The sequence below is a fragment of the Heptranchias perlo genome, chromosome 23 (assembly GCF_035084215.1).
Source record: "Heptranchias perlo isolate sHepPer1 chromosome 23, sHepPer1.hap1, whole genome shotgun sequence".
In the NCBI taxonomy this organism is placed as follows: Eukaryota; Metazoa; Chordata; class Chondrichthyes; order Hexanchiformes; family Hexanchidae; genus Heptranchias; species Heptranchias perlo.
This window is the reverse complement of record NC_090347.1, coordinates 8,456,515-8,597,466: the sequence shown is the minus strand read 5'-3', so window position 1 is coordinate 8,597,466 and position 140,952 is coordinate 8,456,515. Positions and strand designations below refer to the sequence as shown.

At 47.6% G+C, this 140,952-nt stretch overlaps 7 protein-coding genes across 17 annotated transcripts in view; 4 read left to right on the top strand and 3 right to left on the bottom strand.

Moving 5' to 3' along the window:
- gnav1 (guanine nucleotide binding protein (G protein) alpha v1) overlaps window positions 1-1,333 on the top strand; it is a 141,120-nt gene extending 139,787 nt beyond the window's left edge. For both annotated transcript variants that reach the window (XM_068003958.1, XM_068003957.1), the window contains one exon: window positions 195-1,333. In XM_068003958.1, the coding sequence (XP_067860059.1) occupies window positions 195-385 (191 nt within the window). In that variant the 3' untranslated portion in view covers window positions 386-1,333. The remainder of the gene's footprint in view (window positions 1-194) is intronic.
- Window positions 1,334-3,116: 1,783 nt separating this feature from the next.
- On the bottom strand, window positions 3,117-5,873 carry npb (neuropeptide B). The gene is made up of 2 exons (XM_068004484.1): window positions 5,390-5,873; window positions 3,117-3,245 (listed from the first exon to the last, which is right to left on the bottom strand). Exons 1-2 carry the CDS (start codon window positions 5,654-5,656, stop codon window positions 3,117-3,119), a joined length of 396 nt encoding a protein of 131 aa, XP_067860585.1. The 5' UTR covers window positions 5,657-5,873.
- A 14,876-nt stretch (window positions 5,874-20,749) lies between these two features.
- sgsh (N-sulfoglucosamine sulfohydrolase (sulfamidase)) lies at window positions 20,750-31,836 on the bottom strand. Of its 2 annotated transcripts, XM_068003950.1 has the most exons (8): window positions 31,531-31,836; window positions 28,596-28,756; window positions 27,780-27,885; window positions 26,338-26,488; window positions 25,073-25,229; window positions 24,081-24,162; window positions 22,434-22,637; window positions 20,750-21,361 (listed from the first exon to the last, which is right to left on the bottom strand). In XM_068003950.1, the coding sequence occupies exons 1-8, from the start codon at window positions 31,634-31,636 to the stop codon at window positions 20,787-20,789; spliced, it is 1,542 nt and encodes a 513-aa protein (XP_067860051.1). In that variant the 5' UTR covers window positions 31,637-31,836; the 3' UTR covers window positions 20,750-20,786. The 2 variants fall into 2 exon arrangements, with proteins under 2 accessions (XP_067860051.1, XP_067860052.1); XM_068003951.1 differs by lacking the exons at window positions 28,596-28,756; window positions 31,531-31,836 and adding an exon at window positions 28,308-28,571.
- A 51-nt stretch (window positions 31,837-31,887) lies between these two features.
- Window positions 31,888-60,774, top strand: slc26a11 (solute carrier family 26 member 11). 2 transcript variants are annotated; one of them, XM_068003949.1, is made up of 17 exons: window positions 31,888-31,969; window positions 36,526-36,945; window positions 38,245-38,437; window positions 39,733-39,818; window positions 42,496-42,575; window positions 43,898-44,040; window positions 45,628-45,803; window positions 46,642-46,714; window positions 48,457-48,507; window positions 49,577-49,637; window positions 49,920-49,975; window positions 50,136-50,276; window positions 51,974-52,101; window positions 52,706-52,805; window positions 55,058-55,191; window positions 56,904-56,991; window positions 59,076-60,774. In XM_068003949.1, the coding sequence occupies exons 2-17, from the start codon at window positions 36,760-36,762 to the stop codon at window positions 59,144-59,146; spliced, it is 1,767 nt and encodes a 588-aa protein (XP_067860050.1). In that variant the 5' UTR covers window positions 31,888-31,969; window positions 36,526-36,759; the 3' UTR covers window positions 59,147-60,774. The 2 variants fall into 2 exon arrangements, with proteins under 2 accessions (XP_067860050.1, XP_067860049.1); XM_068003948.1 differs by having other exon boundaries at window positions 59,073-60,774.
- A 3,304-nt stretch (window positions 60,775-64,078) lies between these two features.
- arl16 (ADP-ribosylation factor-like 16) lies at window positions 64,079-72,991 on the bottom strand. 4 transcript variants are annotated; one of them, XM_068003952.1, is made up of 5 exons: window positions 72,688-72,991; window positions 68,830-68,954; window positions 66,214-66,330; window positions 65,493-65,608; window positions 64,079-64,712 (listed from the first exon to the last, which is right to left on the bottom strand). In XM_068003952.1, exons 1-5 carry the CDS (start codon window positions 72,746-72,748, stop codon window positions 64,514-64,516), a joined length of 618 nt encoding a protein of 205 aa, XP_067860053.1. In that variant the 5' UTR covers window positions 72,749-72,991; the 3' UTR covers window positions 64,079-64,513. The 4 variants fall into 4 exon arrangements, with proteins under 4 accessions (XP_067860053.1, XP_067860054.1, XP_067860056.1 ...); XM_068003953.1 differs by having other exon boundaries at window positions 68,896-68,954; window positions 72,688-72,990; XM_068003955.1 differs by lacking the exon at window positions 66,214-66,330.
- A 183-nt stretch (window positions 72,992-73,174) lies between these two features.
- Window positions 73,175-110,075, top strand: hgs (hepatocyte growth factor-regulated tyrosine kinase substrate). 4 transcript variants are annotated; one of them, XM_068003945.1, is made up of 22 exons: window positions 73,175-73,355; window positions 75,846-75,930; window positions 82,667-82,742; window positions 84,497-84,589; window positions 86,790-86,913; window positions 91,369-91,421; window positions 92,003-92,071; window positions 96,063-96,187; window positions 97,711-97,737; window positions 99,752-99,836; window positions 100,721-100,819; window positions 101,425-101,520; window positions 102,207-102,245; window positions 102,356-102,499; window positions 102,667-102,877; window positions 103,949-104,121; window positions 105,122-105,262; window positions 106,195-106,372; window positions 107,531-107,664; window positions 108,922-109,038; window positions 109,481-109,576; window positions 109,942-110,075. In XM_068003945.1, the coding sequence occupies exons 1-22, from the start codon at window positions 73,319-73,321 to the stop codon at window positions 110,053-110,055; spliced, it is 2,316 nt and encodes a 771-aa protein (XP_067860046.1). In that variant the 5' UTR covers window positions 73,175-73,318; the 3' UTR covers window positions 110,056-110,075. The 4 variants fall into 4 exon arrangements, with proteins under 4 accessions (XP_067860046.1, XP_067860044.1, XP_067860048.1 ...); XM_068003943.1 differs by having other exon boundaries at window positions 102,664-102,877; XM_068003947.1 differs by lacking the exon at window positions 97,711-97,737.
- Window positions 110,076-114,968: 4,893 nt separating this feature from the next.
- mrpl12 (mitochondrial ribosomal protein L12) lies at window positions 114,969-129,342 on the top strand. Of its 2 annotated transcripts, none has more exons than XM_068003942.1 (5): window positions 114,969-115,113; window positions 115,833-116,019; window positions 121,112-121,186; window positions 122,079-122,213; window positions 128,140-129,342. In XM_068003942.1, exons 1-5 carry the CDS (start codon window positions 115,064-115,066, stop codon window positions 128,254-128,256), a joined length of 564 nt encoding a protein of 187 aa, XP_067860043.1. In that variant the 5' UTR covers window positions 114,969-115,063; the 3' UTR covers window positions 128,257-129,342. The 2 variants fall into 2 exon arrangements, with proteins under 2 accessions (XP_067860043.1, XP_067860042.1); XM_068003941.1 differs by having other exon boundaries at window positions 114,972-115,113; window positions 122,076-122,213.
- Window positions 129,343-140,952: the final 11,610 nt, after the last annotated feature.

Sequence of the window (140,952 nt, the reverse complement as noted above, 5' to 3'; positions counted from 1 at the left end):
CTGGCTTCACCCCCCACCACCCCACCCCTCACTATCTCAATAACAGAGCAGTGTAGACAGCAGATCATGGCAACCGGTCGCCAAAGACCCAAGAACATGATGTGTGGCATGTGGGCAACGGAGTTAACGAGAGTGAACGGCTGACAGTGTTGTGTTTTTTTTAATTGCTCCTCGATCTCTTTCCGCCCCCCAAGGTGCCGACTGCGATGTGGATTCTGCCGCCCGTTACGTTGCCCATCAGTTTCTGTCGTTGAACAGAAGCCCGGCAAAGCTGGTCTACCATCACTTCACCACCGCCACCGACACTTCCAACGTGCAAATCGTCTTTCAGGTCGTCATGGACACCATTATAAAAGAGAACCTGGAAGCTGTTTCGCTGCTTTAATCATTGTTTTTGTTGTGGGGAGGGGGGCGAAGGGGGGAAGAGAGAGGGGAACCCGCTCTCGGCCCACGAAGGCGGTGATTACCAGACCGACCGGCTCGGCATTTCACCACAGGACTGGTGAGAAAATTACCGAACCGCGGGTCTCCGACCAGGCACCCTGGATAACCTTTCTACGTTTTAAAAGCCGTTCGACAAATGTGTTGAGCCGTCCCGTCCCCTCCCATAGACGATGGGGGTGAGTGAGGCGACTTCCTTTGGGAGGCAGAGAGCTGGTGAGCCTGCAAGGGGTGAGGGTGATTGGTCTGAAGGATATTTAAAGCTCCAGGTCACAAGTTGTCCCAGTACAAAAGAGGGCACTGTGCATTAAATAGCAGTCCTGGGAAAAGTGAACACTTTTTTTATTACTATACCTGAGACCTCTGGCGGCCTGACCAGCTTCCTTCCCCAGGGATATTTCTGGTTCCCAATTCCAGAACCAAACCCAGGGGCCAGGAGGGTGGGGGGTTTGTCTTTACAGCCGATTAAAATATTACCGGATGAGGCATGGGGGGGCAAAACGGGACCTCCCACTGGGTCTTTCAGACCCCAAACTATTGTGAGCACTGGGATTTTTCTGGTGTGGCGCATTATTCTGAGTCAGTAATGCGAACGAGTGTGAGCAATCGCAGGCCTGGACACCCAGAGCTGTGACCTCCCGGTAATCCTGTGTCTGACTGGTATAAAGTACCGTCAGTTCTCCGTGAACCTGAGCCGTTAAAGCTCTCCGCCCAATGGATGTCCAGGTTTTTGCTGCCTGCAGATCATTTCCTTTTTATAAGGAGTATCATTTTATTATAAATTTATGGAGAAGTTGTGTGTGTCTGTGTATTTTGTTGCATTGTTAATCTTGAATGACAAGTGTTGCACTGGTTATATGTTCAGAATAAAGTACATTTAATAGCCCTTAAATCTTGTCCCCCTTCTGTTGTTACATTGAAAATGAAAGTTCTCGCTGCACATAATTAGGATGGAGAGAATTAAACCAGCTGGTAAAGTCTCTGCTTCCATCCATCTTTTAAAAAAATAAATTAAAGCTATTTATTTGCAATTCCTGTTTTAAGGCAACTTTTTCTAAAGTCCTATTTGTTTCCCCTTTGTTCTTCCAATTGTTCATTTTATTTGCAATTCCCGCTTCTGTTTCCCCGTCTGTTTGTTGGTCTTGTGTCCCTCCCTGTCCCTCACCCACACAAGTCCAATTTCCAGACGGCTCAACAACATTTTTTTAAAAAACCTGTACAACTCGTGCTCATGGGAGCAATTGGAAGTTTTGAAGGATTGGAGGATTCAGAAGCTGGGCGCGCAGAGGCACTTCGGGAATCTCGGCTTTCTAGAATTCTTGAAGGACTGGGAACGATATGAGAAGCGGGGTAGGAAAAGGGCAGCGTTGAAAGTGAGATGAGGCGCTGACCCCATGGCCAGTGAAAGCTTTCATGAATTTTACGCACTGGAGGGGAAAGTGCGGAGATTGAGGACTTCTCTCCGCCAGAAAAAAATCTCACAATTCTCCGCAGTTTTAAAAGGGAAAAAACCTCACGAGACATGAGCTTTTGTTTCAAACGTTGTTTTAAAATCTTAAACTGTATTCATCGTTTTACCGTGTTGGAATTTTGAAGGTGTGTTTTATTCACCCTTGGTGTAAGATGTACAAAATTTAGGCAACTAAAGGTTGTCACGCACCAGACCAGACTTAATTTTTGTTGCTTTCCGTTTTGTAGAAATTCCCGTTTTATCGCGGTTTGTGAAGTTGTCCCCGAGCAGTCGCAGTGAAGTGAGGTTTGTCTGTGGTCTTTGATCGAAAGGCCCAACATTTTACACACCTCTGGGTTCGAGAGGGGAGTGATGGTCGGCAGACTGGAGTGGATGGGTCTCATTCTGATCAATGTTTGGTGCTCTTAATTTTCCGCACCCTGATTTTGACACCCGCAGACAGACAGACAGACAGACACCCACACACACACACACATGCCCGCATACACATAGACAGACACAGACAGACAGACACCCGCGCACACAGAGACAGACACACCCACACACAGACAGACAGACACACCCACACAGACAGACACACCCACACACACAGAGACAGACACACGCACACACATTATTTGTATAAATATTCACATACATTGCACATAAACTGCTATTTATATGATTTGGTGTAACTGAGGATTATCGGGAAGCTTTTTGAATTTTTAATATTTTTGGGGGAATTTTAGTTTCCCCATCATGAGCTATTTTTCTGTGATGTGTGCTGACTAAGCTGCAACAATATTTAAAGGATCCTGAAAAGGCACCTGGTTACGAAGTTCAAACAGGAGACAAGACGCATGTTTTAAGGCTGAAATATAATTAATAATTCATTTAGTTACAGACACATCAAAATATTACCAATGCACAGCTGATTTATACAGAACTTAAATACAATGATTTTCCAGACATACAGTGATGTATTTATATATAGACAATCGATCATTAACAAAAACCTGACTGGGATGAACTGCTCAGCAGTAAAGGAGTGAATAAATTGACACGTGTTGATAAGCTATGAGTTACAGCGAGCTCGGAGTTGATTCTAAATCTTCCGCAATGGGGGGGCAATAATAAAACATTCAGTGTCAGGAACAGTTCACACGGTTTGCGACGGTGTTTTGTGGTGGAAGGTGAAATGGGTTTGGGCAGGAGGGGGGAAGAATCAGGCGTTCACACAGTCCTGTGAGTCCAGGGACAGGTATACATCGGCCTTGCACTGAAAGGTGTTGAGCCCGTCTTGGAGCAGCTCACAGCTTTGCAGGTTAGGGGAGATATCCTTCACACAGACAGCCTGCAGAAAAAAACAACAAAAAAACCATGGTCATTTATTAATCCTCACTAAAATAAAAAAACAGGACAATGCCGGAACCACACAGCAGGTCAGTCAGCATCTGTAAAAGACACTGTGAGTGTGGTGAACACGTCGTAATCTGCCCTTTATACAGATGCTGATTCGCCTGCTGTGTATTTTTAGCAATTCTGGGTTTTATTTTCAGTATTTGGAGTTTTATTTCTATTCCTCGCAGTCTCTGTCAGCACATTGAGTCTGGCAACTACAAACCTGCTCATTACAATCTTTTCACCTGCACCTTTCTGGAAGTCAGAAGCTGTAGCTGGTGTATCTCTCCCCTAAGCTCCTCTCCCACCTCCTTTCTCCTCCCCTCCTCTTCCACTCTCTCCCTTCACCTCCTCTCCCCTCACCTCCTCTCCCACTCTCTCCCTTCACCTCCTCTCCCACTCTCTCCCCTCAGCTCCTCTCCCACTCTCTCCCCTCAGCTCCTCTCCCACTCTCTCCCCTCAGCTCCTCTCCCACTCTCTCCCCTCCTCTCCCACCCTCTCCCTTCACCTCCTCTCCCACCCTCTCCCCTCACCTCCTCTCCCACCCCCTCCCCTCCCACCCTCTCCCCTCACCTCCTCTCCCACCCTCTCCCCTCAGCTCCCCTCCCACCCTCTCCCCTCACCTCCTCTCCCACCCTCTTCCCTCAGCTCCCCTCCCACCCTCTCCCCTCAGCTCCTCTCCCACCCTCTCCCCTCAGCTCCTCTCCCACCCTCTCCCCTCAGCTCCTCTCCCACCCTCTCCCCTCACCTCCTCTCCCCAGCAACTGTCTCTGTCCAGTCCCGAATATAAAACGTTTTACATTAATACATTTAAATCACCCCCCACCAAAGATATAATCACTGGAGATAGTTGTGAAAAGTTTACATGAACAGATTCATCAAGTTTTGAATTTAAATCTTTAAGACGTTTATTTCTAAGTTCCAATAAACGGAGAGTCTCGGGCGCGCTCTTTAAGTCCGCCCTCTTACTGCAGATCAAAAAAATATAGAACTTAAACCTGAAGATCGGGATTTTACATCTAAAATGTAACACATTGGTCTTCAGTTAAAATCGTGATTTTCGGTAACAGCCTGGTAGATGCCTCTTAAGATAATACTAGTACATTTTTAAAAAGTAACATTTTAATGACAATTAAGATTGAGAGTGACTTTTCTCAGGGAGTTTGTTCTAGATTTCTCCTCAATCCCTCCGTTTCCCTCTCTGTCCCTTTCTATTTATTGTATGTGCCCATCTCTTCCAGTTTGTCCCTCTCTTGTGTGTGCCCCCCCTCTAATGCACCTATCCATGTCCCTCTCTCTATCCTTCTCTTTGTATCTCTCCCCTTTCTGTGTTTCCATATCCCTCTGTGTGTTTGTTGGTCTGTTTCTCACTCTCGCTGTTCGTCTCCGTCTTTAAGTTTATGGCTGGCTGTCTCTATCGCTCTCTATGTGTTTCTCTCTCTGACCCATTCTCTCTCCCACCATTTGTCTCTCTTTACTCATGCCGCGCTCTCTCCCTCTTTAAATGTAATGACTGTCTTTATCTCTTGTGTTTCTCTCTCTGCCCCACTCTACCTCTACGTGTCTCTGACTTTATTTCTCTCTCGCTCTCACTGTGTCCCACTCTCTATCCTTATCTTTAACTATATCTCTCTCTCTCACTCTGACTCTCCCCCTCTCCTCTTTAAGTGTATCTCTCCCTCTCCCACTGTCTCCCTCTATCCTCTTTAAGTGTATATCTCTCTCTCTCTCCCTCTATCCTTCTCTTTAAGTGTATCTCCCTCTCTCTCTCTATCCTTCTCTTTAAGTGTATCTCTCCCTCCCTCCCTCTATCCTTCTCTTTAAGTGTATCTCCCTCTCTCTCTCTATCCTTCTCTTTAAGTGTATCTCTCCCTCCCTCCCTCTATCCTTCTCTTTAAGTGTATCTCTCTCTCTCTCCCTCCCTCTATCCTTCTCTTTAAGTGTATCTCTCTCTCCCTCCCTCTATCCTTCTCTTTAAGTGTATCTCTCTCTCCCTCTCTCTATCCTTCTCTTTAAGTGTATCTCTCTCTCTCTCCCTCCCTCTATCCTTCTCTTTAAATGTATCTCTCCCTCCCTCCAGTGTCCCTTTTTACTCACCATATTTTTGATGAGCGTTGTCTGTCTGGGTTGAGATCCCAGCTCTGAATACAGGCTGTTCTCCGCCGACTCTGCCGCTTCGCTGGGCTCCGATCTGCGAACGTAGGGCGAGCGGCGGATCCCGGACAGGAGCCCGGAGGCTCTGCCCACCGAGTAGTAGCTGGGTCCGGTCGCCTGCTTGTACCACGCCTCGGCTGGGCTGGGGACGAGAGTGGAGAGGAGCACACACAGGACGGCCAGTTTGAGGGATGTCTCGAGTGCCGGCATATTGTGTCTGGGTCTGTGTCTGTGTCTGGTCCCTGTCTGTCGGTTACAGTCTGGTCCCTGTCTGTCGGTTACAGTCTGGTCCCTGTCGGTTACAGTCTGGTCCCTGTCTGTCGGTTACAGTCTGGTCCCTGTCTGTCGGTTACAGTCTGGACCCTGTCGGTTACAGTCTGGTGTCTGTCAGTTACAGTCTGGTCCCTGTCTGTCGGTTACAGTCTGGTGTCTGTCGGTTACAGTCTGCACCTCTCACTGGGAAAGGCTCAGAACTGAAACCCATCAGCTCAGCCCCTTTAAATAGACCCGTCCGCTCCTGTAATTTATGGATAGTGTCTCCGTCACACGCTCGTATCTAATCGCCACTTTAATTTGAATTCGAGCATCCCCTTAAACTTGTGCATGACGGAAGCATATCTTGAATCATTAAGGCACCCGCAGCGTTTCACACCAACGTGTCTCTCCCCTCTCCCCCTTTGCAGGCCTGAGAAATTATTTTTTATGTTAATTCTCGGGATGTGGGCATCACTGGCAAGGCTGGCATTTATTGCCCATCCCTAATTGCCCTTGAGAAGGTGGTGGTGAGACGCCTTCTTGAACCGCTGCAGTCCGTGTGGTGAAGGTTCTCCCACAGTGCTGTTAGGAAGGGAGTTCCAGGATTTTGACCCAGCGACGATGAAGTCAAGAATATGTCCCAAGTCGGGATGGTGTGTGACTTGGAGGGGAACTTGGAGGTGATGGTGATCCCATGCACCTGCTGCCCCGTGGGAACTGCAGGGGCATCCAGAGGCACACTTACCTTACAGTGTGGGTGGGGTTTTTTGGGGGGTGGGGGGTAACTGAGGTCAGATGGGGCAGTGAGAGAGGAATTACAACAGGAGAGTCCACATAGAAGGAGCTGGACAGTGAATCACTGAGCACAGAAAGAGTTACCGGCTGTAACTACAGAGGGAACATAGGAACAGGAGTAGGCCGTTCAGCCCCTCGAGCCTGTTCCGCCATTCAATGAGATCATAGCTGATCTGTATCCTAACTCCATTTACCCGTCTTGGCTCCATATCCGTTAATACCCTTGGCTAGCAAAAATCTATCAATCTCAGGTTTAACATTATTAATTGAGCAGCTACTGCTTTCTGTGGGAGAGAGTTCCACACTTCTACCACCCTTTGTGTGAAGAAATGTTTCCTAACTTCTCTCCTCAATGGCCTGGCTCTGATTTTAAGGTTATGTCCCTTGTCCTAGACTCCCCCACCAGCAGAAAACGTTTCTCTCTTTCTACCCTATCAATTTCTTTCACCATCCTATAATCCTCACTCATTTCTATATTGCAGGGAATACAATCCTAGATAATGTAATCTCTTATAATCTAATCCTTGGAGCCCTGGTAACATTCTGGTGAATCTGCACTGCACTATATCCTTCCTAAGGTGCAGTGCCCAGAAATGTACACAGCACTCCAGATGTGGTCTAACCAGGCCTTTGTGCAGCTGTAGCAAAACTTCCTCCCCTTTATATTCTACTCCTCTAGATATAAAGGCTAACATCCCATTAGCCTTTTTGATTATTTTATGTACCTGACTAGTACATTTGAGTGATCTGTGTACATGGATCCCTAAATCTCTTTGGACCACCATTATTCCGAGCTTTTCACCATTTAAGAAATACTCAGATCTATCCTTTTTTGGTCCTAAATGTATGACCTCACACTTACCTGCATTGAAATCCACCTGCCACAGTTTTGCCCACTCGCATAATTTATCAATGTTTCTGTAATTTTATGCTCCCGTCTACACTACTTACTATGTCATCGATCTTTGTGTCATCGGCAAACTTGGATATCTGTCTCTCTATTGTGTTATCTAAGTCATTAATAAATATAGTGAATAGTTGAGGCCCCAGCACAGATCCTTGTGGGACATCACTCGTCACTTCCTTCCAATTTGATTGCATACCCATTATCCCCACTCTCTGTCTTCTACTGCCTAACCAATCTCCTAACCAGGTCAATAATTTGCCTTCAATTCCATGAGCTTTAATTTTAGCTACCTGTCCCTGTTAGATTTAAAAGCTGGGTCAGTGACTGAGCTGGGGCCTTCGTCATCTCAGTCAGCTACCTCACCCAGCATTCATTGCTCCTTCCTCTCTGTTACTGGCCAGTCTGCTGTGTGTTTCCATCATGATGTGGAGATGCCGGTGATGGACTGGGGTTGACAATTGTAAACAATTTTACAACACCAAGTTATAGTCCAGCAATTTTATTTTAAATTCACAAGCTTTCGGAGGCTTCCTCCTTCGTCAGGTAAATGTTCAGGAGCTCCTTGAAGTCTACGCATTTATACATCACAGAACAATACATGGTGTTTACAGACTGCCCCTGCAACTGCCCGTTGCCAAGGCAATCACCGTGTTCAGACAGAGAGGTGTCACCTGCAGAACCCCCGAATACACATTCAACAAAAAAACAAACAGGAAAAAAAAAACAGAGAGAGGCAGAAACATCCGGAAGGCAGAGAAAGCCAGCAAATGACCCATTATATTAAAAACAGATAACATTTGTTCACTGGTGGGGTAACGTGTAGCGTGACATGAACCCAAGATCCCGGTTGAGGCCGTCCTCATGGGTGCGGAACTTGGCTATCAATTTCTGCTCGACGATTTTGCGTTGTCGTGTGTCTCGAAGGCCGCCTTGGAGTATGCTTACCCGAAGGTTGGTGGCTGAATGTCCTTGACTGCTGAAGTGTTCCCCGACTGGGAGGGAACCCTCCTGTTTGGCGATTGTTGCGCGGTGTCCGTTCATCCGTTGTCGCAGCGTCTGCATGGTCTCGCCAATGTACCATGCTCTGGGGCATCCTTTCCTGCAACGTATGAGGTAGACAACGTTGGCCGAGTCACAGGAGTATGGTACATGGTTCATACTCCTGTGACTCGGCCAACGTTGTCTACCTCATACGTTGCAGGAAAGGATGCCCCAGAGCATGGTACATTGGCGAGACCATGCAGACGCTGCGACAACGGATGAACGGACACCGCGCAACAATCGCCAAACAGGAGGGTTCCCTCCCAGTCGGGGAACACTTCAGCAGTCATGGACATTCATCCACCGACCTTCGGGTAAGCGTACTCCAAGGCGGCCTTCGAGACACACGACAACGCAAAATCGTCGAGCAGAAATTGATAGCCAAGTTCCGCACCCATGAGGACGGCCTCAACCGGGATCTTGGGTTCATGTCACGCTACACGTTACCCCACCAGTGAACAAATGTTATCTGTTTTTAATATAATGGGTCATTTGCTGGCTTTCTCTGCCTTCCGGATGTTTCTGCCTCTCTCTGTTTTTTTTTTCCTGTTTGTTTTTTTGTTGAATGTGTATTCGGGGGTTCTGCAGGTGACACCTCTCTGTCTGAACACGGTGATTGCCTTGGCAACGGGCAGTTGCAGGGGCAGTCTGTAAACACCATGTATTGTTCTGTGATGTATAAATGCGTAGACTTCAAGGAGCTCCTGAACATTTACCTGACGAAGGAGGAAGCCTCCGAAAGCTTGTGAATTTAAAATAAAATTGCTGGACTATAACTTGGTGTTGTAAAATTGTTTACAATTGTTTCCATCATGTTCTGGTTTTTCTTACACTGCATTTAATGTTGATGCTGTCACATACAGAACACACATACACACACACAGATACATACACACAGATACACACATACACACAGACACATACACAGATACATACACACACACCGATACACACACACACACACACACATACCTACACACAGATACACATACATATACACAGACAGACACACAGATACATGCTCACAGATACATGTACACATGCACACAAATACATACACAGATACATACACACACATACACACACATTTACACAGATAAACATATACATACACAGATAAGCCATGATCTTATTGAATGGTGAAGTGGGTTCAAGGGGCCGTATGGCCTACTCCTGCTCCTATTTCTTATGTAGAAAACACAGATGTAAGTATGTAAAAAGGAAGAGAGTAGCAAAAGTAAACGTTGGTCCCCGAGAGGCTGAGACAGGAGAAATTATAATGGGGAATCAGGAAATGGCAGATGCGTTAATCAAATATTTTGTCTCTGTCTTCACAGTAGAAGACTCAAAAAGCATACCAGAAATAGTGGGGAACCAAGGGGCTAATGAGAGTGAGAGTGACAATCACTCGCCAAGGCTTCTTTGACAGCACCTCCCAAACCCGCGACCTCTACCACCTAGAAGGACAAGGGCAGCAGGCACATGGGAACAACACCACCTGCACGTTCCCCTCCAAGTCACACACCATCCCGACTTGGAAATATATCGCCGTTCCTTCATTGTCACTGGGTCAAAATCCTGGAACTCCCTCCATTAAAAGCCTTGTGGGAGAACCTTCACCACACGGACTGCAGCGGTTCAAGAAGGCGGCTCACCACCACCTTCTCAAAGGCAATTAGGGATGGGCAATAAATGCTGGCCTTGCCAGCAACGCCCACATCCCACGAACAAATAAAAAAAAACTTAATGTAATTATCAGTAGAGAAAAAGAACTTGAGAAACTAATGGGACCAAAAGCCAGCAAATCCCCTGGACCTGATGGCCTACATCCGAGGGTTCTAAACGAGATGGCTGCAGAGATAATGGATGCATTGGTTATGATCTTCCAAAATTCCCTAGCTTCTAGGTCCCTGCGGATTGGAAGGTAGCAAATGTAACCCCGCTATTCAAGAAAGGAGGGAGAGAGAAAAAAAAGGGAACTACAGGCCAGTTAGCCTGACATCAGTTGTCGGGAAAATGCTAGAATCCGCTATTAAGGAATTGGTAACAGGGCACTTAGAAAATCATAATATGATTAGGCAGAGTCAACATAAGAACATAAGAAATAGGAGCAGGAGTAGGCCAATCGGCCCTTCGAGCCTGCTCCGCCATTCAATAAGATCATGGCTGATCTGATCCTAACCTCAAATCTAAATTCATGTCCAATTTCCTGCCCGCTCCCCGTAACCCCTAATTCCCTTTACTTCTAGGAAACTGTCTATTTCTGTTTTAAATTTATTTAATGATGTAGCTTCCACAGCTTCCTGGGGCAGCAAATTCCACAGACCTACCACCCTCTGAGTGAAAAAGTTTCTCCTCATCTCAGTTTTGAAGGAGCAGCCCCTTATTCTAAGATTATGCCCCCTAGTTCTAGTTTCACCCATCCTTGGGAACATCCTCACCGCATCCACCCGATCAAGCCCCTTCACAATCTTATATGTTTCAATAAGATCGCCTCTCATTCTTCTGAACTCCAATGAGTAGAGTCCCAATCTACTCAACCTCTCCTCATATGTCCACCCCCTCATCCCCGGGATTAACCGAGTGAACCTTCTTTGTACTGCCTCGAGAGCAAGTATGTCTTTTCTTAAGCATGGAGACCAAAACTGTACGCAGTATTCCAGGTGCGGTCTCACCAATACCTTATATAACTGCAGCAATACCTCCCTGTTTTTATATTCTATCCCCCTAGCAATAAAAGCCAACATTCCGTTGACCTTCTTGATCACCTGCTGCACCTGCATACTAACATTTTGATTTTCTTGCACTCGGACCCCCAGATCCCTTTGTACTGCAGTACTTTCCAGTCTCTTGCCATCAAGATAATAACTTGCTCTCTGGTTTTTCCTGCCAAAGTGCATAACCTCACATTTTCCAATATTGTATTGCATCTGCCAAATCTCTGCCCACTCACCCAGCCTGTCTATATCCCCTTGTAGGTTTTTTATGTCCTCCTCACTCTCTACTTTCCCTCCCATGATTTCCCTTTCATAAAACATGGTTTTATGAAAGGGAAATCATGTTTGAGAAGTGTATTAGTTTTTTGAGGATGTAACTAGCAGGGTAGATAAAGGGGAACCAGTGGATGTCGTATATTTGGATTTTCAAAAGGCATTCGAAAAGATGCCACATGATAATGGCTCGTGGGGTTGGGCGTAATATATTAGCATGGATAGAGGATTGGTTAATGGACAGAAAACAGAGAGTAGGGATAAACGGGTCATTCTCAGGTTGGCAGGCTGTAACTAGTGGGGTGCCGCAAGGATCAGTGCTTGGGCCTCAGCTATTTACAATCTATATTAATGACTCAGATGAAGGGACCGAGTGTAATGTATCCAAGTTTGCTGATGATACAAAGCTAGATGGGAGGACACAAAGAGTCTGCAAAGGGATATAGACAGGTTAAGTGAGGGAGCAAGAAGATGGCAGATGGAGTATAATGTGGGGAAATGTGAGATTATTCACTTTGGTAGGAAGAATAGAAAAGCAGAATATATTTTAAATGGTGAGAAACTATTAAATGTTGGTGTCCAGAGAGATTTGGGTGTCCTCGTACAAGAAACACAAAAAGTTTGCATGCAGGTACAGTGAGCAATTAGGAAAGCAAATGGTATGTTGGCCTTTATTGCGACGGGGTTGGAGTACAAGAGTAAGGAAGTCTTACTACAATTGTACAGGGCTTTGGTGAGACCTCACCTGGAGTACTGTGTACAGTTTTGGTCTCCTTATCTAAGGAAGGATATTCTTGCCTTAGAGGCGGTGCAACGAAGGTTCACTAGATTGATTCCTGGGATGAGAGGGTTGTCCTATGAGGAAAGATTGAGTAGAATGGGCCTATACTCTCTGGAGTTTAGAAGAATGAGAGATGATCTCATTGAAACATAAAAGATTCTGAGGGGGCTTGACAGGGTAGATGCTGAGAGGGTGTTTCCCCTGGTTGGAGAGTCTAGAACTAGGGGGCATAGTCTCAGGATAAGGGGTCGGCCATTTAAGACTGAGATGAGGAGAAATTTCTTCACTCAGAGGGTAGGGTCTACTCCTGCTCCTATTTCTTATTTTCTTAGATACACAAACACACAGCACACATACACAGATACACATACACACACAGCACACATACACAGATACACATACACACACAGCACACATACACAGATACACATACACAGATACACATACACACACAGCATACACACACAGATACACATACACACACAGCATACATACACAGATACACATACACAGATACACATACACACAGCACACATACACACACAGCATACATACACAGATACACATACACACACAGCATACATACACAGATACACATACACAGATACACATACACAGATACACATACACACAGCACACATACACACACAGCACACATACACAGATACACATACACAGATACACATACACACAGCACACATACACACACAGCATACATACACAGATACACATACACACACAGCATACATACACAGATACACATACACAGATACACATACACACACAGCATACATACACAGATACACATACACACACAGCATACATACACAGATACACATACACACACAGCATACATACACAGATACACATACACACACAGCACACATACACAGATACACATACACACACAGCATACATACACAGATACACATACACACACAGCACACATACACAGATACACATACACACACAGCACACATACACAGATACACATACACACACAGCACACATACACAGATACACATACACACACAGCATACATACACAGATACACATACACACACAGCATACATACACAGATACACATACACACATAGCATACATACACAGATACACATACACAGATACACATACAAACACAGCACACATACACAGATACACATACACAGATACACATACAAACACAGCATACATACACAGATACACATACACACATAGCATACATACACAGATACACATACACACACAGCATACATACACAGATACACATACACAGATACACATACAGCACAGATACACATACACACAGCATACATACCAGATACACATACACACAGATACACATACACACAGATACACATACACAGATACACATACACACAGATACACATACACACAGAGCATACATACATAGACTTTCACACACACAGCTATGCATACAGATATACACAGATACACATACAGAATACACACACACACACACACACACAATCACTTCAAACATCAACCTGACAATGTACAACCCCGCCAGAAAAAGCCAATGTGGATTTATATTGAAGAGGTGTTGGTGTGGAAGATAAATTGACACATCCACCTCAAGTCAGTGCACTGACTAATTCACACAGCCGTGGACAGACATCTCCCCACAGCTGTCACCAGTGATACTGCTGCAGATCATGATCGCTGAGTCTGGTAAATGAGAACGACAAGTCAGAAAGACTTGGATTTACATCGCATCTCATCACAATTCTCAGAAAGGTGCGTCACAGACAATGAATTACTATGAAGTGTCATGACTATTGTCATGCAGGCAAACATGGTGGCCATTTTGTGTACAGCAAGATCCCACAAACAGCAGTGAGATGGGTGACCAGCTCACCTGTTCGATGGTGGTGTTGGTTGAGGGCGCAATGTTGGCCAGGACACCGGGAGAGCTCCTCCTCTTCCTCAAAGAGGACCACAGGATCTTTAATGGCTATTGGAACAGACAGAAAGGGCCTCGGTTTAACATTTTATCTGTCGTCCCACGATTTTTTTTATTCGTTCGTGGGATGTGGGCGTCGCTGGCGAGGCCGGCATTTATTGCCCATCCCTAATTGCCCTTGAGAAGGTGGTGGTGAGCCGCCTTCTTGAACCGCTGCAGTCCGTGTGGTGACGGTTCTCCCACAGTGCTGTTAGGAAGGGAGTTCCAGGATTTTGACCCAGCGACGATGAAGGAACGGCGATATATTTCCAAGTCGGGATGGTGTGGGACTTGGAGGGGAACGTGCAGGTGGTGTTGTTCCCATGTGTCTGTTGCCCTTGTCCGTCTAGGTGGTAGAGGTCGCGGGTTTGGGAGGTGCTGTCGAAGAAGCCTTGGCGAGTTGCTGCAGTGCATCCTGTGGATGGTACACACTGCAGCCACAGTGCGCCGGTGGTGAAGGGAGTGAATGTTTAGGGTGGTGGATGGGGTGCCAATCAAGCGGGCTGCTTTGTCATGAATGGTGTCGAGCTTCTTGAGTGTTGTTGGAGCTGCACTCATCCAAGCAAGTGGAGAGTATTCCATCACAACCCTGACCTGTGCCTTGAAGATGGTGGAAAGGCTTTGGGGAGTCAGGAGGTGAGTCACTCGCCGCAGAATACCCAGCCTCTGACCTGCTCGTGTAGCCACAGTATTTATGTGGCTGATCCAGTTAAGTTTCTGGTCAATGATGACCCCCAGGTTGTTGAAGGTGGGGGATTTGGCGATGGTAATGCCGTTGAATGTCAAGGGGAGGTGGTTAGACTCTCACTTGCGGGAGATGGGCATTGCCAGGCACTTGTCTGGCACGAATGTAACTCGCCACTTACCAGCCCAAGCCTGGAAGTTGTCCAGGTCTTGCTGCATGCAGGCTCGGACTGCTTCATTATCTGAGGGGTTGCGAATGGAACTGAACACTGTGCAGTCATCAGCGAACATCCCCATTTCTGACCTTATAATGGAGGGAAGGTCATTGATGAAGCAGCTGAAGATATTTGGGCCTAGGACACTGCCCTGAAGAACTCCTGCAGCAAAGACCTGGGGCTGAGATGATTGGCCTCCAACAACCACTACCATCTTCCTTTGTGCTAGGTATGACTCCAGCCACTGGAGAGATTTCCCCCTGTTTCCCATTGACTTCAATTTTACTAGGGCTCCTTGGTGCCACACTCGGTCAAATGCTGCCTTGATGTCAAGGGCAGTCACTCTGGAATTTAGCTCTCTTGTCCATGTTTGGACCAAGGCTGTAATGAGGTCTGGAGCCGAGTGGTCCTGGTGGAACCCAAACTGAGCATCGGTGAGCAGGTTATTGGTGAGTAAGTGCTGCTTGATAGCACTGTCGACGACACCTTCCATCACTTTGCTGATGATTGAGAGTAGACTGATGGGGCGGTAATTGGCCGGATTGGATTTGTCCTGCTTTTTGTGGACAGGACATACCTGGGCAATTTTCCACATTGTCGGGTAGATGCCAGTGTTGTAGCTGTACTGGAACAGTTTGACTAGAGGCGCAGCTAGTTCTGGAGCACAAGTCTTCAGCACTACAGCCGGGATGTTGTCAGGGCCCATAGCCTTTGCTGTATCCAGTGCACTCAGCCGTTTCTTGATATCACGTGGAGTGAATCAAATTGGCTGAAGACTGGCTTCTGTGATGGTGGGGATATCGGGAGGAGGCCGAGATGGATCATCCACTCGGCACTTCTGGCTGAACATGGTTGCAAACGCTTCAGCCTTGTCTTTTGCACTCACGTGCTGGACTCCGCCATCATTGAGGATGGGGATGTTTGCAGAGCCTCCTCCTCCCGTTAGTTGTTTAATTGTCCACCACCATTCACGACTGGATGTGGCAGGACTGCAGAGCTTTGTTCTGATCCGTTGGTTGTGGACTCGCTTAGCTCTGTCTATAGCATGTTGCTTCCGCTGTTTAGCATGCATGTAGTCCTGTGTTGTAGCTTCACCAGGTTGGCACCTCATTTTTAGGTATGCCTGGTGCTGCTCCTGGCATGCTCTTCTACACTCCTCATTGAACCAGGGTTGATCCCCTGGATTGTTGGTAATGGTAGAGTGAGGAATATGCCTGGGCCATGAGGTTACAGATTGTGCTGGAATACAATTCTGTTGCTGCTGATGGCCCACAGCGCCTCATGGATGCCCAGTTTTGAGCTGCTAGATCTGTTCTGAATCTATCCCATTTAGCACGGTGATAGTGCCACACAACACGTTGGATGGTGTCCTCAGTGCGAAGACGGGACTTCGTCTCCACGAGGACTGTGCGGTGGTCACTCCTACCAATATTGTCATGGACACATGCATCTGCGACAGGTAGATTGGTGAGGACGAGGTCAAGTAGGTTTTTCCCTCGTGTTGGTTTGCTCACCACCTGCCGCAGGCCCAGTCTGGCAGTTATGTCCTTCAGGACTCGGCCAGCTCGGTCAGTAGTGGTGCTACCGAGCCACTCTTGGTGATGGACATTGAAGTCCCCCACCCAGAGTACATTCTGTGCCCTTGCTACCCTCAGTGCTTCCTCCAAGTGGTGCTCAACATGGAGGAGGACTGATTCATCAGCTGAGGGAGGGCGGTAGGTGGTAATCAGCAGGAGGTTTCCTTGCCCATGTTTGACCTGATGCTATGAGATTTTATGGGGTCCAGAATCAATGTTGAGGACTCCCAGGGCCACTCCCTCCTGACTGTATATCACTGTACCGCCACCTCTGGTGGGTCTGAACTGCCAGTGGTACAGGACATACCCAGGGATGGTGATGGAAGAGTCTGGGACGTTGGCTGAAAGGTATGATTCTGTGAGAATGGCTCTGTCAGACTGTTGCTGGACCAGTCTGTGGGACAGCTCTCCCAATTTTGGCACAAGTCCCCAGATGTTAGTGAGGAGGATTTTGCAGGGTCGACTGGGCTTGGTTTGCCTTTGTCGTGTCCGAAGCCGGGTGGTCCGTCCGGTTTTATTCTTATTGTGACTTTTTGTAGTGAGATTGTACAACTGAGTGGCTTGCTCGGCCATTTCAGAGGGCGATTAAGAATCAACCACATTGCTGTGGGTCTGGAGTCACATATAGGCCAGACCGGGTAAGGACGGCAGGTTTCCTTCCCTAAAGGACATTAGTGAACCAGATGGGTTTTTACGACAATCCGGTAGTTTCATGGCCACTATTACTGATACTAGTATTTTTATTCCTGATTTTTTTATTTAATTAATTGAATTTAAATTCCCCAGCTGCCGCGGTGGGATTTGAACTCATGACTCCGGATTATTAGTCCAGGCTTTTGGATTACTCGTCCAGATTCCGACAATGCCGCACTCCCTCAATACTGTGGTGATCTGTCAGCCAGGAGTGTGTCTGTTTTTAAATGTTGAATTCTTCCACTGTCCATTCACGGTGCAGATTGTAAAGTGGTGTTACCTTGACATTCATCTGAAGCAACGTTAGTGAGAAAGTGCAACAGATACCAGAGAGACACTGGGCTCTAAGATATGTCACTGTCAGTGTAACGGTCACTATTGGGGGGGGGGAATGTCCGCCCGGTAATTCGGCCCGTCCGATGTAACGGTGTGTGTGTCAGTTTCCCTGGGGTTTCTGCGGCTCTTCCGCCACAGTTACGGCAGGTGAGCTGGAGAACGCTCGGGGAAAATCACCTCCCACGTGTCAGCCGTGGCTCAGTGGACAGACAGCACTTCTCGCCTCGGAGTCAGAACGTCGTGGGTTCAAGTCCCCACTCCAAAGGCTTGAGCACAAACTCCAGGCTGACACTTAGTACTGAGGGAGTGCTGCACTGTCAGCGGTGCCGTTTTTCAGATGAGACGTTAAACCGGGGCCCCGTCTGGCCTCTCAGGCAGATGTTAAATATCCCATTGTGCTATTTCGAAGAAGACTTCAAATATAGTAAATTACGATAAATTTGCAGGGCTGTGGCGAAAGAGCGGGGGAGTGGGACTACATTGGATAGAAGAGCTGGCACAGGCATGATGGGCTGAATGGCTTCCCTTATGTGCTGTACCTACTATGATAAGAGCAGGGGAATTCTCCTCAGTGTCCTGGTTAACATTTATCCCTCAACCAATGTAACCAAAAACAGATGAACTGGTCATTCATTTCGCTGCTGTTTGTGGGATCTTGCTGTGCGCAAATTAGCTGCCATGATTCCCTGCCTTCCCACCAGTGACTACACTTCAAAGATAATTCATTTGCTGTCCTGGGCCTGCTGAAGGCTCTTGTATAAACACAAGCTCCTCTTTCTGTAAAGCATCTTATTGAATGTAACTCTAGAACATGTGTAATCTATTGGCTGTCAGTTTCCAGTTACATAATCTAACTTTTTTTTAAAAAAAACAGAGCAGTAATCTGTTTTCGGCACTTGCTAGAAACTTTATCTGATCGATTATTTATCCGGGTTTGGTGTTCACGTCAGCTGTCAGCACTGCCGCCCTCTTTAAATATGGTGCAGTTGCTCCCTCTGCTGGTACTGCCTTAGTGGAACCTGCGTCCACTGAGCTGGAATTCTCTCTGCCTCACACTGCTGGTCAAGGGGTAACTAGTGCAGTGACCTATCACCTCTGGGACCTGGTACGTGGAATGAGCAGTCGTGATCTGATTCCCGTTGGGCGCAGGTTTACAGCATTGAACCGTGGCAGTGAAACAGCCACCTCTCCCCCGGGAGTCCGTGAGGTCGACCAGTGCACGAGCTGTGGAGCGCTCTTCTCCTCTGTATTGGTGGGAGAAGATCGAGGGAGCGTCTGTGGGCACCTGGCCCACGCTACACCCTCACTGCGAGTGATCATCAACAACTCGCATTTATATAGCGCCTTTAACGTAGTGAAATGTCCCAAGGCGCTTCACAGGAGCGATTATCAGAAGGACAGGTGACCAAAAGCTTGGTCAAAGAGGTAGGTTTTAAGGAACGTCTTGAAAGGAGGAGAGAGGCGGAGAGGTTTAGGGAGGGAATTCCAGAGCTTATTTATTTGTTACGGTTTTTGTTTTGAGATTGAAACACAGAGAAAGCTGTCCTCATCCTTTGGGTGACGTCAGTGCGACACTGTAGAAATGATGGATAATACCCAGAGAGGGGCCTCGCTCATGCAGTAGCCTTGGTCCAGTTGCCCACTCTTTAAAGACCCTTCAGTTGGCACAGATGGTGCGGCCGAGCTTTGTTGGCCCAATATGTCAGACAGAGTTATATGGCGCCCCCTTCGTTCAGCTCCTCCGAACAGGAGTGGGATATTATGCAATAAACGTCGTATCGGCTTTCAAAACCCAAGCTCGCCGTCACCTCCTCACGGCTTCCTGACAAATCTCACCTCCTCTTGCTAATTGTGGGGGTTCTATGGGCCCTGGTCCTGCACCTGGGCCTTCCAACGATAAGTAGGACCTACCTGGAACAGTCTGACCCGAAAGGCAATGCAAGTGGAGAATGTTGTGAATTGAAGGTTGATGGATATGTTTTTTGACAGACGGGACTGGTGAAGGTCAGAGGTCGAGTGGGGTAAGCGGTCTGTGACCTTTGGCACCGGCCCAATGGATGGAGATTGTCCTTTCCAGATCTATGTTCCTAAGGGAATTGGGAGAGGTGGGGAATGGATAGTTGGGCAGGTCTGCGATGGGTCTCCCAGAGTTTGTTTGATGGTCTGTGCAATCGAAATTTCTTTTCCTATGTTTGGCTGTCCCCTGACTACCATCACAAACAGTCTAGTGATTCTGGGCACATTTATATCCCAACTGTCCAAGTCAGCTTCATGAAAGAGAGAAAAAAAAGCCTTTTAATTGAAATTTCTCATTCACGCACTTCATCTCTGTTATCAGCAGGACCGAAACTAGAAGTCCCCTTTACATAGAGAGCCCCCCTTTTTACATAGAGAGAGCCCCCCTTTTTACATAGAGAGCCCCCCTTTTTACATAGAGAGCCCCCCTTTTTACATAGAGAGCCCCCCTTTTTACATAGAGAGCCCCCCTTTTTCAATGAGAGTCCCCCATTACATAGAGAGCCCCCAATCTACATAGAGAGCCCCCAATCTACATAGAGAGCCCCCAATCTACATAGAGAGCCCCCAATCTACATAGAGAGCCCCCAATCTACATAGAGAGCCCCCAATCTACATAGAGAGCCCCCAATCTACATAGAGAGCCCCCTTTTACAAAGCTCCCTTTTACATAGAGAGCCCCCTTTTACAAAGCTCCCTTTTCAATAGAGAGCCTCCCTTTTACAATGAGGGCCCCTCACCAACTCCACCACACCCCCCTGCGAGGGAGCGACGGGCTGATACGAGGGGTTGTGGGAGTCCATCGCCACTCAGCCCGTGCAACTGAAGGAACACTGACCCAATCTAAACAGCCCAGACCAGGTAGGGAGGTCCTGTGGATACCTGCTGTCCCGTATCTCCAGCCCGCGCCCCCCAGGGGCATCAGAACAAAGCCGGTCTTCAAAATGTCTAAAAATACCGTACGCGCCAGGATATAAACTGCGCCATCAGACTTGGTTTATCAGTGTTTCCCTCCTGCCAGCACCGTGAGTGAGTGAGACGCACGACCGCTTCAATGTAAAGCTCTTTAAATTACAAACCCTCCCCATTACAGATGGTTGTGGAGTGGCCTGCACTGGGGGTCCAGTTTATAAGGCCCCTGGTCCTCTAACACTCCGTCTGGGGCACACACCCAGGGGTCGTAGGTCATCCACTGCCACTTCTTCAGTTGCCCCTTCATGTTCCCGAGTATGTCCGCGTATCGCGGGTCCGAGGCCAGGTTGCGGGTCTCTGAAGGATCCATCGACGTGTCGAACAGCTCCCACCGCTCCCTGTAGTAATACTGCCGCAGAGACTTGTCCCAGTGTGTGGGGCGGCCACATTGGGTCCTGTTCAACAGGTCCTGGAAGGTGGGCGAGAGGTAAAAGTCCTGGTCGATGGGGAAAGGCATCTTGAAGTGAATGTTATGGACCAGTCGATACTGCAGGTGGTGCACGGCTCTCATGGGGTAATACATGGTGACCTCGTGGTGACTCTGGCTGGCAAACACTGTAGACCAGGGCTGCTCGGAGTCCAGAGCAGGGAGGATAGACCTGCCGGTCAGGTGTACCACCTTATCCTTTCCAAAGATGCTGTAGGTGGGGTAAGGGATGGAGAACCAGTCCAGGATAGTCGGAGTTATATCTGCGGACACAGACAGCAAGGAGTTGTTTAAATTCCCCATTTTCTCTCTGCTCTCCTCTCCTGAAGGGGCCGACTCTTCGCTGCTCTGCCTTCCTGCGGGTCCCAGCCCCTTCCAGCATGTCGTAGAAGCGGCCACTCGTTGTGGGAGGCTCGAGAGCGAGTGTGGGCAGTCAGGGCACTGGCAAAACCCGCTACTCAGAGAGTAAGTGGCGTTTCCAGCCGGTGCCCCGCGTTCCCGGCCCGCGTTCCCAGCCGGTGCCCGCATTCCCGGCCGATGCCCGCGTTTCCGGCCCACGTTCCCAGCTGGTGCCCGCATTCCCGGCCTGCGTTCCCAGCCGGTGCCCGCATTCCCGGCCGGTGCCCCGTTCCCGGCCCGTGCCCGCGTTCCCAGCCCACGTTCCCAGCCGGTGCCCGTGTTTCCAGCCGGTGCCCGCGTTCCCGGCCCACGTTCCCAGCCGGTGTCCACGTTCCCAGCCGGTGCCCCGCGTTCCCGGCTCGTGCCCGCGTTCCCGGCCCGTGCCCCGCGTTGCTTTTTGTTGAGACAATTGGAACAAGAGGTCCTGCCCCTGGGCTGTCCCCCCTCCCCATTAGACTATCCCCTGACCCCCCCACTCTGCCCCGGACCGTCTGTCCCTCTTGCTGGGAGGCCTCCTCTCCTGAAGGAGCTTGCCAGCCCAGTCACAGGGTCACGGCCCCTCCAGTCCCCCAACCAATTGGCCGATACTGTCCGGGCTACCACCTGAAGTGAGTGTCAGCGGGATATTCGACCACGGAAGGCAGTGCAGCCCAGCCTGGTCTTGCTCTGTCCTGTCCTCGCCCGCGTCCACACCAGCCCACGTCCGGGGGGCGGGGGGGCAGCAGCACTGGAGCCGAGAGCAGAAGCGGCAGGATGGAGATCAGCTAATCCAGCGGAGAACATGCCTGGGATCCTTCTGGTCTGCCGGGCCCAGCAGGGGTCTCACCCACAGAGCCCGGGAGGAGGAGGAGGAGGAGGAGGGGGGGGTGACACTGAACCCGAGGGGGGGTGGGGGGTCTCTTTAAGGTATGGTTACTCGTGAATGCCACTGCGTACCGAGCAAGCTGACGTACGACTGGCTGACCTGACCCCAGCGCCCGGTGTGTTCCGGTGAGTGGGCTAGCATGGGCTCCGCGATGCCAGAGTGGTACAGGTTGGTCCTTCCGTCGGGGAATGGGATTCCGTTATCAGAGCTGTAAATTACCAGCGTGTCATTGGCGTGTCCGGCCTCCCACAACTCTCCCAGCACCAGCCCGATCCCTGCGCACAATTCAAACAGAAGACGGCGGGGGGTTAAGACATGTGGTGAGGACATCAAACACCGCCTGTTAGGTACAGAATCATAGAATCATACAGCACAGGAGGCCGTTCGGCCCATCGGGCCTGTGCCGGCTCTTTTATAGAGCTATCCAATTGGTCCCACTCCCCTGTTCTTTCCCCATAGTCCTGCAAAACCTGTAGGTATAGAATCATACAGCACAGAAGGAGGCCATTCGGCCCATCGTGCATGTGCTGGCTCTTTGACAGCTATTCAATTCGTCCCACTCCCCCCACCCTGCTCTTTCCCCATAGACCTGCCGGGTAGTTGAAACCCCCTCACATTTTTTACACACACAGTAATCCAACAGCTGAGGTGAGCGAAAGGTCGAGTGGGGGCAGGGCGGTGCCTGGGGAGGGGGCAGGGGTTATAATACTCGGCCTGCGGGGGTCACAGTAAACACCACGGGGTGTCAGTCGTGGCTCAGTGGGCAGCACATTCGCCTCTGAGTCAGAAGGTCATGGGTTCAAGTCCACACTCCACAGACTTGAGCACAAAATCTCGGCTCCGATACCGAGGGAGTGCTGCACTGTCGGAGGAGCCGTCTTTCGGATGAGACGTTAAACCGAGGCCCCGCCTGCCCTCTCAGGCGGATGTAAAAGATCCCACGGGCAATATTTTGAAGAGGAGCAGGGGGAGTTCTCCCTGGTGTCCTGGTCAATATTTATCCCTCAACCAACATCACTAAAAAAAGATTGTCTGTTTGTGGGATCTTGCTGTGCGCAAATTGGCTGCTGCGTTTCCTACATTATAACAGTGACTACACTTCAAAAATACTTCATTGATTGTAAAGCGCTTTGGGACGTCCCAAGATCATGAAAGGTGCTGTAGAAATGCAAGTTCTTCTTTCTTTCTTTCTAACTGTTCTGTTCCTCAGGGCTGACACCCCCTCTCCCACACATTAAAAACCCAGCTAAAGGAAACTGAGCAAAATTATCACCGCCTCCATTTTAACAGGGGAACTACACCATCACTGAGAGCTCACTGTGGTCTAGACGGCTGATCGTGGTGTACTGCGAGCTTACCGTGGTCTAGACGGCTGATCGTGCTGTACTGTGAGCTTACCTCGGTCTAGACGGCTGATCGTGGTGTACTGCGAGCTTACCGTGGTCTAGACGGCTGATCGTGCTGTACTGTGAGCTTACCTCGGTCTAGACGGCTGATCGTGCTGTACTGTGAGCTTACCTCGGTCTAGACGGCTGATCGTGGTGTACTGCGAGCTTACCTCGGTCTAGACGGCTGATCGTGGTGTACTGCGAGCTTACCTCGGTCTAGAAGGCTGATCGTGCTGTACTGCGAGCTTACCTTGGTCTAGACGGCTGATTGTGGTGTACTGCGAGCTTACCTTGGTCTAGACGGCTGATTGTGGTGTACTGCGAGCTTACCTTGGTCTAGACGGCTGATTGTGGTGTACTGCGCTGCCAGATCAGCACGGGACGCTGGTGTGTCGGGTAGAAAGTGTGGCACCTGAGGAGAGAGGGACCGGAGAGAGAGGTTTCTAAAGGTCTATAAACAGAGCGATGAAGCAACTTCTATTCTCATATTTACCCGTGCAACAAACGACTCCCCCAAATGCCTTTCCAACCAGGTGACCAGCGATTCACAGCTCAGTCCTGTGGGAACCAGAACCAGAGAGGGGAGAAACCTCGACACTCAGTGAGTGAGACTCTGCAGCCTCTCCGTAAACCGGCCAAGTAATCGGACCGAACTTCAATAAACTACCAGATAAATATTGAACAGCGTATCTCAATATGTCACCTGGCAGACGGTTATAAAAATAGTAAAACCCATCGTGTCTCTCCCTCACTCCTGAGGGCACCGACTCCCTATTGGGGTACACGTCTCTCCCCCCCCCGCAAACTCCAACTCCCTCTTGGGGTGCACGCCTCTCCCCCCCACCCCCCAAAACTCCGACTCCCTCTTGGGGTGCACGCCTCTCCCCCCACCACGACTCCGACTCCCTATTGGGGTACATGTCTCACCACCCCCCCCCCCATTTCCGGAATCCAACACCTGCCTGGGGTAGACGTCTCTCCTACCCCCCCATCCGCGCCCCCCCCCAAATCCCCAGACTCCGACTCCCTATTGGGGTACACGTCTCTCCTTATCCCCTCCCCCGCCCCCCCGAGGGTCCCAACTCCCTGCTGGGGTTCGGATTCCGCTGGAACCAGCTTCTGTCGGGCACCTCACACAAATGCCCGTTCTTCATGTGCGCACAGGCTCGAGGGTATCGCAGCCCAACCCAAGCCCGTCCCCATCCCACCAACACACACACACACAGGCACTTTGCAGCAGGGTCACTGGATAATGATCAGGGGGCCGGAGCTGATGCTGAATTCACCCCACAGCCCAGGTGTGTGTGTGTGTCTATTCGTACCTTGACCTGCTCTGGTGTGTAATATTCTGGCTTCCAGTCTGGGATCCAGCCCATTCCACTCTCCCCATTGCCAAACTTCTCGCAGAACACCCCGTACTGGGGCTGGGAGTGTCCGCACCGATGGGGATCATGAAAGGCCACGTAGAGAAAGAATGGCCTAAAGACAAAAACACAGAGGAATAAAACAGAGACCCAGGGCCAGGGATCACACAGACATAACCCCCTCCCCTAGACCCAGGGCCAGGGATCAGACAGACATAATCCCCTCCCTGAGACCCAGGGCCAGGGATCACACAGACATAACCCACTCCCTGAGACCCAGGGCCAGGGATCACACAGACATAACTCACTCCCCGAGACCCTGGGATCAGACAGACAAAACCCCCTCCCCTAGACCCAGGGCCAGGGATCAGACAGACATAACCCCCTCCCTGAGACCCAGGGCCGGGGATCAGACAGACATAACTCCCTCCCCTAGACCCAGGGCCAGGGATCAGACAGACATAATCCCCTCCCTGAGACCCAGGGCCAGGGATCACACAGACATAACCCACTCCCTGAGACCCAGGGCCAGGGATCACACAGACATAACCCACTCCCCGAGACCCTGGGATCAGACAGACAAAACCCCCTCCCTGAGACCCAGGGCCAGGGATTAGACAGACATAACCCCCTCCCTGAGACCCAGGGCCGGGGATCAGACAGACATAACCCCCTCCCCTAGACCCAGGGCTAGGGATCAGACAGACATAACCCCCTCCCTGAGACCCAGGGCCAGGGATCAGTCAGACATAACCCCCTCCCCTAGACCCAGGGCCGGGAATCAGACAGACATAACCCCCTCCCCGAGACCCAGGGCCGGGAATCAGACAGACATAACCCCCTCCCCTAGACCCAGGGCCGGGAATCAGACAGACATAACCCCCTCCCTGAGACCCAGGGCCAGGGATCAGACAGACATAACCCCCTCCCCTAGACCCAGGGCCGGGGATCAGACAGACATAACCCCCTCCCCTAGACCCAGGGCTGGGAATCAGACAGACATAATCCCCTCCCCGAGACCCAGGGCCGGGAATCAGACCCACCCCCCCCACCACCTCCCGAGACCCAGCACCGGGAATCAGACAGACCCCCCCCGCCTCCCGAGACCCAGGGCTGGGGATCAGACCCACCCCCCTGCCTCCCGAGACCCAGGGCCAGGGTGATTCTCGGGTAAAGAAAGCAAAGGCAACACCAAGCGTGGCTATCTACCAGGCATCAGGTACCTGTCTGCTGTGCCGTGCAGGAATTCCCTGACCAGCAGTTTGATTTTGGTGATATTCCTCCCCACCTGCAGGATGGGATGATTCTCCTCGGTCTGTGCGTAATCAAAGGGATAAACGGACTCGGGGCCAACATGCTTCTTCCCGATTATACCTCAAAGTAAGAACACACAAATATCAACTGAACAACCAAAACTAAACCGAGAAAAACTCAGGAAGAATAATTGTAGATCTGGGCAGTTGGGTACAACTAGAAAGAAATGTTAAAAATCTGCAAATGCTGGGAATTTGAAATAAAAACAGAAAATACTGGAAATATAACGCAGGCCAGTCATCGTCTGTAAAGAGAAGGCAGGTTATCATCTCAGGGCAAGAGCAGAACTGTGTCCTAACGTAGAGGGAGCAGCTTTCAATGATTTTTACGGGGTGTCACGATCCTTATTTCCACAAGATTGCTTTCTTTGCAGAGTAGGGAGTAAATACTTGATACCACGCGGGCTGCACCGAGTTACACGCAGGATAACACGCGGCCTGCACCGAGTTACACGCAGGATAACACGCGGCCTGCACCGAGTTACACGCAGGATAACACGCGGCCTGCACCGAGTTACACGCAGGATAACACGCGGGCTGCACCAAGTTACACGCTGGATAACACGCGGGCTGCACCGAGTTACACGCAGGATAACACACGGGCTGCACCGAGTTACACGCAGGATAACACACGGGCCAAGGATGGTTATACGCGGGATAACACACGGGCTGGAGAAGGTTACACGTGGGATAACACACGGGCTGGGGATGGTTACACGCAGGATAATACACGGGCTGGAGAAGGTTACACGTGGGATAACACACGGGCCGGGGATGGTTACACGCAGGATAATACACGGGCTGGAGAAGGTTACACGTGGGATAACACACGGGCTGGGGATGGTTACACGCAGGATAATACACGGGCTGGAGAAGGTTACACGTGGGATAACACACGGGCTGGGGATGGTTACACGCAGGATAATACACGGGCTGGAGAAGGTTACACGTGGGATAACACACGGGCTGGAGAAGGTTACATGCAGGATAATACACGGACTGGAGAAGATTACACGCAGGATAATACACGGGCCGGGGATGGTTACACGCAGGATAATACACGGACTGGAGAAGATTACACGCAGGATAATACACGGGCCGGGGATGGTTACACGCAGGATAATACACGGGCTGGAGAAGGTGACACGCAGGATAATACACGGGCTGGAGAAGGTTACACGCAGGATAATACACGGGCTGGAGAAGGTTACACGCAGGATAATACACGGGCTGGAGAAGGTTACAAGGCAGCAAGAGATCAGGGATTGAGGTGACATTGTGAACGCCGAGAATTTCGAAAGCGGTTTAGAAATTGGGACACAGCAGCCTGTTACAACGTCCAAAATCCTCACCTGTTCTGATCTGAGCTTGACTGAGCAGCAAAGGTAAACTCCTGACAGCGTCGAAGGAGTTGAAATGGTGAACACCCTGGTGCAGTCCATACATTCCATTCTGATGCTGCAAGACACAAACGTCAGTCAAACAATCCGCTCCCCGTGAGAATCCCCAATCATTGTTCAATTACATTCGAAACGCCAGATAATCCGCCCAAAGGGTTCAGTGGGCGAGTGAACCATCCAGTGAGATACTGAGCCACGCTGAGCTCTCGGGTTGAGTCCGCAGTCTGTGCTGCACTGGCTGACCGCAATACAATTGGACTCAGTGCCTCCATGCTAGGGAGTGAACGATGAGTCTGGTTTCCTGTTCCTAATCACTAACCAGTTGACAGTCTGGTTAGAATGCTGGACATACCTGTGGTAATCTGGTTAGAATGCTGGACATACCTGTGGTAATCCGGTTAGAGTGGTGGACGTACCTGTGGTAATCCGGTTAGAGTGGTGGACGTACCTGTGGTAATCCGGTTAGAGTGGTGGACGTACCTGTGGTAATCCGGTCAGGATGGTGGACGTACCTGTGGTAATCCGGTTAGAATGGTGGACGTACCTGTGGTAATCCGGTTAGAATGGTGGATGTACCTGTGGTAATCCGGTTAGAGTGGTGGACGTACCTGTGGTAATCCGGTTAGAGTGGTGGACGTACCTGTGGTAATCCGGTTAGAGTGGTGGATGTACCTGTGGTAATCCGGTTAGAGTGGTGGATGTACCTGTGGTAATCCGGTTAGAGTGGTGGACGTACCTGTGGTAATCCGGTTAGAGTGGTGGACGTACCTGTGGTAATCCGGTCAGGATGGCGGAACGGCTGGGTGAACAGCTGCTGACAGACGAGAAAGCATTTTTGAAGATGACGCTGCGCTTTGCCAGTCGGTTGAGGTTGGGGGTCCTGATTGCCGTGTTATTATACACCTCGGTCTCAAAGCCGGCATCATCAGCTGTCCGAAAAAAGCACACGGGTGAGATTATCCAACCAGTCAATGTCAAGGAGTCTCACAGAAGCTAACATTCCAGACTAGGGTCAGCAATCACAGGACAAGCACTTCATCTGAAAAAAACAGGGGTAGTGTGAATAGAGAGAGAGTAACAGGGAGTGGGAGAGAGTTACACGGAGCACCGGGGAGTGGGAGAGAGTTACACGGAGCACCGGGGAGTGGGAGAGAGTTACACGGAGCACCGGGGAGTGGGAGAGAGTTACACGGGGAGTACCGGGGAGTGGGAGAGAGCTACACGGAGCACCGGGGAGTGGGAGAGAGTTACACGGAGCACCGGGGAGTGGGAGAGAGTTACACGGAGCACCGGGGAGTGGGAGAGAGTTACACGGAGCACCGGGGAGTGGGAGAGAGTTACACGGAGCACCGGGGAGTGGGAGAGAGTTACACGGAGCACCGGGGAGTGGGAGAGAGTTACACGGGAAGTACCGGGGAGTGGGAGAGAGTTACACGGGGAGTACCGGGGAGTGGGAGAGAGTTACACGGGGAGTACCGGGGAGTGGGAGAGAGTTACACGGGGAGTACCGGGGAGTGGGAGAGAGTTACACGGGGAGTGGGAGAGAGTTACACGGGGAGTGGGAGAGAGTTACACGGGGAGTGGGAGAGAGTTACACGGGGAGTGGGAGAGAGTTACACGGGGAGCACCGGGGAGTGGGAGAGAGTTACACGGGGAGTGGGAGAGAGTTACACGGGGAGTACCGGGGAGTGGGAGAGAGTTACACGGGGAGTGGGAGAGAGTTACACGGGGAGTGGGAGAGAGTTACACGGGGAGTGGGAGAGAGTTACACGGGGTGTACCAGGGCCTTTCTGAGAGTTATACACTTTCCCATTTACAACAAACTCTGGCTCGGTGGTAACTCTCACTTCTGAGCCGTACGGTCGTGGGTTGAAATCCCACTCCAGGACTTAAACACGTGATCTCGGCTGACACTTCAGTGCCGTGCTCGGGGAGACCGCGGGGAGCTCGGGGAGTCCGCGGAGAGCTCGGGGAGTCCGCGGAGAGCAGGGGGGAGTCCGCGGAGAGCAGGGGGGAGTCCGCGGAGAGCAGGGGGGAGTCCACGGAGAGCTCGGGGAGTCCGCGGAGAGCTCGGGGAGACTGCGGAGAGCAGGGGGGAGTCCGCGGAGAGCTCGGGGAGTCCGCGGAGAGCTCGGGGAGTCCGCGGGGAGCTCGGGGAGACTGCGGAGAGCAGGGGGGAGTCCGCGGAGAGCAGGGGGGAGTCCGCGGAGAGCTCGGGGAGTCCGCGGAGAGCTCGGGGAGACTGTGGAGAGCTGGGGGAGTCCGCGGAGAGCTCGGGGAGTCCGGGGGGAGCTCGGGGAGCCCGCGGGGAGCTCGGGGAGAGCAGGGGGAGTCCGCGGGGAGCTCGGGGAGAGCAGGGGGAGTCCACGGAGAGCTCGGGGAGAGCAGGGGGAGAGCAGGGGGACTCCGCGGGGAGAGCAGGAGGAGTCCGCGGGGAGCTTGGGGAGTCCGTGGGGAGCTCGGGGAGTCCGGGGGGAGCTCGGGGAGCCCGCGGGGAGCTCGGGGAGAGCAGGGGGAGTCCACGGAGAGCTCGGGGAGAGCAGGGGGAGAGCAGGGGGAGTCCGCGGGGAGCTCGGGGAGAGCAGGGGGAGCCCGGGGAGCCCGCGGGGAGCTCGGGGAGAGCAGGGGGAGTCCGCGGGGAGCTCCGGGAGAGCAGGGGGAGTCCGCGGGGAGCTCGGGGAGAGCAGGGGGACTCCGCGGGGAGAGCAGGAGGAGTCCGCGGGGAGCTTGGGGAGTCCGTGGGGAGCTCGGGGAGTCCGTGGGGAGCTCGGGGAGTCCGCGGGGAGCTCGCGGGGAGCTCGGGCACTGCTACACTGTCAGAAGTGCTGTTTTTCCAGTGAGACAAAGTGCGGGCCTGTCTGCTGTTCGAATGGATGTGGTGGACCCCATGGCACTATGCAAAAGAGAGCTGGGGAGTTCTGGTGCCCTGGGCTAACATTTATCCCTCAACCAACATCAGCAAAACATTTAGCCGGTTGCTGTTTGTGGGACTTTGCTGAAATTGGGTAACTTTTGTCTATGAAATAACAATGACTACACTTCAGAGTAATCAATTGGTTGTGAATCCTTCTGGGACCTCGAGCTGGTGAAAGGTGCTGTATAAATGCAAGTTCCTTCTTTTCTTTGAGTTAGTTGATCTGAGTTGGGGCAGTAGTGAACCTCCTACAATAAACCTCAGCATGTCTGATCTAAGGGGGGGTGGAAGTCAGCCAGGATTCCTGGGCCACTCTTGCTGGGAAGCATGTGTGCGGAGCAGGATCAGGCCGGGTTGTGACGATCCCCATGGTCAAACAGCCCTTGGCCACTCCCTCTCTAGAGTCACTGTTGAAGAATGGGCACGTTCCCCTCCAAGTCACACACCATCCCGACTTGGAAATGTATCGCCGTTCCTTCATCGTCGCTGGGTCAAAATCCTGGAACTCCCTTCCTAACAGCACTGTGGGAGAACCGTCACCACACGGACTGCAGCGGTTCAAGAAGGCGGCTCACCACCACCTTCTCAAGGGCAATTAGGGATGGACAATAAATGCCGGCCTCGCCAGCGATGCCCACATCCCATGAACAAATAAAAGAAACCTGGGACCAGGTACTGGAAGGGCCCTCGACCCTGTGGAAATGTATCCCCAGTGTGTGAGAAAAGTAAAAGGGAGGGGGTGGGAGAGAGAATTGAAAGAAGGAAAATGCTGATCTCCCCCTCACTCACCAATGATGAGAAGCACATTCCTCCTCTTCTTCTGTTGACCCCATGAACTACCGACCCCCAGAAAGAACACGACCCAGAAGGTGCCACTGACACCCGATGGAAACATTTCTTACAGCAACAATGTGGCTTTAAACAGAAGTAACCGCTGGCTCATCTCCAATCTCTGTACAGTCACTGATCTCCACTAACCAGCCGTGACCGATCGCTAATCCGCAAACACAACGAAGCCTCTCTCTTGGTGCATAAATTAAATTAAAGCCGCTCTCAGCAAAAGTTCTAGTTTCCCTTCCCTCCCTCCAAGGTAGTCAATTTCCCGGAAGTGAAATGATACATTTTGCGATCACATGAGAAAGGGTCATGTGACGAATGCCCAAATCATCTACAGACAGAGACAGAGAGGAGCTCTTCTTGCCGGTTCCATGAGGCAGTGGTGCAGAAAGTGAGTAGAAACACAGTTAAAGTTACTGCGATTGTTTGAGTTTTATGTATAATTATTTATGCAGTGATTTTAGTAGCGAGTCTGCACTGAGCTACGGGTTGGTGACTTGATAGGTTGTTGAAATTTGCTTTTAGCACTCTCTCTCTCTCTCTCTCTCTCGCTCTCCTCTCTTTCTCGGGTCTTAAAACACTTTCAGGGACCCAAGTGTCCTATTTAACAACAACAATGTGCATTTATATAGCGCCTTTAATCTAGTAAAATGTCCCAAGGCGCTTCACAGGAGCAATTATCAAACAAAATTTAACACTGAGACAAATAAGAAGATATTAGGATAGGTGACCAAAAGTTTGGTCAAAGAGGTGGGGTTTGAAGGAGGAGAAAGAGGCAGAGAGATTTAAGGAGGGAATTCCAGAGTTTAACACTTAAACATTAATGGTCAAAAAAATGTGCAAATATATTTTTGCAATTGACTTTTTTTTTAAAAGATCATTTCTGTCTTAGAAACTATACTTTTTAACCAGACCTGGTCTCACTTATTTTGTTTTAAAAGTGTAACCTGTGTTGTATCTAACTCTTTCAAAAATTATTAACACAGCTTCAAAGTTTGTTCATATGGGCTTGTAATCGGCCTCTGATTTTCAATCTTATCTCGCCAGTTCCCCATTGGAGCTCTGTGTTGTATCAGCTAATTTGTGGTCAGTCGATAGATCCATTCTAAACCTCGTATTGCTGTAATCTGCCCTGTGAGACGGCCGCAGGAGTCAGGCTGTATCCTGTGTGGGGCATGGTGTCTCCAACTTCCCCACGTCGTCCTGTTTGCACTGAAGTTTTGCTGTCGACTGACTTGCCGAGACAGACATGTTTTCAACCTCCTGAACTTGCCTGACTTAGAGCCGTGTGGTCCAATGTATCAGCCACTAGCCACTTGTGGCTGCTTGGGAATCCCAATGCAACTAATTGCATTTCTGATCAGTAAATATAAAATGAGTATTGGACTCCGTGGTTGGGCATCTGATCTCATTACTTGTATTTGCATGGCATGTACATGTGAACTTTAACCTTTTTGTGTTTGTTGGTAAGATGAAAAGCAGAGTGAGAGTGTTTTTGGATCATTGCGTGCTCTACTCCCTTGTTTACTGAATGGCGGGAGATGCAGTAAATTTCCACGTGACGTACATTTACCTGAATTGTGTGCAGAGTGTTTTCTACTAAAATTAGTGCAAGTGGCTGAAAGGATGTCACTGTAGCCACACCTGTGACTAGTCAGCCATTCCTATTGGACAACACAGCTCTGGACTACACGGAGTTGGGTAAATGGTGAGATAAAGGTTGCATGTTGAGTAAAGTTTGCAAAGATTCTCCTCCTGTACCTAGGTGGCTGGAAAATTAGAGCAATGCACAGAGAATCAAGACTCTGAAAACACACACAAATCCATGTCTTCATGAAAAGGTGGTCACTTTTTTTTGTTTGGAGGGGGTGGGTGAGATGTGCACATATTGCACTGATAATACATGTGTGTGTAAGGAAATGTAGTTTTCACACAAATGTATGAGGCGTTCAAAGGGTCGGACTTAACGAGGTTATGGGTGAGAAACAACGGGAACCAGCCTTAGTGCAGTAATACTCGTGGATAAAAACACACCACCATGCTATCTGAGGCAAAAAACAGTGAAACAAAGAGTGGGCCTGTGTGTCCGAACATGTCGCTAAGCAACTACGTTCCAGAATCAAGGAAGAACTAGTGATGGGCTCCTAAAAGTGCTGCCACTAGCCACCCTGTCACCATTGAGGCCTTATAGGGTGATTTATCAACTGCAGGGACTGGGGAATAATGTGCCAGTGATGAGGGGAAACCAAAAGGCACTCTCTTCTGGACCAAGTACCTGTCGTCTATATGATTGGGTAAATTAAAGGGAGTATTTTGGAAAATACTTGATTGGATTTATTCTGCTGCAGTGAGAAGAGGGGCTGGGGGTTAATTCAATGTATAAGATGCCAACCCCTACTCAGACTCTGTAGAAGAGAAAGAAAGTAGAAGCAAGAGGTTGCGAAAAGCAGATATATGGAATGGGTAATCTAATTCTTGTTCTGTACTGTTAACTACTGCTTGGAGACTTGCATGTGTTGATCCTTGTGTGAGGTTAATAAAGTATCACTGTATCCAGTTGGAGTCCGATCGAATCTTTATCAAGGTGTGTTTGGATGTAACTTATTATCTGCCCGGTTTTTGACTTGGCAGAAACCCCAGTCTCGGGAACGCAGTATGTTAACAGTCTCTTTCCATTGTGCTTTGTGCCAAAGGGCTGCAGACGGGCAAATATGACAGCCCCCATTCCAGAACGGAGAAAGAGGATAAAACCAACTAGTCTTACCTCTGTTATGGGGAAAATTCCAGAGTACATAATGCAGATGAAATTAGGGAACACTTAAAAAGGCGTGGGCTAGTCAGGGATAGTGGGCATGCATTTGTGGAGGGGAGTTGGTCCTTGACTAATTTTTTTTCCGGAAATCTGAGTGTATAAAGGGAATGTGTTCTGTGGGTGGATTTCCAGTAAGCATTTATTAAGGTGCCACGTAAGAAATTTGTTACAAAAATTAAGGTGCATGGTGTTAACGGGAATGTGGCTACACGGAGACAGAAAGCAAAGGTTATATAGATTTACTGGATATGTGCGTAGTGGTATGCCTCAGGGACCGAATCTCCAGAATCTTCCTTCCCGGCTTGGTGCCTGTTTCCTTATGTCTTTTTGTGAAGCACCTTGGGGGATGTTTCCTTACATTAAAGGTGCTATACAAGTTGTTTTATCTGTGTTGGGATCTCGTTCGCATTTTCAATTTATATAAGGCTGCATACAATAACGCCACAGGTCCCAGTCAGAATAGAGATGATTGGGTAATTTGCCTGTCAATCACTTCTGGAAGCGACCGGGATTGGTTTCACGTACCTCTCCACGGGTGTCAGCTGTGGTTCAGTGGGGAGCACCCTCGCCTCCGTCAGAAGGTCATGGGTTCAAGTCCCACTCTAGAGAGTCGAGCACAAAATCTAGGCTGACACTCCCAGTACCAGTACTGAGGGAGGGAGTGCTGCACTGTCAGAGGTGCCGTCTTTTGGATGAGACATTAAACTGAAGCCACGTCCGCCCTCTTAGGTAGATATAAAAGATCCCATGGCACTATTTCGAAGAAGAGCAGTGTCCTGGCCAATATTTATCCCTCAACCAACACCTTTTTAAAAATAAAACAGATGATTTGGTTATTATGACATTGCTGTTTGTGGGATCTTGCTGTGTGTAAATTGGCTGCTGAGTTTTCTACATTACAACAGTGACTACACTTCAAAAGTACTTCATTGGCTGTAAAGCACCTTGGGAGGACCCGAGGTCGTGAAAGGCATTATAGAAATGCAAGTCTGACTTTCTTTCATAATTTGTATTATGTAACTATCCTCCACTCACTGCATTTTGCTGGAGAAATAATCCTGCTGTAATCGGGAGTCTCTGTTTGCTGCAGTTTGAGTAAATGAAAACCACAAGTCTCGCCCCGCCTCCAACTCATTGGCTGACACAGTGGTGTCGATATTCACTCCGTTTATATAAATGATTTGGACACGGGCACAAGAGGAGTGGTATCAAAAATTTGCTGCTGATTCCACATTAGGGGGGCATGGCAGACTGAGGAAGATGTCGACTGGTTTGGGCAGTTCAACGGGGAGAAATGTGAATCAGCTCACCTTGGGAAAAATCTGAAAACAAGTGCACCCTAAACAGTAAGATTGTTAGCAGAAAGGTCGAGGGATGCAGAAATTCAGATCTTCAAAGGTGGGAGTGCAGGTTAATAATAATTAAAAAAAAGGCAAATGGGATTCTAGCTTTTATACATAGGAGCATTGAATATAAAAGCAAGGAAGTGATGCTGAATTTGTGCAACTGTTTTGTACATAATTGGAAAGGGGAAATTGTAGTTATGAAGAATTGGAATAGAGAAGATTAAGTGGCATCCAATAGTGACTTTCAAGATTCTAAAAGGTTTTGAGAAGGTAATAGTGAAAGATTATCTCTGCCAATTGGCAAATCGGTAACGAGGCAACATAAATTCCGGGCGGTCACTTCAAGACTGAGGATAAATGTTAGCAGAAATGGTTCACACAGAGAGTTATTAGAACAGGGAATGATTCACCACAAGGGGTGGTTCACGCAGAAATTTAAAGGGGAATGGATGAGTATTGGAAAAGTTGTAATAGAAAAGGATATTGGGAATGGGCAGGGAAACGGGATTAGAGCAGAAGGCTCCGGGTGTGGACCTAGTACTGCCATTGGCAGTGTGATGAGCTAAATGACCACTAAGTCATTTCTATGATGGTAAATCCCCTCCTATCATTCACCATTAGTCAATATGTATCAGTTCAATTGCTGAGCTATGGGGAAAGGCCAGGGAATGGGGCTAATTGGGTACCTCTTTCAAAGGGCTGGCACAGGCACGATGGGTTGAATGGCCTCCTTCTGTGTTGTATCATTCCAAGTAAACTTGTGATTAAATCTTTCATTTTAATGTTCAGGCATCCTGGGTGTGAACACCACATCCAGAGGAGACTGGGCGGCATCTGAAACCTTCTGTGGAGCGAATGGTTTTGAGTAACTTGACCACATGGTCCTGAGAAACCTTCAGCGTCCCATCGACCAGTAAGAGCACCTGGGAGAACTGAATGCAACCGAGCCTTTGGTGTGAAGGAAAGTATTGAGTCCGCGACTCGAGGAAGCGTGAACGGACGCGGAGACGAGCTCAGCGTGTCATGGCGTCTGTTGTGAGGAAATGCTGCTCCTATCGCACCTTGAAGAGGAGGCTGCCCATTCTGAACTGGCTGCCCCGTTATTCCCTTCGGTGGCTGCGTATGGATCTGCTGGCAGGAGTGACTGTGGGGCTGACCGTGGTGCCACAGGCACTAGCCTACGCGGAGATAGCCGGTCTTCCCGTTCAGGTAGGCTCGACTGACTTGTGATTCATGATCCAGGCTTGTTCTGCTTGTGAGGATAAAGTTTCAGGGGGTTTTTCTTTTTTTGAAGTGGGGGGGGGTGGCGGTGGTGTCATCGGCCGTGGCTCAGCGGGTAGCACTCTCGCCTCTGAGTCAGAAGGTTGTGGGTTCAAGTCCCACTCCAGAGACTTGAGCACATAATCCAGGCTGACACTCCCAGTGCAGCACTGAGGGAGTGCTGCACTGTTGGAGGTGGCGTCTTTTGGATGAGACGTTAAACTGAGGTCCCGTCTATCCTCTCAGGTGGAGGTGAAAGATCCCGTCAGAATTCTCTACCACACAAGGCTGTGGAGGCCAAGTCACTGAATATATTAAAGAAGGAGCTAGATAGATTTCTAGTCACAAAAGGCATCAAAGGGTATGGGGAGAGAGTGGGAATATGGTATTGAGATAGAGGATCAGCCATGATCATAATGAATGGGGGAGCAGGCTCGAAGGGCTGAATGACCTACTCCTGCTCCTATTTTCTGTGTTTCTATGACATTATTTCGAAGAGCACGGGAGTTCTCCCCAATGTCCTGGCCAATATTTATCCCTCAACATCACTTTTTAAAAAAAAAAAATTACCTGGTCATTTATCTCATTGCTGTTTGTGGGATCTTGCTGTGCGCAAATTAGCTGCTGCATTTCCTACATTGCAACAGTGACTACACTTCAAAAATACTTAATTGGCTGAGAAGTGCTTTGGGATGTCCTGAGGTCCTGAAAGGTGCTATAGAAATTTCTTTTTTTTTATTTTCTTTTTATTTATACTTTTTCTTTTCTTTCCCACTCCCTCCCCATATAAAAAGTTTGCTCATTTTTTTCAAAATCAAAGTAAGTAGTTGATACTTTGCAGTGTTGCTTGTCAGATTAAATAGTTAATGGTTCAGTACTCTGGAATTAAGCACTTTCTCGGGGGAGCAGGGTAAGTACATTTTTGTTGTGCTGTATTAAAGTTCAGACTATCCTCTCTTTAATTGTTTTTAAGACAATAGATTTTTGTTAGGTGAGGTTATTAAGGGCTATGGAGCCAAGACTGGTAAATAGAGTTAAGATACAGCTCAGCCATAATGTAATTGAATAGTGGAACAGGCTCGAGGGGCTGAATGGCCTGCTTCTGTTCTTAAAACAAAACTGAAGGCCTTGTTCGTTCTTGTCCTCACAGTTCTACCAGGCATTTTTCTAAAAAAATAGAGAAGATGCTTTAAAAATTGATGGGTATATTATTCTTATGTCTGTATCTAATCCATATTCCTGCTCCAGTACGGACTCTACTCCTCGTTCATGGGCTGCTTTGTTTACTGCCTCCTCGGCACCTCGAAAGACATTACATTGGGTCCGACAGCGATCATGTCTCTCCTCGTCTCCTCGTACGCCTATCACGACCCGGTATACGCAGTGCTCCTGACCTTCCTCTGTGGCTGTATCCAACTAGCAATGGGCATTCTGCACCTGGGTAAGAACCTCTCCCAACGACAACTATATCCCATCAATTACTATCCATCAATCCCTCTTTAGACAGGGGCGGGGATTGGTACACACGAGGGGGCCAGTGTCTGATGTGCCACCTTGCAGATCCTCCCCAGGCTTGGCTCTGTCACCAAGAGGGACGTGGAATGGAGAAAGGCTGATTCCACATTGGGTGTTGGAATCAGAAGTCAACCACAGGCAAGTCTCCTGTCGGTATTAGCAGCACCGAATGAGCTGTGGCAGCAGATACCACCACCACCTCGCCCCCTCCCCTGGTGGGCCATTGGTCCTTGGCTCGCAGGATCTTGCTTACATTTTGTGTCAGCCGTGGCTCAGTGGGCAGCGCACTCGCCTCTTAGTCAGAAGGTCGTGGGTTCGAGTCCCGCTCCAGAGACTTGAGCACAAAGTCTAGGCCGACGCTCCCTGTGTGCCAGTATTCAGGGAGTGCTGCACTTTTGGAGGTGCCGTCTTTCGGAGGGTACGTTAAACCGAGGCCCCGCCTGCCCCCTCGGGTGGACGTAAAAGATCCCGTAGCAATTTTCGAAGAAGAGCAGGGGAGTTCTCCCTGGTGTCCTGGCCAATATTTATCCCTCAACCAACATCGCTAAAACAGATTATCTGGTCGTTATCACATTGCTGTTTGTGGGATCTTGCTGTGCACAAATTACTGTGCACTGACGCATTTCCCTAAGTTACAACAGTGACTACACTTTTAAAGTGCTTCATTGGCTGTAAAACACTTTGGGACATCCATAGGTGGTGGAAGGCCCTATATATATGCAAGTTCTTTCTTTTCCTTTATTTTATTTCCGCAACTTCTTCCCTATAATAGCACTGACTCGTGCCGGGGCTCTGGACCTTGGATGCCAGCAACCCTCTAGCACCCTCTGTCTGTTCTTTAGTTGCAAGTCCAGGCAGTGAAGGTTGGCCTGCTATTCGACTGTGGGCTGGACTCTGATGCTTCCACAGGCCAGCAAAAAATTACTGGGTGGTACCGTAGTCCGGAATGGGGAATCTGGCTCACCTCCCGTGCCTCCTCCTCCTCCCTCCCACCCAGGAAAGTCCTGGGATACTGAGGCCAATTATAGCGCCGACTCCTCCCATCTTTCCTGGGGTTGCACCCAAAAAAAGCTCACTCTTACTGGTAAACTCCAGAGACCAATCGGAAGGATCGATTAGCAAAGCCTGTGTTCCCGAGTCTCTCCAGATCAGGGTGTTGATGCAGGACCTTAAAAATAATTCCACTCCCATCTGTACGTCACTTTGATTTTTATCTCCTAGGCTTCCTGGTTGACTTTATCTCCTACCCTGTAATAAAGGGATTCACCTCCTCCGCTGCTCTGACCATTGGCTTTGGACAAGTGAAGGTAAGAAGGGAACCAACGAAGGTCTCTTGGCCCTTGTTTGACGTTGGCTTGTGTTTCTGGGCAACGTGGGGTTGATATGCGAGTGTGCAGCCCCCGTCTCTGGGTTTGAGGGGTTCGATGATGATGTCACGTGTAGTGTTCATCCAGCTGTTAGAAAATTCACATCTGTTTGAGGCCTGATGTATTGGGGGGAAGAAACGAGTGAGGAAATTGGCCTGGATGGGCCGCGGTCCCCGATTCTTCAACATTCTTATCAGTTGAGTATTTGAGTGTTGGGCAGGGAGAGCTCCACTGCCCTTTAATAGGTCTCACCAAGTGAAATAATATCAGAAAATAGAATAAAGAAATATATTTCTATATTTTCTCACCTTTTTAAATGAAAGGTAACAGGTCGGACTTTGCTGTGACAGTGCCCACTGTTCATTGGACGTAATCTTGCCCGTGGACTTTCCACAGCAATTTCCTCTAAATTAGAGAGCCAAAAAGCATGGCTCCCTCTACAGGGCATCTGGGACCTGTGTGAACGGGGCAAGCAACTGTGTATCTCCTTAAATAATCAGATTGAAGAATCGTTAATGAGCAGCGTAGAGTTTGAACCAGGGAGTGTAAGTTAGAATAGTGAATTCAATGTCAAATCAGGTACAGAAAGTGAAATAAATAGAGAGAGAGAGAGAGAGAGAGATTGGATTAAGAGAGAGATAAAAATTTATTTAAATTAAAAAAAAATCTCCAGCAACAATTAAAAGCTGAAGGAATGAGACTCCACACTTGTTAAAGTTAATTTTCAGTGCGAGAGGGGTTGTTTGGCAGTAATTAAGACTTGCCCCACTGTTAAAAGGGTACTTAGATTAAAATGGACAAGCCCTAAGTCTTTCTGGTGAGATTAGTTTGTATCTGCGATATCAGTGGATGAACTTCACGCTGTCCCATTCATTTGAACGGGGAGCCAGCCGGTGAGATGCCGTTTTCACGGAGCTTATGGAGGAGCAGGGCATCTGGTAGAGCAACATCCTGATTTCCGCGTTCAACTGCGCACGTGCGGTCGCCAGAAGTTACTGTCCGATTTTCACAGAAGTAACGGTGAGCACTGGGAGCCTTGCTGTTGTTTTCACAGCAAAATCTGGCCCGGTCAGACTAACCGGGCAACATCAGTGTGGAGAAAGTACTTGCTTCATACACACACCATCCCCATTAGAAGGAAAGAACGATTTAAGATGTCGAGGTGTCTCTGACGTTGAGTCTCCTCTGAAGGATGGGTCGGTGACTCGGTCACTGTGATTTGACCCTGCTTTTCCTCATTTCTCCCCCCCCCCTCCGATGGGAACGTTCTGCTGCCACCCATGACTCCATCCAGCAAACCAAAATCAAATCTTGCCAAATTTGGGGGGGGGGTCTCCGAACCCAACCTTCGGTTCGGGCTGGGACTCTTGAGTCCAGACACCGAATCAGAGAGGTCAAAGTTCGACCACCAGAGCTCCTCCCACCTCGTGCAGTATTCACCGACCCTGTGAAACTGTTGCAGCTCCGTTTGATATCCTTTAAAAGGGATAAAGAACTTTTAGGCAAAAATGCAGATGAGATTCCAGAGGATTAAATGCGTTTTCCCACGAGATAATCTCTTGAAATGGATCCAGGGGCCTGGTACAGATCTGATGTGTCCAATGACCCTTAATTACTCTCTGCACTTAATAATTGGTCTAATGGCAGTGAGAGGCCGCCCAACTGGCCTGTAGCCCCGTGCAGGTGGTGGTAAACCACAGCAGAACACGGAGTAAAGGAATAACAGCCGCCTTTATCCGAGCTAATGACACTTCTAATGTGAGAAACAATTGATGTGTGAGTCCAATTAGTGACGCACAGTTACCAGCCAAATGGGAAGTTAGTTGGAGTTAAACCTTTTTGTAGAAGGGTGATTGGGTGTTGGTGAACACTGAGGGCTCACTCCTGGATACGACGTAGGAATTATTGGGTGGACAAAGCCCGAGGTCCATCTAGTTCGCCTTCTACTATCCCGGTAGTCACATGATACAACGATATGGAGTTGTTGACTAATCATAGCAATCAATCTCTATCGATTAGCCTACAACAGACCCAGTCATGAGGTGAGGAAAACCCCCAGTGGTGGAAAGCTTTGGGAACCACATGTCCGAAGTCACCTGTTCCCCCTCAAGCTTGCCACATGTCACGCCTCCCCTACTGTGGGGCGTCTCGAATTACTCGTGTACTGTGCTGTGTACACGTTGTCATCTCATTCCACAATAAGTTCATGTGGGTAATTAAAAAGTTACTTTTATATGGGGGGGGGGGGGGGGGGGGTTAGTGAGAAGCTTGTCTGCCAGAGTTCCCGACTCTCAAAGCCAGTCGAAGGGGAAGATGTGTTTTTACCAATTCTTCTTGGCCTTGAGGAATGGGGGAAGTTCATTTCGGGATTACCAGCAGCTTGACCCCAAAACCAGCAAACCGGGAAAGTTCGGGTTTGTGAGGCTGCTGATTCACCGAGAGTTTGGGGAGGTGGAGAAACAAAAGGGAACGTTCGGCCCGAGTCGTACTCTCATTGCTCGCTCTGACGCTGGCTCTGTTCAGTCGGGCGGTCCCCAGGGGCAGCTGAGTTAGTGCTGGAGTTTGCTGGGCTGTGCCTGACCATTTTGAGTCTGACGCTCCTTGTCGTTTGATCCAGAACATTCTTGGCCTCCGGGACATTCCCCGCCAATTCTTCCAAGAGGTCTACTACACTTTCTACAACGTTGGAGACAGCAGGTCAGCATTCCTGTTTTATTATTTAATGGGAACAGCTCCAGAGGCTGTGAGTAACTGTGCCATCTAGGCTAGGAGGACCCAGGATGGATCCCTGGTCTGTCCCGAGTGTACAGACGAGGAGGAGTTGGGTGTTACCACTGATCTCAGCCTACCCTGGGCTAGGGAGAGGGAAAAAAATGTCAGGAGTTCCTGCTCCTGATTGTATTTATATGGTGCCTTTCACAACCTCAGGATGTCCCAGAAAGTTTTGCAGCCAATCCAAAGTGACTATACTAAGTCACTTTTATAATGTAGGAAATGCGAAGGAGCACAAAGTCTATGCTGACCCTCCCAGTACAGTGCCGAGGGAGTGCTGCACTGTCGAATGAAGCGTTAAACCGAGGCCCTGTCCGCCCCCTCAGGTGGACGTAAAAGATCCCATGGCCACTATTCCAAAGAAGAGCAGGGGAGTTCTCCCCAGTGTCCTGGACCAATATTTCTCCCTCCTCCAACATCACTCAGAAAACTGATTATCTGGTCGTTATCACATTGCTGTTTGTGGGATCTTGCTGTGCGCAAATTGGCTGCCGCGTTTCCCTGCATTACAGCAGTGTCTACACTTCAAAAGTGCTTAAATGGCTGCAAAGTGCTTTGGGACGTCCTGAGTATGTGAAAGGCACCATATAAATGCAGGTCCTTATCTTTTTCTTTTCATTTCTCCTTTTTTGTTTTTCTTTTAATGTTTTTTAAAATTTTTGTGTAGAAACTTGGGTTTGGAGAATGAGAATTCCCCCACCTCCGAGCCGAGGGGCCTCCTGGTTTTTTACTGGTCGCTGTAACGCTCTGTCGGGCTGCGTGTGGAGAGGTCGAAGGGCACGGCCTCCTGCGGCTTCTCCCCCCCCGCCCACACCGTGTCGCGTTCCTGCTTGTTGAAGGGAGGTGCAGAATCCAGACACTTGACTCCTCCCCAAGTAAGGAGTGAAATTGGGGGATATCCTCTTGTCCCCTCCCCCCCTTTGTTCTTCCTACACCACAGAACATTCCGGGGCCAAGGGCAGCAGTGATAAGCGGGAGGGAACATGCGGGACTGGACTAACAGAATCCCAAGAAGTTTCTACTGACTGACCCCATCCGACGTGACGGGTCAGAGGGTGCGGGGGGAGAGGGCGGAGGGCGGTGTCTGAGGGAAAGTGTTCAAAGTTACAAAACTGAGAGTAAATTGGTAAGAATTGGAACAAAAGAGCACATTACCACAAGTGCTGTAATGGGCCGAATGGCCTCCTTCTGTGCTGTTATTTCCACCTGGTGCTTTCACCGTCCTCCTGGTTTCCACCTCCATTCAGGGTCGGTGACCTTGTGCTTGGCCTCATCTGTATTTTGCTGCTCGTGCTGTTGAAGATGATGAAGGGCCAGCTTCCGGAAAAATCAGACCAGCTGCCGCTCCTGAATAGGTTCTGTTACGCGATCGTCAGCTTCGTCGGAACAGGTCTGAGAGTCTTTGCCTCCCGTTATTGTTCCACTAAAGCTCCGCGGCAACCTCGAGGGCAAAGCAAAAGGACGGGGCCCGTTAATGTGACCTTATTTTTGAGAGGTGTTGCACGTAACTTTCGGATGGATGTCATGGTGTTGGGTACAAATCTGGAGGTGGTTTGAACTCTCCGACTGTAGGGGGGGAGTCGGCCATTCAGGCACCCGTCAGCACATCTGGTTTAAGTAGCAGCTGGAGCAGCTGCTTCTGAATGAAACCCACTGTTTTACAAACAAATGGGACAAGGGGAGGTGGCAACTCGCTTTGCTGCAGTGTTGATCAATGCATCAGCCACATGTGGCGGATTGGGGCCATCCACATGTGGCGGATTGGGGCCATCCACATGTGGCGGATTGGGGCCATCCACATGTGGCGGATTGGGGCCATCCACATGTGGCGGATGCCAATTCTGATTTGTAAATAAAAAGAAAAGACTAATTGATACCATTGTTGGGTTTGTGATCTCAATACTCACATTCGTGTGCATGTGAGCTTTAACCTTTTTGAGCATTTGTTGGTTAAATGGTAAGACCAAAAGCAGAATGTGAGCGTGTCTTTGATTGTTGCCTGTGCTTTACGCCCTTGTTTACTGAATGGCGGTACATGTTTAAGTGAGTGTACACATGAGGAGTACATTTACCCGTGTTGTGCGAGTAAAGCATTTTCTACTGAGATTAATGCAAGTGGCTAAAATGGTGTTGCTGCAGTCACAGCTGTGGTGAGTCAGCGACTCCTATTGCACAACACAACTGGTCGACTGAAACCAGTCTCCCTCAAGAAGAGGAATAGGATCCAGAGACTAGTCTGTGGAATCTGATGTACTGGTTCCCCATGTTCTCCAGCATAAAACGGTCTCTCCAGACACGAGCAGTGTTTGGAAGGGCTACACCCTGTTCCATTGTACATGGTCTGGAATTCCTTCCCCCCTCCCAATCATCCGTTCAACTTCACCAAAATCCCACTGCGTTGGATGTGTGATGTAAGTCTTGTGTTTTTGGTTTTATTAATTGAATAAGATTTGCTGTGACGTTTTCACGGGAGGTTTATTTTGAATTGTTCAGAAATGGTTAATGAACCGGGTTTTGGGGGGGGGGTGGGGGTGGAGAAATGGGGTGGGAAGACTAAAATTTTGGTGGAAATGGGGAGGAAGGGCGGGCAGTTGGGAAAAGGATGTGTGCACGTCATCTGCGTTCAATCCCTGTGTGTGTGGGTTACGTGAAAGGTCTACTCGAAGGGGGTCCCACAACAACTGCAGTGTTGGCAGGAGGGGAGAGCACGGGAACTGGGAAGCCCAAAGCAGTGTCTGCTGTTCGAATCCAGGTAAACATAAAAGGGGGGGGGGGGAAGAGGAGCAGAAGGGTTTTGCTGTTCATTCTCTCTCTGACCAAAAACCTATTAGAAAGTAAACAAATGGCCTCGGGGAAGGAAAGAGAGCAAACTGGTTAAAATGGCTGATGTGGTTGTGGAGTCCCGCACTTTATATTTAAGGATATTTGGAAGGTTTGGTTGTAATTTTCCCGTTTTCCTTCCCCCCCCCACTCCTAGCCCGGAACGCCGTGGTGGTGGTGTCCGCCAGTCTGGTTGCTTACTGCTTCAAAACTCAAGATATGCAAGTGTTTACTTTAACGGGAAAAACCGCTCAGGGCCTCCCGCCCTTCCGGCTCCCAGTCTTTTCACACCCAGAATCCAATGGGACCACATGCTTCATCGAGATGGTTCAGGTAAGTGTCGACCTTATTAGGCAGTCTGGCGCTGAGCAGCCCGAACAATGTCCAACACGAAATCCCCCACAGAATGTAACAAATATTGTATCTGAAACTCCAATGTGTAATCTACACTCACCAAGAGCATCAGATGAATCTTCCTCTTTTCCCCCTCCTCTTCCCACCCCCCACCCTTCCTCTTTTCCCCCTCCTCTTCCCGCCCCCAACCCTTCCTCTTTTCCCCCTCCTCTTCCCGCCCCCCACCCTTCCTCTTTTCCCCCTCCTCTTCCCGCCCCCCACCCTTCTCTTCCCGCCCCCCCACCCTTCCTCTTTTCCCCCTCCTCTTCCCGCCCCCCCACACTTCCTCTTTTCCCCCTCCTCTTCCCGCCCCCCACCCTTCCTCTTTTCCCCCTCCTCTTCCCGCCCCCCCACCCTTCCTCTTTCCCCCTCCTCTTCCCTCCCGCCCCCCACCCTTCCTCTTTCCCCCTCCTCTCCTCTCTTCCCCCCCACCCCCCCACAAAGAAGTTGAATGGTTGGGACCAATCCTCACCTTTCAGGTGTGAAGTTTAGAACTTGTGTGTGACCCAGTCCAGGTCAGGTCAGCGGGTATCCAAAGACAAACCAATCACAACAGGCCCACAGTACAACTCTGAGTGAAGTGTAATTAACCTGTCATTGCCAGAATCATCATAGCTGAAGTTTGATACGGAGATGTATTAACTAACACAACTTTATTTAACCCTATCTATGATATAAAACCATCACCAGGCCAAGCACTGAGGCAGCGAGCGAGCGGGCGGTTGGTGAAATCTGACCCTGCCACACACTCACTTATCAAACACTCTGATCTTTCCAGAACTTGGGAGCAGGATTAGCCGTGGTGCCGCTGGTTGGATTTCTGGAAAGTGTTGCAATAGCCAAAGCTTTCGGTGAGTGATTGGAACAAGCAGCCTCTGTTTAAACCCCTGGCCAGCTCGATCTTACACGGCCCGTTGCTCCACTGCACGGCCACCGCTAGAGAGCGGGGCTGGAGGTTACAGGGAGCGTAGGAGCTGGAGGAGACCGTTCAGCCCCTCGAGCCATTCAATCAGGTCGCGGCTGATCTGTAACTCCATTTACCCGCCTTTGATCCATATCCCACGATGCCCTTACTAACAAAAAGCCACCGATCTCGGTCTTGAACGATTCAATTGTTCCCCAACATCCACAGCCTTTGGTGGGGGGAGAATTCCAGATTTCCACTACCCTTTGTGTGAAAAGGTGCTTCCTGATTTCCCTCCTAAATAGCCAAGTTCTAATTTTAAGATTGTGCCCCCGTGTTCTGCAATCCCTGCCCCCCCCACCAGAGGAAATTAGTTTCTCTCTATCTACCCTATAGAATCCCTTTATCATTTCAAACACCACAATTGGATCACCCCTCAACTTTCTAAACTGAAGCAAACACAAGCCAAGTTTACGAACATACGAATTAAGAGCAGGAGTAGGCCATTCGGCCCCTCGAGCCTGCTCTGCCATTTGATAAGATCATGGCTGATCTGATTGTGATCTCAACCCTACTTTCCCATCTACCAACTATAACCTTTGACTCCCTTGTTAATCAGGAATCTATCTAACTCAGCCTTAAAAATATTCAATGACCCTGCCTCCACCGCTCTCTGGGGAAGGGAGTTCCACAGACTCACGACGCTCAGAGGAAAAATTTCTCCTCATCTCCGTCTTAAATGGGAGACCCCTTATTTTTAAACTGTGGCCCCTAGTTCTAGTGTCTCCCACAAGGGGAAACATCCTCTCAGCATCTATCCCTTCAAGTCCCCTCAGGATGTTATGTTTCAATAAAATCACCTCTCTTCTAAACTCCGATGTATACAGGCCCAACAAGTCTATGCAACCTGCCCTCGTAATTTAACCCTTTTAGCCCCGGCATTATTCTGGTGAATCTGCACTGCACCACCCACTTCAGGAGGTGCAGTGCCCAGAAACCGGCCGTGATCTTGACTCCTGGGATGTGTTGGACACCCAGTCAGCTCCAGGCCATGCCATTCGCATTGCTTCACCCAGACTGGTTATGGGAGCAGCCCCTGACCCTATGTGAATGCTAGTGGTGACACAGGGAGCAGCGAGGAGGCCACTAAGCTACAATGTGTTGCCATCGTAAGGGGCTGATGGCAGGCCCCCTGACACGGGTGCACCAGATTGGGACAACTCCTACCTAAATCGTCTTCACTCCGTCTTTAACTGAGGGAGTTTGGTTCAGTTCTCTTCTCTTTCTTTTCTCTCTCTCTCTCTTTCTTTTCTCTCTCTCTCTCTTTCTTTTCTCTCTCTCTCTCTTTCTTTTCTCTCTCTCTCTCTTTCTTTTCTCTCTCTCTTTCTTTTCTCTCTCTCTTTCTTTTCTCTCTCTCTTTCTTTTCTCTCTCTCTTTCTTTTCTCTCTCTCTTTCTTTTCTCTCTCTCTTTCTTTTCTCTCTCTCTTTCTTTTCTCTCTCCCTTTCTTTTCTCTCTCCCTTTCTTTTCTCTCTCTCTTTCTTTTCTCTCTCTCTTTCTTTTCTCTCTCTCTTTCTTTTCTCTCTCTCTTTCTTTTCTCTCTTTAATGAGCCTTTCTGAATGAAGCCTGTTCACGTCAGGGAACTTGGTGAGTGTGCAGAGGTTTGAGTTTGATTGTGTTTCCTTTGCAGCCAGTCAGAACGATTACAGAATCGACCCAAATCAGGAGCTCATTGCAATCGGTAAGGGCCAGCATTATATTTATTTTGTTGAAGGGCCGGGGTGGGGGGGATTTGGGGGAGTGGCGGGGTGGGGGAGTGATGTATTGGTAGAATCTGCTGTCACACGTCCTTTGACCAATCCTTCCTCTTTCCTGTGCCGACACCGAGTGTACGTGAGGCAGGGTCGGTGGGTCACCTGGTGTCCTCCCCTCACACCTCGGGCAGACGTTGCCTCTCTCCCTAACCCTGGTGGTTTGGTTGAGATGAGGAGTTTGCCGATTATTGAGTTCCAGAATTAGGATTTTTCTCTCTCACCTCTCCTCCAGATCCTGAGCCCGGGGAGATGCGGAGTGGAGGGGGGTGTGAGGGAGACTCCGAGGGGTTGGGGGGGGGGGGGGTCCTCCTGGGGCATTTGGAACTGGTTGGTTTTCAGAGTAGTTACGGAGATGACCTCGGCTCCCTGCGGACTCGATGCTGATGGATACACGGAGCAGGGAGTGCCCAATAGGAGGGGATCTTTCTAAAGTGGCCTGATCGCAGAAACGTTGACAGGAAGAAATGGGAACAAGTGACATAGAACAGTGTAACTTGCACCCCTGTTCTGTGAAGGAGTTGTTTGTTCTGAGATTCCAGGCACTCTTTCCCAACTTGAGGAACCTGGTACTGGAATCCCCCGTGTTCTTCTCCCACCCCCCCACCCCCCCCCCCAAACTGCGTAACGAGGGTTACCAACTCTAGTTGGACGTTATTCCTGAAGGTTTCATTACAGGGCCAGTGGTCTCCCACTGCCCGGCCCAGGCAAACATCCTTTTTTCTCCATCTCTAATATTTTGATAACTAATTAAAAGTGTTGCAAGGAAATGAAAAATATATATTTTTTAAATGACCCTATGATTTTTTTTTCCCCCTAGTTTGCTCGCAGCAGTGTTCAGGAGATTAACCTTCAATTCCTGGAGACTCCAGGACAATCCTGGAGGGTTGGTAACCCATACGTGTACCCCAGCCCTGTACCCGATAGCTAACCTGGGACAGACAGACAGACTGACCCAGGGCAGTGACTCTCTCCTAACTCCGTGTTTTGTGTTTACAGGCAGTACAAACATCCTGGGTTCATTTGTTTCGTCCTATCCAGTGACGGGGAGTTTTGGGAGGTAGGTGGTGGGGGAGGGAGGGCTGGGGCTGGGGCTTGGCGGCACGGCGAGGGGGGGTGCTGGGGCCTGGTGGTGTGGGGAAGGTGGGGGGTGGTGGTGAGGGGAGCAATGCTCTTTGAGTAATCTCTTATCCAGGGTCCTGAGCCTGATGGGGAGCATGAGGTGAGAGTCGGATTAACCTGTACACTGATGCTGATAATCCCGTGTTAGTGGTTGTATCGCAGCTGATAATTCAGCTCCCTCATTTTCTGCTGTAACTAGTTTTTAAAACTCTGTTTCCAGGACGGCAGTGAATTCCCAAACAGGCGTGTGCAGCCCTGCTGGCGGAATAGCCACTGGTGAGTCGTTCGTTTCCAAGGTTAATAGAAGCCAGTTCCTCCTCTGTATCCTCACCCATTAGACTGAAATGCTCGTTAGTTAATTTGTCCTTAACTCCCCAGCCCTGTGTAAGATGAAGTTGTCTCACACTTGCCCGCTCTCTGATTTGTGCTTTGTCAGGTGTTATCGTGCTGCTGTCTCTGGCCTTCCTCACTCCTCTCTTCTTCTACGTTCCGAAAGCAGCCCTGGCGGCTGTCATTATCTGCGCCGTCTCCACCATGTTTGATATCAGGATTGTCGTCACGCTGTGGAGAGTGAAAAGTAGGTGGACGTGATCCGAGTTAAACTCACCATCACTTGGCTTCGCCCGACGTCGGTAACTTAGTGTTTTTCTGGAGGTCTTTGGGGGAACATGGGGATGAGGGACTTCAGTTCCGTGAATAGACTGGAGAAGCTGGGGTTGTTCTCCTTAGAGCAGAGAGGGTTGAGAGGAGATTTGGTAGAAGTGTTCAAAATCATGAAGGGTTTAGATAAAGTAAATAAAGAGAAACTGTTCCCATTGGCGGAAGGGTCGAGATCCAGAGGGCACAGATTTAAGGTGATTGGCAAAAGAACCAAAGGTGACATGAGGAAAAACTTTTTTTATGCAGTGAGTAGTTATGATCTGGAATGCACTGCCTGAAAGGGTGGTGGAAGCAGATTCAATTGTGGCTTTCAAAAAGGAATTGGATAAATACTTGAAGGGAAAAAATTTGCAGGGAAATGGGACTAACTGGATTGCTCTTACAAAGAGCCGGCACGGGCGCGATGGGCCGAATGGCCTCCTTTTGTGCTGTAACCGTCCTATGATTCTATGTTCGAGATCTGTGGTGTGAAATTCTCCTATGGAAGAGAATATGAGGCCTATGATCGGCAGTTTTGTGGAGCTGTGCTTAACAGGCACAGGAACTGGAGGTTTGATGTTGAGGTGTCAGCCCTGGCTCAGTGGGCAGCACTCCCGCCTCTGGGGCAGAAGGTTGTGGGTTCAAGTCCCACTCCAGGGACCTGATCACAAAATCTAGACCGACACTCCCGGTGCAGTACCGAGGGAGTGCTGCACTGTTGGAGGTGCCGTCTTTTGGGTGAGACGTTAAACCGAGGCCTCGTCTGCCCTCTCCGGTGGATGTAATAGATCCCACGGGCACTATTTCAAAGAAGAGCAGGGGAGTTCTCTCGGGAGTCCTGGCCAATATTTATCCCTCAACCAATATCACTAAAACAGATTATCTGGTCATTATCATGTTGCTGTTTGTGGGAGCTTGCTGTGCGCAAATTGGCTGCTGCGTCCAACGGTGACTACCCTTCAAAATGTGGAGATGCCGGTGATGGACTGGGGTTGACAATTGTAAACAATTTTACAACACCAAGTTATAGTCCAGCAATTTTATTTGAAATTCACAAGCTTTCGGAGGCTTCCTCCTTCCTCAGGTGAATGTGGAAATGAAATCCTCGAACCTTTCGCATTTATAAATCACAGAACAATACCTGGTGATTACCTTGTAGGTAACACCTGTCTGTCTGCACACTGATTGCCTTGGCAACGGGCAGTTGAAAACACTCTCTGTAATCACCAGGTATTGTTCTGTGATTTATAAATGCGAAGGGTTCGAGGATTTCATTTCCTCATTCACCTGAGGAAGGAGGAAGCTTGTGAATTTCAAATAAAATTGCTGGACTATAACTTGGTGTTGTAAAATTGTTTACAATTACCCTTCAAAAAGCTGTAGAGGTTGTGAGAAATGTTGTATAAACGCAGATGGTCCTTTGTGCAGACAACTTCCTCATATGTTTATTCTCCTGTAGAGGCTTTTAGTGTCACTCACTCGCCCTCGTCTGGCAGGAGTGTGGTAGTTCGTCATCTCCATTCATTCCACCTCAAACTGAGATTTTTCATGGGTGTTCAGTTCTGTGCTATGGTGATAACCCCTTGCAGTTGAGGACTTCAATTTATCCCGTGTTTTGTTGCTTGTTCTCCCCAGAGCTGGACCTGCTGCCTTTCCTGGCATCATTCCTGGGTTGTTTTTGGGAGATCCAGTATGGAATTCTGGCTGGAATTGCTTTGTCTGGGATAATTCCACTTTTTAACATTGCCAGACCAGAGACCAAGGTAATTGTGTCTGTCTTTTATTCGTTCATGGGATGTGGGCGTTCATGGGACCAGCATTTATTGCCCATCCCTAATTGCCCTGGAGAAGGTGGTGGTGAGCCGCCTTCTTGAACCACTGCAGTCTGTGTTTAACTTCAACTGAACTGTAAAAGCGCACAGACCAGTCCATTATAGTCTGTCCTTACCATCGAACATTGAGTTTCAATGAGTTTATCAATTGACCTCCGCACCCCTGGAACATTGAGGGGAGGGGGGGTTCAGTGCCCCAGGAGAAGGGAGTGACTCCACCCTCTGCACTGGCGGACCGTGTATCCGGCAGGTTGGGGAGGAGGATGGGGCGGGGGGATTTGTACCCTGTCTGTTGAAATGCTGCTCTCCAGAAGGCAGGGCTGTAATCAGAGCGAGGTAGCAAAGCTCCTCACCAACCTAACACCTAGAGCTGATCGTGTCCCAAAAAGCAGGCAAAGCATCAATGAGAAATTGGACCTCAGCAATGACCATTTTGTGTTCGCGCTTAACCCTTTAGACTGTATAAATATGGAGATTAATGATTCGCGAGGAAGCTGAAGATGATAATCCTAATCCACTTCTATTTGTGCCCCAGATTTCTGATTACAGAACTGTTGTAGTCCAGTTACAAAGTGGTCTGAATTTCCCTGCTGTTGAGTATGTTCATGAGCTGCTGTACCGGCATGCGTTAGAAGGTAAGTGGAGGCCTCGCTGATCCTTTCTGCCTCAGCTCATCTGCTGCTGAAACCCTCGTCCATGCCTTTGTTACCTCCAGACTCGACTATTCCAAGGCTCTCTTAACCGGCCTCCCATCTTCCACCCTCCATAAACTTGAGCTCATTCAAAACTCTGCTGCCCGTATCCTAACTCGCACCAAGTCCCGTTCACCCATCACCCCTGTGCTCGCTGACCTACATTGGCTCCCCGTCCGGCAATGCCTCGATTTTTAAAAAATTCTCATCCTTGCTTTCAAATCCCTCCGTGGCCTCGCCCCTCCCTATCTCTGTAACCTCCTCCGGCCCTATAACCCTCCGAGATCTCTGCGCTCCTTCAATTCTGGCCTCTTGCACATCCCCGATTTTAATCGCTCCACCGTTGGCGGCCGTGCCTTCAAATGTCTAAGCCCGAAGCTCTGGAATTCCCTCCCTAAACCCCTCTACCTCTCTCTCTTCCTTTAAGACGCTCCTTTAAAATCTACTTCTTTTGACCAAGCTTTTGGTCACCTGTCCTAATATCTCCTTATGTGGCTCGGTGTCAGATTTTGTTTGATAAACTGCTTCTGTGAAGCGCCTTGGGGCGTTTTACTACGTTAAAGGTGCTATATAAATGCAAGTTGTTGTTGACTGGACTGATCTTGTAGCTTCTCCCCTCGGTTTAGATGCGAGGCTGGGATTTGAAGTGGCTTTGAATCAGCGAGTGTTCCTCTGTTGGGGCCCAGTGATTGTTTGGTTGCATTCAGAAATTGGTTGATCCCAAGTCTCAAAAACTGCTCTCAGTTGCTTCTTTTCCTCGTTAAAACTATAGAATCATAGAAGTTACAACATGGAAACAGGCCCTTCGGCCCAACATGTCCATGTCGCCCAGTTTATACCACTAAGCTAGTCCCAATTGCCTGCACTTGGCCCATATCCCTCCATACCCATCTTACCCATGTAACTGTCCAAATGCTTTTTAACTATCTCCCTGTTGAATTTGCCAGCATTAAATAGATAAATCTCTCTATCCTTGGGTAGTCTCATCCACACATTCCCCTCCCTCCTGAGGAAACTAAATTGCCTCTTCACCATCCCTCTTAGTTTAAGTTGATGCTTCCTGGTTACAGAAACAAGTAATTAGATCTTAGAATCGATGGACTCTTCCCTTCATTCCCCCCCCCCCCCCTCTCCCCACCAACTACCTTTCCTCCAGTCTAAACATTCCCAGCTTCCACAGTCTCTTTGTCGATCAAGCAGCCCACTTCATCGGCAACCCCCCCACCGCCGGCGCACCGTGGCTGCAGTGTGTACCATCCACAGGATGCATTGCGGCAACTCGCCAAGGCTTCTTCGACAGCACCTCTCAAACTGTCGTCGCTGGGTCACAATCCTGGAACTCCCTTCCTAACAGCACTGTGGGAGAACCTTCACCACACGGACTGCAGTGGTTCAAGGCGGCGGCTCACCACCACCTTCTCAAGGGCAATTAGGGATGGGCAATAAATGCCGGCCTCGCCAGCGATGCCCACATCCTCAATGAATTGAGAAAAAGGTCACTAACTCGCTCTGTCCGTTTAACTGCCCAACCTGTTGACCTCCCTTTGTGTGAAACCCCCACCCCCCCACCAGACATCAGTCCTACATTTCCCCTTTTCCTAGTTCTTTGCTGTAGGTGAGGACCTAAACAGCAGGGATGGAGAGGACCCTCTCCCACAGAGGACGCAATGCAGTGTGAGAGATGGAAACGAGGGGTTGGGATTTTTGGTTTGGATCCAGGCACAGTGGCTATTAGGAGTTTTTTTTTCTCTTTCTGGCTTTGTCTTGAGTCGAGGTTCGCTCACCCCTGAACTAACAGTGGGGAGGGGGAAATCCGGGGGCTTCAAATCTGGGACCTCTTTCAATGCGTTTCTCCTGCAGTTCCAACAGAATTGTGCAAAGTGGAGTTTGAACCAGCCAGACCAGGAAGGACCCAAATTCGATCCCTGAATTAGCTGATTCCAGCCAGGGAAGTGGTAGGCATTGCAATTGGCCTCGTGTTAAGGGATGCGAAGTGAGGCTCCTGCAGTCCAATAGCCTTGCCAACACTTGTTGCCGTGGCTCCTGTAGTGCATGAGGACAATGGTTCCGTGGAACCGCACTCTACCTTCGAAATGGAGGGGAGAAATTTGGCAAGGGTTTTAAAAAAACGTAATCCTGTGCTTTATGGAATAGTAACTTTTTTCTCTTTCTCCCTCTTTTTTTCTCCCTCACAGCCTCTCCTCCCCGCTCTGCGATCCTGGACTGTCTTCATGTCAGCAGCATTGACTACACAACAGTGAACGGCCTACGGGAGCTGATCCTGACATTCCAACAGAAGAATGTGTGCCTCCTGTTCTCTAATCTGCGGGTATGTGCTCAGAATACTTGTGCGTTTTCCCCCCCACCATTGGCGGCCGTGCCTTCAGCTGCCTAGGCCCCAAGCTCTCGAAATCCCTCCCTTAAACCTCTCCGCCTCTCTCTCCTTTTTTAAGACACTCCTTAAGACCTAGCTAAGCTTCTGGTCACCCGTCCTTATGTGGCTCGGTGTCGAATTTTTGTCTCGTTACGCTCCTGTGAAGCGCCTCGGGACTTTTTACTACGTTAAAAGCGCCGTGTAAATGGGATTAGACTGGAACTGAGCAGCCCACCCACCTGTGGGACGTTGTTGCATTTTTATAAAACAAAAACTTATTTCACCAGGTTTTTGGTAGAATTCGGTTGCTGTATTGAAGGGGCGATGAGTACAGCTTAAAAACAAGAGCGATTGGCGGAGGACGGGGTGGGGGGAGAAAGAAAACTGGGCTTGCAAACTTGGGTTAAGGCAAGATAAATGATGAGGTGGAAGTGGCTTCTGTATAAAATAACCTGATTGCTGGTCCACACCCAGCTCGCTACAGATTTGACCTCTTGGTTTTTTTTTTTTATTTGTACGTTAGCTGATCTCTCATGGAGTTACATAAACAAAGTCCAGACCAATTCTTCAGGTGAAGTGGGATAATTGGACCGGGACGAGACAGACATAAGATTTTTTTTAATGACATGGGAGCAGGAGTAGGCCATTCAGCCCCTCGAGCCTGCTGCGCCAGTCAATTAGATCATGGCTGATCTGCACCTCGACTCCGTTTTCCCCGCCTTTGCTCCATATCCCATGATACCCTTACCCAACAAAAATCTATCTTATCTCAGTCTTGAACGCTCCAATTGTTCCCCCCACCCCATCATCCACAGCCTTTTGGGGGAGCGAGTTCCAGATTTCTACTACCCTTTGTGAAAAAAGAAATGTTTTCCCTGCAATACAGACTGAGATGCAGCAAAACTGAGGTACTACAGCACGACTGGTGGCAGGAGGATGCAATTACAGCATGACGTTTACATAGGCAGGTTCCATTATAATTGTGGACACAGGAATTTATAATAGAACAAGTTGACACAAGTGTGACGAAGTAATGTTTTGTAAACAGGATGTGTGCACAGATGTAAGATTTTTAAAAATAAGATATAACATTTTAAGGTTCAGTTACTGTTCATAGTAACACATAACTGCATACACCCTGGTTATTGGTAACACTCTTGTCTGAGTTAGAAGGTTGTGGGTTTGAGCCCCAAGCCCAGGGGGTTTCAGCTCACTATCCAGTCTGACACACCCTAGCGCAGTCCTGAGGTAACGCTGCATTGTCGGAGGTGCCGTCCTTCAGGTAGAATCTTTAAACCAAGCTCCCGTCTGCCTCTTGTGGTGATTTGGGTGGGTGTTGAAGAGCAGCGAGCTCTCCCGGTGTCCTGGCCAACATTCCTCCCCTCAACCAACGCCACCACAAAAAAATAACATTAACCGGTCATCTTAATGCTGCTTGTGGAAAGTTGTTGGTTCAGAATGGCTACTGTCTTGACCTATATTAACAATTGCTGCTCTTAAGTTAACTCACTTGTGTGTGAAGCACTGAAATGTTTTTGGCATGGTACGGTGGATTACTTTGCTGGAGGTGAAAATAGCAAAACCTTCATTTTTTGGTATTGTCTTTCTCGCGACTCCAAAAGTACCCAGGAGACGGGTAGAGTAACAGGTCTCTCTTTCTCACTTAGCCTGAGATTCTGTCGATCCTGAATTCAGCAGAGATTGAAGGACTGAGACACTTTGACAGCACTGAGACTGCACTCCATCATCTACCTGGTAACCACTTGCTTCCTTTTGGGGATTGTCCAACTCCTGTGCTGCTGGAGAGGGGCTGGTTTGTAGAGAGAGACCCTCGCAACGTGGAGAAATTGGCACAAAGGGCTGTCCTGCCACAGGGCACGGCTGCCTTTTATCATGGCACTAAGCTGTAGGTGGTCGGGAGTTTGCCAGGGTGGGTTTGTTCCTTCCAGTCGAGGTGCGAGGGTGGGAACTAGATTTTCTTTATGTTCCCCCTTTATATTGGGGTGCGGTGAATTTAATATCAACCAATAGATAAGCTCTAAAGGCGGTTTATACCTTGCAACATCTTCAGCTTTAAGTGAGGGAAATCTGAGAATATTTCAAAAAGGCTTCTTAAACCAGAAAATATCCTTCTATCTTTGTTTAGAAATTCTTCCCTTTTTTTCCCCCCACCTTCCCTTTTTTCCAACAAGATGGTGACTTATGATGTGGGGTACAACCCACAGGCACCTCACCCTCTTGCAGTAGCACTCTGTCATGGTTATTCCTTATGCAGGAGCCTGGACAATGAGTGTCTGCCTGTGGAGGGCCATCGCTGCCAAAACCCAATCCTGTCCTCCCCTCATCTCCTTAGCCCGAGGGCACTAAGGCCAGTTTTAGTCTCCCTAATTCAGCAGAGACCACAGAGTGAACCTGCGTCCTTCTGGTCCTGTCTTTTGTACCATACGGCGTGGGCAGTGGCTCAGTGGGTAACACACTCTCGCCTCTGAGTCAGAAGGTCATGGGTTCATGTCCCCACTCCGGAGACTGGAGCACAAAATCCAGGCGGACACTCCACGCGTAGTACTGAGGCAGTGCTGCACTGTCGGAGGTGCCACCTTTCGGATGATTTAAACCGAGGACCCGTCTATTTCGAAGACGAGCAGGGGGGGTTCTCCCCGGTGTCCTGGCCAATGTTTATCCCTCAACTAACCAACATCACTAAAAACAAGATTATCTGGTCATTATCACATTGCTGTTTGTGGGACCTTGCTGTGTACAAATTGGCTGCCGTGTTTCCTACATTACAACAGTGAATACACTTCAAAAGTACTTCATTGGCTGTAAAGCACTTTGGGATGTCCTGAGGTGGTGAAAGGCGCTATATAAATGAAGTCTTTCTTTCACGCCACATGGTGCAGGTTACCCATCAAGCCACCAGGGGGGGCTTCTCCCTTTACTGCCTTCCTCTGCTTCCTTAAAATCTGTTCTATTTCTACAATACATTTGAGCTTCTAAACTTTTAAATTTTTCATATTGTTTTCAAATGGACTTAACAATGTCGGCAGTGGCATCACATCAAGAGGGCAAAATGAAGTAAAATAAATTTTAAACATTATTATTTGATAGAATGTGGCTGAAATCAGAGGTTTACAAAGCAGTGAACCATCTGTGTCTTGGCTGGTTAAAAATCATAGAATGATACAGCACAGAAGGAGGCCATTTGGTCCATCCTGCCTGTGCTGGCTCTCTGAAAGAGCTATCCAATTACCCCCACTCCCCTGCTCTTTCCCCATAGCCCTGCACATTTTTCCCCTTCAAGTATTTATCCAATTTCTTTTTGAAAGTTACTATTGAATCTGCTTCCACCGCCCTTTCAGGCAGCGCATTCCAGATCATAACTCGCTGTGTTAAAAAAAAAATTCTCTTCATCTCCCTTCTGGTTCTTTTGCCGATTACCTTAAATCTGTGTCCTCTGGTTACCGACCCTTCTGCCACTGGAAACAGTTTCTCCTTATTTACTCTATCAAAACCCTTCATGATTTTGAACACCTCTATCAAATCTCCCCTTAATCTTCTCTGCTCTAAGGAGAACAACCCCAGCTTCTCTAGTCTCGCCACTTAACTGAAGACCCGCATCCCTGGTACCGTTCTAGTAAATCTCCTCTGCACCCTTTCCAAGGCCTTGACATCCTTCCTAAAGTGTGGTGCCCAGAATTGGACACAATACTCCAGTCGGGGCCTAACCAGTGATTTATAACTATTTAGTATAACTTCCTTCTGGATTCTGCCAGAGGTACAAACCAAAATGTATGATTATGTAACTTTTTTTCTTTTCCCCCCCCCACCACCCTCAGAAGACGACCACCCACAAGACCTGGACGAGAGTGAGAAATCTCTACTTAACACGAATGAGAGATTTTACTCATAGCACTACCTGGCTGGCTACTCCACAGAACAGTTCGGTCCCGTTTAACAGTTGAACAATACGTTCCCGAGCTCGGATGAGAGACTTGTTTCTTCAGCGAGGATTGCCGTTACCCCGTCCGCTTGGATCAAGTGAGGAGAGCAGGCCCTCGTTGATTGATTTATCACCGGTATTGATCTAACTGACCCCCAAATGGCTTGGAGCTCCCTGTCAAAAGGGGACCAGATATAAAATCTCCTCGTTCAATTAGCTTTTGTTTCCTTACGTCTTCCCAACCTCCCTTGTCCAGTCTCTTCACTCTTTATTGTGATTTATTTTTCCTTTCTTTAAATGTTAACTCATTGGGTTGTCTAATTCCTTTGTGTGTTTTTATACTTTTTATATGGTATTTAGCACTAATCACTTTAAAGAATAATTAAACAGGAGCCTTTGTCCAGTGTCTGGCTTCTGAGCCATTAGTTACCAGCCCCGGATACAGGCACTGCCGTTCCTGCAGTTGTCGGGTATTGATGAATGGCTTTGCCTTTGGGAGGATGGGCTAGTGGAGGAAAGTTGCAACAAACACCCACTGTTAGAACGGGATAGGTGAACCCAAGGGTCTGAGATTCCACTCTGGTCTGTTGGAGAGGCTATTACCCCTGGTCGGGGGAACAGATGATTGGGCATTGTATTGTGCTGCTATCTGCAAACCCTGTGTGTTTTCCATACATAGTACAGCGCAGTTTGCCTGTGTACTTCCAAGTTTGCATAATGAGTCTGAATCCTTTTGCTATTTGGTTTGGATTTGGCTTTTTTTGGTCCTCATCTTATTTTGCTGTTTAAATCACCATAAACACAATCGTACAAGTGTGAGTTTGCAAGCCTGCACTTTTTTGTTGCACATTGCAATGGTTTACCTCCCACACCCCACCCACTCCCGCGAGTACAATCGTCCCACTGGGTTGGCGTGAGGTCAGCACTGTTCGGGTTGAAGTTCAAATCTGATGTTCGCTGAGGGACGAATTGCTCGCCCAACACTTGGTGAATAATTGAGGATTCAGTGAAGGTACCAGAGCGACTGTCACTTGGGAAAGAGTAATGCAGGCACTAGAATTATTAGCTTGCTTTTTTGTTTTTGCGAAGGTTAGCAACCATTCTCAACATGAACACTTTGCACCGGTTTGTGTATCAGCTAAAGGTCTCTACTCTGTAAATAATATTTAACTTAACATTGCGTCCCGAAGGAGATGTTTGTCGACTGCAAGTTGAAATATTTCACTGATTAAGCAAATTTTAATTGTTCGAAAATTTTACTGATGAAAATAGCCAGTTGACGTACTAAATAGTCAAATCTTAAACCTGTGGCCAGGACCCTTATCAAATTATTTTTTTTAAAACCATGCACGCTCAAGGTATTTTTGCAAAGGAAAATAGGTGGATGTTTTGCATCGCACAAATTCATTATTTGCACAGGAGAAACTTGCCACAGAACAGGAACTTCAGCTAGTCACCTTTTTAAATACTGCCCAACCTTCTCAAACCGCCTCTCCTCATTAAGTGATCTCAAGTAAAAGTGTGAGAGTGACTCTGGTCCCCAGTAACTCAACAAATGTTTTATTGTCGCAGTTGATTAAAACTACTTTTTGAAAGTACTCCTGGTGTTTCTGGTGTATTTGCAATCGGGGTGGTGGGTAGCTGACTCTACCTTTACTCCTTTTGTTCTCTGAAAGTTTCCCTTCACTTTTTGTGCACTGCACGTCAATGTGTATTTTTAATGTTGTTTGTGGGAGAGGAGAGGTACAAGAAAGCTCCGTTCCGTTTGAAGGAATTGAAAGACGCAGGAGCCTGCCTAGGATTCTTTGCTCTGAAACTAAATGTTCAACACTACGAGATCAGAGGTCGTCTTGTGGAGGCAGAGGGCATGGCTGAGGTACGAAATGAATACTTTACATCCGCCCTCACTAAAGAGGATGCTGCCATTGTAGCAGTAAAGGAGGAGTTAGTAGTGATACGGGATAGGATTAAAAATAGATAAAGAGGAGATACTTTTTTTTTAAAAAAAAATTTAAAAATTGGCAGTACTTAAAGTAGATAAGTGACCCGGTCCAGATGGGATGCATCCTAGATTACTGAGGGAAGTAAAGCTGGAAATTGTGGAGGCTCTGGCCACAATCTTCCGATCTTCCCTAGATATGGGAACGGTGCCAGAGGACTGGGGGATTGCAAATGTTACACCCTTGTTCAAGAAAGGGGAGAGGGATAAACCCAGCAATTACAGGCCAGTCAGCCTAACTGTGGAGGTGGGGAAACTTTTTGGAGACAATAATCTGGGACAAAATTAATTGGCACTTGGAAAAGTCTGGGCTAATAAATGAAAGTCAGCACGGATTTTTTAAAGGAAAATTGTGTTTGACTAACTTGATTGAGTTCTTTGAAGTAACGGAGAGGGTTGATGAGGGCAGTGCGGTTGATGTTTTGTATATGGACTTTCAAAGGGCATTTGATAAAGTACCAATTATAGACTTGTTAATAAAATTAAAGCCCATGGGATTAAAGGGACAGTGGCAGTGTGGATACAGAATTGGCAGGGGTACAGAGAGCAGAGAGTAGTGGTGGCGGTTGTTTTTCAGACTGGAGGGAAGTTTACAGTGGTGTACCCCAGGGGTCAGTATTGGGGCCACTGCTCTTTCTGATATATATTAATGACCTGGACTTGGGTATAGAGAGTCTAATTTCAAAGTTCGCAGATGACACAAAACGCGGAAATGTAGTAAACAATGTGGAGGATAGTAACAGACCTCAGGAGGAGATAGATGGGCAGACACATAGCAGATGAAATTTAACTCAGAGAAGTGTGAAGTGATGCATTGTGGTAAGAAGAATGAGGAGAGGCAATATAAACTAAATGGTACAATTTTAAAGGGAGTGCAGGAACAGAGAGACCTGGGGGGGTATATGTACACAAATCTTTGAAGGTGACAGGACCAGTTGAGAAGGCTGTTTTAAAAAAAGCTTATGGGATCCTGGGCTTTATTAATAGGGGCATAGAGTACAAAAGCAAGAAAGTTATGCTGAACCTTTATAAAACACTGGTTAGGCCTCAGCTGGAATATGGTGTTCAATTCTGAGCACCATACTTTGGGAAGGATGTCAAGGCCTTGAGAGGGTGCAGAAGAGATTTATTAGAATGGTACCAGGGATGAGGGACTTCAGTTACATGGAAAACCTGGGGTTGTTCTCCTTAGAACAGAGAAGGTTAAGAGGAGATTTGATAGAAAATCATGAAGGGTTTTGATAGAGTAAATAAGGAGAAACTGTTTCCAGTGGCGAATGGATGGTGACCAGAGGACACACATTTAAGGTGATCGGCAAAAAAGCCAGAGGTGACATGAGAAAACATTTTTTTACGCAGCGAGTTGTAATCATCTGGAATGCACTGCCTGAAAGGGCGGTGGAAGCAGGTTCAATAGTAACTTTCAAAAGGGAATTAGATAAATACTTGAAGGGAAAACATTTACAGGGCTATGGGGAAAGAGCAGGGGAATGGGACTAATTGGATAGCTCTTTCAAAGAGCCAGGACAGGCATGATGGGCCGAATGGCCTCCTGTGCTGTGCCTACTATGATACGCCCATGATAATAACTTTGTCCAAAGTGCTATTTGTGGAAGTCTAGCATATGAACTGTTTGTCTAATATAAAAGGCAAGAAACTTGATTAAAAAGAATGGAACTTGCTACCACATGGAGTGGTTGAGGCGAATAGCATAGATGCCTTTAAGGGGAAGCTAGATAAGTACATGAGGGGGAACGGAATAGAAGGGTGTGGTGATAGGGTTAGATGAAGTCGGGAGGGAGGAGGTGTGTATGAAGCATGGACCAGTTGGGCCGAGTGCCCTGTCTGTGCTATAAATTCTGTGTAATTTACCAGTCCTCCCCGGTGTCTCCATTTCCCAGTAAATGCTCTTAGAAAGAATGAAGGACATGTTTTGGAACACGTATCTGCTATTTGTAGTTCACTGTATTAATCCTAGCTCTTTTCTCCCTTTTATCTTTTCCCCACAGTGATCTTCACAAATGTATTTGACCACATCTGCCAGCTCAGATGCTGTTTGAGTTTTCTGTTTTTTCTCTATCCAAGCTGCCTGCGACTGGTGAGCTTGAGCTCAATAAATGTATTTCCTGTGAGGCTGAGATTTGGACCTGGCTGTTAGTTGAATGTGGGAGATGTGCAGGATCAGGCTCTGGATCATGTCTCATTCACTTACTCTTCTAACATTTATATAAAAAAAAATCTGGTCATTTATCTCATTGCTGTTTATGGGATCTTGCTGTGCACAAATTGGCAGCTGTTTGACTATATGCCAACAGTGACCACACTTCACTGCCTGTGAAGTGCTTTGGGACATCCTGAGGTGGTAAAGGGGGCTATATAAATTCAAGTTAAGATACAGATCAGCCATGAGCTAATTGAATGGCAGAACAGGCTTGAGGGTCTGAATGGCCTATTCCTGTTCCTGTGTTGCTACTGAGGGGGAGGACGGAGATCTTGCTCTGATGGTATAGCTCAGATCAGAAACTGAGTAGGGGATTGCTAATACAAACCTGTGTCCCATCAGTTCACAGTACCTTATTCATCCGTGTTACAACACTTGTTGCCCATAGCGGCCCCATCTGTTTTATAGTTTCCTAATTAAAGTGAAGTCTGGAAGGGCTGCTGGGAGGGTGCATGGGAGGGAGGGAAGAAATGAGAAAGAAAGAGCAGCTACTCCCAGTTGGTGCAGGGTAAAGGCTGAGGTCCATCATTATTCTACAGTACAATGTCCCAGTGGCTGTAAAGTTCCTTAAACTCTATGACCAAAATACAATTTTAGGAATAATTCCCAGTGATTGAGGCTATGGGAAGACATAGACTAATGTTACAATGCAAATTTTAATAAGAGGAAGTATAGAATGTCCTTATTGGAGTAGCTGTGGTTTATTGAATGTACAAGAAAGCTCTCTAGGTGCCTAAGCTGTAAACTGGGATCACACAAATCTTGTGTCACATTTAGCTGGACTGGACAATGATTCAATTCTGCCGTTTGTAAGCCGGAAATATTTTGACGCAATTGTACATTTTAAATCGACCCCAGTTTTCGTTCTTCAAGACTCTGTTGAGGTCACAGAACAGTCAGTTTGAATCACTCAGTCCTCAGCTCAGGACCCTCTCACCATGTCCTGCTCTTGAATGCAGTCTGTAATTTACCACTGCCCTTACAGGGACGGTGATGTTCTCCTTCACACCGCTCCCCTGCTGGTGGGCAGGTTTCCAACCATCATATCCCACCTCAGTCCATCTCTGGGCTCTCGTAAATACGTTCTCAATGGACCCGGGCAGAGAGGGTGGGGAGTTTATTGTGTCTCTGAGCTGCTTCGAGGCAGTTGTTTCCCCTTACAATGTGAGCGAAGCCACTTCAGGACGTCCTCCAGCCCTCTGCCATCCCGTGAACTAACCTCCAGCACGCTGAGGCGCTGCTTGGCACAGGCAATGATGTCATCCATCCTGAACAGGCTTTTCATTTCCACAAGGGACATGTGGCAGGGCAGGTCACTGGAAGTAAGATATACTGTAATTATTTCTGTCCCTTTGTATTGTAATAAGATGTTGATCTTCACTAAGGAAGCTGTTACCTTTCATCTTTAATCTCACCTTATCTTCCTTCAATCCCAACTGTCTAGAAGCTATGTGATAGCTTACCCTCTAGCCATTTCATGTTTGTGAGGGATGTTGCATGGAATTACACAGAACATACAGCACAGAAACAGGCCATTCAGCCCAACTGGTTTATGCTCCACACGAGCCTCTACCTACCCCTCTTCATCGCACCTGCTTAATGGCACTTTTTGCACCAGCTATAGGTACAAGTGCTGCACAAGTCAGATGCAGATTACAGCCTGCTTTACTCTGCCCAATAATGTATCTGAGCCCCAAACCTCAGGACAACACCCATTACTGAACTGTTGCGAGATTTCCATTTCCCAAACCACCCGACCTTGTAGCTTGTCTGACTGAGACTAGCCAGATGGGGAGCAACTGTGCCCAGGACTACCACAAGAAATTAGGGTTTAAAAGGAATCAAACCTGTTCTATTTAGTGTCCTTAGCAGAGAGGAGAAACAATCACAGTAGCAGTCAAACATTGGACCAGGGCTACTGCACCGTCATGCAGCCTACATAATTTTTTCTTTCCAACAAACATTTTTTTCCTTGTATTCAACCAGGAAGATAACTGCAAAACAAACACACAGCCCCACAGCCACCCCCCCACCACCCCATTTGAGGGAAGAAGGAGAAATAAACTGTTAACCAGACTGCTAGGGCCTGTACTTACACTTTGTTGAAGAGAATTAGGACTGAAGTTTGCTGCAGTTGTTCAGCTGCAAGAACGGAGAGAAGCTGAATACAGGATGAGGAAATCTGAGTGGGATTGGCAGCGTCAATCATAAACTAGGAGGAAAAATTCAGCTTTCAGAGGCAGAGTAAAACTAGAATTAGTGCATCACTCGAGAACTTTGTGGAGCTGTATCTTATCTCACGCGGTGTTAGGACAGGCCTGATCTCGGCTGAGCTGTCATGGGGAAACGTCCAAGTATAGGGTACGTGTTTCCTCTAGGGAAAAGTGGAGGGCACCCAGCTCATGTGCACTGCTGAAGCTCTGGTTATAAAGTAGTTATTGACACTGGCCTGGCAGCAAGTTTCCTGCCTGCCCTCAGGCAGAGTATTGTGTGTGCTGTAGGGAGGCCATGCAGGAGGAAACTAATATCCCATCCCCTACAAAAAAAAAGTGCCATGTTATGGACATTAAAGAAATAAATGTCACTGTCAGAATCCATGTTAAAATTAAACTAGTTAATTAACTGAATGCAAGAGATTTTCTTTTTCTGTCCTGCACCTGCTAGCACTGAAGTTGCTAAACAAAATATAAAAGCACAGTAACAATTTCCAGGCAACAATAGACCTTTGGTCCACTTTGTCTACCCGGCCAGTTTTGTTGTGTTTTCTGTATGTTGACAGTCAACTAGCTGGGGGAGTTCAAATCTGCCAATACTCACGATCACGGCCTCACATTCTCCATAGTAACTTGGCCAGATAGGCCCCATGCAGCCTCCTAGCTCTCGAATGGTAATCTTCCTTTTATTAACAGCGATATCAGTTAAATTAGTTCCTACCTGCAGGCAGAGCAGATAGTTTTTTTTAAAAAATCAATGTCAAACACCTACTGAACATGGTGAGATTTTGTTCTAAGATATAGTTGGAAGTGCTAATAATTAACTTCACAATAAAAGTTACATAGAATTTACAGCACAGAAACAGGCCATTCGGCCCAACTGGTCTATGCCGGTATTTAATAAAGTTGCATTATTCTCATTGTGTCACTTACATTCTCAGACTCGTTGCAGCTTCTTACTGTAACTCAATCTTTCCCGGAGCCTCAGAACTGTACAACTCCTTGACTTCCAGTCCTCCCTCCTGCAACTTATTCCCAAGCTTTTAAAACCCAAGTATAGTGTCACCTCTTCCTGATTTACCTTGTCCTTTATTCTGCTCTATTCAACATTGCTGGTGCCTTGTACTATGGTCTTTGGCCCTTTGACCTAGGTTTCCCCAATAATAAAAAATACAGAATGTGCATACGTTAATTGTATTGAGCATGCCTGAGCTGGCCACATCATCTCTTCCCACACCGTTAGGAGTCGAGATCAGGCAGATGGCATGAAGGACACCGGCACTCAGCTAAAACGACCTTGATGACGCCATAATGTTGCTGTGAGGCCATATTGGAGTGAACCACAGGCATCGGCTGGGGATGCATCACCTTCCGTGAGTAAGAATTTTACAGCCTGAGCCACCTATTATTTCACATGATGAAATAACTTTTTTTTAATATGATGTAGCAACCCTAGCGAGAAAAGCATCTCATGTCAATTCATTAAAAAAATCAATAAACTGGGACTAAAGAGAATTTTCCTTTACACAGATGAAAGATATACATCCCTAGAGGAAAAAGAACAATACTTAAACTCAGGCTTTTCTTAAGAGGCAAACAGGGCTTTGGCCACGACACTAGTGTCAGCTTGACTCAATTGGTAGCACTTAAAATCAGGAGGTTGTGGGTTCAAACCCCACTATTGACTTCAGCACATAAGCTAGGCTGATGTAACACTTGATGAGAGAGTGCTGCATTTTTGGAGGTGCTGTCTTTGGGATGAGATGTTAAACCAAAGCCCTGTTTGCCTCTTGAGAAAAGCAGGGAGTCTTAGCCAACAATCCTTTCTCACCCAACACCACCAAAATCTGATTCGTGCAGTTGCTGCTTGGACCTTGATGTTCACAAATTGGCCGCCGCCCCGGCCTACATAACACCAATGATTGCACTTTGGAAGTAATCCAATGGTTGTGAAGTGCGCTTTGAGTCAATAGGCTGTGTACAAATCCAAGTTCTTTCTTTTTACTCTACAGTAAAATGACTTTTATATTTAAAAAGAAAACATACAGAACTAAAAATGGCTGAGGTGTGACTGAGTAGTAACTGTGGGCTCCCTGCTTTACAAAACTGAGAACAAGATAAAGGGCTGACGGACTCGGCCTTCAGTTTTCCAGCCAACGTACCAGTTAAAGTACTGAGTCGAATCGTGGCCTCTAAATGACCTTTTTAGTGTACAGGTAAGAGCCAAAAAAGCAAGCCTGTTAGACCAGATCTTGGTCAGCACTGCCTGATATCAACTTATTCAAGTTTTGCTTTAGAGGTCAATGTTGCAAAGGGATGTTTGTATTGGGAACAGAATATTTTTACACCCATTGTCAGTATCAAACACTCCCAAGTGTCTGCCCTAACGATGGATCTAACCCTAAACTGAACACAGCACCACTTACTGCACCGACGTGAGCTGCCATTCCCCATGCGGCTTCTCTGAGCGAGACTGCAAAGTGTGAGCCTTGGTTCAGTGGCAGCACTCTCACTTCTGAGTCACAAGCTCCACTCCAGACACTTGCACACATAATCTAGACTGGCGCTGCACTGTCGGAGGTGCCATCTTTCAGATGAGACTTTAAACCGAGAGCAGGGGACCATTTATCCCTCAACCAACATTACTAAAGCAGATTATGTGGCCATTTATCTCATTGCTGTTTCTGCACAAATTGGCTACAGTGTTTCCCAACATTACAACAGGACAGCATTTCAAAAGTACTTAATTGGCTGTGAAATGCTTTGGGACATCCTGAGAAACATGGGAACAGGAGTAGGCCATTCAGCCCCTCGAGCCTGTTCTGCCACATGAAAGGTGCTATATATTTCTTCGAAATCATAGCCAATTTTGTACTGGAGACTCATCTGTTAGAAACTTATTTCATGCAAGACCCTTACAGGCAGTAGACAGCAAAGACTTTTGTCCCAATCAACAGTATTGCCAACACTTATGATTTACTCATGAGTCTTGCGATCTGTAGGTTAACGCTTGTACTTCATGTGGGAAATTTAAACATTGAATGCTACATTTAAATTTCCCCATGCAGTAGAGGTATGTGTAAAAAAAAAAATTCCATAAATCACAACTGTTGGCAATACTGTGCCAGATTGGGATTGTTCTGAACCTAGAGGTGAAAGGGCGGTGTGCGTTAATCCAATCCACCATCCAAACCCTTGCTTTGGATGTTATAAGGATTACCATTAGTAATATGTAAAGCTTTGATGCAAGTCTGCTACTGAACACATTCAGCCAGTCTGAGTATACCGTTGGGAGTGTAGGCGGGGGCTCTCCTAGTTCATCAAGGCTTTCTTTCAAACTTATCTGTGCATATCTGTCAAGGATCCAGAAGTCCAAAATATCTCTATTTAAAATGAGATAACCATAAATTCACACATCACATTCTGCAGATACTGATAGAAATCATAGAAAGGTTACAGCACGGAAGGAGGCCATTCGGCCCATCGAGTCCGCGCCGGCTCTATGCAAGAGCAATCCAGCTGGTTCCACTCCCCTGCCCTATCCCCATAGCCCTGCAAATTTTTTTCCTTTCAAGTACTTATCCAGTTCCCTTTTGAAGGCCACGATTGAATCTGCCTCCACCACCCCCTCGGGCAGCGCATTCCAGATCCCAACCACTCGCTGTGTAAAAAGGTTTTTCCTCATGTCATCTTTGATTCTTTTGCCAATCACCTTAAATCTATGTCCTCTGGTCCTTGACCCTTCTGCCAATGGGGACAGTTTCTCTCTATCTACTCTGTCTAGGCCCTCCATGATTTTGAATACCTCTATCAAATCTCCTCGCAACCGTCTCTGTTCCAAGGAGAACAACCCCAGCTTCTCCAGTGTATCCACGTAACTAAAGTCCCTCATCCCTGGAATCATTCTAGTAAATCTCTTCTGCACCCTCTCTAAGGCCTTCACATCTTTCCGAAAGTGCAGTGCCAAGAACTGGACACAATACTCCAGTTGTGGCTGAACCAGTGTTTTATAAAGGTTCATCATGACTGCCATACTTTTGTAATCTATGTCTCTATTTATAAAGTCAGGATCCCGTATGCTCTTTTAACCATTTTCTCAACCTGTCCTGCCACCTTGAACGATTTGTGCACATATATTCCCAGATCTCTCTAGTCCTGTACCCCTTTTAGAATTGTGCTCTCTAGTTTATATTGCCTCTCCTCGTTCTTCCTACCAAAATGTATCACTTCGCATTTTTCTGTGTTAAATTTCATCTGCCACATGTCCACCCATGCTACCAGCCTGTCTATATCCTCTTGAAGTCTATCACTATCCTCCTCACTGTTTACCACCCTTCCAAGTTTTGTGTCATCTGCAAATTTTGAAAATGTGCCCTGTACACCCAAGTCCAAGTCATTAATATATATCAAGTCCCAGCACTGACCCCTGGGGTGTTCCCACTGTACATTTCCCTCCAGTCCAAAAAAACAACTGTTCACCACTGCTCTCTGTTTCCTGTCCCTTCGCCAATTCTGTATCCATGATGCTACTGCCCCCTTTATTTCAAGGGCCGCAATCTTGATGATAAGTCTACTGTGCGGCACTTTATCAAACGCCTTTTGAAAGTCGATATCCACTACATCAACTGCATTGCCCTCATCTACCCTCTCTGTTACCTCATCAAAAAACTCTATCGGGTTAGTTAAACATGATTTGCCTTTAACAAATCCGTGCTGGCTTTCCCTAATTAATCCACCCTCATCCAAGTGACTGTTAATTCTGTCCTGGATTATCATTTCTAAAAGTTTCCCCACCACTGAGGTTAAACTATAGGCCTATAGTTGCTGGGTTTATCCTTACACCCTTTTTTGATCAAGTGTGTAACATTTGCAATTCTCCAGTCTTCTGGCACCACCCCCGTGTCCACAGATGTTTGCAAGATTATGGCCAGTACCTCCGCAATTTCCAACCTTACTTCCCTCAGCAACCTAGGATGCATCCCATCCGGACCGGGTGACTTGTCTACTTTAAGTACAGCTAGCCTTTCAAGTACCTCTTCTTTATCAATTTTTAGCCCATCCAGTATCTCAACTATATCTTCCTTTACTGAGACTGTGGCGTCATCTTCTTCCTTGGTACAGACAGATGCAAAGTACTCATTTAGTATCTCAGCCATCCCCTCTGCCTCCATGAGAAGATCTCCTTTATGGTCCCTAATTGGCCCCACCCCTCCTCTTACTACTCATTTACTGTTTACATGCCTGTAGAAGACTTTTGGATTCCCTTTTATGTTGGCCACCAGTCTATTCTCATACTCTCTCTTTGCCCCTCTTATTTCCTTTTTCACTTCCCCTCTGAACTTTCTATATTCTGCCTGGTTCTCACTTGTGTTATCAACCTGACATCTGTCATATGCCCCTTTTTTCCATTTCATCTTACTCACTATCTCTTTTGTCATCCAGGGAGCTCTGGCTTTAGTTGCCCTACCTTTCAGCCTCGTGGAAATGTGCCTAGACTGTACCCGAACCATCTCCTCCTTAAAGGCCACCCACTGTTCAATTACAGTTTTGCCTGACAATCTTTGATTCCAATTTATCCGGGCCAGATCTGTTCTCATCCCACTGAAATTGGCCATCCTCCAATTGAGTATTTTTACTTTAGAGTGGTCAGAGTCCTTTTCACATCTGTGATGTTTTTGAATATTCAAAGCTTGAAAATGATTTCTCCTTTGTTTAAAACTGGTGTTACTTGCACCATTTTTAACATTTTATTGACTCTTGTTCCAACTGATCCTGTTTTTTATTGTCCTCTACAGCCTCTGGCCAGTACAGTCCTATTATTTAGCTCTCTATGCCATCTACCACCCCACCCTGGCAGGTGATGTCCACCCAGCCCTCCACCAATGCTGCACCATGAAACAACTACTAAGACATATGAAAGCAACCTGGAAAAAAAAAACCTTCATTTCTACTATCTACAGGCCCCTCGAGCCTGCTCCGCCATTCAATAAGATCATCGCTGATCTTCGACCTCAACTCCACTTTCCCGCTCGATCCCCATATCCCTTGATTCCCTTAGTGTCCAAAAATCTATCGATCTCAGCCTTGAATATACTCAACGACTCAGCATCCACAACCCTCTGGGCTGGAGAATTCCAAAGATTCACCACCCTCTGCGTGAAAAAATTCCTCCTCATCTCAGTCCCAAATCGGCCACCCCTTATCCTGAGACTATGCCCCTTAGTTCTAGACTATCCAGCCAGGGAAAACAGCCTTTCTGCAACTACCCTGTCAAGCCCTCTAAGAATTTTATACGTTTCAATGAGATCACCTCTCATTCTTCTAAACTCCGGAGAATATAGGCCCATTCTACTCAATCTCTCCTCATAGGACAACCCTCTCATCCCAGCAATCAATCTAGAACTGATTCTCCTAAATAATTCAGCACAGTTTGTCTGACTGCTTTGGGTCATATTTATGGATCAGGTCCTTGTGAGTGGCCCCTATAGCCCAGCAGATTTATCCAGTAAATAGCTGAGCCAGGCAGACCAGAGAGGTCCCTGGTTCAACCTCTAGTCTGTGTTGAGTTAGCCAATGCCAGCCAGGGCTGCAATAGAGGTACTACAATTTTTAAAACTGTGCAATTTTAATAAGTTTACAATCTGAATAAGTGCAGAAAACTTTTATCGCGAAGAGTAATATGTTACTTTCATCACTATGACATTTTTACAATGCAGTGATGTAAATAAATTACATAAATTATAGTGCTGAATAACCACTTTAAAATAAAGGCAGTGCCCTTTCCAATAATAGAGAATATATATTCTAACTGTTAATATATATAAACAGTTTAAAATTACATAATTTGCAAAGTATTTAAAAACCATAGTTTGTGTGGTGTCTAAAATCAGATTGAATGGTATTTAAAATTACAGTTTGAATGGTATTTAAAATCACAATTTTCAAGGTATTTAAAAATTATAGGAATCACACTCCGATTGAATGGTATTTAAATGCACACACAGGGATTGTGTGGTCACGCACAATGTGCACGGTATTTGAAATCATACAGCCTCCGTGCTATTTACAGAAAGGATATTGTACAATCTCTTGAGCAGCAAAGTTTTGCCCACACCAGTTGCTCCCAGCAGCAGACACATGGAGAGGGCCTCGGGGGTGAGGCTGGCTGACTGAGCCCCAGGATTAGGAAGGATGAATAACAAACGCTAGTGGAAGGTGTCCGTCCCGCTCGTCAATTCTTCCAATGCAAATAAATAAGAGTTGAACCGGTGTTGACATCGATACCGAGAGGCGGTGAAACGACCGCAGCTGCTCAGGCGGTTGCCTAGCAACAAGAGACGGGGCCCTCGCCTTGACTGCGCCACAACAACGGCTGCTCGATCTGACGTCATAAAGCCGCGCCCTTCCCTGCCGCTGGAATTAAATAACAAATTTTATATATATATATATAAAATTGTCGATCCACAAGCGGCGCCGTCTCCACCCCAGGTAATAATTAATATTTTTTTTTAACTGATGGTTAGCTGTGCGCTCGACGTCTTGTGACGTCATAAAGCGGCGCCGCTTGAGCGGCGGAGGAGCTGGACAGATCGAAGAGAAGGAGGAGGCGCCGGAGTTACTGTGATCGCAGCGAGGAAAGGAGGCGGAAAAAATATAATAAATAAACACACACACCACACACACACAAAGAGCAGCAGCCGGCAAGGAGCATGGGGAAAGGCAGCGGCCCGTTCGAGCGGCTCCTCGGTGAGTAGGCGGGCGGTTCCCTTCCTTTTGTTTCGGGCCTTTCCTTCATGGGAGCGGTGCCCGGTAACCGGCCGCCATTTCGGGAGAGGAGGAGGAGGATGATGAGGGAAAGCGCAGTCCCGGCTACAGCGCTTGACTGGAACTGGAGGCCCCTCCAAGACAGGGCCTAGCCGCCTGGCAACGGCCTCCAGTCCCCGCCCTAAAGGGAGCGGGCGATTGAGCCTCGCTTGACGGGACGGAATCCAGCTGTGTCCGGCCGGGCAGACGCCAGATGTTCACCTGTCGGACTGGTCAGTTCCGGAGGGGAGCCCGGTGTGGGTGGGGTGGTGAGTGGGGAAGGAAATCAATGTGAAAATAATGTGATTTTTAAATATTTATATCGAATTATTATAATCGCTTCGTGTTTTCACCCCGTCTCCACGCTCCCATGTTTCTAATCACAGCTGTGAGTTAGAGGGAAATGTTGAGAGTGAAATCTCGATCACGATTGAGAGCATCCCGTTCAACCTTGTGGGGCTGTGTCTGTATATTTTAGAGTCAACTAGATCACAGGGTTTAAATGTTACCGCGAAAACGAGTGCTGTCCCACTATCTGTGGGGTAGGACAGTTTTGCAGTCGATTCGGATAATAGAAACTTAAATAATGCTCGAAATCTGAAACCAAATCAGAAAATGCTGGAATCACTCTGGTCAGCAGCATCTGTGGCGAGAACAGACAAATTTACATTTTGGGTGTAGACTCTTCATCAGAATCTAAAATATAATTGATTTTCTCAGTCCTTGCCCATAATCTCATTGAAACATATAAGATTCTGAGAGGGATTGACAGGGTAGATGCTGAGAGGTTGTATCCCCTGGCTGGCAAGTCTAGAACAAGGGGCATAGCCTCAGGATAAGGGGTTGGACATTTAAGCCTGAGATGAGGAGGAATTTCTTCACTGAGAGGGTTGTGAGTCTTTGGAATTCTCTACCCCAAAGGGCTGTGGATGCTGAGTCATTGAATATATTCAAGGCTGAGGATAGATAGATAGACTTTTGGACTCTAGGGGAATCAAGGAGGATGGGGATCTGGCAGGAAAGTGGAGTTTAGGTTGAAGATCAGCCATGATCTTACTGAATGGCGGAGCAGGCTCACTAGGCCTATGGCCTACTCCTGCTTCTGTTCTTATAAAGGGGGAAAAACTGATTTTCGGGAGGGGAGCGAGTGACTATCTGCATGGTTCATGTAACAGGAATGTGGAAGGGGGGGGATGTACTGTGTGGTTGTAGTTGGATTGCTATCTGAAGCTATATATGCAAGCTGACAGACAAGTGAAAATAATCCCCTTTGATTGTCTCTGCTTCCACTTTCCCACTCTAATGGACCTCTTTGTTAAAAAGTAATTCCCGTTTTGTTTTTGTTTAATGGAAGGTGAGCCATCTGTCATCTTTGTCACAGTGATGTCCTATATAAACGATGTATTTCAGTGCAGATCTGGATTAAGAATTCTGGAGGCCCTGGGCACCAGGAACATTCAGGACCCTTGTGCACAATGCAACCCCCCCCCCCCCCCCCCCAATCTGTTAAAGCACAAATGTGAAATGCATGAAGAAATAGGACTATAGAATATTTACACACTATTAATAATAAAGTAAATCATATCACAATTTACCATGCTTAAATGAAACTGTCCCTGGCGGGGGTTCCATATTTAGCTGGAGCCCCTGTGTATGGACCCCATAGAACGATGTGTTAATCTGCCCTGGTTTCAGGTCATTTATATTGTGCATTTGTTTTCCTGGTAGCCTAGAAACCATCCTGCCCTCTACATCTTGAATATCCCTATATGAGAAAAGAATTAGGGACAGTATATTCAGAAACCCATCTCTGTGTACTTACCATTGACAGTATTCTGTCCATAGTCTGATATGGTTTTGTGGCTTTGTGTAAGGAGGCTGTGTACCTTGTGTCTGCTCCATGTGATCCCTTGTTTTAAAGGATTCTAGCACCTCTGCTGTGCTTCCAACCCAGAGTGAAAGTTATTCTGCTGCTGCCTTTCCCTTTAATCAGAGACTGTTAGTCACTGTCAGGCTGGCTATCGTGGCAGTAACTGAGACCGGTAACAACAGACAAACCTGATGAGGCTCATCTAAGCAATATTAACCAGGGAATTGAATAAATTCTGTCTTCACTTGACAAATTAGATGAATTTTACAGGCTTTGACTAATTAACATTTTAATTGCAAAATGAAAACTTATAATTTAAGTTTTAACATAAAAGCTTTAAAGAATCATGATTTTAAAAATGATTTTTTAGTGTAAATAATTAAAATACCATAATGAAATGATATTTATGAATGTGAATTTATTTAGTTTTTTATTTAAAAGAATCTTTCCTTGCACTGCCCTTTTGCCCATTTATCTCTGATCCTGGAACTTTGACCTATGATGCTTGTTATATCAGGGTGAGGTTAATGCTTTGCATTTTTGTTCTTCCTCTCCCTAAACAGACAAAGCAACCAGCCAGTTACTTCTAGAAACTGATTGGGAGTCCATCCTGCAAATCTGTGACCTGATTCGGCAAGGAGATGCCCAGTAAGTGTTTGGGAAGAGAGGCGGAGACGGACTCTGTGTTGTATGCTTTTATAAAAAAAAACTCAATATTTTGGCTCAGATAGCGGGTACGATGTGGTTGCGTAGTTATAGTGTAGCCAGAGGATTAATATTTGTTTATATCTCCCACAGGGCTGCCCTAAAAGAAGAGAAAGCCCCCTTAACTGATGGTCTCTCACACCTTGGGAGGGGGGGGGTGCGGGGTAGTGGGTCTCGGGTCTCTGAATGCCTTTTGTCATTAGCAGCTATCAAGATTTAACTGGTATTGTAGCATGTATCTTGTATTTCCAGTGCCTGTAGGAATTGTGTTATAACCTTTGGAAGATTCATTTCACAGAATAATAATTTATAAAGTTGCTGAAGCTCCCTGATATGTTGCTTTGATTGAGCTATCTCCATTGCTTGAAACTTTGATCCTCTTACTTTTGTGTGTTTTGAAACAGGCCTCCAATGTATCCTGAGGCTGCTTGCTTACTTGGGAGGTCACGTGAAATTCTTCCTTGTGACTTGTACTCCACCAGCTAGTGGCAGGCTGTTACTGGGGTCGGGAGGTTGGAGCTTCAGAAGCCAGAGGTTCAGACTTCACAAGATAGATTCCGATGAAGGAGCCCCTTTGGCCCATTTGATTTCGTTCTTCCAGAAGGCAAATCTCACAGTCTTCCCATTGTGGCGTCAAATGGGCCTCTACCCCATTCCTGACACTTGCTTTGGTTACCCTCTGTGTAAAGCCCTACTTCTTGACATCTGTCCTAAACTTACCCTTAACAACTGTCAGAGAATTGGAAGGTAGCAAATGTAACAGCATTATCTAAAAAGACAAGACAAGTACCCTACAGTGGTGTCGGCAGTGAGAATATTGCTAGAATCAATTATTCCTTGGAAAAAAGTGTCGATTAGGGATGCTGGCGTGATTTTGTGTAATGGAGTTAGACTGAGGTGATAGATAGAGGAGGATCAAAGCATTTTAAGGTGACATTTGATTAGGTTTTGTAGAGGACAATACTACATTACAACAGTGACTACACTACAAAAGCACTTCATTGGCTGTAAAGCGCTTTGGGACGTCCTGAGGTTGTAAAAGGCACTATATAAATGCAAATATTTCTTTACTAGTTTGAAATTGGAGGGAGCCTCCTGGATAGGAAACTGGTTGGGAGGTAGCAGACAGGAGAACTGGGATAAAAGCGGCATTCTCTGATTGACAGGCAGTCCTCAACCAGCGCTATCAAAAATATATTAACTGGTCATTCATCTCTGTTTCTGCAACCTTGCTGTGCACAAAATGACTGCCACATTGCTTACATAACAAATGACTGCAATTCATTGTACTTGAAGTGCTTTGGGATGTTTCTCAGCAATGTGATAAGGTGCTGTACAAATGCAAGTTTGTTTGAGCAGTTGCCAAAAATGATCAAAAAGGTTAATGGGATTCTAGGCTTCATTGTAAAGATATAAAAGCAAGGAAGTGCTACTGAAGTTATAAACAATTTTACAACACCAAGTTATAGTCCAATGATTTTATTTGAAATTTACAAGCTTTCGGAGGCTTCCTCCTTCCTCAGGTAAATTTACATACATTTACCTGAGGAAGGAGGAATCCTTCGAAAGCTTGTAAATTTCAAATAAAATCATTGGACTATAACTTGGTGTTGTAAAATTGTTTACAATTGTCAACCCCAGTCCATCACCGGCATCTCCACATCACTGAAGTTATACACAGTGCTGATCTGACCTCATTTGGAGGATTGTGTTCAATTTTGGCTGCCCTGCCTTAGGAAAGATATAGAATCATACGACACAGAAGGAAGCCATTCATCCCATCATGCCCATGCTGGCTTTCCTGAAGAGCTACCAAATAGTCCCATTCCTCTGCTATGTACTGATCTTGGAGAGAGTCCAACAATGATACATGGGATGAAGGGACTTGGCTATGGTGAGAAACCGGGTAAACTGGAAATGAGGCGTTTATTGAAATAATTGAGACTTTTTCCCTCCAGTGGGAGAAGAACAATAGGATATAATCTTAAAATTCAACCTACACCATTTAAAAGTTAATCCAGAATAAATGTATTCACAAAGGGTTTGAAAATGAGGAGCATTGTCCCAGGGGTTATAGATTCGGAATCAATTGAGGTATTTAAAAGGGCAGTAAATACTCACTTGGGAAGTAAGAATATTAAGGTATGTGAAGAATGGAGATTAAAATAATAGAACTGCCATGGCTAACAAAATGGTGAAGTGGGATTGATGGGCTCAGTGGCCTACTCCTGTTCTTATGCAACTCTGAACCTGAACCCTCTTGTCCTGAAGCTCTGGCATATCAAAGTATTGCTGTGGGTTTTTCCTCTGTCTCATTAGGAGCCTCTATAAGGTCCACTCTGAGATGTCCATTCTCAAGGCTGAAGAGGTTAGTTTGAAAACTGCCTCCAATAAATCAACTGTGTGGGAAGTGAGAATTTTTAAATGGTGTCAGGTTAAAGTGAAATTAGCTTAAATTGGAGTTTCTGTGATATAAAACTACTGCCTTCTTCTCTTTCTCCCCCCACCCCCCAACTTTTAAAATACTGGATTATATAAAACATCGGGACAATGATACGATCTGCTTGATCTTAAGAAAATGTTGTGTCTGGAATGTAGAAGCGGCATGCTGTCAGTCACATGGTCTGCACCCATTAGTCATGGCCACACTTCCAAAATTAAAACACTGTCTTTGTTTGACTGATGGGAGCTGCCTGCGAAACAGCCTGGAGAGAGGAGCGTGGAACAGCAACATTCTGTGGTGTGATATTTTTTCCCAGTGTGTGCATGTGAAGGTTGGGGGGGGAGCGTTGATCCAAGACAACAACAACTTGCATTTGTACAGCACCTTTTTAATATAGTAAAACGTCCCGAGGCGCCTCACAGGTGCGATTATCAGACAAAATTTGACACATAAGGAGAGATGAGGACAGGTGACCAAAAGCTTGGAGAGAGAGCGCAGGGAGGGAATTCCAGAACTTAGGGCCTAGATGGCTGAAGGCACGGCCGTCAGTAGAAGGGCAAAGGAAATGAGGGATGCTTAAGAATTTACCACAAAAAGGGTTCTCTTGGGTTATCTGGCTGTTGAGTTTTTATTGTAGTTTTTATGAATTATGTTCTGTGTTGTCTTACAGTTAATGTTAGCATTCTGTTTACTGAGGATTGAGGGGGTGCTGTTGGTGCATGTGCTCACTGTGCCACCACTTCCAGGGCTCTGCTCCTGAACACCATTTCCCCCACGTATTGAGGAGCTGAACTCAGCCATGCTGTTGGGTAGGAGCACTGATACACTACCCCAAGGATGTGAAGTAAAATCAGCCCAAGTCACTGCGATGCTGCTTTCTTGTGCCTCTCAGCGGCCCGTGGGGGTGGGGGGTCTCTTTGTGAGGTGGGTGTAGATCACCTGCCCATTCCCCCTTCCAGGGACTGACGAGTAGAGGAGCATCCTTTTGAATCATAGTTCTTGAACTTTCCGCTAGGGGAAACAGGTACTTCCTGTCTACTCTATCTGAGCCCCTCATAATTTTGTACACCTCATTCAAGTCACCCCTCAGCCTCCTCTGCTCCAAGGAAAATAACCCCAGCCTATCCAATCTCTCTTCGTAGCTGCAATTTTCAAACCCTGGCAACATTCTTGTAAATCTTCTCTGCACTCTCTCCAGAGCAATTACGTCCTTCCTGTAATGTGGTGACCAGAACTGCGCACAATACTCCAGCTGTGGCCTTACCAGCGTTTTATACAGTTCCATCATTACATCCCTGCTTTTGTATTCAGTACCTCGGTTAATAACGAAGAGCATTCCGTATGCCTTCTTCACAACCTTATCTACCTGTACTGCCACCTTCAGGGACCTGTGCACATGCACTCCAAGGTCTCTCACTTCCTCTACCCCTCTCAATATATTCCCGTTTATTGTGTATTCCCTTTTACTGTTTGCCCTCCCTAAGTGCATTACCTCACACTTCACCTGGTTGAACTCCTTTTGCCACTTTTCCGCCCACTCCACCAACCCATTGATATCTTCTTGGAGTCTACAGCTATCCTCTTCACGGCCAATTTTTGTATCGTCTGCAAATTTGCCAATCATGCCCCCTACATTCAAGTCCAAATCATTAATATATACCACAAACAGCAAGGGACCCAACACTGAGCCCTGTGGCACACCACTGGAAACGGATTTCACATTCACAAAGACATCCGTTGACTTTTACCCTTTGTTTCCTCCCTGGCTTCCTTCAAAGCCTGGGAAACAATCCATCCGGCCCGGGTGACTTATCAACTTCCAAGGATTCCAGTCCCTCTAGTACTTCGTCTCTCATTATGTTTACCCTATCCAATATTTCACACCTCTCCTCTTTAACTACTACGTCCTGATCATTCCTTTCCTTTGTGAATACGGAGACAAAATATTAATTTAAAAACCTACCCACATCCTCTGTTTGGTTTCAAAATTGAACCAATTTTGGATCCAATTCGCCACATTTCCCTGTATCCCATGAGCATTTACCTTTCTGACCAGTCTGCCATGTGGGACCTTGTCAAATGCCTTACTAAAATCCATGTAAACAACATCCGCTGCACTATCCTCATCAATCCTCCTTGTCACTTCCTCAAAGAATTCAATCAGATTTGTACGGCATGACCTTCCCTGAGCAAATCCATGCTGACTATCCCTGATTAAACCATGCCTTTCCAAGTGACAGTTTATCCTTTCTCTCAGTATTAATTCTAATAGTTTGCCCACTACTGAGGTAAGACTGACAGGCCTATAATTGTTCGGCCTTTCTCTCGTACCCTTTTTTAAACAATGGTACTATGTTTGCAGTCTTCCATTCCTCCGGTACCTCCCCTGTATCTAGTGAGGATTGGAAAATGATTCTCAGAGCATCCGCTATTTCCTCCCTGGCTTCCTTCAATAGCCTAGGAAACAATCCATCGGACCCTGGTGACTTATCAACTTCCAAGGATTCCAGTCCCTCTAGTACTTCCCCTCTCGTTATGTTTACCTTATCCAATATTTCACACCTCTCCTCTTAAACTACTAAGTCTGGATCATCCCTTTCCTTTGTGAATACGGAGACAAAATATTCATTTAAAACCCTACCCACATCCTCTGCTTCTACACACAAGTTACCCTTATCATCCCTGATAGGTCCCACCTTTTCGTTAGCTATCCTCTTGTTCTTAATGTACTGATAAGACATCTTTGGGTTTTCTTTAATCTTACTGGCTAATATTTTTTCATGCCCTCTCTTTGCTTTCCTTATTTCCTTTTTTACGTCATCCCTGTATTTTCTATACTCCTCTAGGCTCACTTGGTCCATAGCCTGTAGGTTATGGCATTTCTAGTGCCTAGCCAAGTACTTTTTAAATGAGTTGAGGGTTTCTGCCTCTACCACCTTTTCAGGTAGCGAGTTCCAGACCCCCACCACCCTCTGGGTGAAAAATTTTCTCCTCAGCTCCCCTCTAGTCTTTCTACCAATTACTTTAAATCTATGCCCCCTGGTCACTGACCCCTCTGCTAAGGGAAATGGGTCCTCCCTATCCACACTCTCTCTAGTCCCGTCATAATTTTATATACCTCAATTAAATCTCCTCTCAGCCTCCTTTGTTCCAAAGAAAACAACCTCAGCCTATCCAGTCTTTTCTCATAGCTAAAATTCTCCATCCCTGGCAACATCCTCGTAAATCTCCTCTGCACCCTCTCTAGTGCAATCACATCTTTCCTGTAATGTGGTGACCAGAACTGTATGCAGTACTCAAGCTGTGGCCTAGCCAATGTTTTGTACAGTTCTAGCATAACCTCCCTGCTCTTATATTCTATGTAAGGAATCTTACAACACCAGGTTATAGTCCAGCTGTTTTATTTTAAAATCACAAGCTTTCGGAGGCTTGTGGCTTCGTCATGGCTTATATTCTATGCCTCGGCTAATAAAGGAAAGTACCCCGTATGCCTTTTTAACCACCTTATCTACCTGTCCTGCTACCTTCAGGGATCTGTGGACATGCACTCCAAGGTCCCTTTGTTCCTCTACACCTCTCAGTATCCTCCCATTTATTGTGTACTCCCTCGCCTTGTTTGCCCTCCCCAAATGCATTACCGCACACTTCTCTGGATTAAATTCCATTTGCCACTTTTCTGCCCACCTGACCAGTCCATTGATATCTTCCTGCAGTCTACAGCTTTCCTCCTCACTATCAACCGCATGGCCAATTTTTGTATCATCTGTAAACTTCTTGATCAAGCTCCCCCCCCCCCCCCCGCCGCCATTCAAGTCCAAATCATTGATATATACCATAAAAAGCAAGGGACCCAGCACTGAGCCCTGCGAACCCCACTGGAAATGGCCTTGCAGTCGCAAAAACACCCGTCGACTATTACCCTTTGCTTCCTGCCACTGAGGCAATTTTGGATTCAATTTGCCACTTTCCCTTGGATCCCATGGGCTTTTACTTTTTTGACCAGTCTGCCATGTGGGACTTTTCAAAAGTCTTGCTAAAATCCGTGTAGACTGCATCAAATACGGTACTCTCATCGACCCTCCTTGTTACCTCAAAAAAATTCAATCAAGTTAGTCAGGCAAAACCTGACTCTTCCTGCTTCTTGAGTCACTCAGATGGTTGTGGCTGTTCTAAGCTCGTCAAAAGAGCATTTTCAGTTTGCGATGCTGTTTTAACTGAAGGTTTTTTAATATATAGGGCTAAATATGCAGTTGCCGCCATGAAGAAGAAGCTGAATGATAAAAACCCACATGTGGTTCTGTACACTCTAGAGGTGAGCTTTTCTTGTTATAATTCAGATCTTATTTTACACAGTTGTTGCCAGGGTAAATTTTAAACAGAAAAACAGTGGGTTTGGGAGCCAAATGAAATTTGTAATAGCCTGCTCCTGCGCTGAGCGAGTAAAGGATTGAGTTATATTGTTGTCGTCCAACTGTTGCGATTTTTAAGACATTAACGTGCACTGTTGGAATACGGTGACTTGTACGCATGCTGTGTTGTGCTGACCTACTGTACCAGATGGGGGAAAAAAACAGAGCAAGGAATAACACAGCTGCAATGGAACCTGCCATTTCTGCCCCCTCTGCACACGCCAGGTTAGACTACGTTGGAGCAAACAGATCGGTAAAGAGTGAGAAATGGTGCCTCTGGAAAAAGGAATTGGAATATGAAGTGGATCAGTGGCATTCACTTGGCAGGAGCTGAGATGTGCAACTCCTGGATGCAGCTTGACACTGAACGTGGAATAAACAGGAGAGCTGTTAACTGGAGACCAGTCTATTCATTATAATCGGTTAATACTGTTACTATTTGTGAGCAGTGTCATAGTAGGTGTACAGCACAGGAAGAGGCCATTCGGCCCATCATGCCTTTGCTGGCTCTTCGGAAGAGCTATCCAATTAGTCCCATAGCCCTGTAAATTTTTTCCTTTCAAGTATTTATCCAATTCCCTTTTGAAAGTTACTGTTGAATCTGCTTCCATCACCCTTTCAGGCATTCCAGATCATAACCACTCGCTGCTTTAAAAAAAAAATGTTTCCTCATGTCGCTTCTGGCTCTTTTGCCGATCACCTTAAATCTGTGTCCTCTGGTTATCAACCCACCTGCCACAGGAAACAGTTTCTCCTTATTTACTCTATCAAAACTTTTCATGATTTTGAGCACCTCTATCAAAGTATGACCATAGAGTTATACTGGATTCAATTCGGAACACTGCAGTCTCTTCATTGTGAGCAGGGCTGTTTATATTATGTAATCCAGGATTATGCCAAGTTTTAGTATTTTCCAATTGTCTGGTTACTATCTTGGCTAATGAAGTGCATCGTGGTGAGAGTGTTGTGACCAGATAGTCATTTGTAAGCATACAGGGTCCACGGTGCATTGAGAAACACAGGGCTATGGAATAAGACTTGGGATGTGGTGAGGAGGTTAACCTGACAGATGGGACTGGACAGTAGATGTGACGAAAGCAGTGGACTGTTGAAGGAGTCTTCGGTGGGTTCATGACTTGGAGTTGCAGTGGACTATCTGTGCCACTCTGATGGCTAAGGGCCATGTTTTGTGAGTGAGTGTCCACAGGGAATAGAGATCGACGGGTATAACTTGAAATACATTTACCTCCTACAAATGTACAGTAGCCACACAGCAGGGAGAGAAGAGCTGTGTGTTGCCTTTATCCTGCAGGTAACCTGATGATCTGATGCTGTGTAATGTTTTACAAGTGCCTTCAGAAACATTTGCAAACTTGTTTTTCCCATTTTAAAACTGGACTGTTTCTAAGCTGGGACAAAGGCACACTGCTTATGTGCTTTGAAGCCAAGTGGGTCTGGCATGCTTGGGCATTAATTGTCTTTGGCCAATAACTTGCATGTTAGAGGTGGTGTACAGCTATTTATTTTGCTTGTTTTAATGGTTTCTTTTGGGGGTGAGGGGATAGTCTTGGAGCTTTACAAGGTTTGAATGGTGCAGTCTGCTTTGCCTGAGCTCCATGTCTTCACACTTGCTGCTTATTCCCTGATTCTCTTTCAGGTTTTGGAATCTGTGGTGAAAAACTGTGGCCAGACGGTTCACGATGAGGTCGCTAATAAACAAACAATGGAGGAGCTCAAAGAGCTGTTTAAGGTAATGCCATTCACAAACTTGTGCAACCATTTCTACCAGCTAGTTTTGGAACAGACTCTATGTTCAGTATGTTAAGAGCTTCCCTCCTCAATGCCTCAGTTGTTAAAGGCTCTGCCCAAATGTGGCACTGGACCAAGCAGGTCCCGGGTGCAATTCCTAGTCTCTGCTGAGTCAGCTGGGACAGCAACAATTGATCTCAATGCCCCTGGGTTGAGGAGGAGAACTCTGCCAGGGTTCCTGTTCCTCGTCATGTGTAAGCCCAGTCAGCAAATCGCTACCGTGGCGCACCCCCCCACCCCCACTCCGGATGGAAGCCAGTTAGTGTGAGTCTGAGGGCAGGGATGGTTGAATAACCAGCTGGCACTCGCCGTGAGGTACCAGAGGCCGGCCAGGGCTCGTGGAATTGTACACCAGCAAGTACCCAAAGCCTTGAGCAAAGCGAAAGCCAAGTGAAGCTGCAAGGAGTCATAATGTCACAGAGCTAACTCAAAAAAGTAAAAAAATGCAAATGTAATACATCATAACTCAATCATTTCATAATCTAAATAATATGGAGAGCTCTCCCCCGAAGCCATTTTGGTACTTTATCCATTTCATATTTATTTCTTCCGGCACATTTATTATTTCCTCCCCAGCCCCCATCTTTCCACTATATCTTTCCCGTTTATTAATGATCTTGTTCACAAATTGCTTTCAAGTTTAAACATTGCAAACAAATTAATCGTCTCTTCTTTCCCTTCTTCCCCCCCCCCCCTCCCCCACCATGTCTTTTGACTGCCATAGTCCCTTGGGTGACAATCCCTACTCTCCCTAATAAGACTGTTTAACCCTCACGTGTCCTCGTGGGGTTGTGCCAAGCTTTTCGAAGGTCCTTCCTCTAATGGGCTTTGATCGTGTTAAATGATAGGAACGTGTCTTTGAAATTCCCAGTAATGTAGAAATCTACATGCCTCCACTCCCTGATGAGTGATTTAAAAAAAAACATAAATCCTCTTTGCAATTTATTCTTTTGAAGCTTTTTTTTTGCCTGGAGACTGTACCAGGTAAATGACAAGGGAGCCTTCTGTGTTAATATTTATATAACATCCACTTCCTGATGACATAATGCACCTTGTGATTAGAAAGACCCTCCCTGTTACACTGAGATCATCTGACTGAGGCCGAATGTGCTGACACTGCTCGAATTGCTGATCTGACTGAGGTGAGCAAACATTGCAGTATAATTAAACGCCCTAAGGTTCCTGACCTTCTCGGGGTTTTTTGCACTCGTGTTATCTGCCCCCTCTCATGAATAGCTTTGTACACAGATTTACTTCTTCCTGCTGGGTTAATCCAAGTTTTGTGTAGTGACACAGCCTGTTCATGGCTGGACTGACCCGTTTGGCCAAATCATCACTCTATCTTGAAGTTGGCAATTTGTTTGGCACTCACTCCCACTCCCCCTCTCCACCCCCAGTTGGATGGTTTACATCGTTGTTTACTCCTGTATTTTAACCCTTAGTGCCAGAAGTTTCAGGGAATTCAAGGTTCCCTGGACTGCCTGCTTTTTAGATTTTAGCTCAGCTGCTATGATGCTGAAATAAACTCTGACTTTGATGTAACATTTCTACTTGTATGTCAGTAGTAGTTTTATTGCAGTTGTAATAATACGATAAAAAAATTGTAAGTTTCCAACACTTCTCCCTACGTTCCTGATATCTTTCTCTTCTCTTCCCCCCCCCCCCATCTTTTCTCCTATTTATTTAAACTACTTCATTATTAAAATTCATATACTTCAACCTTTCTATAACTTAAAGCTAAATAATTTGCCTATTTTTCAGTGCATCTGGAATCCCACTGCCCATTCTGGAGATGGGGCCTTCATGACCAAAACCGGCTTCTGACATATACCGTCGTGATAAAAGAATTGGGGCATTGAACATTTAGCAGTGTTGTTTAAATCCTCCGAGATGCCTGCGCAGCAGGTTTTTAACGAAAATCTCAATTGTCAACCCTTTCCTCTGGTTTCAGTAAACTGGAATTTAGTCGAAGTGGGCTTTATGCATTAATGTTGTTCAACCTGGGACATTACCAAGTGCATTGTACATCTGGTGCTCCTCTGGTTCCTTTGGTCTCCCAAAGGTGGTCTCGTGGGCCACAGTTCTCTACCTTGCTGGTTTTGTTGCCGAGTTAAATAAACTAATTATACCATGCTTCACAGAGACAGACAGAATCTAATGTTCGGACCAAGATCTTGCAGCTAATCCAGGCCTGGGCTCACGCCTTCCGCAATGAACCCAAGTACAAAGTGGTACAGGACACCTACCAGATCATGAAGGTCGAAGGTAAGAAAATCTCGGGTGAATTGCAGCAGCTGTGAATTCTGAAGAACTCCATTCGCTTCACTCCCCACCCACCCACCCACCCTCTTCCCTGTATACCAGAAGGTGCTGGTTCAGGCTGCAGGGCAGTTCCCTGGGTGGCAGCAGCCCTCTGGTTAATCACTTAAATGGCCACTCTTCATGTGTGAGTGGTGACTAGCTGTCTGACTGTGGGAAGCATCATAGCTGAGCCCAATTTTGTCCTCACCTGACACACACCAGCGGACTGGGAGTAGGCTATTCCACCCATTGAGTCTGCACTGTCATTTTGGTAGCTCTGATAGCTCTTGTCTTTTTAATCCCAATTGTCTGCTTTTCCACCATTATCCCTTAATACCTTCCCAAGTAAGTATCTGTCTCTCTTTTTAAGCAGTTCAATTGCTTCTACAGCTACAGGACAGTACATTACACATTCTCCAAACCCTTTGTGTGATGAAATTTGTGATCAGGAATGAGAACCTTGAACTGTCTTCCATCCTCTCCCATGCTGGGGCCACCGAGTCCCTACCACCTCCCCAGCTGAGATCAGATAAATCAGCACAGGCCAAGGATTGAACCCAGAGCGTTCCTGGTCTTTGTTTGTTCCACACTTAGAATGCTTAGCATCTGAGCTATCAATATAAGCTCCTTGATTATTAGAACTATATATACAGTGGATTCTTTCCAAACTGTTTCTTGGCATTGATGACAGTGTAAAGCTACTGGCTACAGGTTGTCTTTGCTTTGACTAAGCATTTGCTGTCTTTAATTACTCATATTTAATTAATGCCACTTGCATAATTAATATCCCATTTGTACTATCTACTCTACAGAGACTGTGCGCGCCTTGGTTGCTGATCTGCTGCTGAGTGATCACTGTGTTTCTGGTGCTGTTACCCAAACTGTACTTTAAGCTCTATTGTGACTTCTTGGGTTTTGGTACAGTTTGAGTGTGAATTTTTTTTTTAAAAATCATCATATCCACTATGCAAACCTGCAGATGATTAAGTCTTTGTTTGTACATTGACCCCTGCCCACGATAGAGGCCTTTCACTTTTTCGAACTGTTCGATGATAATCTCAGGGCAAGTGCCTCTCGTAGCAAGGAAAAGTGTGATTGGCCACCAGTTTGTGTTGGCTTTGTTTTTGTATTTGTTTCCCAAAAGGAAAATCTGCTTAACTGATTACCAGCGACCCCACACCCCCCACCCCCACCCCAACCCCTGCTGTAATTGACCTGCCGTCCTGCAGTGGTGGTAAAAGTTTAAATAAAAATTGTGCTTGTGAATGTAAGGGATATTTGTCCTAGGGAATGTAACACGTTTCACACTCAGTGTCATAGAGCTGAAGGAGAGAGGAGACTTTTATCTTGCATCGAGTTACATCGAAACTAGAGCACAGAAACAGGACATTCGGCCCAACAGTTCTATGCCGGTGTTTATCTCCACCGAGCCTCCTCCCTCCCTACTTCATCTAACTCGATCAACATGTCCTTCTATTCCTTTCTCCCTCGCCTGGTCGGAATCTGAATGAAAGCCAAGTCCCAGAGATAAATGGCTAACTCGCTAACCCCCTGCCACACTTTACAAAATGATGTCTGAGGAAAACTCATAACAAGAATTGAAGCCTTTAATTGTCTTGATCTGCAGAGTAGGGTGGCTAATTGGGTACCAAGTTTTGAGAACCCAACTTTCTCTTGTGCCCTCTGGTTGATGCCTTGCCTTGTTCAGCAGAGCTGAATCTTATTAGTTATCCCCCCCCCCCCCATTTAATAAAATGAAGTCCAACTCCAGTGATGACATTTAAAGAGAGTGTTGCTGAGAGATGGTCAGTCCAGTTCATTCACTGGAGTAGAACTTACTGATCTATCGAGGGGAGGTACTATGTAAAATGTTGGCTCTTAGACTTCTATTAACCAGCAGTTTTAAAACACAAAATGCCTTGACTAAGGGACACCAGTAAATGTAGCTATCTCTCTTTTGGAAAATAAAATTTTTGGTTGATTTACTTCAGAATCACATGCTTCTCCTTTAGTTTAAGCAGTACTCTGAAGTAATTCTACAGCTTTTTGCACTCAACTGGCTAGTCACAGCCTTCTTTATAAGGTTCTTGGCTGCATGAGAAAATATCTAATCAGAAAAGGCCATTGAGCCTCTGTATTTTGCACTGTTGCAGACTCTCCCCACAGAAAAAAAGACTTGCATCTATTCAGCATCCTATTATGTCTTTCAAATGTCCCAAAGCACTTCACATTGAAAGAATTACCTGATGCAGTTTCTGTTGTGTGAGATATAAAGCGGCAGCCATTTTGTGCACAGCAAAGTTCCACCAATAACAATGAGATGAATGGCCAGTTGATCTGTTTTTAATGACTTTGTGTGAGGGAGGAATATTAGCCAGGATGTCAGGTGCGCTTCTGCTGTTGATCAGATTGTGGTACCGAACCTTTAACATCCATCTGATCCCTGGATCAGAGACAGGTGGGGCCTCAGTCTAGCATCTCATCCAAAGAACGGCATCTCCAACTGTGCAGCATTCCCTCACTGAAATGTCAGTCCAGATTATGCACTGAAGTCCCAGAGTAGGGCTTGAACATGCAATCTTCCAACTGTGGAGAGCGCGTGGGCACAGTATCCTGCCAGATCCTCCCAAAGAGGACAGAGTAAAAGCTCGCAAGATATCAGTCGAAGATTTGCAGCGATTCAGCCCCCAGCAACTGCATTCTGCACGAGACATTGCAGTGTTTCTTGAGGACTGAAACCATTACACGTTCAATCATCTGTATGATCCTTGGTGTCGGACGGACTGAGTTATTAGGAAAGACTGGAAAATACTTGGGTTCATCAGCCTTGAAAGGAAGTGACTGAAAGGGAACTTCCTAGTGGTATATGCCACAGTAGATCCAGATCAATATTTCAAATTAAATTGTGACAGTAGAACAAGGGGGTCACAGATTCAAACTAGAGGAAGGCGAATTTAAAAGGTTGACCATCTCTTAGAATAGTCTGCTGGGTAGAGTAGTGGAGGCAAAATCACCTGGAATTATTTAAGAAATAGTTGAATGCTGTGATGAGGGGTCTGTAGGCTGTCTGGATGAGCTGGGATGGCTGACTGGTCTTGCTGAATCATGCTGACCGTGTGATCTACCCTTGTAACTTTTTTTGATTTTTAAATCAGGTATTTATCCAATTTGTAATGGAGATAACTTTTTTTTTATTCGTTCACGGGATGTGGGCGTCGCTGGCGAGGCCAGCATTTATTGCCCATCCCTAATTGCCCTCGAGAAGGTGGTGGTGAGCCGCCTTCTTGATCCACTGCAGTCCGTGTGGTGACGGTTCTCCCACAGTGCTGTTAGGAAGGGAGGCTGTTAGGAAGGGAGTTCCAGGATTTTGACCCAGCGACAATGAAGGAACGACGATATATTTCCAAGTCGGGATGGTGTGTGACTTGGAGGGGAACATGCAGGTGGTGTTGTTCCCATGCGCCTGCTGCTCTTGTCCTTCTAGGTGGTAGAGGTCGTGGGTTTGGGAGGTGCTGTCGAAGAAGCCTTGGCGAGTTGCTGCAGTGCATCCTGTGGATGGTGCACACTGCAGCCACAGTGCGCCGGTGGTGAAGGGAGTGAATGTTTAGGGTGGTGGATGGGGTGCCAATCAAGCGGGCTGCTTTATCTTGGATGGTGTCGAGCTTCTTGAGTGTTGTTGGAGCTGCACTCATCCAGGCAAGTGGAGAGTATTCCATCACACTCCTGACTTGTGCCTTGTAGATGGTGGAAAGGCTTTGGGGAGTCTGGAGGTGAGTCACTCGCCGCAGAATACCCAGCCTCTGACCTGCTCTCATAGCCACAGTATTTATATGGCTGGTCCAGTTAAGTTTCTGGTCAATGGTGACCCCCAGGATGTTGATGGTGGGGGATTTGGCGATGGTAATGCCGTTGAATGTCAAGGGGAGGTGGTTAGACTCTCTCTTGTTGGAGATGGTCATTGCCTGGCACTTATCTGGCACGAATGTTACTTACCACTTATGAGCCCAAGCCTGGATGTTGTCCAGGTCTTGCTGCATGCAGGCTCGGACTGCTTCATTATCTGAGGGGTTGCGAATGGAACTGAACACTGTGCAGTCATCAGCGAACATCCCCATTTCTGACCTTATGATGGAGGGAAGGTCTTTTGAACAGCATTGATTAACATAGTATTAACTGGATTTAACCAAAAAGTAGCATCATCTCTTTTAGAGGGTTCTAGGACTTTGATTTTCAACTTCTCTCCACTCCCTGTTCTGGGATATTTGCTGAAGTGTGAGTCTCTACTGCATGCAAAGTGATTTGCTGCAGAGGGCCGTGTATAATGGGTGTGGAGGGTGGAACTCCTGTGTGTATTGAGTATGGATGTGTTCAAATGTTCTGTTCTAATTCTAATGTCTTTTATTATCATCATCATTACAGGGAACACCTTCCCAGAGTTTAAAGAGAGTGATGCTATGTTTGTTTCAGAAAGGGTAAGAGATGTCAATACCAGTCATTCATTCATTTGGAGTTTATATAAATTCTTTAAAGTGTAAAATAAAGGTGAGGGGGGATGTTGCATCCTGTTGTGAATTTGCAGATATCTGATTTTCTGTTCAGTCCATTATCAAATCCCATGCTTTAAATAAGCGTTGTTATTGTAATCAAATGTTAATGTTAGTGAATTTACCGCAACAAACACACTTCCTTTTGAGTCCGTATTCTGGTTATTGTGGAAAATTGTGCAATGGTATCAGAAGAGTGTAGTTTATTTTAGTATTTAAAACCTGTGATCTGTGGAGGATTTTTTTCCCCTTGAATATTGTATTGATGATGCCTGCACCTGGTTCCCGCAGAAGGGTAGTCACCACTGTTTGGAAGAAAGAAAGGACTTGCATTTATATAGCACCTTTCACGACCTCGGGACATCCCAAAGTGCTTTACAACCAATGAAGTACTGTCGAAGTGTCGTCACTGTTGTAATGTAGTAAACGCGGCAGCCAATCTGTGTACAGCAGGGAAATCCTGCCTCGAGCCCAGGGCGTGCTGAAGGTTTTTTTTTGTGTCTCTGCAGGCTCCTGATTGGGTAGATGCTGAGGAATGTCACCGGTGCAGAGTGCAGTTTGGTGTGGTAACAAGGAAGGTAAGAGAATCTGCAACCTTTCATGTGGATCCCTATCATTGGTCTTATTGTGTAGAGAAGATGTTTCTGCTTGTGGGGGAGACCAGAACTAGGAGCCATAAGTATAAGACAGTCACTAATAAATCCAATAGGGAATTTAGTGGTTAGAATGTGGAACTCGCTACCACAAGGAGTAGTTGAGGCGAATAGCATAGATGCACATGAGGGAGAAAGGAATAGAAGGATGTGCTGATAGGGTTAGATGAAGGAGGAAGGAGGCTCGTGTGGAGCATAAACACCGGCATGGACCTGTTGAGCCTGTTTCTGTACTGTTCGTTCTATGTAATGTCTCATACCGACTCTCATTGAGCGGTCAAGCAACCCGCTGGCAAGCTAAAAACAATTTTTTTTTTTTTTATATTCGTTCACGGGATGTGGGCGTCGCTGGCAAGGCCGGCATTTATTGCCCATCCCTAATTGCCCTCGAGAAGGTGGTGGTGAGCCGCCTTCTTGAACCGCTGCAGTCCGTGTGGTGACGGTTCTCCCACAGTGCTGTTAGGAAGGGAGTTCCAGGATTTTGACCCAGCGACAATGAAGGAACGGCGATATATTTCCAAGTCGGGATGGTGTGTGACTTGGAGGGGAACGTGCAGGTGGTGTTGTTCCCATGCGCCTGCTGCCCTTGTCCTTCTAGGTGGTAGAGGTCGCGGGTTTGGGAGGTGCTGTCGAAGAAGCCTTGGCGAGTTGCTGCAGTGCATCCTGTGGATGGTGCACACTGCAGCCACAGTGCGCCGGTGGTGAAGGGAGTGGATGTTTAGGGTGGTGGATGGGGTGCCAATCAAGCGGGCTGCTTTATCTTGGATGGTGTCGAGCTTCTTGAGTGTTGTTGGAGCTGCACTCATCCAGGCAAGTGGAGAGTATTCCATCACACTCCTGACTTGTGCCTTGTAGATGGTGGAAAGGCTTTGGGGAGTCAGGAGGTGAGTCACTCGCCGCAGAATACCCAGCCTCTGACCTGCTCTCGTAGCCACAGTATTTATATGGCTGGTCCAGTTAAGTTTCTGGTCAATGGTGACCCCCAGGATGTTGATGGTGGGGGATTCGGCGATGGTAATGCCGTTGAATGTCAAGGGGAGGTGGTTAGACTCTCTCTTGTTGGAGATGGTCATTGCCTGGCACTTATCTGGCGCGAATGTTACTTGCCACTTATCAGCCCAAGCCTGGATGTTGTCCAGGTCTTGCTGCATGCAGGCTCGGACTGCTTCATTATCTGAGGGGTTGCGAATGGAACTGAACACTGTGCAGTCATCAGCGAACATCCCCATTTCTGACCTTATGATGGAGGGAAGGTCATTGATGAAGCAGCTGAAGATGGTTGGGCCTAGGACACTGCCCTGAGGAACTCCTGCAGCAATGCCCTGGGGCTGAGATGATTGGCCTCCAACAACCACTACCATCTTCCTTTGTGCTAGGTATGACTCCAGCCACTGGAGAGTTTTCCCCCTGATTCCCATTGACTTCAATTTTACTAGGGCTCCTTGGTGCCACACTCGGTCAAATGCTGCCTTGATGTCAAGGGCAGTCACTCTCACCTCACCTCTGGAATTCAGCTCTTTTGTCCATGTTTGGACCAAGGCTGTAATGAGGTCTGGAGCCGAGTGGTCCTGGCGGAACCCAAACTGAGCATCAGTGAGCAGGTTATTGGTGAGTAAGTGCCGCTTGATAGCACTGTCGACGACACCTTCCATCACTTTGCTGATGATTGAGAGTAGACTGATGGGGCGGTAATTGGCCGGATTGGATTTGTCCTGCTTTTTGTGGACAGGACATACCTGGGCAATTTTCCACATTGTCGGGTGGATGCCAGTGTTGTAGCTGTACTGGAACAGCTTGGCTAGAGGCGCAGCTAGTTCTGGAGCACAAGTCTTCAGCACTATAGCTGGGATGTTGTCAGGGCCCATAGCCTTTGCTGTATCCAGTGCACTCAGCCGTTTCTTGATATCACATGGAGTGAATCGAATTGGCCGAAGACTGGCTTCCGTGATGGTGGGGATATCGGGAGGAGGCTGAGATGGATTATCCACTCGGCACTTCTGGCTGAAGATGGTTGCAAACGCTTCAGCCTTGTCTTTTGCACTCACGTGCTGGACTCCGCCATCATTGAGAATGGGGATGTTTGCAGAGCCTCCTCCTCCCGTTAGTTGTTTAATTGTCCACCACCATTCACGACTGGATGTGGCAGGACTGCAGAGCTTTGATCTGATCCGTTGGTTGTGGAATCGCTTAGCTCTGTCTATAGCATGTTGCTTCCGTTGTTTAGCATGCGTGTAGTCCTGAGTTGTAGCTTCACCAGGTTGGCACCTCATTTTTAGGTATGCCTGGTGCTGCTCCTGGCATGCTCTTCTATACTCCTCATTGAACCAGGGTTGATCCCCTGGCTTGTTGGTAATGGTAGAGTGAGGAATATGCCGGGCCATGAGGTTACAGATTGTGCTGGAATACAATTCTGCTGCTGCTGATGGCCCACAGCGCCTCATGGATGCCCAGTTTTGAGCTGCTAGATCTGTTCTGAATCTATCCCAATTAGCACGGTGGTAGTGCCACACAACACGTTGGATGGTGTCCTCAGTGCGAAGACGGGATTTCATCTCCACGAGGACGGTGCGGTGGTCACTCCTACCAATACTGTCATGGACAGATGCATTTGCGACAGGTAGGTTGGTGAGGACGAGGTCAAGTCGGTTTTTCCCTCGTGTTGGTTCGCTCACCACCTGCCGCAGGCCCAGTCTAGCAGCTATGTCCTTCAGGACTCGGCCAGCTCGGTCAGTAGTGGTGCTACCGAGCCACTCTTGGTGATGGACATTGAAGTCCCCCACCCAGAGTACATTTTGTGCCCTTGCTACCCTCAGTGCTTCCTCCAAGTGGTGCTCAACATGGAGGAGGACTGATTCATCAGCTGAGGGAGGACGGTAGGTGGTAATCAGCAGGAGGTTTCCTTGCCCATGTTTGACCTGATGCCATGAGATTTCATGGGGTCCAGAGTCAATGTTGAGGACTCCCAGGGCCACTCCCTCCTGACTGTATATCACTGTACCGCCACCTCTGGTGGGTCTGTCCTGCCGGTGGGACAGGACATACCGATGGAAGAGTCTGGGACGTTGGCTGAAAGATATGATTCTGTGAGTATGGCTATGTCAGGCTGTTGCTTGACTAGTCTGTGGGACAGCTCTCCCAATTTTGGCACAAGTCCCCAGATGTTAGTAAGGAGGACCTTGCAGGGTCGACTGGGCTTGGTGTTTTGCCGTTGTCGTGTCCGGTGCCGGGTGGTCCGTCCGGTTTTATTCTTATTATGACTTTTCGTAGCGAGATTTTACAACTGAGTGGCTTGCTAGGCCATTTCAGAGGGCAATTAAGAGTCAACCACATTGCTGTGGGTCTGGAGTCACATATAGGCCAGACCGGGTAAGGGCGGCAGGTTTCCTTCCCTAAAGGACATTAGTGAACCAGATGGGTTTTTACGACAATCCGGTAGTTTCATGGCCATCATTACTGATACTAGTATTTTAATTCCAGATTTTTTAAATTTAATTAATTGAATTTAATTAATTAATTAATTGAATTTAAATTCGCCAGCTGCCGTGGCGGGATTTGAACTCATGACTCTGGATTTAGTCCAGGCCTCTGGATTACTAGCCCAGTAACATAACCACTATGCTACCGTACCCTACATGGAGAAATGACAATGAAAGAAAAGAGGAACTTACATTTATATAGCATCTTAAACAACCTCAGGATGTTCCAGAGCAGTTTGCAGCCAATCAAGTATCTTTGGAGTGCAGTCACTGTTGTAATGTAATGGGGAGTTACCTGGCATCCAATTTGTGAACAGCAAGATCCCACGAGCTGCAATAAGATAAATGGCTGGATTTTTTTTTTAGCACACAAGCATTTGTAAAACTGAGCAATGCTGCATTTGTTGGTTCAGTACTTTTCTGTTAATTCTTTTTCCCAGCATCACTGCAGAGCATGTGGTCAGATCTTCTGCGGAAAATGTTCCTCCAAGTCCTCCACCATCCCCAAATTTGGGATCGAGAAAGAAGTCCGTGTTTGTGAGCCCTGCTTTGAGCAGCTGAACAAGTTAGTAACTTTGGTTATGATGTGTAGCACTTCAGAGCTGGTTTAATGTGCAAGGAAAGCCAGTCGGATTTCAGTAATGATGTCCCCATGCTCCTGTTGATCTCCTGTTTTACCCCTCCACATGATTGCCTAGTCTCTGGGAGATGCTGAGCAAAGGTAAGGCGTTCCCTTGCGGGGGGGGGTGGTGGGTAGAGAGGGTGGACTGGAGGGTAGACCAGTCAACTCCAAGAGGCTGCTTACAGACTGAAACTTGTCGCATAAGAGTTTCAAGAAGTACGGTCTTGCTATTCCTGAATGTTACAAAGGAAGGTACGTAGACACTTTATTAGTTATTCCTAGTTAACATAAAACTCACTGCCTAGAAGCAGTCTGGGAGCACAACACCCTCCCCTTGATATAGCATCATTGTAAAGTTCTGAATCCACCACCTCCATTCATATTGTCACTTTGAGGAACTCTACTGGTGCTTCTTGTAGCCAGACGACAGAAGGTAAAAAAGACTACCCAGGCAGGACTCGCTTTCTTTTGTCTTTCACCTCCTTCCAACTGGGGAACACCACAGCCGGCCCTCCCCTCCCCTGATTGATGTGCTTCAAATTGGAAACTGAGAAGAGAAGACAAGAGCTTGTGTCCAGCCTCTGTCAATTGCACTGAGCATTAGTCACCATGCCATAGTGCTTTATAGTTTTTGTATTTTAACTAGTAAATTACCTGTTCTCTCTCTCTCTTTCTCTCTCTCTCTCTCTCTCTCTCTCTCTCGTTAGGAGAGTGTGTTCAGAAACATGCTCCACAGGGCCACGTAGTGCCTGGAGCCTGCAACTATATAGTGCTAGTCACAAAACTGGGCAATATTAATGTAGCCATTTACAAAGGTAAATGTTGATAAAGTGTAACTGAAAATTGTGTCAATCGGAAGTGAGATTTATGGACAGGAAGCATATGCCCTACACCAATTGTTCATAATATATAGATGGATTTGGCTGTTCTTTATCTGACTTGGCTTGTTTGATGATCGACCTTTGAAAACATATCCTCTGACCCAAGTCCTCTGGATAGGTAGCAGTTTAAAATACAGAATAAAATACATTTGAATTATGTCTGGTGTTTACATGTTGATATAACTGCCCTTACTCTGTCCATATAAAAACTATTATTTAATTGCCCTTTTCCATAGCGGTCCTCTCTGGTTAGTTCTCCATGGGAGATTGGAATGAAGAGGGAGAAAGGAGGCAAAAGTCAAACTTTTCTGCTTCTCTAACTAGTGTCAGTCTTTTTTTTTGGTGGACGGATGTCCCATTCACTCATTCAACTTGTGAAAGAATCCCAATACTTGAATGGGCAACACCTTGAAAATCAAAGTCCGTGTGAAATTGTGTGAAAATAATGGTCTCTGGGGAGCTCCAGTCTGTGTGCAATAAGTTTGTAATTGTGTAGGCTGAGTGGGACGGTTCAGGTTATTGAAGTTAAGAATACCCCAGTGTGTGTGTGTACCTCTGTGGTGACGTATAATTTTCTTTTCACAGAAAGGAAGACCTTGACACCAGTAACATGTATGCCAAATTTTATTCTCATTGAATTGGTAGATTACAGTTAAACAGATATATTATTGACTTGTAACTTCAGGATTGTATTAATTACTCTTACCTATTGTATATGTGTACATAAAAGTACAAGACTAAAGATTTGAATCCATAAAAGTATGTAAATTTAGCATTGTATATTAAATGTTGACAATCGACATAATTTTAAAAGAAGCTTAAAGAGCTTGTAAAGATTGCATATTGTAGAACTGTTTATTGCAGTAAGACTTGCTCTACTGGAGTGGAATCGTTGGCCCTCGTTCAGTCTGTATAAATAACGCCCAAATAGCCAGGTCTTGATACAGTGGGGGCTGTGCTCGTCAGCAGTCTCTGGGGTGGGATGAGGTCGGGGATAGAAAAATTGGGATCCATATATAAAAATATCAGTCATTGAACTGATCTGGATTAAAGAAAGTAGTAATATTAAAAACAGATACTGCCCCTGCACACTGATTGCATCTCCAGGTGATTAAAATGCCCATGTAAAGGTGCCAGGTGTGCACCAAGTATCCTTCAGTGAGCCTTCCCTGACTCGCCCAATGTGAGTGTGAACCTTCCCTGATTTTCCCAGTGAATAAAGTTAATGGCTTCAAACAATCCGCTGATTATTGTCTAGCCAGACTCTTTCAACCTCACACACTGTTAAATACCTCTGGTTGGTTGATAACTTTTTTTGTTGCCCCTTTTTTATAAAAAAAAATCAGCAGCTTCTCTGGTTAAATTTCCCAATATTTGAACAGGTTCTCATTCAGGATCTGAATTCAGGAGAGAGCATGTCAAAGATCAGCTGCTTTCTCCTCCCTCCCTGGCTTTGGCCTGGCTCTAACAGCACCTTAACTAGCAAGTTAAATATTCAGGCAGGGACTCCTAACTCAACACTCCATGGTGCAAGGTTTTGTTGCTCTAGTAAACACAATGCCTGGTTGCCAAGCAAAGGAGTATAAAGCCTGGTGGTGCATTGAGTTGCTGTGCCAACGCAATGTGTGATGGGAGAATGCCCTGAGTTTCCATCAGTATGTGTAGCACACATGTACAGGAAGAACCCTCTTGTGGTGGTGAATGCAGGAGAAAGTTTCCTCTTGACGAGGCAATGGTGCGAGGCAGGTACTTTTTAAAAAAAAAAAAATTAAGTAGAGCAGGTCCAGACACATGGTTGATTCCAGAAATGTCAATGTGAGATCCTTCCATTCCCATTCACCCACCACCAACTGAAAACCCTATGGATCATTACGGCAGAATCCAAAAGTTGACGTACTGCCTTTACCTTTCACAGGACCCCTTGTCCAATGAGAGGAAGTCAACAGCAGTCACCTTGTCTAATACACATGGGTAATGGACAAATTCAGCAACTGACTGTACCAAGCTTCATCAAAGCAGCAGCAAGAGTGGCAATTATCAGAGAGCCTGCAAAGTGCTTGATTTCTCATCAAACCGCCTCAAACGACGGGGACTGATTTAAACTGTTTCTCCTTTCCCTCCGAGCGCTGCGCCACACCCACCAAGCCTGCTGGAACACTGTCTCTGGCACAGGTTTCGGCAGGTGACCCAGTCATGCCAGGTAGCGGTGTTGCCACATGAAAGAAACAGTGGACCTCTGACTGTTAACATTTAATTACAGCGATTTCAAAACTACTTGCATAAGCAAGATACACGGAATGAAGTGTCTGATCTACTGAAAAATAAAATACTTTGAGTTCTTAACCTAGCAGCACCCCCTTGGCCTACACTTGCCGGCGGTTTGTTTTTAGTGAAGCGGGCTATTGTACTGTCGATTTTACAATGTGTTTGCCTGGGCTTTATAAACTGTAGCAGGCACCAGTTGAGGAGGCTACGTGGCTTCATAGACATTCAGTACAAGAATGTCCATCATTTAAGTTATTGCAGAGAACACAGACTAGGTTTTGTTGTATTACACTTGCATTGAGAGATTGAAGTGCTGTTTGTTGTGCTACACAGGTTAACCATTTTCTTGTTGCTTTCCCAGGAAACCTGAGGTCAAGCCCACAGCTTCAGCACCAGTTGACCTTCCCCCTGAATATTTGACTAGCCCTCTATCCCAGCAGTCGCAGGTAAGCAGTTAACCCAGTCGGGTTCAACGCGATTTGCAATCCCTTCTTGTGCATTAAACATTTTGAGTTTCCGCGATGAAACGGTTTACAAAATTCCACCCCAAGTTACTATGCAGCTCACTCCTACGACCCATGTAAAATCGGGTGCGTCAGGTGTTCGTATAATAGTGACTTTGTTTTTATGAGCTCTCTCCTTTGGCTCTGAACACTGCACTGCTGTACCTGCAGAGAGTGTGAGAGAGAGGTACATTGTGTATGTTGCAAACTGTTGCAGGTTCTTCCTGGCTCAGGATCGACTGTCAAACCAGTTTGAAGTCCCCATTCCTGTTGAAGTGAATAGAGCCACTCTCTGGCTCCTCTTCCCCTGTCTGTCAGTGATATCACTGGAGTGGCTCTGGAGGGAATGAGATCTGAAGTGATGGGTCTTTGGGACAAGAAATTCAAAGGTTTATAGTAGCAATTGATTTTTTTTAATGTACACATTGGGGAAGCACTATGAACAAACATGTTGTAAACTTCTATGATTCTATTGCAGGCAATTGGGACTACCTTAGTGGTATAAACTGGGCGACATGGACATGTTGGGCCGAAGGGCCTGTTTCCATGTTGTAAACTTCTATGATTCTAAAATATGCTCCCCAGACTTTCCTTCTCCTTTAAGTCAACCCCCCCCTTCCAGATTTATAGGCGATAGAAGCCCGTGTGGAGGTGCAATTTATTTAAATTTTAATAAAAGTAATCAGTAACAAATTGGACTCTTGTATATTTGGTGGATGGTTTCAGAACTGTGGAACCAAAACATTGCTTTTAACGTTTGTTAGAATTCTGAAAACCTGCCTCGGTTGACCCCTCACTCGTGTCTCCTGCTTTTCTGATTGTGACAGTTGCCTCCCAAACGTGACGAAGCTGCCTTACAGGAGGAAGAGGAGCTTCAGCTGGCTATAGCCCTGTCGCAGTCTGAGGCAGAAGAGAAGGAGAGAATGGTGAGTAACATCACTGGACAGCACTAACTGCAGAAGGAGCAAAGCCAGCACCGTCCAGGAACTGCTGCTGCATTCAAATAGAATGCTTGCACTGCGTTAGTTATCCAGACACAATGAATTGACCAGTGCTTCCCTGTAATTTGTATTGAGGTACTGTGCATAATTCTAAGCTCATTGCTACACTATCTTGGTTTATGACTTCTTCTCCAAAGTGTTTTAAGTTCCTAGAGCTGTACTACCAGATAATGATTATAATAGTTTGAGAAGATCCAATGTCATTTCTTTACAGTCTTCATGACCGGATCGCTAATCTTTCAGTAAAACTCCGATGTTTTCAAAAATGCAGACTTCAATGCACAGAGAACAAGAATCTTTAAGTTTAACAAAAGCAAAATGCTGCGGATGCTGGAAATCTGAAATAAAAACAGAAAATGCTGGAAAACATTCAGCAGGTCGGGCAGCATCTGTGGGGAGAGAGACAGAGTTGATGTGTGTGGAAGTTGATGGTTCAGAACAGACTGTACACTGAGTTACATGAATTAATAGGCAGTTAATGTACGCTTTTTTTTAAAATGGGAACTCACCTGAGACTTCTCCCTGTGCAGAGACAGAAGAGCACTTACTCCATGTACCCGAAGGCTGACCCTATACCAATCACCTCATCAGCCCCACCAGTCAGCAGCCTGTATTCCTCTCCAGTGGTAAGAGTTTAACACCAGTTTTTTGCATTTTAGTGACTGATTTGAAGGAAAGTTTTGACATTGCTGTTTGTATCAGGTGCCTCCCATTTAGGAGTCGATCATTAAAGCTGAACCTCATCCTGTTCTCATTTAATAAAGGAAAGGACTTGCATTTATACAGTGCCTTTCACAAGCTGAGGATGTCCCAAAGCGCTTCATAGCCAGTGAAGTACTTTTAGAAGTGTAGTCACTGTTGTAACACATGGCAGCCAATTTTGCACACAGCAAGATCCCACAAACGGCACTGAGATACCTGACCAGGTAATTTGTTTTAGTAATATTGGTATCCTCACTTCTGCTTCCACCTGGAGTTACAGAATAGCAATGAGGAGAGGGGAGCCCCAGCTTATCCTCTCACTAGCCCTGTAGCACAAAGAGAATTGTAACATCTCTATTGCACCCTGGCAGAGGTCAGATTTCAGTGGTCACGTGTTGTATTTGCCCATTGAGCCACTGTGGCAGCTCCCACAACTCAACAAATGTCGAATTCACGTTAAAATTTTAAACAGTCCCTTTTTTATATTTGATTGGGTTATAAGAGAGTGCCTGGCCCTTGACTATATCGATGAGGAAGAGTGTATCAGGATTGGTTATGTTTAATGTATAATGCTAACACTGGAACATGATCTTGTGTTTTTCCATTTCAGAATTCTTCTGCCCCTACAGCTGAAGAGATTGATCCTGAGGTAAAGTGTGTGAATGACTTTTTTTTTAAAAGAAAATTTACAACAGTTTTCAAATATAAAGGAATAACAAGACCGAATACCTTGTACCTCTGTCTTTCTCTTTTCAAAAGCTGGCTCGATACCTGAATCGCAACTACTGGGAGAAGAAGCAGGAGGAGGTTAGAAAGAGTCCCACCCCCTCTGCCCCAGTCTCTGTGGTGGAGACCGTCACGCAGCCCATTGAAACTCACCCAGCTCCCGTCACAGTGGTGGAGGTAAATGGGGAAGGGGGTTTCTGATGTCTTGCTTTTGTCTTCTTTCTAATGTGTTTCCCGGTGAAATTTGGCAAAAAGACAAACTCATGAAAGTAACTAGGCCTCCAGCTCCATATGGTGGCTTCAGACTGAGTGTTTGTTTTTGTTTTTCCTCTGTTGTTCAGCAGCAGTATCAGAACGGAGAGTCCGAGGAGAACCATGACCAGTTTCTGAAGGCACTGCAGAACTCGGTGGTGACGTTTGTGAACAGGATGAAGAGCAATCACATGCGCGGGCGCAGCATCACCAACGACACTGCCGTGCTGTCCCTGTTCCAGTCCATCAATAACATGCACCCTCAGCTCTTGGAACTCCTCAATCAGCTGGACGAGAAGCGCTGTAAGTACGAGAGGGCGTGGGAAAGCTCGCGCATCCAGGGAGGGACCTCTGTTTCAAAATGCCGTTCAATCTATCCTGAGGTAAAATACAACTTATATAATGGCTCCGATAACAAATCTACTGCAGGGCTGAGGCGTACAGACCAGGAATGTCCCAGGTTTGATCCCTGGTCCGTGGTGAGTTAGCTGACCTCAGCCATGGTGGTGATAAGGGAGCTTCAGTTGACTTCAGCATCTTTAGGCTTCGGGAGAGGAATCATCAGCTGGGGTTCCCGCCTGGGTATAGTATGTAGCAGCAGGAAAGGGGCAAAAAAGTAAATGGGACTGCTATTTTATCAAACACCTAAACTCAAGCTACCCGAGAGTCTGGAAATCTCGATGGTTATTTCCCTGTCTGAGTCCTAATGTTTACAATAACTTCCCCAGTCCAGCTCTCCATTTACAAAACACTGCCTTAATTAAAATGCTAGTGCTCTACCAGCGAGTACAGTAACCAGCTTTGCCCACCAGCTGGGCTTACAGTTGGCATGTGCTCTGCTATGCTTCAGTTTAGATTGTAAGCAGCATGTGTCGTATGGAAGACTTGTTGGTTACTGCACCAGTAACATCCTTCACTGTAGAGTGGGCACAGAGAGAGTCACTTTAAACTGAACTCCTGAGTAACATTGCCAGTGAGTGTTGGAACTGAGTTGGGAAGTTTTTGGCTGCATCAGGACTGGGCAGTCACCTTTATACTGCCAGCACTGAATAGAGGAGAGGGACATGGTGCCTGAAATAGGCAGTCATTTTATAGGTTGCAGTTCTATATTCAGAAACCCCTCCCAGTGTTTAAGCCTTTCTACTGTTTTTTTTTTAGCCTCGTTAGCCAGTAACTCTGCCGTCGTACCGGAGTTCCAGAGACCATACATTTGGGAAGGAAAACTGAATGAATTCACATACTCGACTGCGTGGAATTATTAAATCCTTTGCTTGATAGATTCTCTTGACAAAAATAAACCATGTTGGAGAGTTTGAGCAGCAAATAAACCAAGTGGATCTTTTTATTAAAAAATAACTTTTAAAAAAATTTCAGTGTACTACGAAGGTCTCCAGGACAAACTGGCCCAGATCCGGGACGCACGCGGGGCCCTGAACGCTCTGCGCGAGGAACATCGCGAGAAGCTGCGCCGAGCGGCTGAGGAAGCTGAGCGCCAGCGGCAGATCCAGTTGGCACAGAAACTAGAGATCATGAGGCAAAAGAAGCAGGTCAGTTCCTCCTAAACAGGTGTGTCTGGAGATGGAGAAACTGTCTTATTTCATGGTGGGATATTTTTCTTTTAATATCCATTGGATATATGTTCTGTTTCTTTTACCCTACGTATGGAATTAATGAGTTCAAGGCCTCAAAGGATTTGAATATTAGAAAAGAAAGAACTTTCATTTCTATCGTGCCTTTCAGGACATCCCAAAGGGTTTTACAGAAAATTAAGTATAGTCACTGTTGTAATGTAGGAAATGTGGCAGCTAATTTGTGCACAGCAAGCTCCCACAAACAGCAATGAGATAAATGACCAGATAATCTGTGTTTTTGTGATGTTGGTTGAGGGATAAATATTGGCCAGGAGATCGGGGAGAACTCCCCCTGCTCTTCCAGTAGTGCCGTGGGATCTTTTACACTCCCATGAGAGGGCAAACAAGGCCTCGGTTTAATGTCTCATTCAAAAGTGGAGTCTGTTCTCAAAGGTGACCTATATGAAACTGGGTGTCCATGAGCTAGTACCAGGGAGGGTACTAAGAACAGCAAAGTACAGAACCTCGCTGTTTGAATGGTGTGCGTCGGTTGCCAAGGAGACTTATTGGCTGATTTGGAAAACTTAGCTTCGAGCTCTTGGTATTTTTATCTCCATCCCCCACCCCCCCCAAATCAAACTTTGTTGTCACCTTCTTGCGAGTATCTATTTTCTCACTTACCTCCGTTTCCTCAGCCTCTGCATGATTGATGTGCCAACTGAATGTTTGTGTCCTATTTGATCCGTTGTGTGGGCACTTACCACATTGTTTTAAGTGCCTACAAGTGAAGCACTGCATCAAACTTTTAAGTAATGAATCTGACACTCCTGTTTAATCTGAATTCTATCGTCTACTCTGCTCCAGTCCGTGCCCCCTGCTAGTGATTGTATGTATTCCTCAGTAATCGCAGACTTTGCCCCAGTGTTCTGTCAGTCTTGAAGTTGGCGAGTTTTGAACCATTTTTTTCTTGTCTCAGGAGTACCTGGAGATGCAGCGACAGCTGGCCATTCAGAGGCTGCAGGAGCAGGAGAAGGAACGACAGATACGCCTGGAGCAGCAGAAGCAAACCATTCAGATGCGAGCACAGATGCCGGCCTTCCCGCTGCCGTACGCACAGGTTAGAGTTAAATGTGGAAGAATGGGTGCCCGGGAGAGCAGAACAAGGCTGTAACTCAATGTCAGGACGTTCTCTCTTCGAACTCTGGGCAGAGTTCAAGCAGGTTAATCGCTTTGTCAGGATCCTGTGATTGTGTTGTGGCTTTGCACGCCGTACAAAATGGAGCATTAATGTGGTGGAGTTTGGCAGAAAATGATTTTTCATTCTTGACACCTTTTTATAGTTCCTTAGTTGTATTTACTGTACCACTATTACAAGATTTTGTTTGTTGGGGTGGCGGGGAGTGGTTGGATAGAGTGTAGAAATAGTTACACCACTGACATAACTCTGCCCTGCTGTTTGCAGCCTGTCATCACCAGGATTGACCTTACCTTACTCTCCCCATCTCACCTCATCTGCATAATGATCGGCAAACCAGTCCCAAAGTTCAAAGAGCGTACCATTTGATAGGGAGTGATATGTACAGTAACAAATGTGTGAGGGGAATTGGATTTTAATTTATTCCCTGGTTCAGATGCCATTTTAGAAACTGCTTCACGTTCACTGTTGCGGTTTGACACCTGATTTTGTAACTCCCTCGCGGCACTGTGTGTTAGTGTTGGCCTCACCTGTGTGGGTTTTTCACTGCTTAATAATTCAATTCAGTAGGGAAAAAAATTGGTATTTGTTGTCCTTTTTCGTCTTCATTTCTGTGCATTCTCTTGTTATCCTGAGTGCTATATTCTGAGCATTATGCACTGTGCAAATTCGGCTATGTGGAGAACATGAGCAATAGTTTGATACCTGAAGCCCCTGCATGATTGATGTGCCGACTGAATGTGTCGTCCTCCGTTTGATTCATTGTGTGGTATTTATCACAGTGAATCACTGCATCAGACTTTAACTATTTAATCTGACACATCTGTTTAATCTGAATTCTTCCCTCTGCCCAGCTCCAGTCCATGCCCTCTGCCAGTGGTGTTATGTATCAGCCGGCAGGTCCAACCAGCTTCCCTGGCACGTTCAGCCCCGCAGGCTCGGTGGAAGGATCTCCTATGCACACTGTGTACATGAATCAGACGGGACAGCCTGGCACTGGACCATATCCCTCCATGCCAGTCTCTGGAGCAGGTGAGGTGCAACTGGGCCACCAAAACACTCAGTACACCGCTGGTTTACGTCAAACTCTGTTCAAATGCCATGTGTTTGTTTATGTATTGCATTTCTGCTTAATCCAGCCCTCACTCTTGAACGAACTGATTCAGCAAGACTGTGAGTCAGGAGGGATCAGATCACGGATGTACTTGAGGGGAGAGCCGGACAACATGCGCTTGGTTTGGAATCAGCAGGTTGCAGAAATCTAGAGGCGTTGAGACCTGTCGAAACCTGACGAGTGGTGGTGCTACTGTGTTTGTTGGCACTGCAGGCCATGGCAGCAACAAACTCCTATTGGGAAACACAATCCATGATCTCGGTCAGGAATGTGGCTGCTATTGTTTCTGGTCTCTCGCATTCACGGCACTTGTGCATTAAATTGAGTGCCTGCTGCAAAAGAGATGATGGCTTTGTTTTAATTTGTGCTCGGGATGCGGGCATCGCTGGCAAGGCCAACATTATTGGCCATCCGTAGTTGCCCTGAGAAGGTGGTGGGCCGCCTTGAAGTTGCAGTAGCAATTTTTACACCTGTGGGGCTTGCTAGGCCACTTCAGAGTGATGGAAGGGACTGGAGTCACGTGTGGGTCAGGCTGGGTAGGGATAGCAGGTTCCCTTCCCTGGTGCCAGCCCACAGATGATCATATTTATTGAATTGAGTTTCACAACTTTCCTAGATGGGATTTGAACTCAATCACTGGATTACTAGTCTAGTACCATAACCACTGGAATGCTGTACACTGTGGTTAAATAGCTGTAACATGCTGAGCCAATACTCCGCATTCAGTCTCTCGCTCTCCAGTGTTATAAATTGAATAGCCCAGTGGTGAAGGATGGAATACTAGAGCCTGGTCTTCAGTTGCTTCCAGACCTTCATTCACAGAGCTCCACATTACACCCACCCCACACCCTAGATCAGCTCTCTTATAAATGGATACAAGAGAGTTTCCAATTGATATGGACCACCCGAATACAATTAACACTAATAGAAATCACATGGATACAATTAAAACCCAGCATGTCCCTCATTCTGTGGGATAACACACACCACACACGTCTGGTGGTTCTCTTACTGTGATGCCATTACAGGGACAGTCCGTTTCTTGTGTTCATTCGTACAATTCTTGTGCACCTTAGATCCGAACATGGTGAATCCTTACATGTACCAGGCGGCAGCTCCGACTAGTCAGACGCCCCAGCAAGGCCAGGGAGTGCCCACGACAAACACTGGATACTCAAACTACCAACCAACCCCTTCACAGAACTACCAGGCAAGTCGCACGCATGTCTTCTCTCGTGTGGATCCTAGTCTCTTTTAATTAACTGTTTTTGGTCTGTTCTAAAATATTGAGGCTTTATTTTAGATTGAAGTAGGAACTCGGACTCCGTTTCATTTAGCAGCCTTCACAACCAGCGGCTTTTCATGCTAACCTTTCTGGACCGAATGCCATTTTGTTGCCCCTTCTCAAAGATAAGAATTTTTAGGAACAGGAAAATGTCATTAGGTCCAGTGGGTCGTTCCCGCGCCGCGGAGCGGGGTGGGTCGTTCCCGCGCCGCGGAGCGGGGTGGGTCGTTCCCGCGCCGCGGAGCGGGGTGGGTCGTTCCCGCGCCGCGCAGCGGGGTGGGCCGTTCCCGCGCCGCGCAGCGGGGTGGGCCGTTCCCGCGCCGCGCAGCGGGGTGGGCCGTTCCCGCGCCGCGCAGCGGGGTGGGCCGTTCCCGCGCCGCGCAGCGGGGTGGGCCGTTCCCGCGCCGCGCAGCGGGGTGGGCCGTTCCCGCGCCGCGCAGCGGGGTGGGCCGTTCCCGCGCCGCGCAGCGGGGTGGGCCGTTCCCGCGCCGCGCAGCGGGGTGGGCCGTTCCCGCGCCGCGCAGCGGGGTGGGCCGTTCCCGCGCCGCGCAGCGGGGTGGGCCGTTCCCGCGCCGCGCAGCGGGGTGGGCCGTTCCCGCGCCGCGCAGCGGGGTGGGCCGTTCCCGCGCCGCGCAGCGGGGTGGGCCGTTCCCGCGCCGCGCAGCGGGGTGGGCCGTTCCCGCGCCGCGCAGCGGGGTGGGCCGTTCCCGCGCCGCGCAGCGGGGTGGGCCGTTCCCGCGCCGCGCAGCGGGGTGGGCCGTTCCCGCGCCGCGCAGCGGGGTGGGCCGTTCCCGCGCCGCGCAGCGGGGTGGGCCGTTCCCGCGCCGCGCAGCGGGGTGGGCCGTTCCCGCGCCGCGCAGCGGGGTGGGCCGTTCCCGCGCCGCGCAGCGGGGTGGGCCGTTCCCGCGCCGCGCAGCGGGGTGGGCCGTTCCCGCGCCGCGCAGCGGGGTGGGCCGTTCCCGCGCCGCGCAGCGGGGTGGGCCGTTCCCGCGCCGCGCAGCGGGGTGGGCCGTTCCCGCGCCGCGCAGCGGGGTGGGCCGTTCCCGCGCCGCGCAGCGGGGTGGGCCGTTCCCGCGCCGCGCAGCGGGGTGGGCCGTTCCCGCGCCGCGCAGCGGGGTGGGCCGTTCCCGCGCCGCGCAGCGGGGTGGGCCGTTCCCTGACTCTGTGATTCTTCCGTTGCAGAATGTGGTTTCCCAGCCGCAGAGCATGTCAACACTTCCCCAGCCTCCGCAGTCAGGTGGATTGGGATACATGGGATCCCAGACTGTCCCAATGGGTTACCAGCCGTATAACATGCAGGTATCCGTATTCACCATTTTGTTGTGTTAATACTTAAAAGTTTGTGATTTACTAAACAATCGGGCTGAGGCCCAGAGAGAGAGAGAGATCGCCAGTGATACTGGTCATAGTTCAGAAATTCAACTCCTTCCCCTCCAAAGCATGTACAAATGATGAGTTCTCTGAGATCTGGGTATTATAAAATATGTCAACTTTTCAAAAATAAGTCCCCTTCTGTTATGTAGGTTTTAAGTGGGTTAATTGTTAAATAACTCTGACACATTACATTTGCACATTCTTAAACTGAACCAGAAATGTGGCTGTAAGAGAAGCCCTTTCGTCCGCCCTGTAAGAGAGGCCTGTATCTGGAGTGAATGTGTTGCTTTGGATCTGCGCTCCTCGCGCTGTGGTTTCCAAGCTTTGTTCTGTACAGTAAACAACTAATTTTGTTGCTTTCCTGCAGAATATGATGTCTGCCCTGCCAGCTCAGGATCCAACCATGAGCAACTTACCTCCGCAGCAGTCTTACCTTCCAGCACAGCAGCCTATGTATCAGCAGGTAAGAGGACCACCAGTATCCGTGCTGCCTGGATTATGCGCTCAAGTCTCTGGAGTGGGGCTTGACTTCTGACTCGGAGGAGAGCGTGCTGCCCAACTGAGCCACCTCCTGGTGGCTTCACAAGAAGCTGGTGTTGAGTCTTAAAGTTGCACATGCTCTGACGTAATGCGAGAAATGTAAAGGACGAGAGAGAGACAAGGCCCATTCGGCTGATCGAAGCTGTTCTCCGCTCCAGTCTCCCAAGTCCTCTGCTGCGACAGCCATGGTGCACGTTGACTTGGCTGGAGAAAAGGAAACGCGGAATGAGGAGCGGGTGGTCGCCAAATAACTGTTCTGTGTCTTAACTCTTCCCTTTTTGTTTGCAGATGGCACCTCCTGGAGCACAACCACCACCACCACAGCAGGTGCAGCAGCAGCCGCAGCAGCAGCAGGTCCAACAGCAGCCAGGCTCCGAGGCACAGCTCATCTCGTTTGACTGAACACTCTGTCTTGGGAGGGAAAGGGGGGGGGGGGGGGGCGCGCACAGTCATCTCTTTTGTCGGGGTCGGGTGGGGGGGGGAACCCTCACAGCGGGGCTTCGCATTTCCAGTTAATTATCGGAGGGGAGCAAAGAAAGAAATCAGGACTGTATGATTACTATTTGTCCGACTAACTTTTCAAAGGCACACTGGCTTTGATAAGCCTCCTGATCCTTTTTGAAAGGCTGGCGTAGGGTATTGGCTGCTGTCTGCTCATCTCCAATTGCACAGTGCATCTTCTCTGTGTTTCCTGTCGTGTTTGAGAGAGGGAAGAAAAGGACTGTTCCGCCAATCATTTGAGACACTAAATTTTAAGCTGGCGGGCAGTCTGTGCAACGTAAATATTGGGAAAGAATGCTGACATTTTTGAAATGCTGGGGAGCTTTGTGAGAGCGCAAACGGACGTTTAGACTGGATTTCCTTTTCAGAATATTTTCACTTTTTAAAAACAACATAGTGACTGCCACACTTTAGTCAGTTTTAATCCATATCACTGGACCACGTGTGCTGTTTGATTCCTCCTCACTGAGTCAGCAGGGCTGGATGGGAGTCGTGTGATGTGATGAATGGAGGTAGATTGGGCTCTTTTTTTTTTTCCCCGTTTATTTGATTTGATGTTTCTTTGGAATCATATTGTTGTTTGTTTATGTGGTGGGTATTTTTTTTGACTCTCTCTTTCCCCCCCCACCCCACCCCTGTAATTCCTCCCCTCCCTCTCCTGGAGGCAGTGAGGGGTGTATTTCTGCTGGTCCAAGCAGCTCTCTGGTTCATCGTGTAGGTGGCCTCTAGAGAGTGAAGTGGTAATTGTGACCGAGCTCGCTGGGCGGGAATCCCACTGGATCGGATGGAACACCCCCGCCCCAGTATCTAAAACCGGGCGAGGTGTAAAACCAGCGTTGCACCCAATCCCCTCGGTTTCCTGATGGGTGGGTTAGGTTAAAATTGCACCCCCTCCCCTGGAGTTTCAGCAGGTGGTTTGACTACACCGGAGGGGGAAGAATCACAGCTCTCCTCAACTGGCATCTGCGCGTTAACCTAATCGCTGGATAGCACCGGCTAGCAAAAACCTGCCTGACACACCTCTCCTTCCCCTCTCTCCGTTCCCACCCCGCCACACTCCCAATCCCAGGAGCGCTGCAGACAACAATGGTGCCCCCAGTGCTGTCCCGACTGAGCAATCTGGGCAGGTATCAGGATCCGTTCCCTCAGCCCTGCTGATTACCAGTCCCTCACCAGCAAGGATTTGCCATACAGCATGCACACAGCCGACTTTCCTGGCCATCCTCCGTCTGGGTTAGAACGTGATAATGTGTACATGCCAAAAATAAGCAGAGAGGAAAGTACCAGATAGCTGAAGAGTTGCCTGTGATGGTGCCTGGGTAGAAGATGATACTTACATTTAACAGAACTAAGGAACTTAAACCTCATGAAACTGCTAATTCCTCTCAGGGTAGGTGCCATCTCTGATCCACTCAAGGATACAGATTCATGTGTCACGTGTGTCTTAACACATGGGACTGGCGGGCACACCAGCCGCGCCCCAGTCTTGCTCTGTGAAAAGCACCAGTGACCAGAGGGGGACCAGGTCCCAGTGTCCAACTCCAATTAGTTTTTAACCCCATGTGGGGAATGCTGCCATCTGTTAGCGGTTGTCCTGGTGAAACAAGGCAAACCGTTGTCTAGACTGGTGGGGTCTGTGCCCCACATGTTTTTTTTGCCACTGGGTTGCTCATTAAGGTTCACTCGCAAGTCAGCCAGTGGAACCATTAGAGGCAGCACTGCCTATGTCCAACCTCTTGATGTTTTTTGAAAGCCAGTATGTGGGATGCAATACAGGAGTCAAAACGCAGGTTTGCACCTGGAGGCGCTGCTCATTAAACTGCCTGCTTCTCGACTGTCGGTTTCCCCTCATTCCTTTTCTCGTTAAACAAAAAAGCCGAATGCAACAAAAGAGAGATTTTAAAAATTCCGGGACAGCTGAGGGTGAAGACGGGAGCGACCATGACATTTGGTACACGAACAGGCTCTGACAGTACATTAAACTGCAGTTTGATATGTGTGACGACAGATCCAGACTGAACTACAGAACCACCAACTTTTATTATAAGCCCATTCCTCTGAACTAAGTAACAGGCGGACATTGTAGTTGGCTGTGTAGACTTACTGCTTGGTGACCTCTGCCATATTCCACTCTCACCGCTGGAGTCACAGGCACTTTGCAGTGGAAGTTACTGACCTCCATGAACTGTCGCTGCGTAATAACCGGGTCTGATTTAACTAAACCCAATCGATAACTGTAATCCATATAGCAGATTGTATATTGTGCAGTCATTCTCTGGTGTATATTAGTGTTCATTACAACATAAACAGCTAAATGTCTAATTTAAAAAACAAACCAAGTCTGCATCAAGATGGTGTGCATGTTTGAAGCAAGAAAATTGTCTGTTCATTTGCAGTATAATACTGTACAGGATAACTTACATTGCTGTGGTTTGGGTAAATGGGGTACAGGTTCGTCCTACCGTTTATCCTCGTGTCAATAAGACACTGGACACGCATGTTCTGTTATACTATAAATGAATGTGTCTCTATCATCTGTGTTTTTCTCTTTGGTATATCATTGTTTATTCAGCTTTCCTCACCTTCAAGCTAATTTTTCAAACCATATATATATATAAAATAAACTTTTTTTCCCTTCATATCATTTACTTCTGGGGAATCAGTGTCTTGCTTTAAATGAGCGGCTTCCAGCTGCAAGACCTTTTATAACAACAACTTGCATTTATATAGCGCCTTTAACGTATTAAAACGTCCCAAGGAGCGATTCTCAAACAAAATTTGACGAGAGATTAGGACAGGTGACCAAAAGCTTGGTCAAAGAGGTAGGTTTTAAGGAGTGTCTTAAAGGAGGAGGGAGAGGTAGAGAGACGGAGAGGTTTAGGGAGGGAACTCCAGAGCTTTGGGGCCTAGGCAGCTGAAGGCATGGCCGCCAATGGTGGAGCGATTAAAATCGGGGCTGTGCAAGAGGCCAGAATTGGAGGAGTGCAGAGATCTCAGAGGGTTGTAGGGCTGGAGGAGGTTACAGAGATGGAAAGGGGCGATGCCAAGGAGGGATTTGAAAACAAGGATGATAATTTAAGATCGAGACGTTCCCGGCCCAGGAGCTAACATTGATCAGCGAGCACAGGGATGATGGGTGAACGGGACTTGGTGCGAGTTAGGATACGGGCAGCAGAGTTTCGGGTAAGCTCAAGTTTATGTCTCGGTGTAAGGCGGCTAACCAGATCGGCAGGTTGCCGGGATGGATGGTTGAGATTAGGATACTGAACTCAAAACAGCTGAGGAGATGATAAAGTTAATATTCTGGGAAAAATGAGATCACAGGGCTGCCTTTGAACCTATTTTAAAATGAGACTGCATTAATATGTGCTAGAAAGTTTTTATTTTAAATAACTTGAGAGTTATGACTAACTTAAAGTTTACAGAGAGAACAAAAAAACACATGGTGAGCTTTTATAATGTATCCCGGATGTGGAATTTTCTGAAATCCAGCCCATGCTAAACTGAAAATTCAGAGCCACTGATGTATGCTGATAGGGTTAAAGGAAGGGTGGGAGGAGGCTCGTGAGGAGCATAAACGCCAGCACAGACCAGTTGGGCTGAATGGCCTGATTCTGTGCTGTCGACCCTGGCAGGCATTGGGAATCCCTGAGGGTCATCTCTGGGGTCAATTCATTTTGGATAATGCTGCAAACCATGTCATCTTGCTGCCATCCTACCTCCTTTTTAAAAAACCCTCTTTGTGTATATTTGACTCTCTCCTTTACAAATTTCCTCTTTATCAATCATCCTGGTTCCACTGATTGGGCAGTATACAAATGAAAGTTAGGTGTATGTGCCTTGGACTGCTCATTCTGCACTTCAACTTAAGTTTAAATCAAAAGTTGCATCTAATGAAGGCTTTGTGGGTTTCTCCTGTTCTCCACCCATCCCCACCACATTTCAAGCTTCCATCCTTCAGTGCAGCACAAGTCATAGAGTCATACAGCACGGATAGAGGCCCTTCGGCCCATCGTGTCCGCGCCGGCCATCAGCCCTGTCTACTCTAATCCCATATTCCAGCATTTGGTCCGTAGCCTTGTATGCTATGGCATTTCAAGTGCTCATCCAAATTCTTCTTGAATGTTGTGAGGGAAAGGAACCAGTTCCAAATCATCCCGATTTCAGGTTTTGTCCTAACCTGGGGTTGTCTCTGGAGTGAGGCACAGATGGTTGTAGATTTAGCACGAATGGTGGGAGCAGTCGGAGCTGATGAATGGAGTGACACACCATGAGTGTACTGGCCTAAGTCTGCACTCTTATCAATAGCATTAAGTAAAACCAGAGAAGGCTGGAAATGCATCAATGCCAAATGAGAGTGTTTCAGTGTTGATGGGCTGTGTAAAAAGCACTATCCCTGTAGCATTAATGGGTTGTATGTAAAGCCTCTCCTGGCAGCATTGATGGACTATATTATGCCTCTCCCTGTCTACACTGTGTGGCATTGATGGGCTGGGTATAAAGCCCCTCCCTGTAGTATTAATGGGCTGGGTATAAAGCCCCTCCCTGTAGTATTAATGGGCTGGGTATAAAGCCCCTCCCTGTAGTATTAATGGGCTGGGTATAAAGCCCCTCCCTGTAGTATTAATGGGCTGGGTATAAAGCCCCTCCCTGTAGTATTAATGGGCTGGGTATATTTCGCCCCCATTGTGTTACAATCTGAAGCTCTGCTCGTTGTTGATAAAGTTGAATTGTATACTGGCAGCGCGCTGTACTCTGGGTAGGTGACAGAGGTCATGGTTGTTAATAAAGTCTTGTTGCATGCTGGCAGCGCGCTGCAGGCCGGGTAGGTCAGGCTGTAGAGGTCACTCCCCCGCCCGCCCCGACACTGCTCCATGTGCCGGGCGCCCATCGAGTAAACGCCGGGGAGATGCTGGCGGCGCTGGGGAGAGGGACGGGGACAGCCCGGGGCCTGCTCAGGTACGAGGGGACGGGGGATTAGGGGATGGGGCAGCCCCGGGGCCCGCTCGGGTGGGGTGGGGCGGAGCGGGGGTGGGACAGGGCCTGCGCCGGTTACCGTCGGGTTGGAGGCCCGGGGTCAGTGGGAGGCGGCGGGGTGAAGCGAGGGAGGGGCCCCGAGCCGGCTGGATCGCCCCCTCCTCAGCCCAGGGCCTGTCTCTCTCCCTTTACCCCGGGGCCTCTCCCATCTCACTTCCCCCCACCCCCGGGGCCTCTCTCCTCCCCTCCCCCTCAATCCCACCCTCCCCTCCCCCTCAATCCCTCCCCCCCTCCCCCTCAACCCCAACCTCCCCTCCCCCTCAATCCCACCCTCCCCTCCCCCTCAATCCCACCCCCCCTCCCCCTCAACCCCAACCTCCCCCTCAACCCCCCCCCCCCCGGGGCCTCTCTTCCCCCCCCCCCCTCAACGCCACCCCCCTCAACCCCAACTCCTCCCCCCTCCCTCCTCCCTCCTCCCTCAACCCCACCCTCCCCTCCCCCTCAATCCCACCCCCCCTCCCCCTCAACCCCAACCTCCCCCTCAACCCCCCCCCCCCCCCCGGGGCCTCTCTTCCCCCCCCCCCCCTCAACGCCACCCCCCTCAACCCCAACTCCTCCCCCCTCCCTCCTCCCTCAACCCCAACCTTCCCCCACAGCTGCCTCCTGTCACACTAAACCGTTGCTATCTAATCTTTCGGCAGGCGAGAGCTGCGGAGGTTCTGTGCCCGGCAGGGGCTGCACACCAGCGTCTGTAGTCGCGATGATGCCTTGGCGACGCCGCCCCTCGACACATCTCCCAAGGATTACTCGCCAAAGATAAAGCAGCTGGTGCACGACATAGCAAGCCTAACGCTTCTGGAAATCTCCGACTTAAATGAACTACTCAAGGTACGTCTTTGACAAACCCTCCCTCGTGGAAGTCTGGAACTCTTTCTCCCTCCCCCCCTTCACAAAAAGCTGTTGAGGCTGGGGAGGTCAATTGAAAATTTCAAAACTGAGATAGATAGATTTATGTTCGGCCAAGGTATTAAGGGATACAGAACCAAGGCAGGTCGATGGAGTTAAGATACAGATCAGCCATGATCTAATTAAATGGCATGAGGGAGAAAGGAATAGAAGGATATGTTGATAGGTTTAGATGAAGATGGAAGGAGACTCGTGTGGAGCATAAATGCCGGCATGGACCACTTGGGCCGAATGGCCTGTTTCTGTGCTGTAGACTCGATGTAAGAGGCTCGAGGGGCTGAATGGCCTGCTCCTGTTCTTATCTGTTGACCTTATTCGCAGGTTGAAATTGCTGTCTGAATACGACAGGAGAGTGCAAATTAGGACGTAGGATTTGGGTAGACCAATAGACTCGGTCTACGTACAAGATTGTGAGGGGACTCGATAGGGTAGATGCTGAGAGGATGTTACCCCTCATGGGGCAATCTAAAACTAGGGGGCATAGTCTCAGAATAAGGGGTCGCCCGTTTAAGACAGAAATGAGGAGGAATTTCTTCTCCCAGAGGGTCGTGAATCTTTGGAATTCTTTACCCCAAAAAGCTGTGGAGGCTGAGTCATTGAATACATTCAAGGCTGAGTTAGACAAATTTTTGATCAGCAAGGGAGCCAAAGGATATGGGGAAAGGGCGGGAAAGTGGAGTTGAGGTAAAAATCAGATCAGCCATGATCTCATTAAATGGTGGAGCAGGCTCGAGGGGCCGAATGGCCTACTCCTGCTCCTATCTCTTATGGTCTTATGCCGCCTCCTCGTGCACGCGGAGATCCAGCTCATCAGCTTCAGCCCCGGGGAAGGAGGTAACAGGAAACTCCGTCCCTTTCCTAGTGATGGCTGTGGTTAAAGACTGGGGAGGGTTACGCCGGTCTTGGCCGAGAATAAATTGGGAGAGGGTAAACGATAGAATCCGTTCCACGTCCCAGGATTACTGTCCCGTCTCCCACCACTCGCGGGTTGGTGTTCCATTTATCCCACTAGTCTTTGGAGCTCCGTTGTAAAACGATTGGTGGACCGGGGGTGCGACTGGAGAAAGTGTAAGAATGGGAAAGGAACTCGGGATAGAACTCTTCCAGATTTTCATAAATTCTAATGTGGCTGATCTGTCTAAAACATGGGGGATATGCTCTGTGTGTTTGGGGGTAAAGCATTTAGTCTCTCGTTATTAGGACAGGTGACCTTTGCGTGTAACATTTACATCCTGCAACAGATCCTGTGGATTTCTATATTTACTGTGTGCAGAGCAGTTTGTTGCCTCCGAATGCCACAGTTTTGCAAAGGTAGCCCTGGAGGCTGTGCAATTGCCTGATTCTGGACGATAAATCAGTACAGTACAAGCGGTCGTTGTTTAGGGGCCTGTACAGTACAAGCGGTCGTTGTTTAGGGGCCTGTACAGTACAAGCGGTCGTTGTTTAGGGGCCTGTACAGTACAAGCGGTCGTTGTTTAGGGGCCTGTACAGTACAAGCGGTCGTTGTTTAGGGGCCTGTACAGTACAAGCGGTCGTTGTTTAGGGGCCTGTACAGTACAAGCGGTCAGTGTTATGGGGCCTGTACAGTACAAGCGGTCAGTGTTATGGGGCCTGTACAGTACAAGCGGTCAGTGTTATGGGGCCTGTACAGTACAAGCGGTCAGTGTTTAGGGGCCTGTACAGTACAAGCGGTCAGTGTTATGGGGCCTGTACAGTACAAGCGGTCAGTGTTTAGGGGCCTGTACAGTACAAGCGGTCAGTGATATGGGGCCTGTACAGTACAAGCGGTCAGTGTTATGGGGCCTGTACAGTACAAGCGGTCAGTATTATGGGGCCTGTATAGTACAAGTGGTCAGTGTTATGGGGCCTGTACAGTACAAGCGGTCAGTATTATGGGGCCTGTATAGTACAAGCGGTCAGTGTTATGGGGCCTGTACAGTACAAGCAGTCAGTGTTTAGTGGCCTGTACAGTACAAGCGGTCGGTATTTAGGGGCCTGTACAGTATAAGCGGTCAGTGTTTAGGGGACCTGTACAGTACAAGCGGTCAGTGTTTAGGGGCCTGTACAGTACAAGCCGTCGGTGTTTAGGGGGCCTGTACAGTATAAGTGGTCAGTGTTATGGGGCCTGTACAGTATAAGTGGTCAGTGTTATGGGGCCTGTACAGTGTAAGCGGTCAGTCATGATGTGGAGATGCCGGTGATGGACTGGGGTGGACAAATGTAAGGAATCTTACAACACCAGGTTATAGTCCAACAGTTTTATTTGAAAATCACAAGCTTTCAGAGGCTTCCTCCTTCGTCAGGTGAGTGTGGGATTCCATGAAAGGGTACAGCATATATAGTCAGAGAACAATGCCTGGTAATTACAGATAATCTTTCCAACTGCCCGTTATCAAGGCAATCAAAGGAGTTGAATAGTGTTCAGACAGAGAGACATTACATACAAGACTACTGAATATACAAACGGTCAGAACCCACAGACGTCCGTCCGTCCGGAAGAGACCGAGAGAAAATGACCCGTTGTATTAAAAACAGATAACATTTGTTCGCTGGTGGGGTTACGTGTAGCGTGACATGAACCCAAGATCCCGGTTGAGGCCGTCCTCATGGGTGTGGAACTTGGCTATCAATTTCTGCTCGACGATTTTGCGTTGTCGTGTGTCTTGAAGGCCGCCTTGGAGAACGCTTACCCGAAGATCAGTGGCTGAATGTCCCTGACTGCTGAAGTGTTCCCCGACTGGGAGGGAACCCTCCTGTCTGGCGATTGTTGCGCGGTGTCCGTTCATCCGTTGTCGCAGTGTCTGCATGGTCTCGCCAATGTACCATGCTCTGGGGCATCCTTTCCTGCAACGTATGAGGTGGACAACGTTGGCCGAGTCACAGGAGTATGAACCATGCACCTGGTGGGTGGTGTCCTCTCGTGTGATGGTGGTATCTGTGTCGATGATCTGGCATGTCTTGCAGAGGTTACCGTGGCAGGGTTGTGTGGTGTCGTGGACGCTGTTCTCCTGAAAGCTGGGTAATTTGCTGCGAACGATGGTCTGTTTGAGGTTGGGTGGCTGTTTAAAGGCGAGTAGTGGAGGTGTGGGGATGGCCATAGCGAGGTGTTCGTCGTCATCGATGATATGTTGAAGGGATCTGTACAGTAAAAGTGGTCAGTGTTAAGGGGTCTGTACAGTATATGCGGTCAGTTATGGGGCCTGTACAGTATAAGCGGTCAGTGTTAAGGGGTCTGTACAGTGTAAGCGGCGGTCAGTGTCATGGGGCCTGTACAGTGCAAGCGGTCAGTGTCATGGGGCCTGTACAGTATAAGCGGTCAGTGTTATGGGGCCTGTACAGTATATGCGGTCAGTTATGGGGCCTGTACAGTGCAAGCGGTCAGTGTCATGGGGCCTGTACAGTATAAGCGGTCAGTGTTATGGGGCCTGTACAGTATATGCGGTCAGTTATGGGGCCTGTACAGTGCAAGCGGTCAGTGTCATGGGGCCTGTACAGTGTAAGCGGTCAGTGTCATGGGGCCTGTACAGTATATGCGGTCAGTTATGGGGCCTGTACAGTGCAAGCGGTCAGTGTCATGGGGCCTGTACAGTGTAAGCGGTCAGTGTCATGGGGCCTGTACAGTGTAAGCGGTCAGTGTCATGGGGCCTGTACAGTGCAAGCGGTCAGTGTCATGGGGCCTGTACAGTGTAAGCGGTCAGTGTCATGGGGCCTGTACAGTGCAAGCGGCGGTCAGTGTCATGGGGCCTGTACAGTGTAAGCGGTCAGTGTCATGGGGCCTGTACAGTGTAAGCGGTCAGTGTCATGGGGCCTGTACAGTGTAAGCGGTCAGTGTCATGGGGCCTGTACAGTAAAGGCGGTCAGTGTCATGGGGCCTGTACAGTGTAAGCGGTCAGTGTCATGGGGCCTGTACAGTGTAAGCGGTCAGTGTCATGGGGCCTGTACAGTAAAGGCGGTCAGTGTCATGGGGCCTGTACAGTGTAAGCGGTCAGTGTCATGGGGCCTGTGCAGGGGCAGTTCAGAAACAGCACTGAGTGTCTTGCCAGTTCAATCTCAGAATGAAGTTTGATCTGGTAACTGGAGCCCCACTTCACACACTGTAACTGTTAAACTAACTTGATCGGCATTCTCCCCGTCTCATTTAATATTGCAGAAAATGTGGTAGAAAAGTGCAGAAATTAATTTCGAGAGAATACAGTAAGAATCAGACGGTCGATTACTTCTGCTTATTGACTTGTGAAGTTCGTGCTTCTTTCTGCGAGTTACACGTCCAGTAGGCACATCCAGATTCTGGGTCTGGTCTGCTGGAAATCAGTTCAAGTTTTCTAAACCCCTTCTGTTGCAGGGCCCCATCTCTGAAAACACCAGGCCCTGCCTCGGAATCTGAAAGTTTGCAGAAGCGGTGACAAAATAAATTGCTGGGCTGCCAACGTATGAGAAAGTTAGAATGTACTGCGCATCTGGAGATGGTCGCTGAAACGATCAGCGACGATTCCTGTGCAAAAGCAAAATACTGCGGGTGCTGGAAATCTGAAATAGAAACAGGAAAATGCTGGAAAACACTCAGCAGGTCGGGCAGCATCTGTGAAGAGAGACAGACAGACAGACGAGAGTTAGTGTTTCAGATCCGTGACTGTGTTCTGACGAACGGTCATCGACCTGAAATGTTAACTCTTGGTTCTCTCTCAACAGATGCTGCCCGACCTGCTGAGTGTTTTCCAGCATTTTCCTGTTTTTATTTGATGATTCTTGTATGTGGGAGCTTCGTTCAGTGAGCGTGTGCAGAAAGGCTGCTCAGCGATCTCGTGCTCAGCAGCCCCTTTATAAATACACCTGTCTCTGTGTGACAGGCTGTGCTCGTTCTAATGCGATCAATATTTCCTGCAGGTATAATATACGCGATATTACGAGTTGGGGTGATTTCCCCATGTGTTTCTCGCGGTGGAGCAGTGGGAATGTTCTGTGTAATTTATTATATCTGACAACACCTGTTAAAGCTCTTCTTTTATTTTAATAGAAAACACTTAAAATTCAGGATATTGGAATGATGCCGGTGGTGGGATCGACGGCAGCTGCTCAGCCTGCTTCCCAGGTAACTGCAGTTAGAGGGGAAACCCCACTGGGAGAATGGGTCTGCCTGATATCTCTCACGAGGTCATGTCCCCTCTCAAAGGAGCAAGGTGGTCTATGCCAGGGTTGGGGGGGTGCGGGGATGATCGGGGGTTGGGGGGGCGGGGTGACCGGGGTTAGAGGGGCGGGGGTGACCGGGGGGGTTAGGAGGGCGAGGGGGTTGGGGGGGGCGGGGGTGATCGGGGGTTAGGGGGCGGGGGTGATCGGGGGTTAGTGGGGTGGGGGTGACCGGGGTTAGGAGGGCGAGGGTGACTGGGGGGTTGGGGGGGCGGGGATGATCGGGGGTTAGGGGGCGGGGGTGATCGGGGGGGTTAGGAGGGCGAGGGTGATCGGGGGTTAGGGGGCGGGGGTGATCAGGGGTTAGTGGGGTGGGGGTGACTGGGGTTAGGAGGGCGAGGGTGACTGGGGGGTTGGGGGGTGCGGGGGTGACCGGGGTTTAGAGGATGGTGGGGTGGGTGATGCGGTTATAGTACAAGTTGAAAGTATGCTCATCCAAGGAAGATTCATAGTGTGGATAATGTTTAGTTTGCGCTCAATCCTTGCAGCAACCTATAGGCCTGGGCTACCGCCAGTATATGTTCCCCGTTCAATTAACATTGCATTCAACAGCTGCCCAGCAAGGTTAGCCGTGAATTATAAAGAGAAAACGGTTCAAACAGTATATAATTTGGGAATTAGGCAGTCTTTGTCTCTGAGGGTGGGACCTTTCCCAATTTCTAGATTATATGAAACTCTGAGCTAAAATTGGTGAATCCCAGCGTGGACAATACAGCCGCAGCTGAGGCAATTCTTGCAATCCAGTATTTGGAGTTGCTACCTCTCCTGATTTCTCTGTTGTCACGTTTCTCCAGCAGGCAGAGGATGAAACTGAGCCAGCAAAGAAGGAGAAAACCCATTTCACAGTGAAGCTGGTGGAATTCAAGGCGGCGGAGAAAGTGAAACTTATTAAAGAAGTGAAGAACTGCATTTCTGGGCTCAACCTTGTGCAGGTGAGGTGACCTGGAGGAAGGAAAGGTGACCCTCCCTTTAACAATCCCGTAGGTACAGGCTCCTCGCTGCTCAGAGCAGACTGTGAGCAGCCGTGCCTCAGTAGTAGCACTCTCACCTCTGTCAGTCAGAGGGTCGAGGGTACAAGCCACAGTCCAGAGACTTGAGCACAAAATCTAGGCTGATACTCCAGTGCAATACCGAGGGAGTGCTGCACTGTCGGAGGTGCCGTCTTTCGGATGAGACGTTAAACCGAGGCCCCGTCTGCCCTCTCGGGTGGACATGAAAGATCCCACGGCACTATTTCGAAGAAGAGCAGGGGGAGTTCTCCCTGGTGTCCTGGCCAATATTTATCCCTCAACCAGCATCACTAAAAACAGATTATCTGGTCATTATCACATTGCTGTTTGCAGGATCTTGCTGTGCGCAATTTGGCTGCCGCGTTTCCTACATTACAACGGTAACTACACTTCAAAAAAAAGTACTTCATTGGCTGTAAAGTGCTTTGGGACATCCTGAGGTTGTGAAAGGCGCTATATAAATGCAAGTTCTTTCTTCGAGCTGCGAATATTCAGGCGATTCTACAAGCTGGCGTTCCCAGCAGGAAGGGGTGCACGCGGACAATCGCAGACCCGCAGCCTGTGACTGCGTCAGTTCATTTTACGGTGTTGGTTTGGCTCAGTGGGTAGCACTCTCACCTCTGGGGCAGATGTTTGTGGGTCCAACTCCCTGCTCCAGGACTTTTGAGTACGGAATTTAGTGCAGTACCGATGGAATGTTGTAGAAGGTGCTGTCTTTTGGATGAGATGTTAAACCTGTTCAGGTGGTTGTAAACTATCCCCTGGCACTTTTCAAATAAGAGAGCGGGGAGTTCTCTCACTGTCTTGGCCAACATTCCTGCCTCAACCAGCGCCCTTATAGCAGATTAACTGGTCATTCTTCTCATTTGCTGTTTGTGGGATCTTGCTGTGTGTAAATTGGCTGCTGCGTTTGCCTGCATAACAACAGTGACTATATTTCGTTGGCTGTGAAGAGCTTTGGAACATCCTGAGGATGTAAATGGAAGTTCTTTTTTTCCCTTTACACGGCGCTGTTGCCGTATATGGTGCATGTTGTCTGCTTCCAAGGTTAGTTTACGTGCACGCTACTTTCACTATATAGCACACGTGTGGTACTTTCATACCGTGCAGCGACACATATACACTGGTTTCATGGTATGATGTGCAGACTTTTGCGGTGTGCAGCACACACGTACTGTGCTTTAATGTGTGTGCGTATGCTGCTTTTGCAAACAGCTTATGTTTATATAGCGCCTTTAACGTGAGGCATGTATGCTGCTTTCACTGGCCTGCAACATGGGCTTAGGTTGCTTTCCTGGTGTGTGTGTGTGTACAGAAATTAAGGATAGTATTAGGTCCAAAGAGGAGTCATATAAAGTTGCCAGAAAAAGTAGCAAGCCTGAGGATTGGGAGCAGTTTAGAATTCAGCAAAAAAGGACCAAGAGATTGATTAAGAGGGAAAAAATAGAGTATGAGAGTAAACTTGCAAGGAACATAAAAGTGGTGTGCAAAAGCTTCTACAAGTATGTAAAAAGAAAAAGATTAGTGAAGACAAATATCTTCACTTCAAAGGTCCCTTACAGTCAGAAACGGGAGAATTTATAATGGGGAACAAGGAAATGGCAGAGCAATTAAACAAATACTTTGGTTCTGTCTTCACGGAAGAGGACACAAATAACTTCCCAGAAATGCTAGGGAACCAAGGGACTAGTGAGAAGGAGGAATTAAAGGAAATTAGTATTAGTCAAAAAAAATAGTGCTGGAGAAATTAATGAGACTGAAAGCCGATAAATCCCCAGGACCTGATAATCTGCATCCCAGAGCACTAAAAGAGGTAGCCATGGAAATAGTGGGTGCATTAGTTGTCATCTTCCAAAATTCTATAGATTATGGAACAGTTCCTGCAGATTGGAGGGTGGCAAATGTAATCCCACTATTTAAAAAAGGAGGGAGAGTGAAAACAGGGAACTACAGACCGGTTAGCCTAACATCAGGAGTAGGGAAAATGCTAGAATCGATTATAAAGGATGTGATAACAGGACACTTCGAAAATATCAACGGGATTAGACAAAGTCAACATGGATTTATGAAAGGGAAATCATGTTTGACACACCTACTGGAGTTTTTTGAGGCTGTAACTGGTAGAATAGATAAGGGAGAACCAGTTGATGTGGTTTATTTGGATTTTCAGAAGGCTTTTGATGAAGTCCCACATAAGAGGTTAGTGTGCAAAATTAAAGCACATGGGATTGGGGATAATATACTGGCATGGATTGAAAATTGGTTAACAGACAGGAAACAGAGTAGGAATAAATGGGTCTTTTTCGGGATGGTAGGCAGTGACTGGTGGGGTACTGCAGGGATCAGTGCTTGGGCCCCAGCTATTCGCAATATATATCAATGATTTGGATGAGGGAACCAAATGTAATATTTCCAAGTTTGCTGACAACACAAAACTAGGTGGGATTGTGAGTTGTGAGGAGGATGCAAAGAGGCTTCAAGGGGATTTAAACAAGTTGAGTGAGTGGGCAAATACATGGCAGATGCAGTATAATGTGGATAAATGTGAAGTTATCCACTTTGGAAGGAAAAACAGAAAGGCAGAGTATTATTTAAATGGTGATAGATTGGGACATGTTGATGTACAAAGGGAACTGGGTGTCCTTGTACACCAGTCACTGAAAGCAAACATGCAGGTGCAGCAAGCAGTTAGGAAGGCAAATGGTATGTTGGCCTTCATTGTAAGAGGATTTGAGTACAGGAGCAAGGATGTCTCACTGCAGTTATACAGGGCCTTGGTGAGACGACACCTGGAGTATTGTGTGCCGTTTTGGTCTCCTTACCTAAGAAAGGATATACTTGCCATAGAGAGAGTGCAGCGAAGGTCCACCAGACTGATCCCTGGGAATGGCAGGACTGTCTTATGAGGAGAGATTGGGTCGACTCGGCCTGTATTCACTCGAGTTTAGAAGAATGAGAGGGGATCTCATTGAAACATATAAAATTCTGACAGGGCTAAACAGACTGGATGCAGAGAGGATGTTTCCTCTGGCTGGGGAGTCCAGAATGAGGGGTCACAGTCTCAGGATACGGGGTAGGACATTTAGGACTGAGATGAGGAGAAATTTCTTCACTCAGAGAATGGTGAACCTGTGGAATTCTCTACCACAGAAGGCTGTGGAGGCCAAGTCACTGAATATATTTAAGAAGGAGCTAGATAGATTTCTGGACACAAAAGGCATTAAGGGGTCTGGGAAGAGAGCAGGAATATGGTATTGAGATAGAGGATCAGCCATGATCATATTGAGTGGCGGAGCAGACTCGAAGGGCCGAATGGCCTACTCCTGCTCCTATTTTCTATGTTTCTATGTTTTCCTGGTGTGTGTGTGTACAGGGCTTTCCGTGTGTGTGTGTGTATACAGGGCTTTCCTGGTGTGTGTGTACAGGGCTTTCCTGGTGTGTGTGTACAGGGCTTTCCTGGTGTGTGTGTACAGGGCTTTCCTGGTGTGTGTGTACAGGGCTTTCCTGGTGTGTGTGTACAGGGCTTTCCTGGTGTGTGTGTACAGGGCTTTCCTGGTGTGTGTGTACAGGGCTTTCCTGGTGTGTGTGTACAGGGCTTTCCTGGTGTGTGTGTACAGGGCTTTCCTGGTGTGTGTGTACAGGGCTTTCCTGGTGTGTGTGTACAGGGCTTTCCTGGTGTGTGTGTACAGGGCTTTCCTGGTGTGTGTGTACAGGGCTTTCCTGGTGTGTGTGTACAGGGCTTTCCTGGTGTGTGTGTACAGGGCTTTCCTGGTGTGTGTGTACAGGGCTTTCCTGGTGTGTGTGTACAGGGCTTTCCTGGTGTGTGTGTACAGGGCTTTCCTGGTGTGTGTGTACAGGGCTTTCCTGGTGTGTGTGTACAGGGCTTTCCTGGTGTGTGTGTACAGGGCTTTCCTGGTGTGTGTGTACAGGGCTTTCCTGGTGTGTGTGTACAGGGCTTTCCTGGTGTGTGTGTACAGGGCTTTCCTGGTGTGTGTGTACAGGGCTTTCCTGGTGTGTGTGTACAGGGCTTTCCTGGTGTGTGTGTACAGGGCTTTCCTGGTGTGTGTGTACAGGGCTTTCCTGGTGTGTGTGTACAGGGCTTTCCTGGTGTGTGTGTACAGGGCTTTCCTGGTGTGTGTGTGTGTGTGTGTGTGTGTACAGGGCTTTCTTAGTGTGTGTATGTATACAGGGCTTTCCTGGTGCGTGTGTGTGTATACAGGGCTTTCCTGGTGCGTGTGTGTGTACCTGTGTACAGGGCTTTCCTGGTGCGTGTGTGTGTACCTGTGTACAGGGCTTTCCTGGTGCGTGTGTGTGTACCTGTGTACAGGGCTTTCCTGGTGCGTGTGTGTGTACCTGTGTACAGGGCTTTCCTGGTGCGTGTGTGTGTACCTGTGTACAGGGCTTTCCTGGTGCGTGTGTGTGTACCTGTGTACAGGGCTTTCCTGGTGTGAAGTATGCACATGATTTGTGTTTTTAATAAGTTCTAATAGAATGATACCAAACAGTGGGATACAATGAACTGCATTGTAATTCGATCATAAACACGTAAAAAATACGATCTCTTGAAGACAGCTTCAGTTGCTTTGGAGAAATGTTTCGGGCACCCTGAGTGGATGTGGTTGGACTCCAGTGATCTACGACTCCAGGGCAGATTAACCACCTGGAGTTTGAGGTGAACTTGGTGAAGGGCTGGATTGGAGCTTTTGCGTTGAGAATAAAAACTGGCCTGGATCTGTTAGATGCAAAGGATTTAAAGTGTGTGCTGGACCACCGGGAAAGTGGCTGCAATTTGTGCAGAGGTGAGCCTCGAGCTTTGGGTTATTGTTTCATATTGTAATGGATGGAAGACAATTCTAGTGATCTGTGCCTAATTAAAATTGCAAATCCACTTAAACTGTGTAACAAAATAGAATCTGTCTCCCCGTCTTACTCATGAACCACCCCGCCTCACCTCAGCTCAGCTCCACTACAGATGGCAGTGCCTTCAGCCACTTCACCCCCCGCTCTCTGTTACCTGTCCGCCTCAGTAACCACCTTTAAACCCCTCCTCAAAACTTTCACTGTGATTTTACCCACTTCGTTCCCGCTCAGTCGGTGAGACATTTAGTCAGCTGAAGGGCGGCTTCATCTTATTGCTGAACTGACCATTTAATTTTCATTTTTTTTCCCCCGTTGCTCCGCGTTCCTTGATTTAAGAAGATGGGTGGGCGGGTGGCTCTGGTCCTCGCCTGTGATGCTCTCGGGCTGATTGTCGGAGGTGTGGGAGTGTGTCGCTCGCTCTCTCTGCCTCTCGCTGTCTCGTGGGGAAGTCCATGTTTGAAGAATTCCAAGTGTAGACCTCTAGCCTACGTTTTTGGGTGTGCTGATCAACAGCCTTGTGCTACTGAAATATTTACCAGGACAATTAGCCCTTGGGTTGTGGTGAGGGATTTTTCCCCTCCAATATTCAAGGCTATTTCTACCGTTTACTTATATTCCAGTCACTGCATTTCAAGAAAAGTAATTCATTGTGTGAAGCATGTTGAGATGTTTCAGCATGGGGAGGTGCTATATAAGTGCAAGCATTATAAAGCAAGGGCTTAGGTGTGTTTCCACGGTGATGAGCATCCTCTGGCACCTCACCCCAAATGGCTATGGTCAAATCTTACTTGCTATTTGACTGTGGGAGGCATTGCGGTCAGTAACGAAAACCCTGGTTGGGGTGGGGAGAGGGGTGTGTTTTTTTTTCCTCCCCGCTCTCTGCAAACCCTCAGAGGCCACTTGTATCTCTCCCCCCTCCCCAACCCCACCTTACTACAGTCATTTCAAAAGCGAGCTGCGAGTAACATTGTATGCGTTTGTTTCTCAGGCAAAGAAGCTGGTAGAATCCCTCCCTCAGGAGATGAGAGCCAATGTCTCGAAGGACGAGGCGGAAAAGCTGAAGGCCGCCCTGGAAGCAGCAGGCGGAACAGTTCAACTAGAATAATGATCGTATTCCTGCCGACCCCAGTCTCGAGGAAGCCATGGAGACCAGTTTTACGGTCGTCCTCGACCCAGTGGACTGATTGGTGTCACTGAGCTGCTACGCTGCATCATGGGGACATAAAGTAGTTTGACCAAGATATTGTTTGTAAGTGTGTCCTGCATATTATGTTTTTTTATACCACTTCTAAAGTGCGTCGGAGGATGCGGTTATTCCTCAGATAGGACGGATGGAGATGTACTGTAAGTGCCCAGCCTGTATAGCAACTTTACTGGGAAATCAACTGCGAATCTCCATGTAACTGCCCGTCTCATTTTCATCCAACATTAAATGAGAAAAAAACCCACATTTTTAAAACTCCAGAGATGAACGTGTTTGATGTGCCACCCTGTGACCGATTGTTATTGGTGGTTTCGGGCCATGGGTGAACTCTCCTTGGGATTTAGTGATGGATCCTGAGAGCAGGAGTGTAATTGAAAGGGGGTGGTGGAGGAGGAGGCTTCAGTAAAGGGACAGCGCTGCTTGTGTCGGTGTGAAATTAATAATTAATAGACTATCTTTCCCAAATCCAGACCTTATTCTCTTCCCTGCACCCCCCACACCACCCCAAGACTGAGATAAATAACGAGTGACAATTCAATTTAGAGATCTTCAAAGGCATGAAGTGGGGTTTTCTGGTACATTGGAAGTGTCACGATGCAAAGATGAAGTTTTAGCAAAGTTCAATTCTTCTGAATTGCATCGAAGGCTTGTCCCTTCCATTTAAAAGATGGTATCCTGTGAAACGTGGGCTAAAGGATTCTGTGGCGCTAATAACCACTCTGCGCAGTGTCATACACGACAGGTTGAGGGGATGGGGGGGTGGGGGGCGTTATTTGTATCCAGTAATGTGCCCCCAGCAGCCCAGGGCTCTGCTGATGCAGCGGCCAGTTTGTGGAATGGAACGCTTTCTGTGCAAGTGTTTTGTGATGTGGTGCTCGACCTGGTGCCGTGCTGATGTGAATCAGATTGAGATTAAAAGCATTGACTTTGTTGAATGACTGGTAACGTTAACCAAAGTGTTTTAAATAAAGAAATAGAACAATCCTCTCTGAGGCCTTACGTTCTGTAAAGTGGGATCTGACTGCATTAAAAGAAACCGTTTCAAAATTGCCTCAACAAAGAAACCATTGATTCGCCACTGTCTCTGATTTCCTGCCCCTCACCTTCATCCCTCCCTCTACACCGTCTTTCAGCCTAAAGATTAGGCAGTCAGGCTGTTGCTGGAGTCCGATAGACACTATTGTAGAATTGGGGATCTTCTGTACTGGATCGCTGATAACTTGCTTGTAGAGACTGACAAGATTTGTCAGCTTTGGACAGTTATGGTCAGTTTTGGACAGTGGACTTGCTTCCATTAGGACTCTGGGCATTAAGTACCTGTGCTGCTGTTGGCCTGAGTCTTTTCGTGGGTCAATGATTAGCAGGAACCTGTCTTGACTTTCATCCCACTTGTTGGATTATAAAACTCTTGGGGACAATGCTGTAAGCAGCACTGTCCCCTGGTGGTGCCTCCTTCACACTTTCTGATGCTGAGTGCGGTTCCATCTGGTCATCAAACCAGCAATCGCGGCTCGCTCAAGGCCAGGAGTTGGCCAAAGGTTCTTTCGGTGCTCATCGTTGACGGGAGGAACAGTGCGAATGCCGTGGGGAAGGGACACAGTTCCCAGCCCGTCATCCCGTTATTCACCGGGATATTAACTGGCACGGATTCTGTTTTAAGTGCAGCCTGTACAGAACAGTTAAGCAGTGTGGTATTATCTGCTGGGTGAGGTAAAGGGACAATAACAGGTGTCCTATGTTTACTTCATAAGGTATTTACTGTGATCGGGGTTACACTAACGCAAGCGCGGCAGAGAATAAAGTTGCAGGTTTCAGTTCTTAAGGAGACTTGGTCTTTTTACACATGGGGACACATAGGAACAGGAATAGGCCATTCAGTTAGATCATGGCTGATCTCCTTATCTCCATTTACCCGCCTTGGTTCCATAACCCTCAATACCCTTACCTAACAAAAATCTTTCAATCTCAGTTTTGAAATTTTCAATTGACCCCCAGCCCCAATAGCTTTTCGAGGGGGAGAGTTCCAGATTTCCACTGCCCTTTGTGTGAAGAAGTGCTTCCTGACATCACCCCTGAACGGCCTAGCTAAGGTAATACCCCCTTGTTCTGGACTCCCCCCACCAGAGGAAATCGTCTCTCTCTCTCTCTCTCTTTACCCTATGAAAAGCACCTGCGAGCCAGATTGGAAGTTGATGCTAGGAGGCAGTGTTGGCCCTACCTCCCGTACAGCGAGTGAAAAGGCTGCAATACAGCTCATGTCACGTCATTCCATGGAGCAATAGTGAATGCGGTTCAGGATAGTCTGTCAGCAAACAGTACAAACTTGTGACGTGCAAATAAGGTCAAACAGTATGTGAGGGCTCCATTAAAACCCTGGGTGAAGTCGAACCACAGATAAGCACCTGATGTTGCAAACTCCGGAGCAATAAACTTTTCCCTAAAGTTGTTTTTGTAAAAGAATAACTCACCTGACAAACAAACCCTCTGCAATATTTTATGAACCCAATTCAAACACTTCTTGGCAAAGTGTAATGGTCACGTTGGGTCAGAGAAAGGGTTTTGAGAATGTATTAACTTAAAAGTGTAGCTAACATGCACCAACTGCCTGGTCAAAGGCCAGAACACCACTGAGGCCAGAAAGATTAGGAGCGGAGATGAGAAATCAAACTTGTGGTTATTGACACCAAGTCTGTGTTTTAAAACCCTGCTGATCGCGGGAGGAACAGAAGAGTTCCACAGTCTTACGGTCTCGGGAGAGAGTGCGGCGTTGTTATTACAACAGTGTGATTTTAGTCTTGATTTCAACACAAGGAGTAGGGAGGGAGGGTGTATTTATAGGTTACTGACGAGAATCTGATTGGGACGGTAATACTGCCACTCAACACATTCTTCAGTTGGGGCAATTAATGTTTAACCAAAAAATAAATAAAAATTGAAAAAATGTTAAAACTATTCTTACAGTAACTGAATGTAGGCCCCATCCCCCCGCCCGCAGGCTTGTCTCCTTGCGGCCTATGGGCATCAACTGCCCTCGGTATCTTACTCAAGTGTCCATTATTCATGTGTCAGCCCTGATAAGAGTGTCAGTAAGCTGTTTGACCGTGGAGGCATTACTGTTGAATCCAGTTTTGTCCTTACCCAACAACTGCCCGCACGGTTCCAGCAGAGGTCTTTGGATAGTGACCAGGAGCTGGAACCCTGTCCAGCTCTCCCCTGCCGCCCCCTCCCTCCTTCACCCAAAGGGCGATGAGGCCAATTCCAGCGCCTCTACCGCTGCATCGTTTGAGATCGGCTAACTACGGCCAGACCCAGGTTCAAACCTGGTGCCCGTTCTGCGGACTATGGCTCAGTTATTCACTGGAGGGACTCCATGGGTTATTGGCAAACCCTGGGTTTGATTTTTAAAAAGGCTCCATCTTCAGAGTAGCCCCTAACGAAAATCCACAAAGAACAGAAACTTTCCACATGGTACGTAGAATATACAGCACAGAAACAGGCCATTCGGCCCAACAGGTCCATGCCGGTGTTTATGCTCCACACGAGCCTCCTCCCACCCCTTATTTCATCTAATCCCATCAGCGTATCCTTCTAGTCCTTTCTCCCTCGTGTGTTTATCTAGCTTCCCCTTAAATGCATCTATGCTATTCGCCTAAACTACTCCTTGAGGTAACAAGTTCTACATTCCAGCCACTCCCTGGGTAAAGAAGTTTCTCCTTTCAAGTCAAAATATGTCGTCACCAAATAAAAGTTGTGAGGAACTCTTAGGGTTAATTAGATATTGGCAGTCGCACAGTCTACTCTTAATTCGGAGATGCCGGTGATGGACTGGGGTGGACAAATGTAAGGAGTCGCACTACACCAGGTTATAGTCCAACAGCTTTATTTGAAATCACAAGCTTTCGGAGCTTTGCTCCTTCGTCAGGTGAAGTCTTCCTTTTAATTCAGTCGCTCAGTTCAAAACGTCAATCGTATTTCCACTCTGCTGGGCTCCTTCCTTTGCATTATTCAAATTATTGGATAATTCAAATTTCTTTGGAGCAAGAACAAGTCCTTTCAGTTTATCTGGAATGGACGGTGACACGTCAGCCTGTGTGACGTGACCTTGATATTTCTGCCGGTTTTCTCCCTGCTCTCCTGAAGGATTTGACCACATGCCGTTACCCATTAGACTCCGCGTACTGCGTGTTTTAATCTCCTTTCGGTAAATTGATTTTTTTTTTTGAAAGGAGTGACTCTTCATAGGAACAGGAGTAGGCCATTCAGCCCCTCGTGCCTGCTCTGCCATTTGATAAGATCATGGCTGATCTGTGATCTAACTCCATATACCTGCCTTTGGCCCATATCCCTTAATACCTTTGGTTGCCAAAAAGCTATCTATCTCACATTTAAATTTAGCAATTGAGCTAGTATCTTCAAATCAATAGTTAATCTGATTCGCTGTAATACCTTCATAGCCCACAAAAGTGGGGTTGAGGCGGTGGGTCATAAGTTTGATCCATTCAGAAGGGAATGTCGGTTTGCTGTGTGCAGGTGTTTTATCTCTAGTTTATACAAGGCCCTTGAATTTGGGCATGTCATCGGGGGGAGGTGCCCAACGGAGGGAAAATTTGCTCTTGGGTCAGCCTCGCGCATACCCCGTGCTAACCGGTGAGACAGCAGCGGCTTGGACAGCTTACCGGAGAGGCTGGGTGTTGCAATAAGTGTCAACAGGCAGAAAGCAGTCTCCCAATTCTCAGGAGGTCAAGGCTTCATAGAATCATAGACTGATACAGCACAGAAGGCCATTCGGCCCTAGAGCTGTCCAATTAGTCCCACTCCCCTGCTCTTTCCCCATAGCCCTGTAAATTTTTTCCCTTCAAGTATTTATCCAATTCCCTTTTGAAAGTTACTATTAAATCTGCTTCCACCGCCCTTTCAGGCAGTGCATTCCAGATCATCACTACTCGCTGCATAAAAAAATGTTTCCTCATGTCGCCTCTGATTCTTTTGCCGATGGCCTTAAATCTGTGTCCTCTGGTTACCGACCCTTCTGCCACTGGAAACAGTTTCTCCTTATTTACTCTTATCAAAAACCCTTCATGATTTTGAACACCTCTATCAAATCTCTTAACCTTCTCTGCTCTAAGGAGAACAACCCCAGCTTCTCCAGTCTCTCCACATAACTGAAGTCCCTCATCCCTGGCACCATTCTAGTAAATCTCCTCTGCACCCTTTCTAAGGCTTTGACATCCTTCCTAAAGTGTGGTGCCCAGAATTGTACACAATACTCCAGCTGAGACCTACCCAGTGTTTTATAAAGGTTTAGCATAACTTCCTTGCTTTTGTACTCTATGCCTCCATTAATAAAGATGTGGAGATGCCGGTGATGGACTGGGGTTGACAATTGTAAACAATTTTACAACACCAAGTTATAGTCCAGCAATTTTATTTTAAATTCACAAGCTTTCGGAGGCTTCCTCCTTCCTCAGGTGAACGATGTGGACCTGAGGAAGGAGGTAGCCTCCGAAAGCTTGTGAATTTAAAATAAAATTGCTGGACTATAACTTGGTGTTGTAAAATTGTTTACAATAATCCATTAATAAAGCCCAGGATCCCATATGCTTTTTTTAAACAGCCTTCTCAACTTGTCCTGCCACCTTCAAAGATTTGTGTATCTGTACCCCATTTAAAATTGTACCATTTAGTTTATTATTGCCTCTCCTCATTCTTCCTACCAAAATGTATCACTTCACACTTCTCTGTGTTAAATTTCACCTACCATGTGTCTGCCCATTTCACCGGCCTGTCTATGTCCTCTCGAAGTCTATTACTATCGTCCACATTGTTCACTACATTCCTGAGTTTCATGTCATCTGCAAACTTTTAAATTATACCCTCTATACCCAAGTCCAGGTCATTAATACATATCAAAAAGAGCAGTGGTCCTAATACTGACCCCTGGGGAACACCACTGTATACTTCCCTCCAGTCTGAAAAACAACCATTCATAGCTATTCTCTGCTTTCTGTCCCTTAGTCAGTTTTGTATCCACGCTGCTGCTGTTCCATGGGCTTTAATATTGCTTAATATTGCTAGATGTTAACCGTGCAGCAAAGTACCTCGTTAGTGCTGCATTGCGACATTCCTTGGCAGAGATTGCGTATCTGGAAAGTTAAATGAATAATTCTGTGAGTAGTTAACGGTGCAAGGAATTTGGGCAGATTGCCCAAAAGGACACAGGTTGACTTAAAATAGGTTTAGCAAACCAACTGGTATCCAAGTGTCATTTTACTGTTACACAATTTAATTCTAGTTTTTTTGAGGATTTTATTACCTCAGTTTACTGCCGAGGGGGAAAGTATTTATAACAGAATTATATAACATTTACAGGATAGAAACAGGCCATTCGGCCCAACTGGTATATGCCGGCATTTATGCTCCACATGAGCCTCCCCCCAACCCCTGTTCATCTAACCCTATCAGCATATTCTATTCTTTTCTCCCTCGTGTGTATACCTAGCTTCCCCTTAAATGCATGTGTGTTATTCGCCTCAACTATTCCTTGTAGCACATTCCACATTCGAACCACTCTCTGGGTAAAGAAGTTTCTCCTGAATTCCCTATTGGATTTATTCGTGACTGTCTTATATTTACGACCCCTCGTTTTGGACTCCCCCGCAAGTGGAATCATCACCTCTACGTCTACCCTTTCGAACCCTTTCATAATTTTGAAGACCTCTATTAGGTCACTCCTCAGTCTTCTCATTTCTAGAGAAAACAGCCTTATTAATATTAGCCCACGCCCTGAGATCTCGGATGCAGTGGGCATTACTTACCCGAGGCCTGTGTCTCAGATCGTACAAGTACGTTATATATATATTTTATCAGAAGTATTGTAACAAGTTTATTTCCTGTTTGGTATCCACCCCTCCCCTTCATATCTGTGTTATGGAATCACCGTTTGAGAACCCCCAAGTCATTCAGCAGTGAAATGGTTAAAGGTCAAGAGTGCGCCACTGAGCGTGTAGCACCTTGGGATGTCCCAAGATAGTGAAAAGCGCCATATAAATGCAAGTCTTTATAATCTAAGCTGACACTTCAGCGCAGTACTGAGGGAGTGCTGCATTGTCAGAGATGCCGACTTTTGGATGAGACTTTAGACTGAGTCTGCCTGTTCAAATGGATATAAAAGATCCCATGCACTATTTGAAGACGGGCAGGGGAGTTCCCGAGTGTTCTGGCCAATATTTATCCCTCAACCAACACCACCAAAAGCAGATTAATTGGTTAGTTATCTCGTTTGCTGCTGGTGGGAGCTTCCCGTGAGCAAATTGGCTGCTGAATTTGCCTACAGAGCTAAATTAGACGACATTTCAAAACTAATTCATTAGTTGTGAAGTGCTCTGGGATATCCTGAGGATGTGAAAAGTGCCAAATAAATGCAAGTCATGGAAACACCATCGCCTCCAGGTTCTGCTCATAGTCACACACCTTCCCGATTTGACAGTGTATCATCGTTCCTTTGTCATGGTGGGTCAATAACTTGGAATTCCCTACCCAACATCATTACGGGAGCACCATCACCACCAGGACTACAGCGATTCAAGAAGGTCCATCACTGCCTTCCCAGGGCAACTAAGGACGGGGGCAATGAATTCCAGCCTTGCCAGCTTCACCCATATTCCGAGAATGAATTTTTAGAACAGTTTTAAAAGCGGCATAATTAATTAACAATTTTTCAGACATCCTTGTTCTAAACTTTGCAACTGTTGCTTGGATGCCGCCTGATTGCAGACATTTAACCAGATAGCAGAATGCAACGACAGGGCCCAAAACATTTGCTCCCATGGCTGCCCCTGACCAGCAAGTTTTTTTTAATATATTAAAAACAAGGTTGGCTAAGACTGAATGAGACACAATACAAGGCTGAAGTGTTTGCAACCATCTTCAGCTAGAAGTGCCGAGTAGATGATTCATCTCGGCCTCCTCCTGATATCCCCACCATCACAGAAGCCAGTCTTCAGCCAATTCGATTCACTCCACGTGATATCAAGATACGGCTGAGTGCACAGGATACAACAAAGGCCATGGGGCCCCGACAACATCCCGGCTGTAGTGCTGAAGAATTGTGCTCCAGAACTAGCCGTGCCTCTAGCCATATTGTTCCAGTACAGCTACAACACTGGCATCTACCCAACAATGTGGAAAATTGCCCAAGTATGTCCTGTTCACAAAAAGCAGCACAAATCCAATCCGGTCAATTACCGCCCCATCAGTCTACTCTCAATCATCAGGAAGGTATCGTCGACAGTGCTGTCAAGCGGCACTTACCAATAACATGTTCACCAACGCTCAATTTGAGTTCCGCCAGGACCACTCGGCTCCAAACCTCATTACAGCCTTGGTCCAAACATGGACAAAAGAGCTGAATTCCAGAGGTGAGGAGAGTAACTGCCCTTGACATCAAGGCAGCATTTGACCAAATGTGGCACCAAGGAGCCCTAGTAAAATTGAAGTCAATGGGAATCAGGGAGAAATCTGTCCAGTGGCTGGAGTCATACCGAGCACAAAGGAAGATGGTAGTGATTGTTGGAGGCCAATCGTCTCAGCCCCAGGAGATTGCTGCAGGAGTTCCTCAGGGCAGTGTCCCAGGCCCAACCATCTTCAGCTGCTTCATCAATGACCTTCCCTCCATCATAAGGTCAGAAATGGGGATGTTCGCTGATGATTGCACATTGTTTAGTTCCATTCGCAACCCCTCAGATAATGAAGCAGTCCGAGCCCGCATGCAACAAGACCTGGACAACATCCAGGCTTGGGCTGATAAGTGGCAAGTAACATTTGCGCCAGACAAGTGCCAGGCAATGACCATCTCCAACAAGAGAGAATCTAACCACCTCCCCTTGACATTCAACAGCATTACCATCGCCGAATCCCCCACCATCAACATACTGGGGGTCACCAATGACCAGAAACTGGACCAGCCATATAAATACTGTGGCTACAAGAGCAGGTCAGAGGCTGGGTATTCTGTGGCGAGTGACTCACCTCCTGACTCCCCAAAGCCTTTCCACCATCTACAAGGCACAAGTCAGGAGTGTGATGGAATACTCTCCACTTGCCTGGATGAGTGCAGCTCCAACAACACTCAAGAAGCTCGACACCATCCAGGACAAAGCAGCCCACTTGATTGGCACCCCATCCACCACCCTAAACATGCACTCCCTTCACCACCGGCGCACTGTGGTTGCAGTGTGTACCATCCACAGGATGCACTGCAGCAACTCGCCAAGGCTTCTTCGACAGCACCTCCCAAATCCGCGACCTCTACCACCTAGAAGGACAAGAGCAGCAGGCGCATGGGAACAACACCACCTGCACGTTCCCCTCCAAGTCACACACCATCCCGACTTGGAAATATATCGCCGTTCCTTCATCGTCGCTGGGTCAAAATCCTGGAACTCCCTTCCTAACAGCACTGTGGGAGAACCGTCACCACACGGACTGCAGCGGTTCAAGAAGGCGGCTCACCACCACCTTCTCAAGGGCAATTAGGGATGGGCAATAAATGCCGGCCTCGCCAGCGATGCCCACATCCCGTGAACGGAATACAAAAAAATACCTCCACCACCAGCCTCTCCTTTTGCAACAGTTTAAAAAAAACTCAATGAGCTGTCAGTCAGCGCTGAATCCCCGCCCTCCTCGCAACCTTATTGGTGGGCAGCTGGCCAGGGCCTTTGTTGTGATAGGAGGACGCTGCTGTCTGTCAGCATTCTCCCCGCCCCCCCGCCCTCGGTCCGTCCGGGCAACGTTCTATTTGCTCCCCAGAAGCCGCGCGTGTTTCGCCTGGTGTGTCTTTGCTGCAAACTCGCTTGGTTGCAGCTCATCGACCGAGGGGGCGGGAGAGGAGGCTGAGCCTTCCTGGAAGACGCTTGCAGATTGGCTGGATTGCAAACTTGCCCTTTCCACCGAGGGTTTTCGTTTGCATCAACTCCACCCATTGCAAACAAAAAAAAAATTAAAAAAAACTAAAGCCGGGAGGTCAGGCTGTCAATGTTGGTGAAACTGACCATCTTCATTTAACCCTGGGTTGAGGGGTTGGGGGGTTGAAATAGACGGTGCGAGGCTCCAGCGCGGGTTGCATAAGGCACAAGCTCCCGAGGAAGGCCACGGTCAAAAGAGCACAGCTTTCGTCCCCGGAATAGTTGGCGATCATGACGGAGAAACGAATATCCCGGTGGTATTTTGGAGGCTTGGCATCCTGCGGGGCGGCGTGCTGCACCCACCCGCTCGACCTGCTCAAGGTGAGTTGTCAGCTTGTCCCCAGGTGTGTTGGGAATTCCCCATCCCCTCACCTATTGACTCCGGCGTGGGTCAGTGGCTGGTGTGTGTGTGTGTGTGTGTTTGTCTTTCTTGCATTGCATTGTATCAAAGTAGTTACAGCACAGGAGGACATTCGGCCCATCGTGCCTGTGCCGGCTCTTGCTGTATCGCATGGTGTGCAGCCCTCGTGATCTCTGCATGGAATGAAGTTTAATCATTTCTTGCCTTCTCAAATCATGCAGTTAGTTTAGTGGGGAAACTGCAGTGATTTCTTTAATGGGGGAGGGGTGGTGGAGAACCTGACACTTAGTGAATTGCAGAATCCTTCCCCACTTTCCTCTGCAGTTGACAAGGCAGCTAAAATCCAGACAGGCCCCGATCACAAGGTTTCTTTGGCAATTTAATTATAGAGTAATTTTTAATCTCAGTGACTGAAAGCTTTTGGGCAGTAGCGCTGGTAGAGAGAGTGCTCTTCTCCCCACAAACACCTGACAGAGGACTGTTCTAAATAAGAATTTGTTTCCCCATATTGAAGACTGTGCTCGTGGGACATGACAGCGCCCTGTGTGTGTGCGTGTGTGCTGGGGCATAGTTTGTGCTTTATTTAATGTTCAACGTTCACAGTGATGGTTTATGTCGAGTGGTGTACAAACCTCACCTGCCCTATAGCTGGGACTGTTGTTGCACTGGTATAGAGTCCCCTGACCAATTTCCTGCCTGTGATTCTGCCCCCCTGTCCTCCGTTCTCCTGACGCAAGGCTGTGCGTTATTAGGGTACATCGCCCCCATTCCCCGTTTCTCAGTATGTCGTCATGCTGAGAATCCTGCTCCCAGCCCAGCGCCAATGCTGACAGTCAAGTGAAATGGCTCCTGCCCTCAGCGTGCCCGAGCTCGGGACGCTGGAGGGGGCACGAGATCGCATGTACTTCTCGCCTTTCTGTGCCAGCTCTCCGTTGTGACCTGTAGTCACAGGCTGATGCCCCTCTGTCCTGCAGCACCAGTCTTCTCTCTTTCCCCCCCCCCCCCCCCCCCCAACTCTGACCCCTGTGAAATCCAGTGCATTTGTCACTGTTACAGACCCCGAGTCTGCACGAGGTATTATCTCGGGTTTGGCGACATTGGTCTCTTCCCGTAAGCAGACCCCACGGTTCCTTACGATCAGGAGTGCACCTTTACTGCCCAATATCTAGTTGTACAATAGCGTTAACCAGAGTTGTAGCAGTGAAACCCTTCACACTTTTGGCTACTGGCCCCAGCTGGAGTATTGTATCCAATTCTGGGCACCACACCTTAGGAAGGATGCCAACGCCTTAGAGAGGGCGGAGAGGAGATTTACTAGAAAGGTACCAAGGATGCGGGACTTCAGTTCCGTAGACAAACGAGAGAAACTATTTTGTTTGATAATCACTCCTGCGAAGCGTCTTGGGATGTTTTACTACCTTAAAGGCACTATTATAAATGCAAGTTGTTATCTCCTTAGAACAGAGATGGTTAAGGGGAGATTTGATAGAGGTGTTCAAAATCATGAAGGGTTTTGATAGAGTAAATAAGGAGAAACTGTTTCTAGTGGCAGAAGGGTCGGTAACCAGAGGACACAGATTTAAGGTAATTGGCAAAAGAACCAGAGGGGAGATGAGGAGAAATGTTTTTTACACAGCGAGTTGTTATGATCTGGAATGCACTGCCTGAAAGGGCGGTGGAAGCAGATTCAATAATAACTTTCAAAAGGGAATTGGATAAATACTTGAAGGGGAGAAATTTTCAGGGCTATGGGGGGAGTGGAACTAATTGGATAGCTTTTTCAAAGAGCCAGCACAGGCACAATGGGCTGAATGGCCTCCTTCGGTGCTGTACGATTCTATGATCCTATGTGCTTCTCCAGTCCTCCGAAAGGTGAACTGATTAAGTCCTCAGGGAGAAGAAGTCAAATGTAACTAGACAGACTGGTTGATTTTACAGTTGTTAAGTGTCGGTCCATATTTCTACTTAATTCAGTATCGCTGCTCATTACAATGAAAATAATAAATACGTCACACTGTCCTTGTTCGTGAGCTAAGTGAACTCTTCTGGCCAAGGATTTCTGCGGACCTGATTGTCTCTATCTTGGAGGCCTTAACATCATCTGTCACTCCCAGGAGACCTTTTAGAACTTGCCTACATCCTGGTGTTTCTTGTTCTCTTATTTCCTGGTTTGTCAGGAACTCAAGCACTTAACCTCTGATTTTCTCCCAGTTCCCTGTCCGGGGATTGGCCAGTTTTGCTGCCAATTAAGAGGGTTAGCCCCTCACCCCACCT

Bases quoted from the DNA above. Each gene is read 5' to 3' on its own strand.
- slc26a11 (XM_068003948.1), top strand. From the start codon at position 36,760: ATGGCGTCTGTTGTGAGGAAATGCTGCTCCTATCGCACCTTGAAGAGG. The intron at 36,946-38,244 runs GTAGGCTCGACT...TTCCTGCTCCAG, and splicing joins TAGCCGGTCTTCCCGTTCAG to TACGGACTCTACTCCTCGTT. The intron at 42,576-43,897 runs GTCAGCATTCCT...ACCTCCATTCAG, and splicing joins TACAACGTTGGAGACAGCAG to GGTCGGTGACCTTGTGCTTG.
- hgs (XM_068003943.1), top strand. From the start codon at position 73,319: ATGGGGAAAGGCAGCGGCCCGTTCGAGCGGCTCCTCG. The intron at 86,914-91,368 runs GTAAGAAAATCT...TCATCATTACAG, and splicing joins CCAGATCATGAAGGTCGAAG to GGAACACCTTCCCAGAGTTT. The intron at 109,039-109,480 runs GTATCCGTATTC...GCTTTCCTGCAG, and splicing joins ACCAGCCGTATAACATGCAG to AATATGATGTCTGCCCTGCC.
- mrpl12 (XM_068003941.1), top strand. From the start codon at position 115,064: ATGCTGGCGGCGCTGGGGAGAGGGACGGGGACAGCCCGGGGCCTGCTC. The intron at 115,114-115,832 runs GTACGAGGGGAC...ATCTTTCGGCAG, and splicing joins ACAGCCCGGGGCCTGCTCAG to GCGAGAGCTGCGGAGGTTCT. The intron at 122,214-128,139 runs GTGAGGTGACCT...TTTGTTTCTCAG, and splicing joins CTGGGCTCAACCTTGTGCAG to GCAAAGAAGCTGGTAGAATC.
- arl16 (XM_068003952.1), bottom strand. From the start codon at position 72,748: ATGTGTCTGCTGCTGGGAGCAACTGGTGTGGGCAAAACTTTGCTGCTC. The intron at 66,331-68,829 runs GTAATCCTTATA...CTCTGCCTGCAG, and splicing joins AGCTTTACATATTACTAATG to GTAGGAACTAATTTAACTGA. The intron at 65,609-66,213 runs GTGAGTATTGGC...TTTTCCTCCTAG, and splicing joins GAGAATGTGAGGCCGTGATC to TTTATGATTGACGCTGCCAA.
- npb (XM_068004484.1), bottom strand. From the start codon at position 5,656: ATGCCGGCACTCGAGACATCCCTCAAACTGGCCGTCCTGTGTGTGCTC. The intron at 3,246-5,389 runs GTGAGTAAAAAG...TTTTTTCTGCAG, and splicing joins CAACGCTCATCAAAAATATG to GCTGTCTGTGTGAAGGATAT.
- sgsh (XM_068003950.1), bottom strand. From the start codon at position 31,636: ATGTTTCCATCGGGTGTCAGTGGCACCTTCTGGGTCGTGTTCTTTCTG. The intron at 28,757-31,530 runs GTGAGTGAGGGG...TTTTTCGGACAG, and splicing joins GAATGTGCTTCTCATCATTG to CTGATGATGCCGGCTTTGAG. The intron at 25,230-26,337 runs GTACCTGATGCC...TTTTGTCTTTAG, and splicing joins CTGCACGGCACAGCAGACAG to GCCATTCTTTCTCTACGTGG.